We start from the raw sequence: 121896 nt of genomic DNA on the forward strand, positions 1-121896 counted from the left end.
CCAGCCAAGTGGGGGAGGGCATCACCAGGAGAGAGAGGAGCAACCAGACAGAAGGGGCCTGCATGCCTCTACAGCCGGTGGAGCAGAGCTGCCTACTGCTCTGGACAACCTGTAATCCGGGCGTACAGAAAAGTGAAGTGAACCTATCTTGTCTAAGCCTCCACTCTTTGGTCTCTGTTAAAGCAGCCAAATCGATATTCTAACTGATACAATGCATGCCCACATTCCTGAAATACAAGGTTCACAAAACAGTATCTTTTCTTACACCATGAGATGCCCTCTGATATTTTCTACTCTAGTCTGTTTCATTTTTTTTTTAAATGCTGATTCCAGTCTATTAAATTTCATAACCTTTTAATGGGTGGCAATTTGCAGTATAAAAACCACAAAATTGAACTCCATGAAATTGCTGGTTTTATACATCAGAAATGCTCAAATATTGGCAATTTCATATAATTGAATCAAATAGATGTCTATGAATCAAGTAGTTATTGCCTGTTCAAGTTTACAGTCTCAAATGAACAATACCAACAAATTAGTGGGTGTGTACACACAAGTGACTGTGATTCCCAGGCACGGGCTTGTATATGTTGTGCATGTGCACACGCACACATGCACACAGGGAGTGAGGTTCTCAGGATGGGAGTTATCCTGACACCTCTATTTACAAGGTGGCTTTATGAAGCAAAAGTGATCAAAACACAAAAATATTCACTTTATTAGTCTCTACAGCAAACACCCTACCTTTTACATTGGTAATGTCTAACTACATACTCTTTTCTGGTCAGTTTCTCATGTATTGTTAGATGTATATATATACATACTTGACAGTACATTCCAAATATAATTAAAACTAACTGCAAAATAATGTGGCAGGTCTTACCAAAGATGCAGAACTTCATCAAATGAAAGAAAGTGAAAAAGAACTACTTGGACCACATGCAAAGCCACTGTCAGAGTTAGAGAAAGTAACAGTTGACAAAATCGACAAAGATGATAACAGAGAATATGTAAGAGAAGTCCTTGCAACACCACTAAGGAGTAAAAAGACATGAGCTACAGATATACACAACATGGGTGGATCTCAAAATGCATTATGTTCAGTGACGAAAGCCTGGCACACGCACAAAACTGTACACTATATGAATCCATTCATTTGCGATTCTAGAATAGGAAAAACTAATGGAAGGTGATCGAAATCAGATCAGTGATTGCTTGGGAAGGGATTGCTGACTGGGGAGGTGCATGAAGGAGCTTTCTGGGATGATGAAAATATTGTCTTGATATGAACTCCTAAAACTAACTGAATGGTTCACTTAAAATTTGAGCATTTCATTATATATTAATTATATCTCAATTAAAAATGTATTTATTTTTTTGCATATTAAGAGAGAGAGATGACAGAGAAAGAGAAAGAGAAGTAGTTGGGGGAAATGGGTAAAGCCTCAAATGTTTTTGTAAAAGGTAACCCTTTTTATGGTCATACTGCAAAAGTCAAGTAGGATTCAGTCTAAGTTATATCATGCTATCAAACAACTTTGTCAGAAAAACTATACATTCTCTCAAATAAAAAGCTCTTGATTTATTGTTTAAGAGTTGTAATTATAAACTACATTTTGTGAAATATAAATTAAAATACTCTCATAATTTTTATTTCTCTCTTTAAAGATAAATTCTCAATCAAATTTTGGTTCTCATTTTAAGTGGACTCATTGCAAATATAAATAAATTAAAATTAATTCATTCAACAAATAGTTGACCATGTATGTGTGGCATGGCAGAACTGGGACTTGCGCCAACCCCCAAGTCCTGATTCCTACATGCTATATCCCTCCCCACACAGATGTAGCTTTATATTTACATATACATTTATGCATATTTAAAGTTCAAAAGACCCCTTAGACTATATAGACTACATAAATATGTATAAATATATATTTATGTATCCTAGAGTGATTTTGTAGCTTATATATGTACATACCCACATATATAAAATGAAGGTTTCATTTTTAGAAAGTTGCTTCTGCATGACAAGATTTCTACCAAAAGGTATTTATAGATCTGGATATCATTTTATACATACATAACTATATCTATTGCTACATGTATCTACTATAAATAATTTTAGAATCTTAGTAGCTACTACTAATCAGGGACTAATCTACCTACATACAAAAGTAGAAACTGATAATCTAAAAATTGCCAGTCATGCTATCTCTAATCACCCATTCCCCAAAGAAAAGTCACTTCTCAGACAAATGGTGTTTGTTTGTCTCCCCAATGACACAGAGGGTGTCATTGTCTCAGCAGACTTATGTCTCTGCTCAGCTCCTCTATTTGAATTAGTGACAGCCATGCACCAGTGGGGAGACCCCTTGCTTGTTTTCCCTGGGGTCTAGGAGATGAGAGGCTGTGCTGAGTACTGGGCCAGTTCCCTTCAGGCTTTAGGGTCCAGGAGGGGAAGGGGGAGGGGGCCGCAGCCTGAGGCGCCTCCTCACACCTCCATTTCTGCTGTAGTCAGAGAGCTTCTTGGCTTCCTTTTGTGATCGCAGGTCCTGGAAAGGCTGCAGCAGATGGCTAATTACCATAATGCGCAGAGCTTTTGAGGGTCCTGGGTGCAAACCCAGGCGTGACCAAGCCAAGAGCAGCTGCACCTAACGCAGCATGTGGAGCCAACATTAGGCCTCACCCACAAACCCGCTCTGACCTTTCCAATGCGAAGCTGATGGCGCGGTTCAGAACAGATGGCCAGAGAAACATGAGGGAAGAGCCCTCCTGACCAGCTGCAGTGTCCCTTTCCAGCCTCCTGGCCTAACAGCTCAGAGCTGACATGAAGCTCATTGTTCCCATTGTGCCTTTCTCTCATGGTGTTCATTCTCCAGGCAAGTACAAACCCTGATAGTTCCATTCTCAGCAGTGCTAGCTACTGCAAAATTTGGTTTCTAAACCAAATGATGCTTGCAGAAGTTTGGATTTGTCAGACAGACCCTGCCTGCTTTTTACCTTTGGCAAGCATCTCCTCACAGGTAAACACAAGGACCCCTCACTAGTTGATTTAGCCCCCCTGGTAACCAGAACCCATCTTGAACTGGTAGAGATGTAAGAAACTCTTGCCCAAACTCAAGATTTAACATCAAATCATACTAGCTACTTATCTGGTATTGACTTTAGCTGTTCAGAGCTGAAAAAGAAATATGTTATTGTAGCAGAGTGGAACAAAAATTTTAAAATCAGGATTCTTCTTCAAGGTGGAATTAAATTTTTGCTTAGGAAAACCCCTTAAGTTAGTGTGGGATGAGGGCTGGGTAAAATGACAAAGGAGGCCCATAAAGATTTAAAGTTATAAATTAACAAACTGTTAAATGAAATGTATTCCACTCTCCTAATTTGACAAATATTCCTCCTTAATAACCTGGAAGGCCAGACTTGAATTGGGACATTATGGACTCCTCAGAGTTCTGAACCAGAACTTAGTATCCTAGGGAGAGCTGGGCCCCAACCCCAGCTCCTGCTCCATGAACCAGCCCCCATCCCTGCCCCTTTTTCCTACCCAAATTCCATCCCACATAGAGGGCGACTCTGGCACACATGTGAGGACACCTCAGAGCATACTGCCCACAGCTGACATAGAAACCAAATGGCCATAAAGCCTAAAATATTCACTCTCTCATCTAGAAGGTAGGAAGGGGCACAAACTCTGGGCAGGTATGTCTCCTTGGCCAACTGAACACCTCAGACTATAGGTCGAGGACAAACTTCTTTAAAGCACAGTACCCAGAACTGGGGCTCCTCTTATCTGGGCATGAGAGCAGTGCTGCTACTGGGAAGGCTGTCATGGTGGGAAAAAATCTCATGTCCTGAGGGCATGAGAAATTAATAGAAATTTGGGCATCAGAGATGACAGAAGAGAGGGGACTGAGCAATATGCCAGAGCAGTGAAGAACTTAAAAACAGTGATGACACTTTTTTACCATAGGTTTTGCGCACTGCTGCAATATAGCCTCCTCACCACCCAGAACCTTCACTAAAGCCTGCTATACACCCAATGGCCTTGCAGGACTCAGCGGGGTTGAGTGGTAGAGGCGGCGAGGAGGTGGTGAAAGAATCAAGGAGAGGGCTGATTCCAAGACTGGGTCTACTGAGTCACAGGCAGCATGTATGCAGCGATCGAATGATCCCAAGCAATTAATTCTGCAGAAGCCGGAGATGGAAACTAAAATTGATGAGGAACTTGCCCTTGGGACTTTTCCAGAAAATTTGAGGGAGATACTGAACTTTAAACAAATTGAGGAATGAGCCAATCTTGTGAGCTCTAAATGGCACGGTGACCTTAGTTATATTATAGCATACATTTTTATAGCTAGATATTAAAGAGTATGTCTTTCCAAAATATATAATATGTATTTGACATATTCAAAAGTACAAATCCTTTTTAAAATATGTCACCTTTGGTGACCCATCTAATAATCTGATCCTCTCTATCCAGGGACCTCCCTTGCTCTTTCCAGACCAGGATTCTGCTACCAAATGACCTTTATATCTGCATTAGAGTCATGATTTTACCTTTTTCTGAAAATTATTGCCACTCATTTCTGAATTGGAGTGAAGGTTTTTCTTATAGGGAACCTATGTTACCTGCCCCCTGCCCCACTGCACATGGAGTCTACAGTTCAACTCCAAGCAGCCTGCGTTCTGCTCTCACCCCTTGTCCCCGGCCTCGTCATCCTAGAGGATCTGTCACGTCGCTGTGAGCTCCTCCCTTATTTCTGGCCTATAGAGATCTCCCTCTCCTGCTTTCAGGCTTGGCTACAAAACTGACTAGTATTTTTCATGTTTGGATTGGAGAAAAGGGACTTCTGCCATCAGCTCAATCCATCTTTGATTAGAAGTCTATTCAATTATATTTTTTAAGTGCTCAGAAATTCCATCTTAAAGAAAAAATATGGAAAAAGCAATATGCATAAAGCAATAGCACTATTTATAGCAGTACAAAATTGGAAACTAGTCAAAAGTCTAATAATGGGGTAATAGATGACATATGACATTTACTCAATGGTGTATTTTGCAGTCATTTTAAGTGGTAATTATAAAGGCCATTTAGCAACATAGGTAGTGAAAAACACACACACTCAAGTTGATTGTGTATAATGATTACCATTATATAAAAGAAAGATATACAAAAAGAATTAGATGGAAATACCCCAAAACTATATAGTTTTAGGGTTATGGAATTTTGAGTGTTTTTTTTACTTGATATTCCACTTTATAAATCACTATAATAATTTAATTAATCTAGTTAAAGTTTAATTAATTCATTTTAATTAAATTAAAAAACCTAAAACCCTAATTTGAAAGAGTATATTCACCTCTATGTTAATTGTAGGACCATATGATTTCATGTAGATGTGGAATTTAAAGAAAAAAATAAATGAACAAACTAAATTGAAACAGACTCATAGAAATGGAGAACAGACTGATGGGTGCCAAGGGGAGGGGAGCTGGGGGACAGGGTGAAAAAGGTGAAGGGATTTAGAAGTAAAAATTGATAGTTACAAAAGAGTCTCAGTGATGTAAAGTACAGCATAGGCAATATAGTGAATAATGTAATAACTTATATGATGCCAGGTGGGTACTAGAAATATCTGAGGGAACACTTTTTTAAGCATATGATTCTAACCACTATACTGCACACTTGAAACTAATACAAAATAATATTAAATGTAAACTGTAATTGAAAAGTAAAATCTAAAAATGTAATAATAAAATGGCAATAAATAAATATTTATCAATTTTTAAAAAGCAAAAAATTCCACTATAATAATGTAATTAAGTTGATTAATTAAAATTTAATTAATTTAGCTTTTACAACTATTTAAAGGTTTATAAGGAGAATCAAATTTAGGTCTGGAGTTTTAAACAAATTTAGAAAAATAGATTTTATTTATTAATAGCTTCGCTAATTAAAAATGAGTACCCCTGCCTGGACAGTATGGCTCAGTGGTTGAGCATTGACCTATGAACCAGGGGATCACATGGTTTGATTCCTGGTCAGGGCACATGCCCAGGTTGCAGGCTCATCCCTGGTGCAGGAGGCAGCCCATCAGTGACTCTCTCTCATCATTGATATTTCTATCTCTGTCTCCCTCTCCCTTCCTCTCTGAAATCAATAAAAACATATTTTTAAAATGTGCACCCCTATATACATGTTTTTATATAATTTTAATTTTTAATGGTTTTAATAAAACCATTAAATTTGCTTCCATTAAAGCAAAAAAGTAAAGGTATAATAAATTCCAGTTTTAGTATAAATAAAATATTTAAAATTAAAATAATGAAGTTTTAATACATCTAATTTTTAATTTTCTGATATTTTCTTCAACTTCTTTAGTGGTCTAGGAAAAAATTACCCATTAAAATAAATACATAGGAGCCCTGCCAGAGTGGCTCAGTTGGTTGAATGTCTTCCTGTGTATTGACCGAAAGGTTGCTGGTTCGATTTCATCAGGGCACATACCAGGGTTGCAGGTTTGGTCCCCAGTAGGGGCACCTATGTGTGTGTATGTGTGTGTGTGGGGGGGGGGGCTGACGGATGTTTCTTTCTCACATCAATGTTTCTCTCTCTCTCTCTCTCTCTCCTTTCTTCTCTCTAAGCATGTCCTTGGGTAAGGATTAAATAAATAAATAAATAAATAATAGGGAATGTTTAAAATAAATACATAAGAACTAATATAGAGAGAGGCACATGTTTTTCCTTTTGCCTCAGGCTCAGGACTATTGGATCCTATCTTTAAAAATATATATATATGTTTTGCTCATCAAGGATTTTTTGCATTAATTTTTATTTTTAAAATGTTGCATTAAAAATCAAATCTCATATAGTTTGATTATTGAGTTTTAGGAGCTTCCTTAAATTTTGCACAGAAGTAAGTACCTTATTTTCCTCACTCTAGTTCTGGCCCTGAATCACAAAAGTCCAGGACCTGCTTTTATAAAAATGAACGCTTCAGATCTGAGTTGGTAAATGTAAGTAGAAAAATATATTCTTTCAATCAGACTGGGAATGGGGAAGCAAGTCTGGAAACATTTGCACATTAGTAAAATCTTAGTCTGTCATATGTTTACTGGGGTTCCAAGAAACTTCATTAGCAAAAAAGATTTCAAAAAGTTTTTTTTAAAGTTTGAAAACCCCTGATTCTAGCTCAACTCCCTCACTTGTAGTTTAATAAGTCAGACACACAGTTTGCATAGGAAATTAATGGAAGAACTGGGTCTAGAACTCAGGTATCCTGATTGAGATAAGCAAAAACTGTGAAAAACAATATGCCTTCACAGGAATAACTATAACTAACAGCATCTTAATTGCTTGCTCTCATACCATTCCCCACCCCCAACCCTTGAAGTAAAAGACAACTCCGCACGGACTTTTAATATCAAAGCTGTAGCTCAGAAGCCCATGCCCAATTCAGAAAACTCCTGGGAATCTTTTGACCCTAAGAAAAAGTCTGAAAGAGCATTGCTTTCTGTTTTACCCTAGTAGGGGAAAGCAGAGTAAAAAAAGCAGAGATTTCAGTGGATGCTGCTAGTAAGGTATGGACCCATATTAGAAGGCCTGGGATCCTGGGTGAGCCCAGGATCAGAGGTAGGAGACTGGTTGCTCCAAAGAGGCTAATAGCCCAACATTAGATAGGTCACTGAGCACAGCAAGATAGGCAGGTGGGGAGGCTTGAGTGTCACCTGAGGGTCAAACCAGAGTTTCTTTAATTTCTTCAAACTGAGGCCACAGTTGGTCCTGGAGAGCCAGAAGGAAGAAGCTGCTTGGTCCAACTATGGGAAGAAAGGAGAGTCTGAGCAGAGGAACCAGTCAGGCTCTGATACCACCCTGGGAGCTTCATCCCCTCAAGTCCCACAATTCCTAATCCAAGCTCCTCTTTTGAACTGCAGCTGTTGTTGGAAAGGGTAATCCATTAAATCACCCTGTGTGGATGAGTTTATCAAATGTCTTCCTGCCTTTCGGGAAGAACCTATTAAGTGAACATAAAGGGGTGTGGACAAGGAAAGACACGGAAAGGGAAAATTGCAGGCCCCAGAGATAAATGTATTGACTTCCATTTTGCTGAGGGCAGCTCTGCCTACGGTATCTCGGCTCCATTCAGGAGTTCAAAGACAGCTCTGCCCAGCGGAGAGCTGTCGGGCATGGCTGTACTGTATATATAATGCCATGTAATGACTGGTTGGGGTTAATCAAATATAATGCCCAACCCAGATCTATTACATTTCACCACAAAAGAGGCTTTAATCAGTCCTTTATCAGCTTGACGCTCTGGCCTAAGAAGACGGCTTTTGTTTGCCCATATAAGAGACAATGGGAGAGCCTGGATCAGCCTGCTCTCTAGAGTACAACAAGCAAATTGTCCGCAAACAACAGATCATTCAATGCCATGGGAGAGGGAAGGCAGGAGAGGCCGCATGAATCTACAAAAGTACTCGCTGTTAATGGTCATGGTCCGAGTGTTTAAATTCAGGCCACATTCCCGCTGGAGCTTCCAAAATATAGGGAAGGCAGGAACAAAAAGACTCCAGTGTGCTCCATGCAAGTCTATCGGCTTTGGCCCTCGCAGGACATTCTTGTTCGATGCTGGCTGAAAAGAGAAAGGGAAACTGACATTTGGTTCTTTGGCCAAGCAAAGCCCAGATCTCCTGGGGGTGGGATGTGCTTCATCGGCTGGATTAAAGTGATGAGTATAGGTTCTATCAAACTGCACCTGCCGCACTGCCCGAGCACCTTTTGGATGATGGAAGGAACAGGAGGGAAACGGAGATAATAGGTGGTAAAGAAGATAAAAGGGGAGGGGGACCTTCCCTGACCCAAAAGAGAATGACATTTAATCCACCCAATTCAATTGTGTTCTGCAAATATTTGAATACTTTCTAGGAGGCAAGCTGAAACACACCCAGGCACAGAAACAAGCACACAAATTAAAAATCCACCTTTTCTGCTTGGAATTAGAGAATGTTAAAGTTGGAAGGGTATCAAATCATCTTTCTTTATATTGTTATGGTCTTCATTTTTTTTGGTTTGTTTGTTTAAACTATTACAGATGTCCCTTTTTCTCCCCAATGGCACATTCCACCCCGTCCCATCCCTCTCCCCAGTCCCTCTCCCCACCATTGTCCGTGTCCTTGAGTTGTGCATATATGTTATGGTCTTCAAAAGATGGCATAAATTTTTTTTTTTAATTCTGAGGAAAACACAGCCCCACCCCATAGGAGTCACCTCAGATTTTGGAATATGATCATTGGGCTATTGTGGGAATGTGTCATGTGTCACTGGGGGAAAAAAGGTTGAGAAATATTGACCTAGTCTGATCCAGGCATTTTGGTGGTGAAGAAATAGAAGTTCTAAGAAACAGTGGCAGTCTAAGGCCACTTAGCTACACAGTAACAGAGGGGGGATTAGAACCCACATCTTCCAATGCCTAATGCAGGTCTTAGTCCATTGTACTACAAAGTCTCACCACCCAGGCTTCCTGGAAGATGCAAGTCCTGAAGACCTAAATCAAATTATTGACTGTCTTGAATCTAGCTATCCTCACTGATAGGTGTCAAATCTTTGTGCCCACCACTTCTGGTCTTCACAGTTTAGATTTTGTTTGTAAACCAAGATTTTTTTCTTCTGCTCTAGATGGAACTTTGCTTGGGACTGGAAGTCTCTAAAGGAATAATGGGAAGAAGAAAGGATAGTGTTAGACTGATAGCAAAGGAAGAAGGTTAACCTTTCCTCATAGGACTAAACCTGTGGTCCCTCAGCTCCAGATTAATGTGAAGGCAGCTGCTCACCGTGGTCTTGCTCAGAGCTGAATTCACTTGTGTTTGGGAGCTGATAATGACAGGAGACATTCCTGTGATGAGGTGGGAGGGAGACCTGGGAGTGATTCTACTTATGGGAGGTTTACTGGATGTATGCACCTGAAGATGACATGAACAGTGCCCTGCCTGGATGGCCATTAGGGGTGGGATGAAGAGATGAGAAAGGGGTCAAGGAAAAATAAAAGCCATTCTGTGACTTGTAAGGGGTACCAGCAGTCAGAAGTCTTTCGTCATTCTCATCTGTCATCCGGTGTGGCTGACCCGTACTTTGGAATGGTTCAGCTTCCTTAAAGATGTTCTAAGCTGTAATTGCAAATTTCCATTTTCGGTTCTTGTTCTCTCCCATTCTGCTCTAGACAATCAATTCAAAATCCTTCCTCAGACCATGTTCAAAATGCTTTTGTAGAGTTGATGAAGGATCTGTGGTATGGCCCATGTGAATATATCTTTTTTTTTTTCCTGCCTGTGATGGGAGTGGTTATGGCAAAGCAGTTATTAGCTAAATTAGTTCAACAACTGGGAATGGTGGGGCTTGGTGACATACCCCCTTTGATAATAACTTCTTTATAAATTATATTAATTAAGACTTTGCCTTGCACTACAGTAACAGGACTGGAATCTTTCCATTTTCTTTCAGGCTTCAATAGTGATGCTGCCTCAGGTTCTTTATTTTATGTTCCTGGCAATTAAATGCTATCCTAAAACATAAACACAATTTCCTCTTTCAAAAATCATTATGCAAGGAGTGCCATGTGAAAGCTGCTGTTACCTAAAATATAATCTTGTACAAAAAATAAAGGGGAGCTCTCCTATTCATAAAACTAGCAAGGAGCTGTTATTAAAAATCTTAATAGAGAAAGCTATGCTGTTCATTCTGTTTTCTTTATTTAAAAAAAAAAAAGAAAGAAAAGAAAAAAGAATCCTTCCCTTTGGAATATTTTTAACTGAAGAGGAAGAAAAGAAACAAATAAACAAACCGATATTTTGATTGTTTTGACTATGGTTGTTAAAATATGGCCTATAGAAAAAATTAGAAATAAAAAGAATTATCACAGGCACTTCTCCCCACATGATGATCAGCGAGCTTGTCAGGGTTCACCCTGTGACTGCAGCACTCAGATCCCTTCTCTTTACCTCAGCTTGTCAGGGTGGGCCTTCCTCTCTACAGGAAACAACATTGACTTGGGAGCCAGGCTGACCTGGTTGAAGTCTGTTACATTGAACCACAGGAAATTACTGTCTGGGTACATCAATGATGACCAAATATTGGCAATTTGATGTGGGTCAACCTAATATTATCTTTTCATTGGTCAGCCTCCAGGTTATTGTGAGGATCACAGATAATCTATTTGTAAATGCCTTACTTACTCAATGACACTTAGTATATCCACAATAAAGGGTGACTAATATGAATTGTAAGAGGAAGCAGTGACATTTCATTTCAGGTGAGTTCAATGAGCCTTCTTTGAGGCCCTCCTCTCCATCCCAGGTGCTGCTTTTGTGCTGCAGATACCTGGGTGAGGGCAGGTCTCAGTTCAGTGGGGCAGAGAGCTGCTAGGTGGCAGGATGCCTGAAGGAATCTGGCGGTATATCCATGGGACAGGGGAGCATGGAGGAGTTGCTTATAAACTTTCAGGGGTGTGGGAGGATGAGGGCAGCCCCTCCTCAGGAGAGATGCCTCATGAGGGTGATAAAGAACAGACAGCTTAGTGGGGGATGTTCCAGGCTGAGCGTTCAGAGAACCTCAGGCTCTTGGGGGGGGGGGGGGGAGTGAGATGAAGCTGGAGAGATGGGCAGGGCCCATGGGGTAGAAGTAGGTTTTATGGGACCTGGAGCTTTTACAACTTGAGGAACCCTCTTTACAAAACTGAATTCAAAGTGACCATGTAAACACACCTCTAGCAGCCTCCCAGGAACAGAAGATGGGGAGCCTTGACATTTCAGCTTCAGAATCTTCCCCAAACATCTGCCCCAGGCAGGGCTACACTCTAAGGGGCTTTGTTAAAGAGTGGGGGTGGGGGGGCAGACAATGGGCAACTACTAAAGGATCTTAAGCAGGGAAGTGACATCATCAGATTCGCCTTTTAGAAAAAGCACCCTGAGGGTTGTCTGGAAGATGGATCAGAGAAACTTGTGTTAGCTAAAAAAATTAGGAAGCTATTTTAATAATCTAGAGAGCCAAATGTCTGAACATGGCAGAATTCATAAAAAAGGAACTGACCCAGCCTCACTCAGTAAAAGTCAGAGGCCTGGTCCTTCTATCCCTGAGCTCATCCTGAGCAGGTAGCCGATGCTTTACAAATCAGGTTCTCCACCCGGGAAGGTCTTCAGTAAGTCACACGACCAGAAGTCTGTCACCCCACCCTCCAGTAGTCAGCCATGATCCTATCATGCCCACTGAGGCCTGGCTACTCTTCGCCCCTCCCCTGCCCTGTCACACATGCCTAGATTCTACCTCAGTTTTCTCTTTAATAGATCAGTTCTCTGCTGAGCTCAGTCTGACCCTGAATCTCGAACTGCCTGGCCAGGACTCTGTCACCTGCTTAATTCCTGCCATGTCCTTCCTGCTCCTCCAAACCTGACAAATGCAGTAGTTCACCCTTTTCCACAGGGCATATGTTCCAAGGCCCCGAGGGCATGCCTGAAAACACAGATAGTACCAAACCCTACATATACTATGTTTTTTCCTGTACACACATATCTTTTCACTTAGAGGCAACACTTTGCAGCTTCTCTTTGGCGTGTTTGAATTGCCAGCATCACTACTCTTGCCCTTTGGAGCTATTATGAAGTGAAATAAGGGTTACTTGAACACAAGCACTGAGATACTGCAACAGTTGCTCTGATATCACAGAGGGCAACTAAGTGACTAATGGACAGGGAGTGTACACAGCAGGATATGCTCGTCAAAGGGATGGTTAGAACCCAGGTGGGACGGAGAGTTCACACTCTATTCAGAATAGTGAGCAATTTCATATTTGTGAATTATTTCTGGAATTTTCCATTTAATATGTTTGGACTGCAGTAGACCATGGGTAACTGAAACCTGAGAAAGCGAAACCACAGATAAGCTGGAACTACTGTAATCCATAAAATAATCTACTAAAGTAAATATTAGAATATCTGCTTTAAAGAATAGAAAACTCAGGAGCACCACGATTAAATGTCTGTGGTCATACAGCTAATAAGTGATGGAGCCAGGATTCAAATTCAGGCACGTTTGCCTCCAAAAGTCTGGGAGCGTTTTCCTTCAACACTAGGATATAATAGAATCCAAACAAGCCAGGCCTTGAATTCCTACTCAGATGTGCTTTTAGACACTTTCCACTAACTTCCTTTTACCGTTTATTAGCCATTAATACAACTGTGCAAGTGAGATTATCAAATGTTTTTTGAAAGTGGGTTTTCACAGCCTGGAGGAGAAGACAGAAGGGGGACATTGAGCCCCTCAGTAGTGATGAGGGAAGAAACCAGCTGTGTGCAGCTGAAGGCAAATGAAAACTTCACTTGTTAGCTGAGGGCTAGCTTTTGATGTAGCAACTAAATATTTTTTCCATCTACTGCCGCCAGGTAGAGCTTCTGTTACAGCTCTTCATATCACCAGTAGGAACATATGGGCTCCTTCTAGAGCTCTTGTTTCTGAATCTGTCACTACACTTTTAAAAATAATGTTAATAGATATAATAAAATTGAATCCTAACCACAGTCACTTTGCCATCCGTATGAAAATACTGTCTCTAGAAAAGAGTCAGCCTGGTAGGAAACCAAAGACACAGAAATATGTTTTGAGAATTATGTTCCTGGCCTGAAATGGATCTCACATTAAGGAAGGTTGGCCGTGGCATTCCCAAGGGCAGGAATGGGGAGACTCTGAGGAGCTTGTTTTTCTGCAGTCTCAGTGAAACAGGGCAGTCAGGGAAGGTGTATTTTGGTTACTACTACCTCTTCCAAGAGAAAAAGCAGCCCAGATTATTGTCTCCTCCACAGAAGTAGGGGTAGTTTGCCTTGAACAGGGCAGACTGCACACCCTCCATGAAACTGTGGAGACATTTCTTATTGGCCCCATTTTAGTTCCCCTTCCAAAAGGCCTCTGTCTCCCCTGGGTGTCCCAAATCCTACTACTACTGACAGCCCAAGCCACCAGCTTGGTTAATGTATCTTCTGTGTATAATATAATATTATGGCTCTACCATCTCTTACTCCCGCTGTCTTCATTCCCATTTGATGAAATTAAATAGTTAATTAGGCAACTCATAAAGTTATGTTTTAAAACTAACTTGATTAGTTAAGTAGGTTCTGATTAATGAAGATATTATTTCTGCCCTATATTTTGGTAAGTGTTGTTCTTAGTCCTAACTCCTGATAACTGTGAATGTGACCTTATTTGGAAATAGGGTCTTTGCAGATATAATCAAGTTAAGATGAGATCATACTAGATTAGAGTGATCCCTGTATCCAATGACTTGTGTCCATAGAGAAAGCAATGAAGAGACACAGACACTTACAGAGGGATGGTCACGTGAAGATGGGGGACAGAAACTGGAGCAGATGCAGCCACAAGACAAGGAATGCCAAGGATTTCAGACCACTACTAGAAAGCGAGGAAGAGGCAAGGAAGGATTTTCCCCTGGAGACTTAAGAGGGAGCATAGCCCTGCCAACATCTTGATTTTAGGTTTCTAGCCTCCAGAACTGTGAGAGAATAAATTTCTGTTTTTTTAAAGCCACGCAGTTTGTGGCACATTATTACAGCAGTCTTTTATATATAGAAAACTAATAAAAGTTTTTTCACATGCATTCATCTTTTTTTTTCTTTTTCTTTTCTGGTTTTGCTACCTACGATATCCCTAGCACTTATCAGAGTTCTTGGCAGCATAATGGGAACTCAATTAACATGTGTTGAACAAAGGAGTAAATTGATTATGTATGTGTACAATCTGTTTATTTATGTATATTGATATACTTTCTGATCTTAGTTGTTTACTATTGTGAGGGATCCATGAATCTATATAAATCCATGCATGTGGACTGAATAAATAATATGTATCACATAAAAGTACTTATTATACCAACTTAAGAGCCGTACAAATAAATAAAACTAATAAAAATTCCTACCAAAAAAGTAAAAATTAAGTTACGCTTGTTGATAGAAAAGTATAAAAATTTTTCAAAAGGAGTGGTCTGTCTTTTCTTCTTCATATTCTCTCTGAAATTGTCAAAATCGATCAGTTATGCCAGTAATGTATTATAGCCACTGTCACAGCCAAATCCTCAACTGTAGATCCTGGTCTGTATAATAGTCAATATTACTGACTTGAAAAGTAGAGCAAAGAAGGATATGACCCATTATCTGTTTATATATCTTGCTGCTATCAAGATATAGGAGTTGCCTCAAGTTTGTGAAACAGGTGGATTCAGCTTAAGTATGAAATCTTTGTTTTTTCCAAATCTATTCTTTGCAGCCTTCCTCTCCCATTGTGGAAATCAACTCATAATCCTACTCTGCACAGGGCTGGTACTGCACTAGCCCTAAGTGTTTCTCAAAGTGCATTCCATTACAATCAGGATCACCTGCATTAGGACTACCTTATAAAGCTAGCATAATTAAAACAGTGTGGTAGAGACAGATATAATAGTGTCACAAAAGAGAAAGGTCAGAGCTAAACCCAAATCCATATGGAAATCTAGAATATGATAAAAGGGGCAATTTAAATCATGGGCAGTGAAGTAATAGATTATTCAATAAATAGTATTGGGAAATGACCTAGCTATCTGGAAAAAAATAAGCTGCAACCAAATTCCACATCTTATTCTAGAATAAATTCTATGTGGATTGAAGATTTAAATTTTTAAAAAATTATCTATAGCCCTGGTCAGTTTTGTTCAGTGGTTAGAACATTGGCCCTTGGACCGAAGGGTGAAGGGTCCCAGGTTCGATTCCCAGGCAGGGGCACATACTTCAGTTTCAGGGCCTGCCCCAAACTACTCTGTGCCCAGGCAGGTTTGGTATGGAAATACGCTCAGAACTCTCAGATAAGCAATCATAGGTGGCCAAGGAGGAGTCATGAGAGTGGAATAAGGTCCTAGACCTTATAATAGGTATATATGCAGCTTGGTATGTGTGTTGGAGAGAGCACTGGACTAGGTTTCAGTAAACCTGAGTGCTGCTCCTCAGTCCTTTCTATCCCCCTGTCCCAGTGACCTCCACCCTGATCCCAAATCTTCCCCACTGGGGCCTTCTTGCAGTGATTCAGCATCCCTGGATCCAGGAACTTGTTCTACACCCATCCCCCGCTTGATTCTGATGGTCTAGAGCTAGCTGATACTTGACTCCTTTAGGTGTTAATGGAGCATTCCCAGCATTATTGACAAGCCATCACTGTTAGCAATCTTGGCAATGCTGATCCCTGAGGGTGACAGCCTGTTGTCCTTATCAGCTGAGGCCCTTGCCTATGAAGCATTTAATTTCCAAAGGAAATCTTGGCGCATGTTGAGCCTTCAGAAACTTTACCTAAGAAGAGGGAAATAATTCTCTCTTTATAAAATGGCCTGGTTGTATTAGTATAAGAAGAGATTTTTAACCAAAGTTGCTTTTTGTTGATATATTTTTGCTTTTTAATGAATCAGAAATATATTTTAAAAGCAGAAGAAACATCCCACTGGCCTTTGAGGGCTTTATTTGTCTCCAATTTTGAAGGTCCTCTGTCTTCCCGCATACAATCTGTGGACTGAGAACTGCTCTACTTTTTTCAGGGAAGTGGCCCCTGCCACAGTTGTCCCCAAAATATCAGCAGTGCAAGTAAATGCTAGCAAAATAACTGTCTTCTGCTTTAGATAATATTCTGCTTATTTTTTTCTCTCCCTTCTCCTTGACACAGTCAGCAGTTAGCATAAGAAAAAAAGAATTCAGAATTTCCTAAGCATTCATACATTTAAAAGTCTCCTCAAGACACATTTACAGTTGAAATGTTGCTGTTTTTCTACCACAATGCCTTAACTCATCTCCCTACTAACCAGTCATCTTGAAAAGTAACCTGCATTATTTCACTGCCTATCTCAAGGACCTTAAAAAGTATCCATGTTCTACAGGGTGAAATCAAGCTCCTCACCCTGGCATTTGAAGTCCTCCCCAGCAGGCCTTATCTCCTATTGGTCCCATAAAGGAACTCTTACCTCAAGGCAGAAAGATCTGCTCACTGCCCCTATTAAATAGTTTACATATTCCTAATCTTATTTCCACTCCTGCCATTTCTCCTTCCTTTTCACTTATCCAACATTTGTAACTATTTAAATATCTAGCTCAAGTCCTTTTTCCTCCATAATGAAAGATCACCTAGCCCAGTGAGTTCTCTTTCCTTCTTACACCTACAGAGCCTCTTTACTATCTGTTCCCCTCATTTGGCATGTTGTGACAGGCCTTGTATTTTTAACTTGTTTTTCTATTCCACTCAGGTACATATTTACCTTTTCATGTTTGATGTTTCACTTTGAGGGCAAGGATCATATCTAGCACGCAGCAGACTCAAAAAATATTTACTAATTTTAACTGATTGACAGTTAAAATACGGCAACCCTTTCCTTTCATCTGTTCCCATAAGCTTCCCTATTGTGGGTTTTTTTTTAAATCATGAACGATTTCAGTTCCAAAAAGCCAACATTTTTTATTTCTGGTTAGAACTTGTCTAGAATTTCAGGTTTTAGCGCTGGAAGGGAACTTTCCAGGAGAGACCTGGGCGCTGTTCTTGTAGTAAAATAGCTATCTCCATGACTTTAACCTTTCTTTTGTCATGGAGTTCTCTTCCCCTGCGAGCTTGCTGCCTCTCAGGCACTGACTCAGGTGAATAAACAAAAAGATCCTCTCTTAGGTCACTTAGAGCGAAATGGATAGGCTTTATTCATTACTAAGGAAAACAAACACAAATAAGGAAGTTCGAAAGACTCAGACATTATAAATGTTGGAGCATCCTAACGTAAGCTCAGTCTCAAGGTGCTCAAGACCTGTTGTATTCCACAAGGCATCCACAGTATCCACACTCTATCCCCAAACAAAAACAGTAAAATGTTTAGGCATCAATATTGATTTCTTGTTTCCTATTTCTCAAATTGTTTAAAGCTGAAGAGTAAAATTTTATAACCCACTACTCACTTGGTGGGTATATTCTCTCTTTGCCCAATGTGCTCATCTGTAAAATGAGGATAATAATAGTACCTACCTTATAAAATTGATGTGAGGACTGAATGAGATAATCTAGGTAAAGAACTTAGCAAATGAAAAGCACTCAGTAAATACTATCGATTATTATTTCACAAGCAAGATTAACAGATGGGGACAGAGATGGGGTGGGTGATGAGGAGAGGGAAAGAGAGGACAGAGATTACAGTTTCAACCCTACTACCCAAACCACATGCCTAGGGTCTCTCCATATCCACTTTCTGGTTTCCTCTTTGAAAGACATGCTTCTCAGGCACAATGATTATCTTCAAGAGCATAGCTCACCTCTTTCAGTCCCAAAAACCAATATCTTAATATTGTACAAACTGGACATAGTAACAGAAGAGTATATTCTTTATGGTTCTTTTCTTCCAGCCCAATATCTCAATATTTTTCTTGATGTTATATATTCATGCTCATTCTCCCTGCCTACAATTATTCGACTCCACTATTCTTAACTCAGGATGGGAGATTGAGCCTGGGCTGGTGTGGCTCAGTTGGCTGAGCGTCGTCCTGTGCACCAGAAGGTCACAGGTTCCATTCCTGGTCAGGACATATACCTGGGCTGAACCCCAGAAGGCAGGGAGGTAACTGATCGATGTTTCTCTCTCTCTCTCTCTCTCTCTCTCTCTCTCTCTCTCTCTCCCCCTTCCTCTAAGTATGCCCTCAAGTGAGGATTTAAAAAAAAAAAAAAAAAAAAAGATGGAAGCTTGCAAGCCTCTTTGCCTTCTTCCTGAAGTAACTACAATAGCCATAAAGTTGTTTAAACAGATCACATATGTAAAATTCTTTTTCCTCTTTGGACTTCTGTTTCCTCGTTTGCACGTAAGTGAGTCTAACCACATGATCTCTAATTCTCTTCCAATTCTAATATGCTCTGCTACCAAAACAGAGAAACATTAAGGCTGAAGAGCTGGAGTGGAACCTTACTGTGAAGAGCTTTAAATGCTGGATTATAGGTCCACTTAATCTCATAGATAACAGGAAGACACAAAAGGATGTTTAACAGGGAAATGTTGTGATTTGAATTTATTAACAATTTTTAGGAGTAGGGAGTACAGGGGAGAATTAATGAGGCTTGAACAGGAGAGGAAGGTTATAACATGGGAAGGCAAGAACTTTCCAGGCTTGGCATCAACTGAATACAGGGAACAGGGAGGACTGGGAGGCAAAGGAGCTGGTGGTTAGGACGTTACTAACAGAAATAGGGAGGTAGAGAGGAAGCTGGTTTTGAGGGTATCATAATGAATGCTGATTTGGATATATTTTACAGCTCAGCAACTCCACTCCTAGGCATAAACCCCAAAGAAACACTTGGGCCTGCATCACAAGGTGTGAAAGAATGTTCACTGAAACACTGTTCATACAACAATAGCTTGGAAATAATTCAAATGCTTATGAAAATAAAGTAGATAAGTAAATTGTGGCATAGTCGTACTGTAGAATATTATATGATAGCCAAAACAGATTAACTGCGATGACACACTATAATATGGGTGAATAACAGTAATATAATGTAAATTAAAAAGTCCCTTACATACTGCATGGTATCCTATTTATAAAGTTAAAAACAACCAACATAAATATATGTATGATTTATATTATTTTATATATATTACATATATAATCCTTTTAAGTAATACATATTGATACAATAAGACAATATAAAAAGAAATCAAAGAAACGGTGACATAAGATTCAGAATGATGCTCACTTTGGATGTGAGGAGGCATTGAGATGCAACGAGGGAGCCAAACAGATATAGATTATTGTCAAGAAACTAGTTTGCATGTTAGATTGTCAGGTATTTATTACATTACTTAAAATAATTAATCAAACAAACAAATACATAATCAGAAGAACAAAATGTATTAAACAGAAATGATTATTCTAAAAATTGATTTCAACTAATATTACAGGAGTTTAAAAAACACAACAGAAGAAGGTAAAAGCAGACTGGTAAAGAAGAAATAATGGAAATCTGAATAGACTGATTACAACTAATAAAACTGAAGCAGTAATAAAAAAAAACTCCCACTTTTTTTCTGGAAATATTCTGTAACTACACACAAATGAAAATGAACACCTGCCCCTATGCCCAGGCATTAATCAAACTTATAATTGAAGATTTTAATTTTATTATAATTATAAAATAGTAACTGTGCAGTAGCAACTTTGGAAGAAAAGTCAATATCCACACCTCTTGTTATACAGCTTCCTGAAGGCAATACTTTACAATTATACTCCAATTTTATGTCTGCCGAAGGGAAGTTTTAGCCTCATGAGTAAGTGTATTTGAAAATAAGAAGGTAGGAAATGTTTTATTCTCATTTCATAGATAGGCCAACAGTGTCCCAGGTAACAGACCTAAATAGTGGTAGAGCTGGGATTAGAACTACAATTTTCTAATTTTCAGAACAGATGTTCCCAGAGAAAGACAGTAATTGTTATTTGCCCCTTGTTGACTACAACAGGTTTTCATGGCAATAAGATAACTAACACATACCCAGCAGAGCCACTGATTCCTAGAAATTTCAACATGCAAGGGGCTTCAGAGATGGTCTGTGCGGGGCTTCTGCAGAGGCTCTGGGCGGCCTCCTCTCGAGTCCCAAGCTGGAGCCCAGCTGATGTGCTTCCGGGCTCCCATTTCAGCCCTCACTTGTTTTTTTCTTGTCTGATTTACATATTAATGTTCCACATAAGATTCCATTTGCAAAAGAGGCATGACTTCTACCCAAACCACCGTTAGCTTAATCCTACCGAAATAGAAAGGTGATTTAACATAATCGCTGCGAAGTGAGGAAGTTGCCAATAGTACCAGCCATGCACAGGAGAATGAGCCAGCTCAGACCGAGCTTATTTTGAGACTGTCTGACGTCATTCCATTGAGGAGCAGCTGCTTTTCTGAATTCACCCTTCTCCTTTTTTCCCTAAACCACTAGATAACTAACTCAAGGGTACAGACCATACAAATCTTATGTGGTCAAGAAACTGTAGATCTGATGCATGAACAAGAACCAGAGAAAAAAATGTAAATACCTTGCCTTACAATGGTTCATGCTCTAATTTGTTTAACCAGAAGCAGCTGTCTGCAGTTAAAAATATGGATCTGTTTTAAAGGTAGCAGGAATATTCTTTATTAGATACAAATATCACTATGCTTCTGAAGTTAATGAAGGCAGTTAAAGGGAAGATGTAGGTAATTTAACAATTTACATTTATCAAGTGCTTTATAGATTAAATTAGAAAAATTGTATCTGGCTCACTAGAAAGAGTTTATGGAATGAGACACACCCAGCCTCAGGTTCTTTTCACCATTAGCAGCTGGGAAACCCCAGGCAAGCCTACTTAGCCCAACTGATGCTTGGCTTCATCGTCTGGAGATAGAACTACTGTAAAGATTAGGTGTAATTACATATATTAAGCGCCTAATTCTCAAGTAATTTTAATGTTCTCTCTTCCTTTTTCCTAGAAAGTTGGATGTGACATTTTTATTAATTGGACTCTTTTTAAATATACAGGAATACAAGCGCTAATATATGGTAAATTATCTTTTTCAGTATTATTATGTATTGGTTTCAGGTGTACGGTATAGTGACTAGATAATCATGTACTTACAAAGTGTTCCCCGATATTTCTAGGACCGCCTTGCACCATACACAGTTATCGCAATATTACTGACTATATTCCCTATGCTGTACTTTACATCCCATGACAGTTCTGTAACTAACAATTTGTACTTCTCAGTCCCTTCACCTCTTTCACCCGCTCCCCCATCCCTCCTTCCCTCTGGCAATCACCAGTCTGGTCTCTGAGTCTGTTTCAGTTTTGTCATGGTAAAAAATTTTCCTTTTATTGAATTTCTTGGGGTGACGCTGGTTAACAAAATTATACAGGTTTCAGGTGCACAATTCCACAGCACATCATCTGTACACTGTACTGTATGTTCACCACCCCAAGTCACATCTTCCATCACCATTTATCCCCCTATACCCTCCCCTGCCTCTCCCCCCCTCCCCTCAGCAATCACCACACTGTTGTTTGTGTCCATGAGGGTTTTTTCCCTTTTTTTCTTTTTTGCTCAATCCCTCCACCACCATCCCAAACCCCCAATCCCCCACCCCACCGGGACAGCTGTCAGCCTGCTCTCTATCTGTGCATTAAGTAAAGTGTTGTAGGTAAATGCCAGCTGATTCCTTCAGACAGAAGTACCCCGATGTTCAGAGAAGCTCTGGAACAGAAAGTGAGAGGTGCAGGTACACAGATCCAGTGCACGGTGCCATCAAGGTCACACCTGCGTAAAGCGTGGAAACCACAGAACTGGCCTCCATGGCAGTGGCTGAAGGGAGATATGGAGGTAAAGTGGCCCTGGTGAGGCCATCAGTTCACTATCTAATTCTTCTGAACCAGCCTTTCTTGGGTTGAAGGCTGGGAATATGCTCTGTTAGCAGGTCCCAAGGTAATTCTTATGGACACTGAAATTTCAAGAAGCATTGCTCTAGAGTGGTGTTTCTCAAATGTTGGTCCACAGACCTGCTACATCACAATCCCTTTGGAAGTTTCAAAAATAAATAATAAATAGCAGAACATTCACAATAGTGTTTTCTAGGAGAAGGTATTTGGCATGGACACTTAGGAATAGGTCCAAATACTTTAAGAGTGAGACAGGTGGACCTAGTGACTTGCTTCTAACAAACAGAATACAGTAACAATGATGGAATGTCACATTCCTGATTAGGTTACAGTGAGACTGTGGCTTCTGTCTTGCTTGTCCTCTCTTGCTCTCTTGTTGGCTTGCTCTGAGGCAAGCCTGCTGCCGTGTTGCAAGCTGACTGTGGAGAGGCTCACAGGGCAAAGAACTGAGGGAGGCCTCTGGCCAACATCCAGTGAGGAACTGAAGCCCTCAAGCCAACAACCCACAAGGAACTGAATCCTGCCAACAACCCATCAGTGAGCATCTGAAGCGAATGAGTCCACAGCCCCGCTGACACACTGAATGGGGTCTTATAAGGTACCTTGAGACCGAGGCACCAGTTAAGCTTCCTGATTCCTGATCTACAGAAACTGTAAGACAATAAATGTTTGTTCTTTAAAGCCTCTAATTTGGGAGGTAATTTGTTACCAAGAAAAGGATAACTAATACAGACAGGAATGCTTTATGCAAAAATCTTCACCAGTTTTTAACATTTTGGCATATAAAAGAGTGTGTCTTAGCCATACGGGATTTTCTCTCATATATAAGGAACACCTTATTCCTTGATTTTGTCAATAAAGAAAAAACTCACTGTGCAATATAAAGTTTGACAAATTAGGGTTTAAGGCAGCCAGAGAGTAACTAATAAATTCCCAGCACAGAATAGGTGCTTACTAAATACCAACAGAATTGAATTGATAGGCTGGAGTAGATGACCGAGAACCGTCAAGAATAGAGAAGATTATACTCAATCTGATAGGCCAGTAGTTTTCAACCCTTATCATGAGTCAGAATCACCTTGGGGCTCTTCTTCAGTTTCTTGTTCAATGTGTCTGAAGTGAGGATGAATAATCTGCATTTCTAAAAAGTTTTCAGGCGATATTGCTGCTGGTGGTGCAGGGACCACACTTTGAAAACCACCGCAACAGGCAATAGTTTTGGTAGCTTCCTTTGGGGACTCAGGGTGGATACTTACATGAGAAAAGTGCTCCTAGATGACTCATAATGGATCATAGGAACAGCGAGGCTGATGGCACCAAACTTGGAGCAATTATAAGGATCTTCCTGAGATAATTAGGTGGTGGTACTGGGGAGCAAGGAGTTTCACAGCAAAGAGAAATTAAAGGGCTTGCTGACTTCATCAGTTTTCCTCCAAATATTGCAGTCTAAACAATCACTCTAGCTATAGAGGGAGAAAACCAAATTACTGTCATTCCTAATGAAAAAGCCACACAGCCAGGTTCATCCAGCTTCAGTAGAGACATAAAGTACCATTCAGCATGGCTCCTTCCAGTCAGGTGGTCTGAACTCTAGTTACTGCTATAATTAACTCTGCTCAGTCTATTTACCTGACAGAATTTTCTTTGGGCTTCCAGATGGCCCTGGCTTCCTCCAGAATCATCAGTTGGAGGTCCTGAAAGCCATTCAAACCCTTCACATTTGTGCCTGATCTGATTATTGCAGTTTCAGAACACTGGGTATAATTTCCCCTATTGGCATCTGCTGTCTCTGTTTCCAAGTTGAAAATGACTCAACAGTCAGAAGAGCACCTGATTGTATTTATTCATCTGGTGTTTTTGAAATGCATTTATTTCCTCTATGTTCTAGAGAGAAGTGTTAATAGAGTGCTTTCCAAAACACAGCACATGAAGGTGCCCATTTCCAGGTTTGTGGCATCTGTTAGCAGATGTCATAAACCATGGTGGTGAGGCAGTAAACAAAGAAGGCCTCTATTCATCTGCACCTTGGCATGCTCCCCTGAAGATGTGATTACTTTACACTTTTCTTATAATTCCCTGCAAATGGTTCAAGGGTTCTATAATGTCTAAGTGATACTTTCAGATGCTGGCTTAGTTTTGCTATTTAGGATACTGGCTACCTTCCAGCAATTTCTAATACCAGAACAATGCCTCCAGGACTGGCAGCATCAAAGTGTTATTGGTGGGGTGTCCTCTGTGTCCCCACTGAACTTGTCAGGTTTAGTATGTAGCCCCTTTTTCATCAAAGTATCTTAAGGGTTGAGAGGATGGAAGTTTACCTGCAAGGAGTTTCCAGTCTAGCAGGCAAGATACATTTGTGAACAACCAAACAAGCGGCTGGTATAAGCACAATTTCAGGGCCAAAAAAAAAGCATCCCAAATGGGAAATCACATGTTAAATATTTGTTAAAATGCAATGAACACAATTAAATTAATTTCCAGTATTATCAATACTAGTTGTTTCGGTAACAGAATTGAGTAGAGACTCCTGGATCTGCAAATTGAAGAAAAACAGAAGAAATTCTTTTCTTCCTCTCCTTCCCATGATCTATTTATTAAACTTATTTCTTGAGTAAATATTTAAATAAGCAAGTGACCTGGTTTCTCTCCTTCTATTCTTTGCCCTGCCTCCTTGGCACAGGGCTTGGTGCTGAACACCTACATGCGCATATACTATGAGCAAAGCATCCACCAAGATAGATTCAGCAATTACAGTGGTTTTTGTTTACACTTCACCTCTTGTAACCAAACCTCTAGTTAGAGGTGTTAACATGTATAGTTTTAAGTTGAACTAAAGCAATACCTTTAAAATAAATTGCAGTATAAAACTCCTTTAGACCAAGATAACAAAGGGTATTTATTGGTGTAATCTCTATCCAGTAAAACAGGATTCACGTTCCATTATGCAGCTAGACTGATGTTTGTGTGTCTCCATTCCAAAGGCAAGCTTCGGAGTAAACCTCCTCTAGGTGTCTGTACAGGGCACCTTGTTTTATTGCACTTCACAGATGTTGCATTTTTTATTTTTTTTCACAAAGCAAAGGCAGGATCCTTCACCATCAAAAAGATTATAACTCGCTTTATTTTGGTGGTCTGGAACCAAACCTGAAATATCTCTGAGGTATGCTTATATTCAGTTTCTCTGGGGCCAACCTGATTTAAAGGTTTAAAGATTACAAAATGACCAGAAGCTTTCAAAAGCGTGGATTTCACTGGCCTTTTAAATTCTTAAACTGTTCATTTTCTCACATTCATCAAACATTCAGCTCATGGCAATCCAAACCCACAAATACACTCATTCCTATCAGATTGTTTCCATCTACTTTGAAGGTCTTTTCAGTTAACCTTTTTCCTGACCCACCCCACAATTTCCTCTGGTTTGTTATTTGACGGACTATCCAAATACTTTACCTAAGTCATTTGCTTCCTTCCTACCGAAAGTTTTTCACTTCTGCCACCAGCCCCTTTCTTCCTGAGCAATGATGATTTTCTTCAGATTGGGCTCTGTGGCATATGGTCTGAAATCAGAGCTCTTAGTAAAATCTGGCTTTTTGAACTGCTTGTTGGGGGACAGGAGTAGGTATGAATTATAAACTCAGCCATAGAGATGTAACATAATTAATTGTGAATATGTAGACTAACTACATTTAAAGCTAATAAAACATTTCAAGGGGAAAGGCCTTCTAGGCCTGTTATAATGAACCAGTAAACTGTTTTCATTTCAATTAGCATATCAATTATTTCTGTGAGAAGAGTTCGTTCTCTAAAATAGTTTCATTATTTCCCTCTAAAAACTTCCCTTTTTAGTCAATTTAATAAATCTTATTCTCAGAAATGGCACTAAGGCAAAGTCAAAAAATCACAAAGCTCAAATTAGTGGATTCTGAACCTAAGGGCCAGAGGCATCCTTTGACTTGCCCAAGGCAGAGGTCAGTGTATATTTTAGTTGTCCCAAGGAGTACCAAAGATTTCCATCTCCTTCCCCTAAAGCAAACCTAAAGTAATCCTTTTATAGGACTTTATCACTTCTTTCCTTGGGCCCTGGAGAGTCCAGGGCATTACTCAATATTTGCCTGTTCCTGCCCTGGAAAATCCCCAATGTTAATGTCGGCCACATCATAACTAAAATGCACTGGTTTCTCAATTCAACCTTGTTGAAGAATTTCCCAATGTGAAAACAGCACCAAGATGTGTTTTTAAATTGCCAGATAAAATAGACCTGGGAACATTACCATTGGGCCCGAAGCCAATTCTCCTAGTGACCAGTTACTGAATTTGAAAGACGGTTGGATAGTATGAGATATAACCTGTGTTGATAGACTATAGCTGCATGTCCTAAACATCCAAGCTAAACACTACTTACATACTTTGGGCTTGATAATAATAGAACTATCAATGATTAAAGTTGCCTTTGAGCTCAGTGACAGTAAGGTCTGAATGTGGGCAATATGCCATGAGATGTGGATATAACCCTGTCCCTATCACTAATTATAATCTATATTACAAATCAACTTAGTGGAATGGTTTTACAGGCTAGTTGAGCCTTCTGCTCAAAATAAGGTGGGGTTGGGGCAGATGAATCCCATCATCTGTTATTCTATAGGTAAAGTTCTACTCTTTTTAATTTCAAAACCTTTTGAATTTTGATGAATACTCTACTGAAATGTAAATATCTCTTTAATTCTGCTTGCAAGTATCCCTGATGACCATCTCTGGAGTGAAGCTGGTGGTTTTCCTGAACACAACATGAAGCTTCACAATTTGGATGGAGAACAAGGCTAACCACACTACTTGCTAGCCTTTAATCCAAGGCACGATCATCTTTCTTCTGTTGGTAAATTAATCCATTCTTGCTTAACTTTCTAAAAGTAGTCAGTGGACAAGCTGTAATTTTCACCTGAGATTCTCATCTACACAGTAAAGTACAACACATGACTCCTGTTTGCTTTTTTCTCTTTTCATAGGAATCAATATCAAAACATTCCTTGCAATGCCAGAAGGCTGGAAATTTGCATGTTGAAAATAACAAAAATTAAGGGAGGGCCCATTTAAAATTTATTTCTTGGCAATCCAAAATGTCTAACCCTGCCACTAATTGAATTAACAGACAAAATGAATCCCAAATAGCTGAATAGCTGGTACAAAGGAAGGAAATTGTAAATACCAACTGTGGCCTTGTGACCAGTTGTAGAAGCAAGGACTACAGCAGCCACCCATATTTTCTTCCTAACAAACACATAATTACAGATAACTAGTATCCCCTCTTCCTTACTATTCAATATAAGGCATGTTGGTGGTGGTTAATTTTATAATTTAGTTCTTAAATTACAGGATATCCAGGAGAGGCTGTTCCTGAACTAGAAGAATGAACATTACCCAGAGAGTGATCCAAATGTTGGCGGCAGCAGGAACACCAGGTGTTAGACCAGTGAGGTCGGAAAGGACCTGGGTTCAGCAACCTTGGTACTTGCGTTCTGGTTAGGAAAGAGTTCAGAGCCAAGACTCCAACTATAAGAGACTATTTATTTAGAAAATCACAGAGGTAGAAGAAGTAATTCCTAGATGAAATGGGCTAGGAAACAAGTTATAGAGGCAAAGGAAAGGCCCTTGTTGCTGAGAAGCAAGGAAGGTCAAGGTGATGCAACTGGGGGGAGGGAGAGGGGAAAGGCATGGGCTTATCCCCCAGGATGGAGAGCCCACTGGGCCCTCTGCCCTAACAGTTTTAAGGGTGGAGATTTTAGGGGAGGTCCCAGGGGAAGATCTCAATAGAATATTCCTCTCAGGGTCAGGGTCTCCACTGATTAATTGGTCGGGGCCAGGGCAGGAGGTCATTATGCAATGCAGCTGGTCTTAGGTCAGTTTTGGTGCCACTTGTCTGGTTTTGCTGCTTTTCTGGGCCTGGAGCTGAAATACAACTGAGGCCTAGATGTTATCTCTAGGGAGGAAAGGTCAGGGGCTCTAAACTGAATGACCAGAGATATGAAAGGTCAGAGGGTCCAAACAGCATCACCAGCGATATGCTTGGGGTAGAAAGGTCACCCTGGGGATGAGGTCCCACCCTACAGTTGTCCTTTGCAAGGCACCAGGGCTTTCCACTCTGGTGACTTTCTGTACCTTTCCTATCATCCTTGTTCTGCTCATGTCTGTCTAACTACCTATCACAAAAGGAAGAACTTTTAATTTCCCCTTCAGAGATACTGAAAATGTTTTCATTTGCACAAAGGATCATTGCATTTTGTTAGCTGAAAGCATGTTCAGATTACTATTGTTTGGAAATTAAAGTATAGTTAGAAGGTTATGTATAGATGTTGAATAGTCAAAGGGATGGACTATGATAGCTTTGGTAAGTAACTTTTAGCATGTATTCCAAACTCTTTAGAGAGGGCCTTTCTATGCTACAGAAACTGGAGATTTTATTATTATTATTATTATTATTGTTATTATTTTGTATTATTATTATTATTTAAATATATCTTTATTGATTTCAGAGAGAGGAAAGGAGAGGGAGAGACAGAGATAGAAACATCAATGATGAGAGAGTCATTGATCGAGCCCGCAACCCGGGCATGTGCCCTGACCGGGAATCAAACCCCTATCGCCTGGATCCTAGGTCGATGCGCAACCGCTGAGCCACGCCCGGCCGGGCAGAAACTGGAGATTTAAACAGCATATTTCTGATTTCCTGACTCCTGAGTTAAGATAGTTGTTTGAACACACACATCTAACTTTGCTTCCTCTTGAAACCCTAGAGAAGTACAATAAGGAGGTGTGTTTTTTTTAAGACATAAACCCTCTGGGGCTGGGAAAACAAGAGGCAAGAAGAATAATACTTTGGAAGCTGCATAGTGGCAGTGAGGAAGCAGAGAAACAAACCAATTTACATTGCAGAATTCTCAAAAGGTTAAAGAACATGTTGTACTAGATAATACTGGCTCTGTAGTGCAGGGGTATCATGCCGAAAGAAGGTCAAGCGAAAGATGTTTGAGAAGCAATTAGATCCTTAGAACTTTTCCCCCATTCTACACTGATGGGTAACTGCCCTCCTTTATCCTAGCAGAGCTTGGAGGATTATTCCCTCTGGAGGTAAAAGAAAATGTCAGGACTGGGGAATGCCAGGCCCCACTGAAGGCTGGGTCCTATACCAACAAATGGTCTACCAGATATCCCAAAGGTGAACTTCTAGCATGGTAAGTCCCATTTACTTGCTTAGAGCTACCAGTGTTTTTATTCCTCACTTATTTTCAGTTTCTTAAAATATTTTTTTGAAGTATAATTTATATATAGTATTGAAATGCAAAGATCTTAAATGTACTTGAGCAGTTTTGGTAAATGAACACATTTGTGTAACTCACACCCCTAACACAATATGGAATATTTCCAACATACCAGAAAATTACTCCCTTACTTTAAATCACAGACAACTAACGATTGTAGGACATCTGAGGAAAGACCCTAACATGTAAGATAAAGAACAAAGCAAACATACAGAAAAAAAAGCAACTTAGAAGGATAGAGCCCTTTTAGGAAAAATGAAACATACTTTAAAAATTTATATTAATATCCTTAGGAAGATGAGAAGAGTCTGCATGCTAAATGCATGAAAAAATTCAAAGAACAATAAAGAGCTCTTAGCAATGGAAAACATGAAAACAGCAATGAAAAAAACTTAATAGAAATTTTGGAAGATAAAGTTGGAAAAATTTCCCAGAAAACAGAGCACAAAGACTAAAGAAGGAAAACAGAGAAATGATAAGAAAAGTAGAGCCCAGTCAGGAGATCCAGCATCTAAATAACAGAGGGTAAGAAAGCAGCAATGAATAATTTAAGAGAATACCCAGGGTTTCTAGACTGCAAGGGCCTACTGGATGCCCAAGAGAATGGATGAAAATTAGACTCACACAGAGGCATAGCATTATAAAATTTCACTGGGAACAAAGAAGAAATTCTACTAAAAATTTGATCACATAGCAGGAATCAGAAGAGCTTCAGATTTCTCAACAAAAGCACTTAAAACTAGAAGTCAATGGTGCAAAACTGAAGGAAAAATATTCCTAATCTAGAATTCTATATCATCACTTTAACAATTAAGTGGGAAGGTAGAATTAAAACACTTTTAGATACCTAAGATCTCAAAAAATTTATTCTTTACATACCCTTTTTCAAAAAATTGGCAGAAAAATATGCTCCATCAAATGAAGGGAGTAAAGCAAAAAGGAATATATATGGACCACATGAAACAGCAGATTCAGTGCAGGGGAAAGGCAAAGGGAATCTGTCAGATATGGAGAAGATGGACTCCGAAATGACTGCTCTACACAAAGCATAGAAGATCTTTTTAGAAAATCTGAGGCCAAGGACTGTGGGCAGCCCGTATCCATAGCTGCCCTTGCCTCCAGAGTAACTACTTAGACACAGTGAAAGCCCATGCATGAATAATAAAGACGACTTGATAAGACAATAATGGTTGTTTCTGCTCGGCCGGGCGTGGCTCAGCAGTTGAGAGTCTACCTAGGATCCAGGCGATCAGGGTTCAATTCCCGGTCAGGGCACATGCCCGGTTGCGGGCTTGATCAATGACTCTCATCATTGATGTTTCTATCTCTCTCCCTCTCCTTTCCTCTCTCTGAAATCAATAAAGACATATTTAAAAATAATAATAATAATGGTTGTTTCTAACACAATGGTACACTGAAGGCTGCGGTCTCTCTATGTCTTGGCAAAACTTTCCTGGCCTTCGTTGACTATAATGCAAATAAAATAAAGTAAAAATTTGCCCAAAGAAGAGAAATTCTACATATTAATTTATATGCTCATATGTTGTGTGTAGTTGTATACGTATATGTGTGCCTCTAGGTCCTTGTATATACATAGAATGTCTCTGGATGAAGAAAACCTACTTTCTACTATTTACTTTTTGTTCCTTTTTATCTTGTTACTCTGTACATTAGCTATTCAAAAAATGAAGTAATGAATAAAATATTTTCTTTTAAAATTATAAACAACATCCATTGAATGAGCGATTTTACTTTTTGGAATTTATCCTGTGGATATACTTGTACACACATAAAGTTGTGTAAATACAAGGACATTCACTGCAGCATTATTTGTGACGGCAAAGGACTGAATACTGCCTAACTGTCCACTGAGAGGGAAAAGGTAAGATAAATTATGTACATCTACATGGAGAATGCTGTGCAGTCATTAAAAAAAGATGAATGTAAAAGCCTGTTATGTGTTGATATAGAATAATATCCAAGATATTCTATTAAATTTTAAAAGGCAAGATGTAGAAGAGTGTATAATTTGTTATAAAAATATAGGGAGAAAAATGTCTCTGACCCTGCAGCAGACCACCCCGTTGTATATTGTCATTGTATTCTGTGCTTTGCCTTTGTGATACGTACGACAATAATGATGATTATTTTTGTCAAAAAATATCTCATACTTCTTATACTTCCTTGCATCTGGTTCTGGGTGTGAAACAGATTGTGCCAACTCAGTGCATGATGCGAGATTTGGAAATCAGAAGGGGCAGGTACCACCGTCTAATGTTCTCAGCTGTTCAGTCATGGGCATGGAATTATCAGGGTTTTCTTCAGGGTGTCCTACTGTCCACAGATTAGCTTCACAGATATTAAAAAGGTAGTTAAAATGACAGCTTCCTGATCCCTGGATCAGAGTCTTCGTGGTGTGTTCTTGAACTCAACACTTCCCAGAGCAGGGTCCTGACACCCCCTTTCCTGACTGCAGCCCTGCTCTGGCACGACAGTTCAGTGGTGACGTTCTGGAGGTCATTAGAAAGGACCCGGTTTATCCCACTCCTATAAGCCTCCCCAACAATTCTGTAAGCACCCAGTTCCCCATATTAAATGTGCTTATGCGTGAAATAGGTAGTGATTTGTTTCCTGCAACTTAACTTTAACTGATAGGATTGATAATATGGACTTTTAACATAAAGAAACTGCAAACCTTGTTTTAGAATGATTAAAGTAACTTACTTTATCCTGTACACTGTATGCTACCAAAGTGGGTGTTAAAGGGTTTAAAACCTGAGAATTACCTATAATATTCTCTCCTGCATGTGCTAACAGCTACTAGCATGCCAAAATCAGGGGGGACATGTTTGACTTCATTTTTAAAGTTTATACAGAAGATAGAATGAGTGAATAAATAAGAATTAAGGATTATTCTCAATAAGTGACTATTACTTAAATTGATGAAAATGAACACGACTAGCACGTGGGCCGAGGCTTACTCTATCCTAAGAAATGCCTGGTGACATCAATTAAAAGGTATGTCAGAAACAACTGGGTGGTTCAGATTTTACTCTCCTTGGTTCAGTGTCCTGGAATGATTCTCAGCAGGCTGGGAAACCCATTAAAACATCTCATGGTCCATAACAATAATAGGCTCATTACCTTTTAATCATGCTGATACTGTGGGAAATGATGACAATTCTGAATTTTTGTCTCTTTTTACATTGTTTGGAATGTGAATCTGATAATGAGTGAGTACAAGGGAGTCATACAGAGCAATTATAGACTTTGAGTACCACTGAGCACACACCTGATATAATATGTTTGTTTCTGATGCGCTGTTTTATGTTTACATTTAATACAGTGACATTTTTGTGTGTACTTTTAGAAAAGCATTTGGAGGTGGTGGTGGATAAGAGGGGAAATGACTGCGAAGTTACAGCTCTCTGCAAATGGAGGCACACAAATATACAATTTTCTGACAGAGGACAAACAGCAATTAACATTTGATTCTGAGTTTTCAGAGATATACTCAATGTTAATGAGGTCACCATTGAAGGCAGAATGAGAAGTGCCTTGACTCTCAGCCTGTTAAAGACTGGTTAGAGCCTTCCAATTCTTGATCATACGTGAATTGTCTACTTGGTAGATTGGTGTTTCCTTGAAATTCAACCAGCATAACCCCGGGTGATCTGTAGTGCCTGAGGTATATTTAGGAAATACTAATTTATTTAAATATAAACTACACAAAACATTATGGGGTGATTATATCCAAGATTTATATACACACACACACGTGTATAAATATCTGCTAAAACTAAAAGGAAATGTTTTTTGGATCATCCAAAATTAGTCTTGGAATTAAAATTATTTTGAGCTGGCAGGGCCCTTGAAGACTCCTTGTTCAATTGTTTCATTTCATAGTTGAGAACACAATTATAGAGAGGTTTACTGACATTTTCCAGAGTAACAGTTACTTGTGAAATGAAAATATTTAAATCATAGATTCTCTTCCATTAACCTGCACATACGTTTTTGGAAATACTTTTAGAATTATCTGCAATATGGGGGAAATGATCCACACCCAAACTCCCTAAGAACAGAACTGGACTCAGAGGTGATGAGCTGATGGGGTGATGGGGTATGTGGCTGGGGCAAGGGGCCTGCCAAGTGTTCCTTCACTCAGCTTTGTTGCTAGCACTACAAGGAGTCTGCAAAATCTGCCTTCACTCTCTTATTTTATAACTCACTCAGATTGCTTATTACCTTTATACTATCTCTTTCCTGCGAGTATACTTTGTATAGTTCCCCTTCAGTCGCCTTTTGTGAACTATGGAATCTTAGGGAAGAGCTGGACCTATATGGATTCTGGAAAGACTACCCTCAGGCTGGCAGAGAGAATGCACTGCAGCTCCAGGAGAAGAGAGGAAAGTAAGGTTTGCAGTGTATGTTTAATGGTGCCAAGCAGCTGGGGATCAGAAGTCATGAGAATTTACACCACTGAAGCTGCTCAATAGTAGTTGGTGGGGCTCTGCTAGGAGCAACAAGATGCAGTGAGATGAAGTGTCTACGCGGCTGGAAAACAAATTCCAGAAGCTCGCTTCAGTACCACTGGCTGCCTTTCAGGATAAAGACCCACAATGGAGGCTTAAATACATTTGAAGATGTACTCAGATTTTAAAAGGAAGTCTGCAGCACCTCACACCCATTAGGATGGCTACTATCAAAATAAGCAAACCAAAAAAAAACAAGTGTTAGGATGTGCAGAAATTTATAACCCTTGTACACTGTTATGGGGAATGTAAAATGGTACAGCTGCTATTCACAGTATGGCAGTTCCCCCAAAAGTTAAAAATAGAATTACCGTATGATCCAGCAATTTCATTTCTGGGTATATACCCAAAAGAAGTGAAAGCAAAAACTCGAACAGATAGTCATACACCCATGTTCATAGGAACATTGTTCACAACAGCTGCTAAAAGGTGAAAACAATTCAAGTCTATCGACAAATGACTAGATAAACAAATGTGGTATATACATACAAAGAAATTCAGTCTTAAAAAGGAATTAAAAGGCATCACTCACCTCCTACCAGGACCAAACTAGAATTACAACTAAATTATAGAACAACCGACCTGAATAACCGACTGAAGACTAGCTGAACAGAAGTCTTATAAGCAAGGATTCACAGGAGAAGCCACATCGAGACCAGTAGGAAGGGTAGAGATGCAAAAATGGCTGTCCCCGCACCCAAGTGCAGTGGTTGAGAATCTGTGGGACTATCTCAGCTGTAAAGGTGCCCCTGAGGAGTAAGAGGTCTCAACCCCATGGGAAGCTCCCCAGCCCAGAGCACCAGAGCCAAGAAGAGGAGCCCATATAACATCTCACTATGAAAGGCAGTGGGGATTCCATCCACCAGGGAGAGGAAGAGCATGGGCTGTGGAATCAGACAGGCCTGGTTCAATCTCAGATTATAATTTTGTTCTTAGATTATTCAACATAACAGCAGATTTGGGGGTCTTCATTTTTTTAAAAAAAGAGTGAAAATATTAAGTGTTTATCCTTGGCTTTCAGGATCACCAAATTCTATCTGCATTGGTATAACCAATTCTTTTTTTAAATGTTCTTTAGTAACTCAAGCATCTGCTTTTTTCAGTTAAACAATTACCTGCCCTGGTAATTACCATTTTCTAATACTGGTTCTAAACTATTAACCTTCATATGTCAACTTCAGAGATCCTACAGTCTTGATAATTTTCTCTACCGAAGGAAAACAATTCTTTCAATGAGACTCACTACCACTGTTCAAGGTACCATCAGAGAGAATCTGCCTCATTTTCCTTTGAAATAAGGCTCAGATCTAGGAAGATGAGAGAGTTTATTCAAAATGTGAAATGAGCTCTTAGAGGCCTTTGAAAACACTAATTGCAATGGATTAATATTTTATCTTTAACAGTTTTCAACAAATATTTATTGAGAGAAATCTTATAAAAATACTATAAACTCTTGCTTTTGGTTAATCCTGTCTATAGTGTATTCTATAAATGGGTTCAGCTTTAATAACTTCAGGAAAAGAAAGCTTATTTATTCAAGCACTATCTCTTGACTGTAGGATACAAAGATGTAGGGATCTTGCCCTCAAGGTCTAGCATGGGATACAAGCAAGAAAACAAAAAGATATGCAGTAGAGAGTGATAAAGAGCCTAATAGGTGCTTAAGATATAATAGGGTCAAGGCACAGAAGTGGGACAAGCTTTTATGGGGATGAGGTTTCTGTCAGGGATCAAGGAAGGCTTCAGAAAAAGGCACACCTATGTTGTAAAGGAAAGACCTTGAGAAACCTAACTTGACACAACTTGCATTTTCAAACTATTTTATTTAATAGAAATATCTCTGTATAACTTCTATTCATTTAGTCAACAGCTACTGGTGACTTGCTCTGTGCCATGCACTCTCCTAGGTCCTGAGAATGCAGAGCAAACTGGGAGACCTTGGCTCACAGGCTGGTAGTGAGACTGACATTAAGTTTAAGTGTGAAGACCGTTGTGACAGAGAAAGAGTGGGCCTACAGCAGAGGGGACCTGCCCTAGTTCAGGGGAGAAATGTCAGCACACAGCTGAGCACTTGGGCATTTGTCTCGCTGGTATGTGTTCTATGCTCTCTTTGAAAGTAGAATTACTCTCACAGTTGTTTGAATCACCCCTCCTCCCCCATAGTGCGTAGCCTAGGGCCAGGGGATGTATGTAGTTAGTAGCTCAGAACCCACTGCCTAACTGATTGGGTCTCTTCTTTTATGCTGGGGAAGGCACTTCTGGATCTTCACTATTCTGAAAATCACCTGCAGTTTTATAGAAATGCCAGAGAGAATTCTGATTAAATTCTACCAAATAGTTTTTACTGAGTATTTATTAAAGTCTTGTATGGTTAAGAAGGACATGAGATTATAGTCCTGAGACACTTAATTGAGAAAAGTCCTGTGCTGACGAGTCAAGAGGTGTATAGTGGTTGTGTTTTCCTTCTTGTAAGTCTTTTGGCTTCTCTTGAAGTGAATAACTGCCTCTGGCTTTTCATTTGCTTAGATTTCATTGAACTAAATGTGTTTCTACACTCACCAACAGTTCTATAAAATGCTTCTCATTAAAAATCTTCACATGCCCAAACTTGTTAGATAACCTAGTAGTTCTGTTTTGTTCCCCCAGACAGCATCCTTCCTGAAGCCCTTTATATGAGCCACTTCTAGGCCTACCACATCACCTAGTCTATCTGAGGTCTATTGGGACTTCCTTTGCCGTCATCCTAGAGTTGTCCTTTACCTCACTCCTGTGTTGCATCCCTTCTTCCCTGGATACTGGGAATAAAAAAATAAATAAGACCCAGTTGCTGACCTCAAGGAGCTCACAGTCTAATTGTTAAGAAAGCCATGCAAACAAATAATTATAGGTGAGTATTGTGAGTGTAGTAATCCAGATGCTTAAAAGACATGGAGAGAAAGGAGCTGTAATTTCCTTCGAAGGAGCAGTATTCGGGAGTGACGATACAAGCTGGATTTTGAAAAGCATAAATATGAGATCACCAGTCAAACAGGAAGAGGGAAGAAATTCCAAGCAGAGAAAAAAAACAACTGCTAAGACTCATTTATTCGTTTCTTCAAAAATATTTATTGATTACTACTAGATACCATATACTAAGTAGGCACTGGGGATACAATTCTGAATAGAACAGACATAGTCCCCGTTCCTGAAGTTTGCAGTATGATGATGTCAGACAATCAAATTATCAAACAAGTAAAATATCTAATTACAAACTATGTTAATTGCCACAGAAGGAAAGTATATGGTGCTATAAGAACCCAGCAGGGTTGATAAGAGTGGATGGGGATGTGGGGGAGGAATCACAACATGGAGTATCCTGGGGACCATAACCACTTCCACATGGCTGAGTAAGAACAGATGGCCCAGCTGGACATCTGTTGGACAGGGCAGCAATCTATTGCTCCCGTTTTACCCTTAGGGTTATTCCATAGTTGTATATAGTTCTTCAAAACCCATGGACAGAGAATTATGAATTCTAGAGTTTTTTCTTTCTTTCAGAAAAATTTAGCTTTTCTGAGAATTTCAAACTTCCATTTGAAAATTATGGATACTCAAGTTAGACCTCATCTGTCATATTGCTGCCCACTGACTCCATCAACATGTTTGAGTCCATCTGGAGTTTCTCAAAATCCTTCAGTGAGTTTTTCTTTTATTTGTGTTTTTTTAAAAAAAACTTCTCCAAACACCTGTATCATCAGCTGCCTTTTCCAGTGTAGAGGGTGTTTTCCCCCAAATTTAAGATTAATTTTTATTTAAGTATACATATCATATAAAAGTTTTATCTCATCAAAAGTTTATAATTTTAAAAATACATAATTACTTATATATATAATGCTTTCAATTTAGGTTATCTATTATTATAAATCCTTTTGGTCCCTCAAAGTATTCATGATAGTGAACATATAACTCTCTTCATGGGGAGGGGTTGAAATCCAGGGTATTAGGGAGACCAGTTTCAGCAATCACTGATGATGCCAAGAGGCACTCAGCACTATGACTGCTATACAAATGTAAGTGAGAACATAAGCTTATGAACATCTTTCAAGATGTTTTTCACATAAATATATCTCCTAACACCAAAGATTTAACTACTAACAAGCTACACCTAAGTTACTTTACTTAGGAGTCCTTTGAAGTAACATCAATATTTCAGCTTCCAATTTCCATTCTTTGTTGAACTTCTTGTTGAATGCATGAAGTACACAAGAGTTGGAAACATTTTAAAAAGTTGACTTTAGATGCACTCTCTCTTCTACTGTAAAAAATGACTGGTATTTTTGATTCCCATTTAGCAAACCAAAGCTTCCAAGTTTTGTCCTTGCATGTGATGGTATCAAGTTGAGGTGAGTCACTGGCTGTCCTGCCAACCACTGGCTTCCTGGTTATGCCAGGTTGTATTCCTCTGACTTACACCTTCAACATCTGCAATCTCAGATTCATATTTACAGAGAACACCCACCCAGAGCAGCCTATTAAATGTTTCACCTAGAGATGACGTCCAGGAGCACCCTGACCAGATTCTGGCACCAACAGTCCTCAGTAAAATGGCAAAGTAGGCCTGGTATGCTCTTGGTGCCTTCCCGAAGTCCACGTCTTTGCCTCTCCCCATGTCCCTCCTCCTCAGCTGCAGTTTTATGTGTTCAGTTCTAATGGAGAGCTTCTGAGATGGCATGAGGGAAGTGTTGAGAGAGAGGAGAACTGTCTTGGAGTGACTCTGACAGTAAGTGATCCCTTGGGTCTGGGACTACTTGAATGCCTGTGTGTCCAGACCCAAACTGTGTTTACCCATCTTGAAACAGAGGCCCTTAGGGAAGAAGGAAGGGGTCTGTGGGAACAAGATAAGGGGAGGAAGAGGCGCAGAAAGGAGGAGCCCTAATGAGAGCTACACCCTCAGGAGCAAAAAAGGAGCCATCTACATTTCTGGGTAGCAGATAAGAATAAAGTTGCACACATGTAAGGTTTTTGGAGACTTCATAACTTTCTCATGTTGTTATTATTTTTAATTCCCTTCTGTTTCTCCATAGTGCCCCCCAACAAAGCCCTTAAAACTGAAAGGGCCTGTGAATTTATTTTCATGCACAGGAAAACAGGGATATACCCCACTCCACATTCACTCTTGGAGGAAAATGAGAACCAAGAAATAGAGTAGGTGCTAACAGCTCAGAAAGAAAAGAAAACAAGCTGAATTTCTTAGACCTATGGAAAAGAGAAAAAAAGGCTCAAAGGGGCAGGTCACTGAGAGTCTGACTGGGAAGAGAGCCTTAGAATTCCCCCCAAAATTCCTAGGGCAGTACAATCCTCCATCTCCAGAGGCTGTCCTCCCCTAGTGCTCCATGTTTTTAAATGACCTTTCCTTCATATCCTTAATCCAAATTCCCATTTGGGCAAAATAGGAAAAGGGAGTGCCTGGACTACCATGGCAAGATCAAGGAAGGCTTTGCAGAAGAGAAAGACACAGATGAGCTTCTTAATTTGGCATCATCTCTAACAGAATTCTTTTATGATTGCATCCTTCTAGGTCAGCATCCATGGAATTCCCAGGGCTAACATCACTTTTCAAAAGGAATAGCTACTTTCTATTTAACTTTTGGAGTGAGAAGGCAGGGCAAATCGAATTTCTGAGAGGCTCCTAACTGCACATCAGAGCCCATGATTTCCTTGAATGTGATTATATTAGCTAGACACAAATGGCAAACATTTCATGTTAATAACTATAGTTTGTGTTTCTTTTACTTTGCCAACACAGGTGTCTGTATCTTTTCCTTTCATTCTTTTAATTACTCAGCATTAATAAAAAGCATCTTTGCAATACTTTTTAACAATACTGAATTTCTTATGTCACTTTCACACATATTAGGAAACAAAGACCCTCAATCAGCCCTTCAGAAGCAGGAAATCCCTGTCTTCAATCCTCTCAGTCTATCTCCAGCCCTCAGTTTTCTTTCTTTCTTTTTTTTTTTTTCATCCCCACTCAAGGATATTTTTTCCATTGCTTTTCAGAGAGAGTGGAAGGAGGGGAGGGAGAGAGGGAGAGGGAGAAGGAGAGGGAGAGGGAGAGGGAGAGAGAGAGGGAAAGAGAGATACATCGATTGGTTGCCTCCTGCTCACACACAGACCAGGGCCAGGGATTAAGCCTGCAACCAAGGTACGTGCCCTTGGCCAGAATCAAACCTGGGACCTTCCAGTCCACGGGGCAATGCTCTAACCACTGACCCAGACTGGCTAGCACCTGAGTTTTCCTTTGATCTAACTGCACATATACCTTCCATTCTTCTGGGATTCCCTGCCAAGGGAATCCTGAGTAACTCTCTGGCTACGCCCCATTTCTTGCCCTAGCTCCCCTTCCTCCTTTTCATTGGGTTTGGGCTGGTGACCAGAAGGAACTAGGAGAGTATGGCCTGCCCTTTGAGAGTGAGCCCCTAGAGAGTTCTGGTTATGAGGATGGCCTCCGCGGTTTGACAGCCTGCATTAGAATCCTCGCCTCCTCCAGTAATAATGTAGTATTATCTTGAGCAAATGTCTACATTTCCAAAGTCTATAAAATGGGAATCACAAACCCTTGACATGGCCAGGCTGATAGTGGTACAGACCTGACTTCTACTAAAATAACAACTGATATAATAATCCCCAAATGAATAACTCACTCACACAGCAAAGACGACTGACAGCCCTAATCTTGAGTGGGCACTTCACCTGAGTGGGCAGAGACCACTTCCAGCCAGCACAGCACTTATCTAGCACTTAATTGGTAAAGTCAAATATTGCCAGCCAACCAGAGACACTCCAAGACTTTATTTTCTTAATATGAAGAAGAGCTGGTTTTGGTTTTCAGCTTTAAAAGATGTGGTACCAACCCCCGGATCCACACCTCCAGGTGTTCATACCCGTGCGTTGTTTTCTCCTATCAGAGCTGGTCTATGTGACACATAGAACGTGGCAGAAGTAATGGAATGTCACTTCTGAGGCTAGGTTATAAAAGACATTTTGGCTTCTGCCTTGCCCCCTCTTGGATCAATCTTTCTGGAGGATGCCAGCTGCCATGGCTTGAGGCAGCCTTGTGAAAAGACTGATGAGGCAAGGACCTGAGGCTTCTTGCTGAGCAATGAATGTCAGCCACCTTGGAAGCAAATTCTCCAGCCCCGGTCAAGCATTCAGGTGACTGCAGCCCTGGCCGACATCTAGACTGCAAGCTCCTGAGAGACCCTGGAGCAGAACCATCTAGCTAAATTGCTCCCACATTCCTGACCCTCAGAAACTATGAGTTAATAAATGTGTGTTATTTTAAGCTGCTACATTTGAGGTAGCTTTGGTAGGTATACGGGAAGACATAACTAACATAAAACACTTTCTCTCTCTTGAACCTCAGCCCCACTGAGCCAAAATCTGTATTATATTCCTGACCAGCAGTAAATGAAATCTGTCCAATCAGAGCTTACTCTGTGGTAATAACAGTGTCTATTTCATCAGGTTGGGAGGATAGAGCAGGATAATATATGTAAAGTCATTAGTGTGAGCCTAGCACATAGTAAGTGCTCAGCCAATGCTAGTGACACTATTACACAGAAACATAGGCTTGTGGGTTGCTATTCTGGATCTTGGTGTCTGGGAGACACTTAGGATATAACATAATGAATGAAGGCTTAGAGTTAAGGGGACAGGGAAGGAAATTCACTTTCTCCCACTCCTAGTAGCTCTTAGGAATCAGGCCTCTAGCTGCTGCAGCTAGGGCTCCCTTCCATGGGATAGAATTATGATCTACTCTTAGATAAACTGTTTTGATTAGATCAACTGTTTAACTCAGCTGAAGGCTCTACAGGGTCACTGCATTATTGTTGTTCCATTTGTGTGTGTGTTTTAAACATATCCTTATTGATTTCAGAGAGAGGAAAGGAGGGGGAGAGAGAGAGATAGAAACATCAATGATGAGAAAGTCATTGATTGGCTGCCTGGCCCGCAACCCGGGCATGTGCCCTGACTGGGAATCGAACCCCGATCTCCTGGATCCTAGGTCGGTGCTCAACCGCTGAGCCACGCCCGGCAGGGCTCCATTTGTATTAATAAAGAGGATGCCTAAGCAATTTCAATATTTTCTGTCATTTCTGGTAAGGAAAAGAGACATGAATTATACTTGTTTTACTAAAATCTCTTAGTCCTTTAGGACTTTGAATCATTTTAAAAGTCCCCTGTGAGGTAAACAAACCTCTCTACCCAAGGAGATACCACAGCATGAAGTTTAGGGCAGAGTACACGTAGGAGAGACCCACCCACAAGTTTCACTGATTGTCCACAGCCCACTTGGTTTAAGCTTCCTCTTCAGAGCTGAACTTGGGAACAGTACAGTCATCTGGAGTCATTCTGTACTGAATGAGAGCCATCTGCTTCCCACGTGCCCTTTCCGCTTGGACAAATAAAAACAATCACCCTACATGAAAGCCCATTAATTCATATTCCTTCAAAGGCACTCACCCCCACCTAGAAGCAGTAAGCACCTCTAACAGCAATTCTTTGGGTTTCAAGAATGGATCACCTAGAGAAAACCTTGGAAGTGTCTAGAATGTTTGTGCATTTCACAAGAAAAATACTCCTGATTCCTTTTTTTGTTGTTGACGCTTTTCTCTTCCCATCTGTCTGTAATCAGATTACTCAGATGCTGTGCAGTTATTTACATGAGCCCTGGCTTTAAAGTTTTGACCTTAGTGATACTGGTTTAAAACGATGCATGATGTATTACAATCATTATTATTTATACTCATAACAGTTTCCTTATCTTCATAGATAATTCACTCTTAAAGTATTAGGGATCTGGGAGTGGTGGGTAAAAGAAGTGAATTGAATTAATTCGTTCAACAAGTATTATGTACTTACTATACGTTGGCTTAGTAGCAGTGCTGGGATGCAGGGGTGATTTTATATTTATTGGGAGCAGACCCTCTGACTTTCTCACGTTTTTTCTCCTTCAGAAGGTACTGTATATATGCATCTATCTATTAATTGATTTTTAACATTATCTGCAACATTGCACTAATTTGCACTATATTTATTAAGGGCAGAGTTTTATTATTTTTATGCTATATCTATTATAAAGCTTAGGCAGTTCACCCGGGGCAACTGTATTTAGTTCTTTCTGTCAAAGATTATTTTGTCAAAACAAATAAAACCAGGAAAACACCTACTTTGAGAACCAGTGTTATTGTCACAGTGCTATAAAATTAGCCGCTTTAACACTATTGATGAAATAAACAAGAATGGTGAAGAAGTAGCCGAATCCCAGGCTTGTGAAAGCCTGGGAATTGCTTAGGCAAAAACAGCAGGTGGTGAGAAAGCTCCAACATCAAAAAGAGAATCACAAAGGAGAAGGTTTATAGCTTTGGCACAGCCCTGACTTTGAGAAATCTTTGTAAAGGGCAAAGGGCACTAGGGTTACTACTGCTTTAAAAAGTCTCCCTAGAAACACTATGAAGGAGGGAAGAGAGACCAACCTTATTATATACACACAGATGTACATACATACAAGCACATATATACATACGCATGCATGTGTGTGTACACACGTATACATTATGTTAAATAGAATATGTCTGAGGGAAAGTAATAGGGAGAAAGAAGGGAGTCAAAGGGAAACTGAATCCCTGCCCACCTCAGATTTTGAAAGGCTCTGCTTGGCTTGTTGAAGTAAGCAGGTCGCTGAAGGGGAGAGCAATCTGAAAGGATTCATACCTGCTAAACCTGTTTTGTTTTTTCTTTTCTTTTAGTTTGCCTACCACTAAGCAGCAGAATGAACAGAAAGGGCAGTTTAGCCACTGCTACTCCTGGAAAGTCAGTCACTTTTGAGTCCATAATTTGGGGGAAAAATAAAAGGTACCCTGGTTTTTTTCCTGTTCCAATCATTAAAAGGAAGTTTCACGAGAACACGAACTTGCTCGTAGCTATAACCCCAGCATAGAGAACAGCACATAGTTCATCCTCAATAAATACTGTTGATTTAATAAATGGATGAGGCCCGGCAGGTGTGGCTCAGCGGCTGAGCATCGACCTAGGATCCAGGAGATTTCGGTCCGATTCCCGGTCAGGGCACATGCCCGGGTTGCAGCATCAATCCCCAGTGGGGGGCGTGCAAGAAGCAGCCGATCAATGACCCTCTCTCATCATTGATGTTCTCTCTCTCTCTCTCCCTCTCCTTTCCTCTCTCCGAAATCAATAAAATATATTTAAGAAAACACACACACACACACACACACAAAAGTTTAAAAAGAAAATAAATGGATGACTTAAAGGATCAAAGCAATGAGATCAATGAATATTGAGTGTTTTCTATATGCAACAGAGAATAAAGAAAAATATGACATAATTGCTGCCTTCAGGAAGCTTTGTAACCAGATAAGGTCACAAAGTTAATAATTAAAAAGAAGTTGGAGGGGAGTTGGGGGACTGGTGAAAAAGGTGAAGGGATTAAGCAAAGGAAAGAAAGACCTCATAGACACAGACCACAGTATGGTGGTTACCAGAGGGAAAGGGAGTGGGGGAGGTGGGAGAGGGTAAGCGGGGATAAGCAGCGATGGCAGGAGACCTGACTTGGGTGGTAAACACACAGTGCAGTGTATAGATGATGTATTATAGAATTGTACAGCTGAAACCTACATTAGTTTATTAACCAGTGTCACTCCAATAAATTCAATTTAAAAAGGAAATAAATAAATAAGTGCTTCTGTAAGGGGAAAAAAGTAGTTGAACAATATGTAATAGTAGCAATAATGATAAATCGCTAGGTTAGGAGTGGTAATCTAATTATGCTCTTAAACAGAAAGATGATGCTGAGGCAGGCCTTAAGGAATTGATAGGACTTAAATAGCTGCCTGCTTACTAACCCCACTTTTCCAGGTGGCACCTTGAGGATTCTAGGGAACATCCTCAGAACTTCTTGGGCTGGTTCTAATAATTAAAAATTTTAAGAATGTGTTAAATCCATCTTGTCAGATCTACCTGTATTTTTTTTCATGCCTTAATATCTTTTAGATTTTCTTAATACCTTTTAGATTATTTTGAAGTTGAAGGTTATAATCTTGATGTATTCTATGGACACGTTTCTGATGTGTTTTCATTGTCAGAAGTGATGTCATTCTGCTCCTGTGTGTGTGTGTGTGTGTGTGTGTGTGTGTGTGTGTGTGTATTGTAACTGATGTGTTGCTCAATTTTATGTAAAAAGAATTTTTTTTCTGAATTTTTAGAAGAAATTTTTAGAAGGCGGAAGGGTAGCTTTGCTAACTTCACAGAGTTCCCTCTTTTGTTTCCATGACGTGTTAAAAAATTAACTGCTTGCTTTCTGAGATTTCCTGGCTGGAGATATTTTCTTTCCTTTGTATCTATTGTCTTTATCCTGTTCAATTTTGAATCCACTATCAGAAGTCTGGGTCAGGCTCTATTCTGGAAGGAAGGCCTGGCTAGTTTCATGAATTCACGGGGACCAAACTGTCCTAGTCCTTTCTTTCCTCAGTGTAGGCCTCTTGACTTCATCTGTTATTGTAGTGGGACAAACACCTCCCAATTTCCTCTGCTATTCCCAAATCAGTCTTTAGCATACGTTTCCAATACCGTAAACATCTGCTGGCTATTTTTTCTACTCTGTTCTCGGGTTTATCAGAAGCTCTAATGCTTTCTTCTGCTTTCTCCCACACAAATGACAGGTCTCGTGGATTTTGGTGGCTTATTCTCATTCATTTGTATTTTGGGTTTTCTGGGGACACATTGTCACTTAATTTATTGTAAATGTTTTTGAGTTTACTATCTAGTGGGTTTATTTGTTGTTGTATGGGGATTTGGAGAGAGTAAAAAACTATGTTGCTGCTGCCATCATCGGAGAATCTTCTCAATCCTAAAATATTTTTAAATATATATTTAAAAGCACAACATTATTGTCCAAACACAGACCATAAGAAGATGGTTTCTTGACAGTAAGTTGCATCATAGATATTAGAGTTAGACAGAGTCTCAAGAAATCGTCTGGTCTATCTCCTTATGGTCAGGCAAGGAATGTATCATCCTAAATTCAAAATAGGTGGCAGGAGCACTCCAAAATTATGTAGGAAGTGGAACCTATTGTTTAGTAGTTTTAAATTTTGATGTTTTCTTATAGTGTTCATACAATTAAAAAATCTAAATGTATAAATATATACCACAAAATATTACTCATTCATATTAAAAATAAACTTAAACAAACAGTTTAAAAATATAAGCAGCAGGTTTATGTTACATTTTGGTATGGATGAGTGTTAAAATTTCTGTTAGTTATAGTCATGAGTTGAAAATATTAATTTAAAATAACTACTTTTAAAAATAAATCTGAAAATCAGCTAAGAGTAACATCCCATTCAATCAGTTTGTGAACAGCTTTTTGAGTGAACCAGAATATTTTAATGCAAATTATTGTGAATTAACTAGGGGAAAAAAATCTCTGGTGATGATAAAATATTGAATAACAAATGATAGAAGGGTTTAAAAAGAAAAAAAAAGAAAGACAGCTCTCCACAACAACAAAAAGAAATAACTACAAGATGAAAATAACCTAAAAGCAAACAGAACATATCATTAATAGAGTCCTTCATTATCTAGTGCAGCCTGTAATGGAGAAAACAGCAAGTGTAATTCTGTTATCTTACCACAGGCAGTACACATACCCTGTAAAATCCATCTCTTCATTTTCTGGTTGAAAAGATCATTGTAGAAAAGGACTGCCAGGGAGTAGAGGTCATGCTGATTTATTGGCAATTAAACCTGCAGGATTTCTGCACTCCCTTCAAGACAAAGTATCTGAGGCTATTCAGTCAGGATGATTACATAGTGGGCTATCTACTAAAACCCAGGAGTCTTTCTGTTAGTGCACAGCAGACACAATTGACTTGGCTGTATTTAGATTACTACTATTTTTTGTGCAGATTCTTGTATCTTCCTCAAATCACCTAGGCCCAAAGAATTACCTTGTTAGTCGGTTTAATAAAGCAGAATCTTAACAAATGGTATACAATTCTGCTTGGAAGTATAACTTTGGTACAAATATAGACTCATTGAAAGCAAGCAAACGTGTTACCGGATCTAAATAATCTGTCTATGATGCCTCAGCCCTAGCTTTCTGAAATGTTTTAAGATGATGCTTTAGGAGTTTGATACTTGTCATGGACTGAATGTTTGTGTCCCCCAAACTTATTCATTGAAATCCTAAACCTTAATATGACAGCATTATAAGGTGAAGCCTTTGGAAGGTAATTAGGTCATGCAGGTGGAGCCCTAATGAGTGGAATTAATGCCCTTACAAATGGGACCCCAGAGAGCTCTCTCTGACATGTGAGGACACAAGAAGTCAGCAGTATGCAACCCAGAAGTGGGCTCTCACCAGAACCCCACAGTGCTGGCACTCTGATCGCAGATTTCCAGCCTCCAGAACTGTGAGAAATACATTTCTGTTGTTTAAAAACAATCCACTCTATGGTATTTTGTTATAACAGCACAAACTAAGATAATACCAGTGCAAATTAGCTACCTTTTTAGCCATTCCATGTCTAGATACAACCTAGGTTACTTAGGCCAGTTGTTTAGACCGTGAATGATTTCTAGATAGATATTTCCACTTGTCCTATAGATGGTGACAGGCAGACTCAGGTGCTAGGAATGATGGACTCTCAGCAACACAGGTTGGTGGGAACGAGAAGGAAGGTAGAAATAGATTGAATGAGGGTGGAGGAAAGTGATCAGATTAACATTTCTGCCTCTGCCTAACCCTACCAGGCGGAATGAATCTGATTATATTTGAACTGGTTCTTATTTCTTCTTTTTTCTTTCTTTTTTTTTTTTTTTTAAATATATCTTTATTGAATTCAGAGAGAGGAAAGGAGAGGCAGAGAGAGAGATAGAAACATTAGTGATGAGTCATTGATCAGCTGCCTCCTGCATGCCCCCAATTGGGGGCTGAGCCTGCAACCCGGGCCTGTGCCGTGACTGGGAATCGAACCCCGATCGCCTGGATCCTAGGTCGATGCTCAACCGCTGAGCCACACCCGGCTGGGCGGAACTGGTTCTCATTCCTTAGAAACAGGAATATGGCCACCATACACGGTACATACTGGATTATCTGGCCCGGGCACTAGTCTACCTCCAGCATTCCTAGCTTTCTCCCCCTCCCTGCTGGCATATATTGTTAAGGTCTCATTTAATCATTCACCCGTTGAATTCATTCATTTAGTAAATACTTATTGAGACTCTAATATGTGTCAGTTACTGTTCTAGCTCCTTGTAATATAGCATGTCTCTGTAATGTATGTACTCTGGGTTTAAAATTTTTTTATTTATAAAATTTTAAGTTAAAATGACATTTATTTGGAAAATTATAGAATAATATAAAGAAGAAATTTTAATCTACATGTTATCCCAACAAATACTATTAAATTTTTAACTGTTTATCTTTTCAGTCTTCTGTTTACCACTTCTAATGTTTTTAAGTTGAAATACTACAGGAATATGAAATATTTGAGATTGACAAAATAAGCACCAATATACCCATTATACAGTTTAAAAAATAAAATATTACACAAACTGTTGAAGGCCCCTTCCCAGTTGTATTCAACTTTGTCATGGTCAGGGTTACTACTGTTATAAATTTTATTTTTTACCACATAATAAATGATATGTAGTATAGTTGACCCTTGAACAACATGGGTTTGAAGTGCATAGGTCCACTTATACACACATTTTCTTCAATATACAGTTGGCCCTCCATATCCCTGCATTTTGCATCCAAAGATTCAACTAACCATGGATCAAAAACTATTTTTGATCTGCTGTTGGGCACCCATGGATGCTGAGGGTCAACTGTATACACTGTTCTACACCATTTCACATAAGGGTCTTGAGCATCTACAGATTTTGGTATTTTCAGGAGGTCCCAGAACCAGTCCTCCACAGAAACAGAGGGGTAACTGTATTGTGGTATACTTTCACTACATATGTGTGATATAAGACTGTTATGCATGTTTTCAAAACTTTATATAAACATCATTCTGAATACATTCCTCTGCAATTTGCTTTTATCCCTCATCATTGTTTTTTAAATATATATATATCTTTTATTGATTTCAGGGAGAGGGAGAGGGAGAGGGAGAGGGAGAGATAGGAACATCAGTGATGTGCAAGTCATTAATGGGCTGCCTCCTGCATGCCCCCCACTGGGGATTGAGTCCACAACCCGGGCATGTGCCCTGACCAGGAATCTAACCGTGATCACCTGGATCATAGGTCAGTGCTCAACCACTGAGCCACATCAGCTGGGCCCTCATCATTGTTTTTGAAATTTATTCATGCTGATGTATATAGCTCCACTTCATTGATTTTATCATTGTATCATTGATATTCCAGTGGATGAATATGCCACAATTTATTCATTTTCCTATGGGTTGATATGTAAATTAATTCTAATATCTTGTTGTTAAAAACATGCAATAACCATTCTATTCATGTTCCCTTGAAGGCATGAGGAGGAATTTCCCAAGGATATATACCTAGGAATAAAATCACTGAAACAAAGGGTGCAAGTTACCTGGATATTACCAAATGGCTCTTCAAAGTGGCTGTATTAATTTACACTCCTACCAGTAATATGTGTAATGTACTCTTCTTTTTTTCAGCATCAAAAATTTTCCTAATAACAAGGTAGGATCTGGGGTTAATTTTTGTAGCCACAGCTGGCCCGTCTGCCTCTTGTGTGCTGGTACTTCCTGCCCTTGGAGTGTATGTAAGGTTTGGTGTGGCTGTGAGGAGTTCCTGGAGCCTTGCTGAAATACCTGGACACCCCTTGGCCCTTGCAAGGACCAGAAAGCAGAATGATGCCGCAGCCCTTAGGGAAGTCCAGGGCCAGTTGATCAAAGGTGAGGATCTCGCCCCCAGACTTAAGGCTATAGCTCTGGTTGGGACTTCTCACAAGAAGAGCACACACCTTCAGTTTGGGCCTCTCCTGCACACACACGCCATTGGTTATAGTCCCTACAACCACAGCAGTTTTGCCCTCCCTGCTAGGAAGCTTCATCTTCCAGATCATCCAGGAAAGGGACAGAGTTGGATGGTTGGTGTGAATCATTCACAACCTCTTCAGCGCCACTTGGTTGAAGGTGGAGTTGGTTCATCTGGCCAGAAACCGGTAAAGCTTGACCAACAGCCTTAGGTAGTCATACTGGCTCTTGGGCTCCTTGCGCTGAACCTTTCATTCTTTGTTGTGGAGGAGCCTTCTGCTCCACCAGGTCCAGAAACTGCAATGTACTCTTTAACTGTAAAGAAACATATACATGCCAACATTCATACATGTATCAGATGCATATAGTAAGTATGTCACCTGTATGTATCAGAGCTCAGAAGACCCATGCCTGGATATTCCCACCAGGCTCTCTTTCCCTCTCATATCTGCCCCAGCCTAATTTCTCTCACCTTCCTGTCCTTCTAGGCCTTGCCAGATCCCTCAAAAGAACCTTATCAAAGGTTCTTGACGTTTTCCTGTCCCTGAGCTCCCAAGGCAGTTCTTCACATATTCTCATCACCAGAAGGTATATATAGTGTTTCAGGAGTCCATGCTCTGGTTCCACATTATATGATCTGCTCCTCAAAGGCAGGAACCACTCTGAGGATATTAGCATCTTTCAGAATCCAGTGCCACATTCATTATGGGGTCTTGATGAGGTTGGTGAATTGTTAATGGAGTGAAGGCAGTTTCATTTTCCTTCCATAGAGAGATCAGGTCATATTCCTGGAATGATTTCCTAGAAACAGCTATCCTCTCTCACTTTGGTAATATCCAGCTAACATGCAGATCCACACACCCATTGCTCTAATAATTTCATTCCCCTGTATATACTCTAGAGAAATGCCCTCATGCTCACTCCCACTTTTCTTTTTCTTTTTTTTTTTTAAAACAACAACACACATATCTTTATTGATTTCAGAGAGAGGAAAGGAGAGGGAGAGAGAGAGACAGAAACATCAATGATGAGAGAGTCACTGATCGAGCCCGCAACTGGGCATGTGCCCTGACCGGGAATTGAACCCCGATAGCCTGGATCCTAGGTCGACGCTCAACCGCTGAGCCACGCCCAGCCGGGCCCCACTTTTCTCTTACATTCCTCCTCTTTGTAAATTTTCAATGATATCCACACTTAGGCTAATCTTCTTAAAGGCACTGTAAGTAATGATTTTTAAAAAACGATAGCTACATATAGGTCAGTATATACAGGTTCACAGCTTATCTTTGTTCAACTTAGAAGAAATGTATCCTGAGAGTTTTCAGTCTGCTCAGTTACCAAAGCACATTCTATTCTTAGTCCTGGGTCTGTGAGAAGTCTGGATTCTCCTGTTCTATATTTCTAGCTACCCTTTTGTCTTCTCCTCCCATGTCCTGAGCAATATATTCTTTTTGCCATATTAACCCCCAAACCTTATTGTGTTTCCCTCAACAGAATATCAAATATTCAGCTTTATTTTCTTATCAGGTTTTATTGAACCTTCTTACATTTTGACAGCAGCATGGTGTAGTAAAAAGAAAGCAGGCTTTGGAGCCCATAAAATTGCTCTATCACTTTACTGTGTTACATTAGGCAACTTAATATAACTCCAAGGTTTGTCAGGTAGAGAAATCAGCCCTCTCTCTTATGGTTGCTAAGTTCCTAGAGCTTATTTCTGGACACAAAACCACCACCAAACTTCTAAATAAAGAGAATTAAACAGGATAATGTAGATTAAATGTGTTTATCATGGTGTCCTGCATAGATTAGGTGCTTGGTAACTATTAGTGTCAACCCTCTTTTATTCTCCTCCCACCCCCTGAATTACGGTCAGGTACTTTTTCCTAAGTAGAGATGCAGTACAAAGTCACCTGTGTGACTAAAAGACCTCCACCACAGCCCACACAAAAGATAATATCCACCTTGTCAGCGTTCCATAAATTTTACCTCTACCAATTAATTATTTTGGACTTCTAATTGACAGGTATTGTAGGTCCCTTCTCCACTGCAAGAGAGATTTTGGCACTTTGTCCCAGGACAGAGAAAAGACAATCTTACCAGTTGAGCTGAGGGACCAAATGAGTATTTGATGTCTCCTAAGTAGAAAAAAATGTTTCTCTTTGACAAATATATATTATACTGAGGGCAGAAGAAACTTTCCTCTACCCTCAAGTTTCTTTTGACTGGTCTAATAATCAAATAGACATGAGACAGATTAGTAAAAGAAAATAACCAAATTTAATACATACATATGTCTAGGAACCCCAGATACATGAGAGAGTCAGAGATCCCACATACAGGAGAAGGTTAGAGACGGCAGGGGAACGTGGGTATATATAACATTCCGAGCTAGGGATAAAGTAAATTGCCTTGGGAGTTGCAAAGGGTCCTGATGGTAGGATGATAAGAAGAGCAGATACTTAGTAAATAGAAGTTTTCTCTGGCTCTATAGATAGGTCAAAAGAGGTTATCTCTGATGATCTCTTATTATTGGCAAGGCCCCTAATTCAAGTTCTAGGCAGTTCAGGGAAGAGCAGAAGTTTCTCTTGAGCCCAGGGCTAAAGTTGGTCTTAGCTCAAAACAATGTGCATATCACAGAGGCACATCTTGGGGTGACTCATTCTAAACCCCCACTACATGTGCGCACGAGCACACGCACACACACACAAAATTCTCACTTAATGTTGTCAATGGGTTCTTGGAAACTACGACTTTAAGGGAAATGATGTACAACAAAACCAATTTTACCACAGGCTAATTGATATAAACAAGAGTTAAGTTCCTACAGCATATTTCTGGCCACAAAAACACCATCAAACATCTAAATAAAGACCCAAAACACTTCTAATATTAAACACTGAAATAAATGTAAGCTATACATACATGTAAGAAAGATGAATAAAAACAAGTAAGATAACTATTTTCAGCCCACTTGTTCCAGTTCAGGATACACTGCGGGAACCAGCCCTACACAGGACGCCCTTCCGTTGCAGGGTGCTCTCACACTGCCCCCAGGCTCACTCATGCTGGGACGATTTAGATTGCCAGTTACCTAATGTGCACATCTTTGGGATGTAAGAGGAAACCCGAGCACTGGGAGAAAACCCATGCAAACACGGGGCGAATGTGCAAACTCCACAGAGACTGGTCCCTCTGGGAACCGACCTTTACTCATCAACGTTGTAACAAAACAATGCTGAATGAAAAGATGTTATTCGAGGACCTGCTATACATATTATATTTATATTACTGTCCAATGAAATATCTATCTACCTATCTACCTATCCTCTCCTTATACTGGTGCACCTGGTATACAGTCTGTCCTAGTCTATTTGGGCTGCTATAACAGAACACCATAACCTGTGTAGCTTAAACAACAGAAATTTATTTCGCACAGTCTGGAGGCTGGAAATTCCAAGATCAAGGAAGTGGCAGATTTGGTGCCTGGTGAGGACCCAGTTTCTGTTTTATAAACCACAATCTTTTTGCTGTTTAGGTTTCAGCATGTGAACTTATGGGAAGCAAATATTCAGTCTATAGCTCATACAAAAGTCAATGGCGTCATTATACCAGAGATATCCTGCCTCTCTATACAGTGAGTATGCTTTTTACTGTGGGCCTTGTTATTACTTAAAATACTTAATTACATTTTTAATAATAAAAGTCTCGATACCAGGGAGACTGCCATCAACACTGTCCAGTTAATTTCCTTCCTATGTGTATCCACATCAAAGTAAATGCTTTGCACTATAAGTGGCTAGAAAAGGGCTGATTCATTCTGAACTAGTTACCTGAAAAAACTATTGGAAAGCCTCAACCACTTTCAGTTATCCAAGTAGAGCCATCCTAAATCATGGCAGGACCTAAGTAACCTGAGACTAAGGAAAAAGGAATCATTCATTAGGAAGTGTGAGAAATGTTTTAGGGTTGATTTTGCTTAAATGCCAATGTGAATTAAACATTTGCGAGAGCTGTGTAAATAACACTGCCTAAGGGCTAAACCAACATGGATTGTTTCAGGGCAATTAATTCACTTCCAAGCTTCTTGTATCAATAGCACCTGTTTTCCCTAGTGTAGATAGACAATTTGTTTTAAAAATCAACCAAAAACTGTGATATTCCGCCAATAAGATTACTAGGGGTGAAAGAACAAACCCTTAGTCAAATGCAAATTGTAGTCATATTAGTATGCTAATGAGCCAAGTGATAAACTGTGGGTCAAATTTCCTCTGCTTTGGCTTAAATGGCACTTAAAAAGGTTTATTTCTAAATGTTTGGGAAAGCTAGGAGAAAAATTGGGAAAACAATTAAGATTTATTACCTGAACATTATCTATTCAGCAATATGAAAAATTAATAGACAAACAAAGCTAAAATGAGACATAATTCTTCCTAATGATTTATAAGTTATTAAGAAACTTGGCTTAAAGAAAGCATTTAATTATTCTAAATTTGGAGTGAAACCTTTTCAAGATTTATTGTTTTATAATTTTAAAACTTTAGGTCTGTTTTGTCTGGTTGAGAAAAATTTAAGAAGGAGCAAGGAGGAAAATAGTTGGGAAAAGCAGTTGAAAGGAGATATGTTTTCACAAGAAGGAATGTTTAGTGATGTCAACCTCTCTTTGTGGTAGGTGGTCAGACAGGAGCAGAGCAAAGACGAAGGGCAAGGTACTGAAGGTCATCAGGGTGGAAAGCCCCAGGTGCCTAGCAACAGACAATTGCAGGGTGGAACCTCGATCCCAGGGTGGCCTTTCCTCTCCTAGCATATTGCTGGTCCTGTGGTTTGGACCCCCTGACCTTTTCTCTCTAGAGATAACATCTAGGCCTCAGTTGTAGTTCAGCTCTAGACCCAGAAAAGCAACAAAACCAGACCAGTGACCTCATGGCTGACCTCAGGACCAGCTCCATTGGATAATGACCCCCTGCCCTGGTGCCGACCAGTCAATTAGTGGAGACCTAGACCCTGAAATGACAAACATGGAAAGCTGCTCAATATTCTATTGAGATCTTCCCTTGGGACCTCCCCTACGATTTCCACCCTTAAAACCCTTAGGGCAGAGGACCTAGCGGGATCTCCTTCCCTTCTCCCTCCCTCCACCTCCCTGTCCCCAAAGGGTGTTACCATTAGCTCCCTCACTCTCAAGTTCCCAGGGCCCTTTCTTTACCACTATAACTTTCTTCCTAAGCCCATTTCTTTTAAGAATTACTTTTTCTACCTCTGTGACTTACCAAATAAATGTTCTCTTATCGTTGGGGTCTTGGCTCTGAATTCTTTCCTAGCCAGAACTCAAGTACCCAGGTTGCTGAACCCAGGTCTAGTCTAACACCCAGCGCCTTTCCAGCCACCTGCAACATCTTAATCATTTAAGAAAAAAGCCTTTCTTGATTGAATTTACTTCCATAAGATGATTTCACCCTTTCACAAAGCACCTATGCACTTTTATAAAATTTTAAATATTTACTCGCTTTCATACGCTCATGTCAGTTTATAAGTACCTTAACATCCAAAGCAGGTCAGATTGTATTTTGCAGCATCCAGCTCAGCTAGTTGCCTGCAGGCCAGGTTCAGGAAAAGCCAGTTGAAGACCCAAGAGGCCAAGAAGTGTGGTGAACAGAGCTCCAAAATGGGGTCACACGGTCATCCCACCTTTTCTGTGTGACCATGTCCACCTTTACCCTTTCTGCCACTTCCACAAGCTACATAACCATGAACAAGTTGCTGAATCTCCTTGGACCTCAACTTTGACCATTGTAAAAGGGCAATATAGTAAAGTTTTAGGTGCAAGGCAGTGGTCTCAACCTTGGCTGCACAATGAATCACCGAGATAACTTTAAACATAATGATGACTAGGTTCCACTGCCCAGGGCTTCTAAATTCATCAGTGTGGTTGTTGCCAGGGTATAGGGAGTTTTAAAAACTCCCTAGGTGATTGTAATGTGTAGATGAGGTCAAGAACCAGCACTCTAAGAGTCTTACAAGAATTAAATAAAACAAAGAAAAACAGTACCTGACAAGAAATAAGTAAAAAATCATTTTTTTTTGGTTTTTTCTCCAGTTGGTTTTTCTATTTGTGTTGGTAGTTGTGTTTGATCCTGGCTGGAAGCTAAGGAACAGAGGGAGAATTTTGTTCAAAGATTTATTTTTTGAAAACTTTTTATTTCGAAATAATTTTAAACTTACCAAAGAGTTGTGAGGACAATACAAAGAGTTTCCATACACCCTTCACCCAGATTCATCAAACATTAACAATTAACTACATTCACTCTCCTCCATATTCTTTATACACATTATTTTCTCTGAATTAGTTGAGAGGTAGTTGCAGAAAATGTGCAACGTTACCCCTAAATAGCACATATTTATTAAGTTTAAGGGCATTTTCCATAAGACAATTATTTGGAAAATTTAATATTGATACAATACTATTATCTAACCTACAATTCATAATTTCTCCAATATTCCCAATAATGTCCTTATGGCAGCTTTCCCAGGTCCTCCGCCCCATATTCAGGATCCAACCCAGGATCTTGTGTTGCAGCTGGTTGCCAAGCTACTTTAGCTTCTTTTAATGACACAATTCCTCTGCCTTTCATGATACTGACATTTTTTTAAAAAGTACAAGCCAGTTGTTTTGTATCCCATGCCATCTTTTTTATTAGTGTCCAACTTAATAATTTTTAGTAAACATTATTTACTAAAAATTTAGAATTGTGCAACTATTACTACAATTTTGTTTTAGAACATGTTCATCACCCCCTACCCCAAATTCCCCGTTCCCCCACTCCTATCCCAAGCCCTAAGTAGCCATTGATCTGCTTTCTGTTCTATAGTTTTGCCTTTTCAAAATGTCCAATAATAGACTCATATGGCATGTGGTATTTTATGTCTGACTTCTTTCACTTAGCCTCATGTTTCTGAGATTCGTCCATTTGTAGTATCTCTCTAGCTAGTTCCTTTTCATTGCTGAAAAGTACCATTGTATGAATATACCACATTGGTTGGCAGCTTCTAAGATGGTCCTCAATGATCCCTGCACTAGTATTCATGACCTTGTATAATTCCTTCCTACTGAGTGTGGGCTGAACCCAGTGACTTGCTCCTAATGAGTAGAATGTGGTGGGGTGTCACTCCTAAGATTAGATTATAAAAAGACTATGGCTTCTATCCTGGGGGCTCTCATTCTTTCTCTCTTTCTTGAATCCCTCTCTCTGAGCTGCCATATGAAGAGCATCCCTGTAGAGAGACCCACATGGCAAGGAACTGATGTTTCTAGACAACAGCCCCTGAGAACCTGAGGCCTGTTAACCCCACATGAATGAGCATGAAAGCGAATAACCCCTCCTCTGCAGTCCAATCTTCAGATGAGACTACAGCCTTGGCCAGCACCTTGACAGCAACCTTAGGAGAGACTAAGCCAGAATTACCTAAATAAGCACAGTCCGATTACTCACCCACAGGAACAGTGCAAAACAAATGTATGTTGTTTTTAGTCTACATTTTGGGGTGATTTGGTCATAGCAACAGATAACTAATACACTGCACTTTGTTTATCCATTCACCAGTTGATAGACATTTGGATTGTTTGGGCTCTTATGAATATTATTGCTATAAACATTCACATACATGTCTCAAAGGACTATTTTTATGGCACCAAGCTCACGTGGCCTATCTTATTCTTTCAGCTCCAAATACAACTTTGGTTGTTTTGTGTTTTTTAACCATTTTCTTGATTAAAGCACTTTCTTATCTTAAATAAAAGTGTTCAATCTATCACCTATGCCATTCAGTAATATTTTAAATCAGACTATAGTATGTTGGAGAAATAAACTTAATTGAAGATACTATTCCTTCCCACCGAGTGTGGACTAGACCTAGTGACTTTCTCCTAATAAACAGAATGTGGTGGAATGTCACTCCTAAGATTAGGTTATAAAAAGACTATGGCACCCTGGCCAGTGTGTTTAGTGGTTAGAGTGTCAGCCTGTGCACCAAAGGGTTGTGGGTTCAATCCCCAGCCCCAGTTGGTGTGCGTGTAGGCAACCAATCAATGTGTCTCTCTCACATCGATGTTTCTCTCTCTCCCCCCCTTCCACTCTCTCTAAAAAGCAATGGAAAAAATATCCTCAGGTGAGTATTTAAAAAAACAAAACAAAAAAATACAAAATAAAAAGATTATGGCTTCTATCCTTTCTCTCTTTCTTGCATCCCTCCCTCTACTGCAAAATTTATGTTTACAACCATATGGTAAACAGAAAAGAATGCATTTCAAAATTCCATGACATATTCGTTATTGAGCTCGTGGCAAATTAGCTTCTTAATTGGTTTGGGAAAGGAAGATATGGGCCTGGTCAGAGAGCAGAAGCTCAATGCAGAGCAGCAATGGGTGAAGTTCAATACATTTCTCAATTAAGTGGCAACACAGACAGCAAATTAGGGCCCAGTATATAAAAAGGGGAAGTTATTTGTCAAATTAACTGAATTAAGGTTGACATTTTTTTCTCTTAGAGATCTGGTGTTTGTTTGTTTGTTTGTTTTAAAGAATATGAAATGCAGTCTTTGCTGATGAGAAAATAAAGCCAATGATAGTTCAGGCTTGTTCAGACATCATTACTGGCTGAATTATACATTGTATCTCGCTATTACCTGAACAGTATGTAACCTTTGAATAAATCCTGACTGGGACTGCTGTGGCTGCCTTGTTTCTACCACACTGCATTCTCCCTAGCCACAGTTGATTAGATCAAAGGTGGACATCTGACTAAGGAGAAACTAGCCATCTCAGCCAATCAAATTTTCTATCTTAATACTTTGGTAGCAGAGACATATTAATGCTGGAGCACAAGAGGGAAGAGCTCTAAAATCTTGATACTGAGAGTATAGATTCCTGTCCTCCCTGCAGTTCTGTTGTTTTCTGTTTCTTTGTGGACTATGAAATAATATTTTTATAATGCAACTCCTTTTAAAATAACATTATTTAATGACACTTATATAGATGGTAAAATAATAAGATAATGATTGTCTCAAAAAAGTAGTTACTTCTGGGGGGGAAAGAGGGAGATGTTTTCGGAGAGGCAAACAAGGGCCTAATAAGACAGTGTTCTATTTCTCAGTCTGGGTGGGATTTGTTTTGTAGTTATTATTATTTTTTTAAAATATATCTTTATTGATTTCAGACAGAGGAAAGGAGAGGGTGAGAGAGAGAGAGAAACATCAATGATGAGAGAGTCATTGATCGGCTGCCTAATCCGCAACCCGGGCCTGTGCCCTGACTGGGAATCAAACCCCGATCGCCTGGATCCTAGGTAGACGCTCAACCGCTGAGCCACGCCTTGCTGGGCTGTAGTTATTTTTAATGTTCATTTATATGTATTTTATACATTCTTGTTCTACATGATACAACTTCTCAAAAGGAAATTTTACTTGATCAAATTTAGTAGGTTTCTATTCCCATAATTATTAAAGATAGTTTAATAGTAGTAGTAGTAGTCATTCAAATAAAGTGTGTCCACGCCCATGCATAAGTGTGTGTGTATGTGTGTGTGTGTATGTGTTTAAAGCATGCTACTTAAATTTCATTGAACTCCAGGGTTGGAAGGCACCTGAGAAATTTTCTAGTTAGTGGAAGGTCTTCATTTAAAAACGATAGAATTAAGAGCCAGAAAAATTAAATAACTTGACCATTTTCTTCTTGTAACTCAGAATCCTGGGTTCTTTCTAGCAAGCTATACCACTTCTCCAACACAAGAAGAGACAGCAATCATATCAGGAAAAAAACACCCATATTTCAAAGATTTGATATTTTTAATGCTTATTTTATTCTTAGAAGACTTGACTGTCTCAGAATCAAAAATAAATTCTCCTATGTAATATAATGTCTAGACATAAGCAATGCTTTTTATCATGATTGCTGGATATCAAAACATCCAGAAATTACTAGAATTTAAAATGGAGTTTTACTGACAAATACTAAATTTTCTTCCCTGCTTATTAATTTTAAATCATATAATAAACTGAATTTAATGGTACAGCAATTCTTACGGGTATGGGAAAAATTGCTTCACCTTTGCTAAACCCATCAAAGGTAATTGAAGATTAATAATGCTATGTGTTGTAAAAGTTGGCTTATTTTCACTAATGGAAGACTTATCACCACTTGGGATGTTATAGTCTGTTACTTAAAAAGAAAAAGAAGTAGAATGCCTATAGCTAGGACCAGCCATATTATCTACAGGAAAAGTGAAAACGTGGTGCCTTGTTCAAAAGCAGAAAAAGTGCCAACATACTGCTATGTTAAAGATAACAAGATATAAAACATTTTTTATTCTTCTCACTCTCAGCTCATCATGGTGTTTTTTATTGCTCCCTTGCACGAGGATACTTTCAGGGCAAGTGCGGCCGCCCACAGGTGCCCCGGCGCCCCATTCCAAGACTGTGCACTCACTGCTGTCAGCTGCAGGACCTGCAGACTATGCTCTGAGCAGGGGCAGGAAGTTATTCTCCCTTCCCATGCCTGCTGCCCTAACTTATGGCAGGCAGGCAACCCCCAGAAGATTGGAACCTCCACACTGGGAGGGACCTAGTACCTAGATTGGGTGGGTGAGAGCTCTTCTCTGCCAAGACATCCACCAAATGCACTGTGGAACAGCCAGCCCAGCACAGGGGTGGCCATCACCATGCCCTGACCCAAGGTGTTGCTGGGTTTACTTGCCTGACCCCAACCCTGGCCCTTGCCCTTGTCCTTGACGGAGGCAGAGGGTGCTGTCAGGGCGCAACCTCCCCTTACTTCTCGGTGACTTGGTTGTCACTATGGACAGGGGCAAAGGGGAAGGCCAGGCAGGGCTTGGGGTGCCAGGGCATGTGGGAACCAGCAGCTGAGAACCCGTCCGGGAGGCAGGCAGATGGCAGGAGGTGGAACTACATGTGAACTAAGGCTCTAAGCCCCCATGATATGCTCCACTTTTCCATCAAACTTCACTTAACAACACACAAAATCAAAAATAAAATTATTAAACATTTTAAGAGGAGACTGGACATTATACCTCAAAAGCAGGTTCTTCGGAGCAACAGGCCCTATGGGACTGTACTGGTCACATGCCTATAAAGCCAGTCCTGCCTATAGAACTATTGTTACTTTCAGAGCTTGCCAAAAATGAAATCACAAATACCTGTATATACTTATGGGTAAATGTTTATGTCTGTGTTGAAATACCTTTTTAGATGAAAAAACTATTGCTGGCAGGATTCAAATCAAATTACAGTGTCAAGCAGTGAAATTAATAAAGGTAATTCTTCCAAAAACATTATACAACTTTGATTAAAATAAAGATGAAAAACACTGTGTACAAAATACTCAAAATTTTAAAAGGATTTTTAGTCAACATGAAATACAGACAATTATATGTCTAATATTTAGAGGCTTTTAGGTCTCCAGTTACAGGAAACTATACATTTCTTCTACTACCTGGAATGGAATGTCATTTCTTCTTCCTCTCCCACACTCCATTTAGTAATCCTCACCAATCTTCAATGTCCAGTCAAATCCCATTTTTTCCTAAGGCCTTAAAGCTTTCCCCAATCATCCCAAAGTCATTTGAGGTTTGCTTGTCTCTTAATTACCACTGTTTATTGTTCATTAGTATGTTGTTTCCAAACTAGGACTTTATTTAAAGAGAAAACTAGGATCTTCTAGTATTTTCTGTGCTTCTTATTCCTTTATCTCCCTACTCATGGCTTAATAATCTGCCTTATATTATATATACCTCATCAATGAAAAAGAACAGGACTCTAAACTGTTTTAGTTGTTAAGAACTTGCTTAAATGAGACCAAAATCTTCACTGGAAATTAAAGGACAAAGGGAGATAACGAATCCATGATAATAAAACCTTAGGCTAAGAATAATAATTAAGCAAAAAATGTGATGCAATTGAGTTGAACATGATCCCACCTCTCACACAAACGAGCAACACCTTTAACTGTGCCCTCACCCCATTGCCAGGGCACACACTGTGGTACCAATGGCTATTTAACCCTGTTGGGAGTATACTTTGCCTCCAACATTTCTGAAACTCCTGTTCCATTCTAACTATGAATACTTTCCTTTTGCCTTTTCTCTCAACGCTTTGTCACTATTTATTAAAGAAGCTAACTAACCTCAGTGAGTGTGTTAATGAAAGATGGGATGGGCCCTACCAATTTCTCCCTTTGTAGGCAACATTTATATATTTAAAACAGCTATTTTGGAAGGCAGATTCCTAACCCAAAAGGAGGACTCCAAGAATGAAAATTTTGGTCACATTTATGGTCCCTCTTCCAAAACTTCTCTTGGTTACATTTTTGCCCCATGACAGCCTTGAAATAGGAGTCAGAATATATTCTAGCATATAAAAGAAAATCCATCCCTAAAATATTTATAAGCAATGTATATTCTACTTAAGATTTTGTAAAGGAGACAAGGGAGAGTTTTATAAGCTACACCCTATATCACACAACTTTATCAATACCCCCTGTTCATCTTCCTCTTGTCCCATGGGGGGAGGGGTAACAGAGTTCAACATTTTCCCATTGAGGGGCCAACTCCCACATTTTCATCTATGCACCGCTACTCCTATTCTCTGCATTCTTTACTGTAATAGTCCCAACCTAGATTACTGCTCTGAGGATGAATGCCTCTTGGCCAACATGTAAGACCAGACAGTCCTAAAAATAATGGATATTTGAACACAAAAGTTCTGTTCTTTGTATAGACTGAGTATGACTAAGAACTAGAAAGGGAGTGGAAATGGAACAAGTATATATTAAACAATATAGGCAGCATGGATTCTTGGGTGAGAAAATGTGCCCATCAGCTTAAAACACAGTTGTATTTAGGACATTTGGGAGTTTTGTCATAGCATGAAGAAGAAATTGAAAACAAAGAGCAGTAGCCCTTGTCAGTGTGGCTCAGTTGGTTTGAGTGTTATCCCATGCACTGAAAGGTTGTGGGTTTGATTCCCATCAGGGCATATACCTAGGTTGCGGGTCCGATCCCTGGTAGGGGCACATGTGGAAAGGCTGCCAATCAATGTTTCTCCCTCAAATCGATGTGTGGGGTTTTTTCCACTCTCTCTCTCCCTTCCTTTCTCTCTAAAAATCAATAAAAGCATATATTTGAGTGAGGATTAAAAAAAGAAAGAAAGATTGAAGCCACAGCTATTAAAAATGTCTGACTCTAAATGCAATACTACCATGGAAAACAAAGTTGAATTTGCTATAATATAATTTGGAATCTCCTTTATACTCACTGTCTTCCCTAAACATTTACCTCATTTATAAAAAAACATTTTCACAACTGCAGTATTTAATTCTGAATAAACTGTATTTACTAGATAGCCTATTGCTGCAAATATAATTTAGTCTTCTAGCAGTAGCAGTGGAGAAGAAAACAATCTTCTCTAGCTTCACATGGGTAATTCTTTTAGGCAATTTCTAAATTGAAGCAGGTTGACTGTCTAGTCATTGTTCACTTGAAAATAATATTAATAGTAGCTAACATTTATTGAGCACTTATTCACCAGGCCATGTGCTAAATTGTTTCACATACATTTGCATCACAGCACCCCTCTGAGGCTGAAATTATTATCTTCATTTTAGACATGAAGAGGTTAAGAAAATAGTGAGATATTTTGCCTGGCCTAGTAAGCAGGGGAGCCAGGACTCAAACCTGAGTCTCTCTAAGTCTAGTGCTTTTAAAAACTGCACAGGAGGAAACAAGATGGCGGCATAGGTAACCGCGGTACCCACCGCCTCCCGCAACCACATCAAAATTACAACTGAAATACAGAACCACCATCACTCAGAGCCTCCTGAAATCTGGCTGAACAGAAGCCCTACAACCAGGGAGCTGAAGCAGCACCGAGAGCGGCAGGAGGGGCGGAGATGCTGGCAGATCGGGGCTGAATCCTGGAGACTCAGCCGCGGGCCCACACCCGGTGCCGCGGGTTAAAGCCGGGGGGAATCTCAGCGGTGGGGGTTTTCTGGAGGAGTGAGGGTCCCAGCCCCACAGAAGGCACCAGCCCTGGGCTCCAGGGCCGGGAAGAGATGTCCCCACAACTCTGGGCTGTGAAAACCAGCGGAGACTGTCCCTGAGGGACGCAGAGGCTACGGGAGCCCCAGCAGCTCCTCATGAAGGGCCCGGCGCGGACTCACTCGGACGCTCCCTCTGAGCCCAGCGCCGGGCAGCAGCTGGGAAGGACCTGGGACACTCGGGGAGGAACTAACCTGCCTGAAGTTGGGGCAAGAGTTGGAGGGGCGGCTTCCTCCCAGGCAGAAGGGCTGGCGGAGGCCATGGCTCCTGTGGCGAGTCCTCCCCACACACAGCCGGCAGGCAGGCACCATATTTGAATCGCCAGCACCTGACTGGCACCGTTGGCCCCGCCCGGTGGTTCCCGGAAGCCCCGCCCCTCCCCACCTGCAGCTCATCCAGGCCATTTCCAGGGGCTTTTCTATGCAAGTGGCCTCTCAGGCCTCATGCTTAGGACTTTACTAAAATCTCTCAAACAAGCAGCAGCGTGCCCCATACAGCTTGATAAGTGGCCCCAGGCCTGGCACTAGCGGCAGCCTGCACTGGCTCATAGTTTGGCCTCTCCTGGACAATGCCAAGCCCAGCACAAGTAGCTGCCAACTACGGTTTGCTATGTAGCTCATGCTGGGTGGCCCTGGGCAAGGCACTGGCACAGGCTGACTTTGCACCTCCTGGGAGGCCCCAGAGACAGTGCACCTGGTGGTCACACTCAACTATGATGGATTACAGCCCTACCACATCCAGGAGTGACACACTCAAGGGGTGCACTTGGTGAACACCAAAGCCCCACTGAAGTAAATCCTGCTCCATCGGGGTGTCTCCAGCACAGCAGCTCTTTGGCTGTAGTTGCAGCTGGTCCTCACAGCTGATTGGCCGGGGGATGAATTCCTCCCAGTGGCGCCAAAATCAACCAAGGCTCAACTATAACAGGACAGTGCACACAGCCCACACAGGGGAGCACCTAGAAGGCCCAGCTCAGGTGACTGGGGAGGCTGAGCCACTGGACCCTACAGGACACCTACTACACAAAGCCACTCTACAAATTCCAGGAGACATAGCACCTCTACCTAATACATAGAAACAAACCCCAGAAAGCAGCCAAAATGTGGAGGCAAAGAAACACGTCACAAAGGGAAGAACAGAAGAAATCTCTAGAAGAGAAACTAAATGAAATAAATCCAAGCAAGCTAACAGATACAGAGTTCAGAATTTTGTTTATAAGGATACTCAAGCATATTATTACAAAAACAACTGAGAAAATCAATGACGTAATAAAGTACCAATTTTAAATGAAGGCTACACAAACTGAAATGAATAATAATTTACAGGGAATCAACAGTAGAATAGAGGACACTGAGAATCAAATCAACAATTTGGAACATGAGCAAACAAAAAACACCCAACCAGAAGAGCAAAAAGAAAAAGAATCCAGGAATGTGAAGATAGTGTAAGGAACCTCTGGGACAACTTCAAGAGGCCCAACATTCGTATTATTGGGGTGCCAGAAGGACAATAAAGAGAACAAGAAATTGAAAACCTATTTGAAAAAATGACAGAAAACTTCCCCTACCTGGGGAAAGAAATAGGCTTACAAGTCCAGGAAGCACAGAGGGTCCCAAACAAGAGGAACCCAAAGAGGCCCACAGCAAGACACATCATAATTAAAATGCCAAAGGTTAAAGACAAAGAGAGAATCTTAAAAGCAGCAAGAGAAAAGCAGTTAGTTACCTACAAGGGAGCACCCATATGACTGTCAGCTGATTTCTCAACAGAAACTTTGCAGGCCTGAAGGGAGTGGCAAGAAATATTCAAAGTGATGAAAAACATGGAGCTACAACCAAGATTGCTCTACCCAGCAAAGCTATCATTTAGAACTGAAGGTCAGATAAAGAGCTTCACAGATAAGAAAAAGCTAAGGAGTTCACCACCACCAGACCAGCACTACAGGAAATGTTGAAGGGCCTTCTTTAAGAAGAAGCTAATGAACAAAAGAATCTGATGAACTAAATAGATCCAGAGACATTGATGCATGCAACAGATGATTAAATTTCAGAGGAAAGAGGGAAGGGGGGTGGAAGGTGGGAAGAGATTAACCAAAGAAGTTATATGCATAACCCATGGACACAATCAATAACAGGGTGAAGGCCTGGGGAGAAGTGGGAGTTAAGTGGAGGGGGTCAATTGGGGAGAAAAAATGGGACACTTGTAATACTTTCAACAATAAAGATAAATTTAAAAATAAATTTTAAAAACCCAAACGAACTGCACAGTCTCCACTTGATTGCTAAGTAGGGAAAGACCAGTGAAGGGATATGGAATTTTAGCACTTTCTTGTCCTGTGAGGAAAGATGATAATTTCCTCTACCCTTCTAGGTTCTTCCAGCTAGTCTAATAACCAAATGAGACAAATTTATGAGAACAACCATACAATTACATACCTATGTATGGGAACCCCATATACATGAGAGAGTCAGAGATCCCATATACATGAGAGGTTCAGAGACTGAAAGTTAAAATGAGGTATATATGGCATTCTGAGTACTTTGGGGCTTCTGAGTGGAGAAAAGTCATTAGCAAGATCATAAGAGCAGATGTTCAGTAATTACAAGTTTGCCCTACCATATAGATATGTCATAAAAAGTTATTTCTGGTGATAACCCTTATTATGGGTAAGTCCCCAAACTTCAAGGCAAGGTAAAAGTTTCTTGTGAGCCCACAGGGTCACAACTGCCTTCAGCTCAAAATAACTCATATGCAAAAGCAGTACATCTTGGGAATTCCTGCTATGAACCCCTTTAGTCCCGAAGAATTATTGAAGCTTTAGGTTGGCCTCTGTCTTAGTCCATTCAGGCTGCTATAACAAAATACCATAGACTAAGTGGCTTATAAACAACACATATGTATTTCTCACAGTTCTAGAGACTGGAAAGTCCAACAATTTGGTATCTGATGAGAACCCAATTCCTAGTTCATAGACTGCCATCTCTTTGCTATTAGCTCACATGGTAGAAGGGGTGGGGGAGCTCTATGGCATCTCTTTTATAAAGCCACTAATCCCACCCTTAAGGCTCCACTCTCATGACCTAATAACTCCTCTAAGGTTCTACATCCCAATACCATCACATTGGGCATTAAATTTCAACATTTGAATTTTGAGGAGACACAAACATTTAGTATACAGCAGCTTCTTTTGTTAGCAATATGTATAGTTTTAAATGTGCCTGCATTTTAATGGAGTTTCATTGGTCACATTCTGAGCCCGTTTCCCCATCTTTAAGCTGAGAGAAGGGATCTAGAACAGTGATTTCCAAGTCTTTAACAATTCCAACTCTCTAAAGGCAGAACATATCTTATCACTAACAGGGATTCATTGTAGTAGAAGTTCTCAGTGAGGTGGAAGTAGAAGAGGACCTGGGAGTTTGACAAATGCTGGTCCTGAAGATTCTGGTATTACTTCTGCTCATTCTGTTAGATCAATGGTTTTCAAACTATATTCCTTGAGGAACACTGGATGCAAATGCGTAGGTTTTTCCAGCCCTTCTCTGCCTTTCAGCATCTGCCTATCTTCAATCAGAGCAGGTCCACTTTGATCTGTTTAATAGAGTTGGGGTCCAGGTAAGATTTCATTCAAACAAGATAACCCCACAACTGTTCTACTTTGAAGGCTCTAAAAACTACTATTCTAATTCAGTGCTTTAATTTCTCATACTTTAATGTGTATATGAATCACCTGTGGGATCTTTAAAAATGCAGATTCTTATTCAGTGGGCCTGGGGTAGGGCCTGGGGTTTTGCATTTCTAATAAACTCCCTGGTGATGCTAATGTGCTGAGTGGCAAGGACTAGAAGGATCTCTAGGGGTTTTAAAACTCAAATCATTTTTCTATTCAACCAAAGACTGCTTATGAAAGATTTTCTCCACAATGATCTTAAGTTTACCAAATGTAAATTCTAGATTTCATCTCCCCTTACCCCCCAAATCTCAATCTATCTGCCTCTGTCTTTCCATCTATCTTTCTCATTCTCTCAGATCCTCTTTTCTCTCTCTGTTTTGAAAGATAAATAACATTTAACCTTCTGGACACGTATTTAAAAATCTTTTTTGTAAAGTGAACATTGTACCTCAGCCAGTTCATCTCAGCAAGAGCAAACTGTGCAGGGTCTGGGAAATTTGCCACAAGTGAGTTATTTAAAGGTAGTAAGGGTGACACACTCTCCTAAATTAGCATCTTAATGAACTTCTCCAGATTAAGAAGTAACTGTCTTGCACTCTTTCACCCGTTGTATACAAAATTTAGTGCATGCTTGAGACTGATTATTATTTTTCAAACGGTTCCTTTCTCAAAATACTTCCTCAGCTGCCTTTTTCCCACGTTACCCCTTTTCTGCAAAATACTCTCAGAGCTTCAATTACCAAAACTGACCACCACTAAGCCTTTCTGCAACCCTACGTCTCCACATCCAACTGTGTAATACAGGGGTCAACTAACTTTTCTGTAAAGATCTAGATAGCAAATATTTTCAGCTTTGTAGTCCATAGGTTCTCTGTCACAATTACTCAGCTCTGTCCTTGTAATGCCAAAGCAGCCATAGATAATATGTAAATGAATGCTGTCCATTAAAACTTGACTTAGAAAAGTGGAAAGCAGGCTAGATTGCCCATCCCCCTACCCCCAGACCATAGTTCGCTGACCCCTGATCTACATGCATGTTGAAACTGTACCAGTCAGATTACAGCTCCTGGGAATATGGAATTGGGATCCTGAGACTCAGTTAAGTAATAACTGTAGGTTGCTAAGCCGGAAAGTTGGGTAAATGGTGATGGCCAGATGTGGAGAGCTGGGGCCACCATTTGGGACAGCAGTAACAGCCCACATGCAAGCAGATAAGTGAGTGGAGAAACTAGTCTGCAGAGGAAATGAAGCAGACATACAAAGAAAAGCTAAAACTAGAGATCAGACATTGAGAAAGAGAAAGGGGGAACAAGACTTCTTGTAATGCTAGCTGTGCTTCCCACAGTTGTGTCTCACATAATCCCTGCCTATTTTTATATTCGTTCCTCCTTTATTTTAGCCAACTGGCATGAGTTTCTGTTTCTTGCAACCAGATAACTCTTAACTCCAGCAACCTTTTATACTTCAGACATTCCAAACGACTGGCAATTCTCTTGTGAACAGTCATGCTCTCAGATAGCTAGGCTTTGCCAGGTGTGGTTCCACGCTCCACCCCCACATTGCCACTTCTCTTCCACAGTCTTTTCTTTCATCACACTTTGCTCAGGCATCATCTCCTGTGGCTGAGTTAGTACTTGGTTCCCATTGCTCCTCATGTAAAGCTCTATCACTGCACTTATAATAATACCACATTATATTTTATGATTTGTTTGTCTGCAGTTTTAACTACAGTTTCTATCTCTGCTAAGTACAGAGCCTGGCACATTGTAGGAATTTGATGTTTATTTAATGAATAAGGTAAAGGCACGTATGGTAAATATTATATCTGTAAAATAGGGATAGGTTTTCACCAGCCTGAAGGCTCAGGATCCTCAGATGTCCCTTCCAATTTCATGAGCCAAAACAGCAATAATATAAACTGATAAATTTGTTCACATGTAAAGGACTATAGTCATGTACTTAATATGCCTTTACACTTAACTTTGCTATCAGTGTTGTTCAAACCTATATTCTTGCTGAATTTTCTGTCTGCCTATTTTTTAGTAACTGGATATATTAACATCTCCTGCTAAAATTGTCAATTTTGTATTCCTCCTTGTAGTGCTGTAATTTTTGCTTTATGTAGTGTGTTATTAGGTAATAAAAGTTGGAATTTTTTATCTCCCTGGCAAATTAAATCTTTATCATTATGAAGAGTCTCTCTTCATGTCTAGTAGTGATTTTTGTCTTAGAGTCTACTTAGTCGGATATTAATATGGCTATTCTAGCTTTCTTTTGATAATATTACATGGTTTGGGATTTTTCCAACCCCTTTCTGCATTTTTATGTTCCGGATATATCTCTTATAAACAGCATGTAGATGAATTTTGATTTTTTTTTTTTTTTTGGTCTATTGTCACAATTTGTGCTAGCTGGTTAAATGGATTGGTAGCTCCAAGTTTATCATACCTCCTAATATTTACACCCTTACATAGTTCCCTCCCCTTGACTCTGGGAAGGACATGTATTTTGCTTTATCAAACAGATGTGGCAAAAGTAACAATATGCTAGTTCCAAGTCTTCTTAGAAACCTGAGCTTGCATGTAAAATGTCTGCCTATCTCCCTGGAGAGACTATGTGGAGAAGAGAAAGTCATGGAACTACTTGAACAAAAACCAAAGAGCCCAATCAACAGTGAGAATGAAGGAGCCACACATATGACCCAGTCAAGTTGGTCCAACTAATCCCCACCATTGAAGCCATCCTAGCTGAGGTGCCAAACCTGAGAGTAAATAAGTTATCTAGGATCCTGGCCAGTGCTGCCAAGTGGTTGGAGCATCAGCCTGCCCACCAAAAGGTGGTGGTTTCGCTCCCCGTCCGCCCCACGTGTGGGAGGCAACTAGTTGAGTCTATCTCACATCGATGTTCCTCTCTCTCTCTCTCCCCACCTCCTTCCCTCCCTTTCACTCTCTGAAAAACAATGGAAAAAATATCCTCAAGTGAGGATTAACAAACAAAAAAATTGCTATCTAGGACATTTCACACTCCAAAGTCATCACCCAGAGATGAGATGAGCCATCCCTTTGGTTTCCTATCCAAATTCCTGACCCACAAAATTCATGAAATATAGTAAAATAATGGTAGTTTAAAGTTACCAAATTTTGGAGTAGTTTGTTACGTAGCAATTGGTAACCAAAATCATCTTTTTCATTAAATTAGGATGTTTTCATTTAATGTAACTAGGGATATATTTGGGTTTAAATCTACCACCTTATTAAGTACTTTCTATTTGTCTTGCTTGTTATATATCCTATTTCTCCTATCTTGCATTTAGATTGATTACTTTTTATTATTATATCTCTTTTATCCGCCTTTTAGATTGAAAGTTGCATAGTGTGATGATTAATTTTGTGTCAACTTGGCTGTTTGTTCAAACATTATTCTAGATGTTTCTATGAATGTATATTTGCATAAGATTGATATTTAAATCAATGGACTTTGTGTAAAGCAGATTACCCTCCATAATATGAGTGGGTCTCATCCAATTAGTTGAAGACTTTAATAGAACAAACACTGCCCTACTCTGAGCAAGAAGGAATTCTGCCAGAAAACTGCCTTTGGACTCAAACTGCAACTCTTCCCTGGGTCTCCAGCCTGCAATTTATTGGTTCTAAAATTTCATCTGATTATTTCTTTAGGTGTCTATCTGCCTAAATTTTTAATCTTATGTTTTATTTATGTATCCATAGGAAGCATTTGTTATTTTTAAATCTGTGTTTGATCATTTCACTATCCAAATCCCTTTGGGGGTCTGTTTTTGTTCTCTGTTGTTTCTGCTATGTTTTTCTTGTTTCCCTGGGTGACTATTTTTTATTACACACTAGACATTGTATTTGTGAAACTGTTTATAGAAATGATATTACTTTCCTCCACAAAGAATTTTAGTTTGCTTCCGTCAAGTGCTTGGGGGCATAAACTCAAAGGAATTACCTGAATCCAATCTTGGAATTGAAATGATTTAAAATAGATGTAGCCCCCTTCACTTCTAGGATGTATCCATTTGGATTCCCAATCCAAAGCAATGGGGCGTCAACAGAGTCCTCCCCTGCCCCAAACCCCTTAGCACACCCTGAACTCTAATCACCATCCCCCATCTCTGCTCATCTTCTCAGCAACCCTCTAGGGAATGGATAAACGGACCCCCTGGGCTTCCATCGTTCCTCAGATCACGGTACTTCCTATTTTGTAAGCTGCCTGATGCCTTTGAGATATTTTTTATATTTTGTCGAGTTTTTCTATTGTACTCAGTAGGAGGATTGATCCATATTACTGCCAATACCAGGAATTTTAGAAATGTAGATATTATTAAATATAGGTAGTAGCATTTAAAAAGTGCAATGAAGCCCGGCCGGGCGTGGCTCAGCAGTTGAGCGTCGACCTGGGATCCAGGCGATCGGGGTTCGATTCCCGGTCAGCGCACATGCCCGGGTTTCGGGCTTGATCAATGACTCTCTTATCATTGATGTTTCTGTCTCTCCCTCTCCCTCTCCCTCTCCTTTCCGCTCTCTGAAATCAATAAAGATATATTTAAAAAAAAAAAAAAAGATAAAAAGTGCAATGAAAAAAATCCTTAAAGAAAACAAAATTAAACTTTCATTCACAATTCTACTTTTTTAGCGCAGGTAGCTGATCAATACTTAGGAATGTTTTATGGTAGTCCTGGTATCATGTAATTTGAGGAAAATTACTTCTTTCACTAACAAGAATAGTTTTACTGATAAGAATACAAGAATTGAACATCACCTCTATTCCAAAAGCTGTTCTAAGAATTTAATTACAAAGATGAGAAAGGCATGGTCATTGATCTCAACGGACTTAACGTCTAGATTCATTGGTAAACTGGTTATTTTTAGAATCATCAATTCATGATCAAAAAAGCCTTTTGTTAAATATGTCTTTTGTTAAGTACATTTAACTTCTACACAGGTATATTTGAGTTCCTATCACTTTTCAGCCTAAACATGAGAGCATTTTAAACAATATATTTTCTAATGCATTTGTTTTCTAATAAAGTTTATTACTGAATGTGTTCTTCTAAAGTATTTTGGAAAAATAATATAGCTTTGCAAGAGATCTTAAGTGCCAGGATCCTCTTTTTCCTAAAGAGTTATGTTCTTGTTTCCTAGCCTTTTTACTATTATAAACTCCTGGGAAAAGCTATTCACTCTGAATCATCATTATTTTTAATCAGAGCTTTTCCTTGGTAGGTGTTCAAAGTCCTCTAAAAAAGCCTCTAAGTATACAGTGTCCCTGGACTCTAAACTAAGTGGTGGATTTCCTAAGAGGCCTGAACCTCACCCACGGAGACCATTTAAACGGCTCAGCCTCTCTGAGGTGAACCAGGGAGTAGAAAGGACGCGTACAGAGAACTTCGTGGATGGGGAGGCAGTCGACTCATTATGGACTTGTTTTCTCACCCACGACAGATTTGGCTCCTGGATGATATACCTCTAAAGAATGTATAACTTCCAGCTCTCAGATCCGTTGTTCTTCTAGAGTTGCGAGGGACTGTTTGGCCACTGGAGTTAAAAATAGATTACAAGGAAAAATAGGAACTAAAGTTCAATATACAAGTAAGATATTAGTACAATAATCCATAAGAAGATGAGGACCTAGATTACTTTAGTGGCCACTGTTATTACAGCGGCCAGCAGACATAAAAACAAGGCTGAGGCCTGAGGAGGCTGTGGTTCTCCAGAAGCCACCTTCTCAGTCTTTCCTTCCTTGTTTCCCCTGCTCCCTTCCTACCACACTCTTCCTCCAGGAACTTCCTTCCGTTTGTCCACAGGAGAGGGCGACAGTGATTGATCTGAAGGGGAAAAATGAAGTAACTCTTGCTTCAGCTGAAGTGTACTGTGTCTGTCTCGTGGTCTCTCACCCTGCGTGCAGCTGTGAGGCTCTTCAGGACCGTGTAATGAAACACAAGTGGATATATTTAAAAAAAGAAAAAGCAAAAAAAAAAAGCAAGCCGGGCCGGGCGTGGCTCAGCAGTTGAGCATCGACCTAGGATCCAGATCGGGGTTCGATTCCCGGTCAGGGCACATGCCCGGGTTGCGGGCTAGGCAGCCCATCAATGACTCTCTCATCATTGATGTTTCTATCTCTCCCCCCCTCCTTTCCTCTCTCTGAAATCAATATACATTAAGAAAAAAAAAAAAGTGGAACTAGTGGAGAGTCTGGACAAATCATGAATGCAGTGCTGTCATTCGTGGAATGAGGGGCGAGACCTCCGCCTTTGTTTTTATACATCCTGATGCCTATCAGTCCCCCGGTATCTGTCAGCCCCACGCCCTGCCTGCTCTGCGGTCAGGGGCAGCCTGTTCCCCTCAAGCTCGCTTACACCCCAGCCTGGCACAGCCAGGCCCAGTTAGCACGCCTGGTTGGGAGAAATAAACTTCCCTTAGCCCCTGCTGTGCGTTAGTCACTGCCCAGGCCTTTTCCACACACCTTTTCTTTTAATCCTTCCAACAGAGGTGTGAGGTAGGTATCACTACTCCAGTTTTTAAAGATATGGACATCGATATTCAGAGATTTAATGATCCGTTTCATAAGGATAGTAAAATGGAGCCTTAGTCCTGCCATTTACTTTTTATCTGGCAGGTTATTTTTCTAAGCCTCAGTTTCCTTATCTGTAAAGTGGGAATTTGTAAGTTAGGACAGGACTGGCAGATTTAGCAAATAATAGAAATCAGAAAGAACATCCCAAGTGGAGCAATTTATATTAAGTTATTCTACCTTTGCCCGAGGCTCCGACGTCCCCGAGCACGCCCGTATTTTACCTGGCGGCGCCGCCGGCATTACGGTTTGACGCGCGGGAGGGGCTCGGCCCCCCCTGGCGCTTCCTGTGCGCGCCGCGAGCGACACGCTCATTGAGTTTTGGTTCTGATTCCAAGTCTCCCCCCCAAACACGCCGAACTCAGTCTCCACATGAAACTTCAGTCAGCGAGGGTAACGCTGCTCTGAGTTTCCGGGAAGGCTCCACGGCCTCTGAGGCGCCTTCAGAAAGCCCGGCCAATGGCGGAAGGCGCCGGGGAGCCCACGGGAGCCGGGCGGCGGGACTGTCGCAACAGCCTCGCCCCGGCCGCGAGGGCCGGCGCGCCCGGACCGCCCCCTCGCCCCGCCCCCGCGCCTCCTCGGCCAGTCAGCGGCCGCGCCGCGCCCTGCCGCACTCCGATAGGTCCTTCCCGGGACGGGCGAGGCCTTTCCATTTTCCCGCCTTCCCCGGCCTCGGCTCGGCCCGAAACCCACACTGGCCCACCCCGTCTCCGCCCGATCTTCCGTGCGAGCCCCGCCCTTCCGGACACCGCATCCCCTTTCTTTCCCACCCACCGTTGCGGGCAGCCTCCGGCTCCGGGGCTCGGCCCTTCGGCAGGAGGTGGGAGGGGACGGGAAGGGGCGGGCGGAGCACCCTTCCCGAGAAGCTGCGGGAGGCAGGAACGGGAGGGAGGGGCGGGGCTAATCTCCTTGGCGCCGCGTTGCCATGGCAGCGGGGGAAAGGGCGGAGGGAGAGGGAGGAAGCCCGCGGGAGGGGGATGTGGTGCTGCCGCGGCCGCCACCGCAGCTGCCGCTGCCTGCTCGTTGCCGCGTCTTCCCGGAGGCGGCTGCTGGAAGCTGCCGAGAGCAGCTGCGGTGCTCTGCCATATTGTGTCTCCCCCTTCCCGCCCCTTGCCTCCCCGCTGCGGCGGCCGAGCTGACGGTGAGTCCCGGGTGGAACGGCGCCCTCTCCGGCCGGCGCCGCCCGGCGTCCGTGCTCCCGGCTCCGGGTCGCGGCGCGGCTCCTGGGCGCAGAGGCAGCGCGTGCGGCCGGCGCCGGGCGTGCGGCCCGGAGGCGGCCGTCCCGTGACGCGCCCGGACATTTTTGTCCTAAGGATTTGGCGCTGGCTCCGGGATCTCCCCAGCGCGCGGCTTGGGTTGCGTGTGGGCTCCCGGAGCGGCGGCGGCGGGGGTCGAACTGACAGGAGTGCGGCCCCGTGAGGAGTTCGGAGTTTTTCCTGAGAGGTATTGACCGCCCGGGAGCGGGTGTCGCGCGGAGGAAACCGCGGCGAGGGGTGCCGTCTCTCCGGAGAGGCTCAGAGTGGCCCCGGGGACGCTTCGGGTTCGACCGGGGAGAATGTGCAGTTCGAGGAAGTGCCCGCCCCAAGCCCCCGGGAGTCTTTGCAGCGCCCCCTCCCTGGGCGTGTGGTGGAGCGAGACGTGCGGGGCGTGGAGTCCTCGTCCGGCCCCAGGCGCACTCGGGCTGGGCCCCGACAAGTTGTGTCCGGGAAGGCGCCGGGCGCCTCCCGGAGTGAACTTGGGGCGTTCGGGTGGCGGGGCATTGGGGTGGACGGGTCCGGGTCCCGGATGTGGGGCGGCCGACCCCGGCACCCTCGCCCCTCCTCCAGCGGATGCCCTGGGGGCCCCCGCGGGCGGCTGTCTAGGTGGGAGGGGAGTTAGCGACTCGGCGCTGCAACATGGACACTTCCTGTTCGCCGCTCTCCCGGGGCCGCGGGTGCCTCTGCCCTCAGTCCTTCTAGGTGTGAGGTTCGAGGGTGTGGGGGAGGCACTGACGCCTTCTGGGTTCGCTCGCGGCAGCGGCAGCGAGTCCGGAACCCGGGAGGGTGGTGGGAGTCGGGGGAAAGCGGCCCATGTGCCCAGTGCTCCATCTTACTCAACTCCACCCCTTTTACCTTTTTTCGCAATGCCCGTTCCCACTGCAGCTCGCGGGAGTGGGGGTGCCCAGTTCACTGGGGGCCCACTATCGGAATCCTCTTTGACCCGATTTCTACTTAAAGTCTCTTTGAAGCGGCCTCTGTACTTAGTTTTCTCCTTACAGGGGAAAAGTCTTAGATGCAAAGAAATGACACATACTTTCTTCTACCCGAACTCCGAGTAGGGGGAAGGAGGACGGCGCTTATTTCTGGTTAGTTTACGCCGTTCCTCCCGGCCTGCTCCTGATTGTGACAGCCACGTGGCCGGCTGGCGGGCGGAGTGAGAGGTCGTCCTAGCGCCGGCGGGCGAGGCTTCGCTGGGAGCCGGGGCTTTGCAGCCGCGCCGGAGCTTTGCCTCCACGTTTATTTTGGTGTTTTCCGAGATGGGGAAGTGGAAAGAGCTGAGCTGTACATGTCTGAATCGTAACACTTATCTGTTTCCTTGCAGTCCTTGTAAGGTATATATTGACGTTTTTGCCCTCTTTTGCCGTTTTGATGATTCATCTTTAAAATCTCAGCAGCTTTAGGTACCCACTAAAGGGTGGGGGGGAATAGAATGGTACATTATGGAGTGCCCCACCTCGGGGGTTGGGGGGGGTCGTTTGAATTTTGAAAACGTTAATGAGAGGTTCTGGTGTAATCAGAAATAATCACATTCTGGAGTACTTCTTTTTGATAGTTTTATAAAAATCTAGTTTTTTTTCTTTTTACGTAAAACTCAAGACCTGAAAAGATATAAATGTATTACCGTTGAACTTGTTTAGGGATGAAATAAATACTCGTTTGGTTTGTACTTTCTTAAGCTTTTTTTTTTAAAGGTATTAATATGAGTGCTAACATATGTAAAATGTAACGTTTTAGAGTATATAAAAAATTAAATGTCAAAAGATTGAAAATTTTAATATCCAAACTTTTGGAGCATTTGGAAAATTTTAGAATATAACTACAATCTCCTGGTTACTAATGCATCATGTTTCATTTTGTGAATACTTTGGTGTATTTGAATTATTTCTGTAACATATGTTTTTATTTGATTCGGTTTTATTTGAAGAGTGCTGATGCACAGGAAACATTTAGGATGTGTAGAGAAATTTAGAAACATTTAGAATTGAGTAGAGAAATTATAGCAGCAACATTTATTAGAATTTTAATTACACCATAATAATGGTTCTTAATCAGTGAAGTTAACAGATAAAAACATCAGGAAGGCTCCAGTGCAGGAAACATAATGTGACTGAGAGTATGTGTGCTGACCACTGAGAGCAGTGCTTAGGTGAGAAAGAAAAGTAAATGAAGTCATGAAATACTTACATGAAGCAGAAAGCATTGAAAACATACACTGGAAGATAGCTACATTATTAGTTATGGGATCTATCAAATGAAACTAACACACTGCCGTCCAAACAGGGCTTGGTCTTAATGCCAGTTGATGGCTTAGCTACGTGTGTGTAAGCTCTTCAGTTTTCATTTTTGCATAAATGCAAAAAGGTCCTCCAAAAGCAAACTTTTGAAGGCCCAGTGCTCTCCTGATTTCTTAGGGAAGAAAAAGAGGGCTAAGATTTTATCCCTGTTCTCAGGTTGAAGAGATAGATTAACACACATGAAAATAAAAGTTTACAGTGTGAGGTGATATAGTGAGGAGTTAAATTGTACCATGCAGGCAGGTGCTGTGAGAGTCAAGAGCGGGGGGGAAAAGAGAGGTTTGAGTAGATGGGGGAGGCTTCTTGAAGAAAGAGGGCCCTCTTCCTTTCTGAAGTGTTACTCCCGTTAGATTAATCTTCCTGAAGATATCACTCTAATAACCAAAACCCTTTCTATCAAGCATGAATACCAAATTTTTTCTCAATTCTTTCCAAGCTTTGGAACTTGTTTTCTCCCATCTTATCTTCCACTAAACCTATAGGAACTGTTTATTCACTACTTTAACATGGTATACCAATTTTACTTCTTTTTTCACCTTTGTTGATATAACATTTTTCTGTTGACATGCACCTGCACACATCCTCTTAACTACTAAAGATCTGTTCAAGCTTGAGGTTTGGCTGAAATTTCGATTGCCCTGAGAGCCTTAGAATAGTACAATTAGATCTGCCTTTATCTCTCCAACTGAAAATTCTTCCTCTTCTCTAATAACATGTAATTATTCTTTTGAGCTGTAACATTCTGTACTCTCTTATTTTCATTTAATAAATGTTTTTTCAGTACCTGCCATGTGCCAGGCACTGTTATAGGAACTGAGGATGCAGCCTTGAATAGGCAAAATTCCCATGTTCTTTGTTAGTTATCTTTTTAGGTTTTATCACCCCAAGAAGATTATAAAGTCTTTGATCACCCAGAAGAGCCTTATCTTCTCAGATATATGTTATATGCTTAGTGAACATCTGATTATTTTGTGAATAAAGGTCTTATGGTATGAGGTTAGAGAGATGATGGAAAGGTCTTTTCTTTACCTGTGAAGGGTACAAAGGAATAACCAGTTATGGATGGCTTGAAAACATCACTTCTGAATTTAAACATGGGTTAGTATCCCAAAAGAAATGGCATTCGATCCTAGAATGATATGATAAAATCCTTTTTTGAAGAAGGTTCATTTGACAGCAGTGTGCAGTACTAGTTATTAACTGTGAGAATGAAGAGGAATGGGAAGGAGAGGGATCTATTGAAGAGAAAAATAACTTGAGAAGGAGATTTAGAAGGGGAAAACCACAAAGAAGATGGTGAGTTTAGTTAGTTTAATGTAAGGTAAGTGGGAGGTACCAAGGTGAGGTTGACCTTTAGTGACTAGAAGTTAGAGGTGTGGGATAATTCAGTCAATAAAGAGCTGACATCTAGTGTTACAAATCTTTGTAATAGAGTTAACTGAAGTGTTGAGGACTAAGTGATATTTTGAGAAACTAGAATTCAAGAGGCATTTGCTTTGGTCATATGTGACTTTATAATTAATACTGTAGACTTGTACAGTAACTTTATTTCCACTGTATGAGAATGCTGTCTCTGTTTTACCACCAAATATAAAGGAACCAAAAGAATGTTTATTATCATTTGCTTCCAAGAGATTTTGATTCATGTATTCCTTACTTCCCTTACCCTAACTTTTTTTATTTAAATAAATCTTTTCTTTTAGAATAGTTTACATTTACAGAAAGTTGCAAGATAGTACACAGAGTATACCTCATCTAGTTTTTCCTATTGTTAACTTCTTACATTACTGTGGTACATTTGTTACAACTAAGGAAACAAAATTGCTAGTTACTATTAACTAAACTACATACTTTATTTAAATTTCACTAGTTTTCCCCTAGTATCCTTTTTCAGTTTCAGAATTCCAGTTTCTCATACTTTTCTTGGTTTTGATGACTATGACAGTTTTGAGGAGTACTACTAGTCAGAAATTTTATAGAATGTCCCTCAATTGAGATTTGTTTTTTGTTTTTTAATTTTTTTATTGAATTTATTTGGGTGAAACTGGTAAACAAAATTATACCAGTTTCAGGTGCACAATCCTGCAATACATCATCTGTATATTGTGTTGCGTGTTTACCACCCCAGGTTAAGTCTTCCATCACCATCCCCCCTCTGCCCCTTTACCCTCTCCCATCTCCCCCATACTCCCTTCCCTCTGGCAGTCACCGCACAATATTGACTGTGTCCTTGAGTCTTTTTTTTTTCTTTGCTTTATCCCCTAACCCTTTTCACCTAGCCCCCCAACCCCTTCCCCTCTGATAGCTGCTAGTCTGTTCTCTGTATCCATGAGTCTGTCTCCACTTTGTTAATTTTGTTCATTAGATTCCACATATAAGTGAAATCATATGGTACTTGTCTTTCTGTGACTAACTTAGCATAATATTCTCCAGGTCCATCCATGCTTTCACAAAAGGTAAGATTTCTTTTTTACGGCTGAGTAGAATTTCATTGTGTAAATGTACCACAGCTTTTTAAATCCATTCTTCTACTGATAGGCACTTGGACTGCTTCCAAATCTTGGCTATTGTAAATAATGCTGCAGTGAACATAGGGGTGCGTGTATTCTTTCATATTAGTGTTTCAGGTTTCTTTGGATATATTCCCAGAAGTGGAGTTACTGGGTCATAAGGCAGTTCCATTTTTAATTTTTGAGGTAACTTAATATTGCTTTCCACAGTGGCTGCATCAATCTGCATTCCCACCAACAGTGCAGGAGGGTTCCCTTTTCTTCACATTCTTGCCAACACTTGTTAGTTGTTGATCTATTGATGATAGCCATTCTGACAGGTTTGAGGTGATATCTCTGATGTTTTCTTCTTGAGTAGACTGGCCTCATGGGTTTTAGGGAGCAAGACAACAGAGGTGAAGTGCCCTTCTCATCACGTTGTAGCAAGGATACATACTAACAATATGATAAAATTGATTATGTTAACCTTGATCACCTGTTTGAGGTCTTTGTTTGCCAGGTTTCACCCCGACACCCATCCATTCCATAAACTACTCTGGAAGGAAGTCACTAAGCACAGCCCATGCTCTAGGCCTTAACCTAATTTTGATTCATGTATTTTTTTTTTAATTGACTTCAGAGAGAGGGGAAAGGAGAGAGAAACATTGATCAGTTGCCTCCCTTATGTTTCCTAAAGGGGATCGAACCCACAACCTAGGTATGTGCCCTAATTAGGAATGGAACCTCCAACCTGGTCATTTGCCCTGACCAGGAATTAAGCCCACAATCTTAGGGTGTATGGGATGACACTCTAACCAGCTGACCTACACCGGCCAGGACAGATTTGTATATTTTTTATTTCCCTCAACCTAATTTTCTTTTCCATAAATAAACATTTAAACTTGGACAGCTGTTTATTGAGCAGCTACTGTATTTAAGTACTAGGAATATAGTGGTGAGCAAGAGACTTTATTTCTAGTTTTCTGGAGTCTGCCTGATGTAAACAAAATATTACTTTTTTTTTTTTAATAGTCGCCCAAGGATATGTTTTTTCTTACCCTAGCGAGAGAGAAACATTGATGTGACAGAGAAACGCGGATCTATTACCTCCCCTATGTACCCCAAATGGGGATTGAACTGGCATCCTGGATATGTGTCCTAACCAGGAATAGAACCTGCAGCCCTTCAGTGCACAGGATCACGCTCCAACTAACTGAGCCATACCAGCCAGGGCAACATAAAATAGAATCTATCCTCTCACCAATGTGGACCTTGATTTCACTGACAGTTGTAAACATAGTATTACTGTAAGGCCTAAACGTCTAAATAAAGTAGTCAGAAGATAAGCTATTATCATAAAGATTAAATATATGTACCATAAAAATAACTGCCTTATTGCTACCAACACAGAGAATGGAAAACTACTTTGATTCTCTCTAAGCTGATGTATTACTGTGAACTTACCAGGACAGTTTAATTATTATTAATTATCTTCATATCTAATAAAACTTGCAGGTTATATAAGAAAATTCTTGGCTGCTTGATAGTATTTTCATAGGTGTTTGGTAATTTTGCCACTTAGAAGCTTCCCTCCCCCAGAAGTGGTTTGAAAGGTGTGTTGGGGAAAACACATTAGGAAGAGAACGAGACCCTGAGCTCTCTTCCTTATGAGAGGCTGTGATTATTTATTTATGGAAAAGAAAATGAGGTGGAGGGAAATAAAGAACATTCATCAGAATTTTGAAACTGATGCTAAACTTTTTTGGAGGGAAGTCACTTATACTTAATAGGAGAGTAAAAGAGGGATGCCAGCCCAGCAGGGGGAATGTTACTGGGAAGAGTTGTTTGATTAACTACAAAACACTCGTACTTTGAACTCACTGAAGTTCTTCCTAAAATGTATTAATACATTTATACCTTTCACACTGTTGTACAGCCCACTGAGCATAATTTTAATATTTAAATTAGAATTTTGACAGTTAATATAAAATTTTAAATTATATTAATAACTTTGGAGGTAGAGAACGGAGGAAACTGATAAACTTATGTCCTTGTAGTTTGTTTCTTACCTTAAAAGAGGACATACAGCTGAAGGGAAGACATTTCCTCTAAGTTAAGATTTTGTTCATTTCGCCTGCCCCGTGCCTTTGTCTGACTCCTCCGTTCTTGAAAGTTCAGGTTAAATGCTGCCTCCTCTGTGCTGATTCAGCAGCGTTTATTAGTAATCACAGCAGTTACTGCCTTGTATGAGTACCTACTGCGTTCTGCCACCGTACTATACTAGTCACGTGAGGATATAATGTAATTCCCGTAACAACCCCGAGGAAGTGTTTTATTCTTGTAGATGAAGAAACATAATGAGACAATATGTAAATGCAGTGCTGGGTATTTGAACCCAGGTTTGTCAGACTTTGAAAATTCATGTTCTTTGTACTGTCTCTTGAAGTCTTTGAAAAACGGGTATTTGCCAGGATGAGATGCTTGCCTCTCCTTCTGTCCCCAGCAAGGAGAGAATACAATAAAGGGTCGTGGGATTGTCTCTCTCTTGCAAATACAGAAATGTTAATTGCTTTGACATTCAATGCTTTTGTTATTTCCGGTATTTAAAAGCTAACCTGCATTATGTACACCTAGGACCATTCTTAAGTTATGGAGAAAGAGTTGAGTTTTAACAGCTTTTAATATTAATTGCCTAGAGTTTTGAGAATTGTATTCATTGGTTTTCCCTTATAGAAAGATAATTCAGAAATACAGAATAATTAGAAAGCTTAATAGGAAATTCTCTTTACGTTTAGAAGAACAAAAAGATTTAAATAATTTGTACAAGGTGAAGATACTCATTTAACAAATATTAGATGCTTACTACGTGTTAAGAATCAGAGGCATGTGAGTGGGTGATAGTGTGAGACATACCCTTCTAGACAGATTCAAGGGGACTGTGGGAACAGAGTAGGCACTGACTTTTTCTGAGCAGTGGGATTGGGTGGGGCGGGTTCTACAGTCATGATAGTGGTTTATTAATGGTGTATCAGTAATGCTTCTTAAGTGGAGAACTGAAATTTAGGAAATGAAAAGATTACAAAGCGGAGTGGAAAGCATAGTATTTTGTACTTGACTATTAATTGCTCAGTAAACATTTTTAAAAGAAATGTATATCACTCGTGTTGTTTTTTTAAATGTAAAGTTTGATTTTAAAAAATGTCCTTTGTTTAGTTGAAGAAAATGTAATGATATGGTATAATTGGGTATAATTTCCCCTTGGCCTTTTTAATCTGGTTGGCAGTGAGCTGGAGCCAGGTTACACGTGCTTGAAGCGGTCTGCTTAAGGGTGTCGTGTCCGTTGTTTTTCAGTCCCCTTCTCTTTTTTTGTTTGTTTAGTCTGGGTTAAGTATTTTATAAGGTATAGAACTTTAGTGTTTATAAAGTAATTTATGTCTATTGTTTCTTTTGAGCTACTGAGACATAAAAAACTACAGTAAAAAAAGAGAAGAGGGTATATAGAGGATATATAAATGCAATTGGAACATAGTAGGAGAGAGAAAAAACTTCTAAAAGATGCTTGGGTGGAAATTAAATGGAGGAGTTGCCATTGAGTTTGGCCCTAAAAAGTAGGGCTTTGGTTGAATGGTGATAGGCAAGGTAGACAATTTGGATGTTAGAATAGCAGGAGCAAGCGTATAAGTAGGGAAAGGTACAGGAAGTATTTGAACAGCATTAGTCTATTTTGGACTAACTTCAGGTAGAGGAGTATTAGCTTGAGGATGTAGGTATTGAGTCAGATTTATTGATGGTAGTATGTACTTTTTTTCCCCCCAGTCTTTCTTTTACTTATGAAGCAATCTAGGCAGGATGGTAGCTAATGCAGAGTGTGAGCTCTGGAGCTATACTCCCTGAGCTTGTATCCCAGTTGTGCCACTTCAAAGTTCGTGATATTGGGCATATCATTTAATCTCTCTGTATCTGTTTCCATATAGAAAATGAACACTAATAACAACTACCTGATAAGGTTGTTGTGAAGATTAAAGAAGTTAATACTAGTGAAACACTTAAAACAATACATATAAGAAAGTACTAGTTCTTGCCTTTATATTAATTACGTGTACATAATTTAGATACACACACTCAGGCATGTTGGAAATGTACATAAAGGTAGGAAATGTAGTCTTATGTATCTGCAGGAAAACTAGTAGTATTTGAATTTCAGTTTTTTAGTATCATCTAGATTATTGTAGAATGAAAGTCCAGCCACCTAATTTAATACACGTCAAAGTTATATAGTAGCAGAGCTAGAACCAGGATCTGTCAGACAACAAATACTTGAGCAGTAAACAAAACAGAAAACCAAATCTGCCTTCTGGAGCTTTCAGTAAGTCAGAAAAAGATGTGTAGTCAACCATCCTAGGTGTGATAAGTGTTATCAAAAAGTACAGGATCTTATGGAAGAATATAATTTGGGGACCCCTCTAGTGTCAGATGTTAGAGAAGGTTTCTCTTAAGATCTTAAAGCTGACGCCCGACCGGGCATGGCGCAGAGGTTGAGCGTCGACCTAGGATCCAGGCGATCAGGGTTCGATTCCCGGTCAGGGCACATGCCTGGGTTGCGGGCTCGATCAGTGACTCTCTCATCATTGATGTTTCTGTCTCTCTCTCTTCCTCTCTCTGAAATCAATAAAGATATAAAAAAAAATTAAAAAAAAAAAAAAAGATCTTAAAGCTGAGCTGTGAATGACAGCCAGGGCTGGGTGAAATGAGTGTTTTAGGCAAAGGGAGCAGTATTTGTAAAGGCCCTGAGGGAGGAGAAAGCAAGGCCTATTCAGAAATCCTAAGTGGGGAGAACAAGGAAAGAGTGGCAGAGTGTCTCCAGAGAGGTTACAAGGACTGAGTTATGCGGAATCTCTTCTATACCATGCCAAGAACTTCTTGGATTTTGATCTAAGGATCCCCCTGATGGATTGAGGAAGAAAGGGACATTGTCAAAGTTGCATTTTACAAGATTATTCTAGTTACATTTTAGAGAACAAATTAAGAGGATCAGGCATAGATGCACGGAGACTATTTTAGGAAAATATTGTTAGAGCCACTGTGTGTGTTTGTGCAGAACACAACCATGGGGTACCATTCATGTGGACTACCATTGTGGTGGTTTAGGTGAGAGATGATGTTGACCTGGTCTGTAGTTGTGACCATGAAAATGGAGAGAGATGGGCAGATTTCAGATACAATTACTCCAAAATCTATCTCCATACCAGACTTATCTCCTAAACTTTAGATCACATATATTCCAAATGCCCATTCCACTTGAATGTCTCATAAGCATGTCAAACTCAACAGGTCAAAACCACAACAACCACTATCCCACACAAAAACCCACGACAAATACTGATCTACCTCCAAGAACAGCCATATTCCCTTTCAGTATTCTTTATATGATCAAGTAGAACTAACATCCACCCTATTGCTGATACTGTCTTCTAGTAGTGACAACTAGACAACTTAGCTATATATCGCTGCAGTTAATATGGCTACTTAGAATTTAGGTTATATTCTATGTAAGTTTATTTAGGGACTTGAGTATTTATTAGAGTAAGTGTTACCTTCTAAAATGCTCTGGAGATAATAATATAAGTATCTTTAGTAATTTTAACAAATATCTTTTACTTCAGTAAGTGTACATATAGGGTCAGTTTAGTCCTTATTGGACTTAATTTTGTTAAATTAATCATAGTTTTGTGTTGTTTTAGAACTACATATAAAACCAGTATATTAAATCAACCAGTATAGTTTTCCTAAGTTTTACTCTTGCTTTCCAAATTTGACACCAGGGACTTACTGGTAAGATATCATTTTATGCCTTTATTAAATGTATTTCTGATCACGAGTGTGCTTTTAAAAAATACTTATTTTCAGTGGTACAATTTAATTGGCTGTGAGAGATTTACTACATGGCTTAACTAATTATGGCTTATGTTCAAGGCATTGAAAATCATCTTATACATAAATAAATCCTGACAACAAAGAATACCAGCTGTTTATATCCGAATGCCATCTATATTTACCATTGTACACTGGGACATCATCTGTTGACTTTCAGGGTTTTGCAACTTTGTTCCTTTCCACATTACTTTTCAAGTGCAGAGTACAAGGCTCTCAAAGAACCAGAGTGCTGGTTGGCTGGCTAACTGGTCTGTAGTTTGTAGCACAGGTGATAGATAGTACTTCCAATTTCATTAGTGATTATTTTTGTTTTTTTTATTTCTGTGTGATCAGTTTTTTTAGCTTCCAACATGTTTTTGTTTGGACAGCACATTGATTGCTATCCCAAAGTTTGAGAAGATGAGTTTTGAAACTAGATTTACTCTGAGAGCTAGTAGTGCTTCTTTTCTAACATTATATTTAATAACGTGTAAGGTAATTAGTGGTATGTTTTAGATACTGATGGAAGTTTACAAGTTATTGTGTCATCAACTTTTTTTAACATTTATTAGAAATAACTTTTTTATTAGAGAAAACAATTTTCACTCAGTTTAGATCTTTTGTGGTACTGCTTTTTAAAATCAGTATTTCTGTGTGAAAGGCAGTTATGTGCTAGGGATTCATTGTAAAGAGAACTATTTGGTCTTTATGCAGAAAATAACAGGTTTGTTACTGCTTAGAAGCAAATGCGTTCATTTTTTTTACTTACAAAGCTATTGCTTCATTTTAACTTCCCCAAGAAACTGATGAATAATTGAGTTTTTTTTTTTTTTTTTTTTGGATGCAGATGCTGCAACAATGTATAGGGGAGTTCTATATACTGTGTACAAATAGTACAAAATTATTTAGATAGAAGTGGCATTTAAGCCATGGTTTACACAGTGTAACTGGGCAAGTTAGGGTAGGAGGAAAGTGGATTCAGTAGAAGGTTACCACAACAGATTTTTCTCCCCCAGATTTTAGTGTTTTCTGCTTTTAGCATGAGTTGAAGAAAGGTTTCTCCCCCACACTCAATCCCCCCCCCCCCCCCCCCGCTTTTTGAAAAACAGTTTCCCTATGAGACAAATCTTTGACCCTTTTGTATTCTGCTCCCTACCCCCTTTCTTGACTGGAAAATGCAGCTGCACACATTTTTTGTTTAGAGACAATGGATCACATGCTGTGTCACCTAAATCTATGACCAAGAGGCAGTTTTATTCCTAAGAGACCATAATGCTTCAGTTGTCCTGGATACATGACATCATGTAGCATTATAATCAAACATACATCTTTTTGCAGTACATTTGGGATTTGAATCTACCCTCTAATCTCAGAACTGGATTTTATAGGATAGACAGTATTTGTAATTGATAATCATAATTCAAACAAAGAATGTATTGTTAATTCAATAGGAAAGGTTGTGAGTTCTTTTATATGTCGTGGGTTTTATTTCTACTGAGGGTTACCAAAGTTAACAGATATTTTTAGTTAATAGAATACCTTTGAAGTTCTAGCATTTGTTAGGTTTATTACACAGAGCCTTGCAAATAGTATGTGCTCAATAAATGTTACACTTTATTTTTGCTAACAATGTCATAAACAAGAAGAAAATTGTTTTCCTTTTAAATGAATAACTTACAAGATTTAGAAAATTATTAGTATTTGTAAACTGCTAAAATATTTTATGTTGAGCTTATTATAAGCTTATTGTACTGTTGAAAAACTCTAGGAAATACAATGTAGTCAGTGGCTTCCAGTCTTGAGAAATGGTACCTCATTATAATTAATAAATAAAAATGGTTAATTCCTAAGGAGATTGGAGGTGAGGGAAGGAAAGGGAAATTGAATGGAAATCTCTTTTTATTGTATAGTATGTCTTAATCACAGATAATGCTTAAATTACAATAAAGAACTGAGGTAATTACCGGGCAGTTTTAATAAAATGCACAAACATTTTGTATTTCTGTGGTATACCAAGCACTGTCATAGATATTTTTTCTATGAAAAACATTGTTTAGTGATCTGAATTAAGTGAACGACTGCCTATTTCCCTTTGCTAGGGTGTCTTAGCCCAAATCAAACCGTTTTTAATATTGGTTAATCTAAAGTGATTGGATGGGAAAGCCACAAACCTGAGATGGGGGTGTACTCTCTCGTCCCTCTTTTGACATTTGCAAGATTGTTTGATTTACCAATGACATTAAGTTCTTGGTGGGAAGTAAAATGGCTAGTCAATAAAAATAAAATTTCCAAATGTCTTGAGACCATGTAAAATGACAGTTAGAAACTGGAAATGCATTTAATTAAGTATAACCAAAAAAAGTCATGATCATTTGTCACATGCTTCAGGAATCAGATATTTAAAGTGAGTGTAAGGAGACTGGTTTTAAGTAGGATGCCGGACTAGTAGGGTGAAGTGGATGGAAAAGACTTCACCTGCAAGGGAAGGCTAACCGCCCTGCTTTAAGGTGAGACTGACTGCAGGTCTTCAGGGCCTCAGTACAGTTGTTCAGGTGCTGGTCTCAGCTTCTTCCTAGTTCTTGTAGAACATTACGGGTGACATGCCTCCTCTAGAAACAGCAAAATTGATTTCCCTTATTACCCTTTCCAGGTAATGAGGAAAGAAATATTCAGTGATTGGCTTAGGGGTGCAAGGAAAAATATAAATTGGGATAAATTTGCTTTGGGATATAAAAAATCAATTATTTTATTTTTATCTGAGTCCTTTGTCAGTTATTTTTTATTTTCTAATAAGACCTCTTAGATAATATAATGGATTAAATATGAATTTTTAACAATTAAAGTATCTTGCAAATAATAACAGATTTAGGGCTCTACGATTATAATATGGATAAGGTAAAAAATTAAAATTGAAAAATGGAACATGAAGAGATTCGGTAATATAATTTGAAAAGCACTTTTTAGGAGTACTGAACATTAACAACGAGTTTATTGCAGTTTATATCTTATATGCTGTGGCATTATATTACTAAAGTATTACACTAAAACACTTATATTCATGAGAATTGTTGGAATAAGAGCCTGTTTTCTTGTCATTAAATTTCATATTCATGAACTTTTAAAAGTATTTTTAAATTTATGCTGAAATTCACAATGTAAGTAATATCTTAAAAGTAGAGAAAAATGATTAGTTTGACTATTTTAACTTGATAAGAATTTTGTAACAGGATAGTAGATTCTGAATTAGTTGGATACAAATGGATGTAACTATATGTGTAGGTATTTATATTTTTGTCCTGTTTTGATTATGGCATTATATTTGCCATGTCTTTTTCTTATTGAGAATCTTACTACTAGTGAAAACTCAACATTTTTTATATCAGAGGTAGTGTGGTTATTTTATATATATATATATATATATATAAAATGGTGTATATGTTTGTGTGTCTGTGTGTATGAGAATGTTATCAGCCAGAACTGTGAGTAAAGGAATTTAAACTTTGCAGGGGTAGGGGCACTAGATAATAAAATAATAAAAAGTTATGAAAGTTTATGTGATTTAAGTTTATTTATATTATTAATATATTTTTTTAATCCTCACCCGCGGACATGTTTTCATTGATTTTAGGGAGAGAGAGACATCGATGTGAGAGAAACATCTATCAGTTAGTACCCCGACTGGGAATTGAACCCACAACCTTTTGGTGTACTGGACAATGCTCCAACCAACTGAGCCACACTGGCCAGGGCAAGTTCTTTTATATTATTTTGACTAGAAAGATTTGAAGGGTTCTGTCATGTTGCATAATTGAGTAAAATATTGATATAACCTAAGAAATAAAGTGCATGGACACAAATAGAATAAGGAAGTGAAAGTCGCATCATAAAGAAAATGATGAAACTGTTATTGCAGCACTCTTCTGAGAAGGCCTGATTTCAGTTGGTTGCTTTGCCAGTGGGTATCATTGGTCATGCGGGAGACCTGTCCTTAACACCAGAAGTTTTTTTATAATTTTCAAACTTTGAAACAAAGTATTGTTACTAATTTTGTACCATAATTTTTTTACTTGAAAGATGTAACATTTATCAATCTATTACTTTAGAAAGAAATCTAATAATAATTTTAAAAATTAATAACTACAATAATTACCATCTCTATAGCATACAGTAAGTACTGTATGCTTACTCTCTACCTCTGTTCTAAGTACTTTATGCTTATTCTCATTTAATTTCTACTAACAATCTTCTGAAAGTAAGTACTATTAGTGTTACTGGAGAAAAGTATGAATGGTTTTTCTTCGTTGCTAGTGGGAATGGGGTTTTTGGGTACTGCTGGAATAAGCATTCCTGGAAGACCCCACGGGAGGATGAGATGTGGTAGAAAGTTTTATTTTCATGGAATTACATCCCTCAATTTCCAAAGTCCCATTCCCCTTAACCCAGTCCTGGAAGTCGTGCAGCTGGGGATTAAGCAGAGTTAAAAAGCAAAGCCAGTTTCCAAAGTTTTCATTTGATGGTGGAGCTGGGTCCAGTTTGCATTAGGCTAATTGCAGTCCATTAGTCCATTGTGGAGGTCACTTGGCTGTGAGCCATGTGGGCGAATGCAGAAGCACAGGAACATGAGAGCCCCCGAGAAACCAGGAGTGTAAGAAAACAAGAGTGCAAGACCAAACAAGTGGGCCAAGAGAGCAAACTTCTCTGTTTCCACACCTTCTCTGGCCAATGACTTGTTCCCAGGTGTGACTCACAGACAAGTACCTTCCCTATGTCACCTAAACTTTACTGGGCATGCCTATAATATTTATCCTTTCCTATTATTAATAACTGGGTTAAATTACAAGAGTATCATTAGAATTCTAAATTGATAGGTCTTATCTGCTATTGAGTGGCAGAGCTGGGATTTGAACCTAGGCAATATTTTTTCACAGGTCATGCTCTTAACTGTCTGCTTCACTGCCTCCAGATGTGATTATAATACCAAGAATAATGAGTTAGATTTTACTTTCATGGTTTTTTATAATATGAAATTGCTTATTCTTTACAGCTTCAAATATACTGCCCCCTCAAGTTTCTGTTTAATATTTCCTAGTGTTAAATATGTTAATTTCTTTCTCAAGGAAGAAGCCTCTCATTTTGCAATTGTACACTGTTTCACCATAGAATCTAACAACTATGACAACTGAGCCAGAGTTTACCATCATCCAATAATTTCCATTGGTAAAGTTCCAGTGAAAATGATTAGCTTAAAATAAAAATTTATAAACCATCTAGGGAAAACAGGGCACAATATAAGAGAATCAGAAAAAATCAGACCTGCAGATAGTTCACATCTTGGAATTATCAGGTATAATATATGTACATGTATTTAATATGTTCATTGAAAACTTAAATATGAGGAAAAGAGCAAACACTTTGTAAAAGAATCCGAAGTTCTAGAAATGAAAATGTAGAGTAATTGAAATTAAAATTTAAGAGATAGATAAAAGCAAATAGACCCCATTGAAGAAAAATTGATATAATGAAAGATAAATCTGAAGAAATCCAGAATGCAACACAGGGAGACAACATAAAAAGAGGTTAATAAAAGGGAAATTTTTGGAGAAAACACAGAACGCCTTCAAAAGAGTATTAGGTTTCAAAAACAGTAATGGAAGTAGAAGACCACAAAATGATATACTCAGTGAAAATAAATGGAACAACTATGACTCATTGTAGTTCAAGTTAGAGTTCTATAGCTAGCAAAAATATCTTTTATGAACAAAGGCTAGCCCGGCCGGGCGTGGCTCAGAGGTTGAGCGTCAACCTGGGATCCACGAGATCAGGGTTCGATTCCCGGTCAGGGCACATGCCCAGGTTGTGGGCTTGATCGATGACTCCCTCATCATTGACGTTTCTATCTCTCTCTCTCTCTCCTCCTTTCCTCTCTCTCAGATCAATAAAGATATATTTAAAAAAAAAAAAGAAGGGCTAAATAAACACATGCTCAAGTAAAATCTGGAAGTTCTCTAGCAGATCACTTTAAATATAAGGAAAATGGTCATAGAAACTGTGAAATTCATGAATGAATGATAAAGACAGTGGTAAGTGGTTATAACTACCATTTTGTATTTAAGAGGTTCCTTAGTTATTTGGGGCAACACCTCTAATACTGTATAATACAGCATTTATTTTTTTGATAATTCTGTGCCTTAGTTTTCCTTCTCTTGTTTAGTCTCTGCCATGCATTTCCTCTCACACCAGTGTTAATACCAACCTAAGCAAACGTGCTCTCCTCTAAACCTTTTGGTAAATGATCTAAGAATTCCAATATGGAATTTCATTTTTCTTGTCCTAGAGTAGAATATCAGTGTAACATTCAGCATAATATGCAGACACCTTTGAGAGATGCATGAACTGCACAGCTATGAAAAAAATGGTACATTTGAATCCTGAGCCCTCTTCTGAAGATAATGCCATGACCCTTCTACAGTGAAGCTCTAGACAAGGGTTCCAGGGAGATTTTACTGGGTTTATTTGAACTCTCCACTTTTAAAATTTCTCCTGTGAAAAGAAACTGTTCTTTCTGAAATGTAGATTTGGAGTCTGAACACAAATGTATATTTTGCCAAAATTGTACGTTTACCTAATGTTTTTGGGTAGCAATGTCTTAGTTTTAGAAATTGGTTTATTAGTAGGTGTATTCATTACTTGGGTTATGATAGTTATAGACCAAGAAATTAGAATACAGTGTCTTGGTGTGTGAAATTATATATATAGGTGTATGAGAGAGAGAGACAGGAACTGGATGTAGAGAGAACAATGATAAAATTTAAAATGGGTAGGATTGGGCCCTGGCCGGTATAGTTCAGTGTTTGGGCACCTGCCCACAGACTAAGGGTTCTGAGGTTGGATTCCGGCCAGGGGCACGTGCCTCAGTTACAGGCTCGTCCCTGGCCCTGGTCAGGGTGCATGTGGGAGGCAACCAGTCCATGTGTCTCTCTTACATTGATTCCCTCCCTCCCTCCCTCCCTGCCTCCCTCTCTCCCTCCCTCCCTCTCTCTGAAAAGTGGTGGAAAAGGTATCCTCGAATGAGGATTTAAAAAAAAGAATAGGATTGGGTAATTGGTACCCATGGGTGATGTGTATATACTGTTACCAGGATAGTGTAGTGGTTAGAGTTTTCGTTCTGAAGTCAGTCGGCCTGGATTTAAATTCTGGCATTTCCAGTTGCTAGCCAGGCAGTCTCAAATAGGATGTTTAACCTCTGACTCACTTTCCTCATCTGTAAAATTGGGTTAATAATAGTGCCCATATTATAGGGCTTAATTGATGGTTACTTGAGATATAGTATGTAGTGTTTAGCACAATGGCTAGCTCCCAAATTATTCACTACTCCTATTGATAATTGAATGCTCTATGACTACATCTACTAGTAGGTACCAGGATCCAAATGACTGCTCTACATCTAAAACTGACCAGTTTTCATAATTCTTGGAATAACCTGCCAGCTATATTCTAAGTAAAACTTTGGAGGTACTTCTCTTATTTCAATTATATAAGTATAAGTAGATTGACTAAACTAATGGAAAACATAGACTTTTTTTCACTGAATTCAGAAATGAGGCACCTTTATGAGTCATTAAACAAATTAAATAGCACATTAGTTCTATCACTTTCCTCTTTGGTCAGTTGTTCTCCCATGGTATTTTGAATTGAAGTGTGTTTAAAAAACAAAAAAGAAGTCATTTGAGAAAATAGAAATAAAAACAGTTTAAAAATGGTCTTTTTATCTCTTTGAAAGTACAGTAACACTTCAGACTTTATTAAGGGAATGTCAGCCTTTCGGGGTCAGTACATACTTGATGAGATTATATGGAATGTAGATGTAGAAGCACTGGAATTTACAAAAGAAATAACTTATAGTAAATATAATTTTATCAATAATGAATTTAGTGAATAAGAAATGTTATCTACAAAGATAACAAATTTGTTATCTACAAATATAATACTACAAAGTATTATATAAGCTAAAAATATGAGAAATGGTTTCTGTTTTTATAATAACTATTTTAGACTTGAGGAAAGGGCTTATTTGGAATTATTATTTAAGCAGTATTTTAAATTTATTTTCTTCATTGAGCAATATGTATGACTATTATTACAGTAAAAACATAGATTCTTAAAATGCATAGATTATAAAGTCCTATAATTCAAAGAAATAGTCTCTTCCTTTTTAATAACCATTACTAATTTGGCAGTTACAGTGGGCCAGGGACTTTAATAAGGACTCAAAATACATTATTTAATTTTGTTTATATCACTCATACATATGGTACTGTATTGCTGCATTTTATTTACAGCCATATCAAATAATATGAAATAAGTTCTTTTCATATTGTAAATTTTAGTGTCTTCATTTTACAAATACTGTGCTTAAATATTATGTGGAATAATTGCAAATTTTCTCTGATTTGGGGATATTTACATATGTATTTTATTTTTCCATGAGCCTAAGAATCTTAAGTATTACATTGATTGATAATTGTTTCCTTTGTTGCAGAACTATAAGAGTAAATGGGTCCAATTATTGGAATGACGCCAGAAAAGAGAGCTGAAACTCCAGGAGCTGAAAAGTTTGCAGGATTAAGCCAGATTTACAAAATGGGAAGCTTGCCTGAAGCTATTGATGCTGCCAGGCCAAAGGCCACTCTAATGGACAGTGAATCAGCAGATGATGAACTCACAAACCTGAACTGGCTTCATGAAAGTACTAATCTTCTAACAAACTTCAGCTTTGGAAGTGAGGGTCTTCCAATTGTTAGTCCCTTATATGACATAGAGGGAGATGATGTGCCATTGTTAGGACCATCTTGCTACCAGAACCCAGAAAAAAAATCAGCAACTTCAAAGCCCCCATACTCTTTTAGTCTTCTCATTTATATGGCTATAGAACACTCTCCAAATAAATGTCTGCCTGTCAAAGAAATTTATAGCTGGATTCTGGACCGCTTCCCATATTTTGCTACTGCACCAACAGGCTGGAAGAATTCTGTTCGACATAATCTGTCCCTGAATAAATGTTTTCAGAAAGTGGAAAGAAGCCATGGCAAGGTCAGTGTTATGAACATTGCTATATTTGGGGAGGTTGGGGAGAGTTAACACAGAGATCTTAAAATAATGGGGAAATCAAAGGAAGACAAAAATAGCCAAGTCAGATTACTTCAGCTTGATCTTAATTATATTCATCATTTGCTTTCAGTCTACCATAGGTACATAAATTAGTGTTTTTAATGTTCCAATTTTCTATTATTAGTTTCTATAGTGTTTTTATCACTGTGTCAGTATATTATTCTTATTTATTTAGTCTGGCAACCTTGACCTTATAATTAGAATGTAGACGTTTACATTAATGCAATTGATATGGTTGGATTTAAATCTATTACGATGTTATTTGTTTTCTTTTTGCTGTTTTTACTCCCTTTTTACCACTTTCCTGCCTTCTTTTGGATTGAGTATTTTTTATGATTCAATTTCAGTATATATATCTTTATCACAGTCTACCTTCAAATAATATTATACCATTTCATTTATTATCTGGACTCTTACAGATAAAGTTGACAAATCCTGATGTCCTATCTGGATCAATTTTTTTTTCCCTGGAGAAGTTTATTTAACATTTCTTGTAGTTCAAGTTTGCTAGCAATGAAATATTTTTTCAACTGTTTTGTGTAGGAAGGGTATAGAATTTTAGGTTCACAGGGGTTTTTTTTTAAGTACAGTAGTTCCCTCCCCCCCCCCCCCATCTGCTAGGGTATGTCCCAAGACTTCCAGTGGATGCAGATAGTATGGAACCCTACATATATACTGTTTTTTCCTATACATGCATACTTATGATTAAGTTTAATTTGTAAATTAGGCACAGTAATAGATTAACAATAACTGATAATAAAATACAACAATTGTAACAATATATTGTAAAAAAGTTATGTGAGTAATGGCCTGTCTTTTTCTCTTTCAAAATATCTTATTGTACTGTAATCACCCTTATTGTTGTGATGCTGTGAGATGATGAAATGTCTGATGTCTGTGGGATTAGTTGAAATTAGATGAATGATCTAGGCATTGTGACTTAGCACTAGAGTACTGTTGACCTTCTGACCATATATCAGAGGAGGATCATCTGCTTAAAGTAACCCTGTATCATTGAACCATGACAATCTTTGTGGTTGGATGTCAAGAGCAGATGTGTTGATGGTTGAGGAAATTGAATATTTTTGCACTGCAGTTTATTGCAAGTAACTGAAACCACAGAAAGCAAAACCACAGATAAGGGAGAACTACTGTATTTTAAAGATGTCACTCTCTTGTCTTTTGGCTTGCATAGTTTCTAATGAGAAGTCTGCTGATATTCTTATGTTTGTTTCTCTATTGTGTTTCTTTTTTAACTGTCTTTAAGATTTTTTTTCTTTATCACTACTTTTCAGTAGTTTGACTATGATGTCCTTAGTGGTGTTTTTCTTTATTTTTATCCTGCTTTGGTTTTTCAGAGGTTCTTGGTTCTGTGGTTTGTTGTCTTACATTAAATTTAGAAAAATTTTGCTCATTATCTCTTAAATATTTCTTTTGGCTCACTTTCTACTTTTGGGACTCCAAGTAAAAATATGTTAGACCATTTGCTCTTGTCTCACCTAAGGCGCTCTGCCTCTTTTCCTATTTTTACTCCCTTTATTTTAGTTTGGATAATTTCTGTGGGTCTTTATACAGGTTTACTCTTTCCTCTGTTGTGTTCATTCTGCTGATAAGCCTGATAAAGGATTAATCATATTTTTTATTTCTAGCATTTGTATTTGCCTTTAAAAAATACTCCCCATCTCTCTGCTAAAATTTCCCACTAGATCCATAAACATATTAATCATAGTTGTGGTATCTGTCTGAGAATTTCAGTATCTGGTCCCTTTCTGGATCTGGTTTTGTTGACTGTTTTATCTCCTGTTTGTTGTGTGTGTTTTATAATTCTGGATTGAATGTCAGTGTAAGAGAATGGTGAGACTAAGGTAAATGATATTTCTACCCAGAAATAGACATGCCTCTACTTCTGTCAGGTTGTTAGTGTGAACAGGTATTGGTCAATCTAGTTAATAATTGAAGTGGGATTGGGTTTTGTGATTGTCTAGTTTCCTTCAGCATACCACAGGCTTCAAATCCCTACAGAGATGGACTGCCAATACTTTGTGCTTAGTGTGAGGGCTGGAGTATCAGATGATTTTTCTCAGTGTTTCTACTTCACATTCATCTTTCAGTTTGTGCCGCATTTGGGGGCAGGAAGGGAGTTTGGATATTTCTCTTCACACTCTTGCCCCTCCCATAGCAATAGACTGTTATTACTTATTACTTCGTGCAAGGCTTTTGTGTAAGGTGGGTTTTTCTTCTGTTCCAGTTTTAGTCTTAAACAGGCTCTATATGCCTGTGGCTCACAAGTAGGGGTTTGCATGCCTACATCAGGAGCATACAGTCTCTCCCATCTACTCAGAGTGGAGTCTAGAGCTGCATTCATCAGTAGCCAATCATCTGCATATGGCTAGTGGCTGGCATATTGGACAGCATAGGTATAGGATATTTCTATCATTGTACATAGTCCTACTGGACAGCACTGTTCCAGTGTTCAGGCCAGTGTCCTGCTTATTCCCATTATGGTAGATAAACTGGCTAATATCTGTGGGATGTCTTAGGTATAAGTGAGTGACCATTTCCTTTCTTAGTGTAGCAGATTTGTACAATGTGTTATTGGAGGATCTGGGCACAAGCAGATTTTCTGCCATTCGCCTAATGACACATGCCACATTGCTTAGTGTCAGTGAAGTATGAGGATAGCTTGATTTTGTACATCTTTTCTAGTAGCAGCCATCCTTTGCCTGGGATTGAGATGGGTAGGGTATTTTGTCTCTCTCTCAATAGCAGACAGCTTTTGCTTCATATTGGAACTTTGTCCAGAGTGTAGGAAGGTTGTGTGTCTGTCCCTCAGGGAGAGCTGATCTCACCTTATGCTCATTCAGGGCCTGTAGCATGGTTCTCTACCAAATAAGTACAAAGCCTTCGAGTTCCAAAATGCATAATAGTAAATGAAAGAATACATATTCCCTGTTTCCATTGCACAAAAGATTTATCTTGTTCTATGCAAATTTAGTTTAAAACAATTATTAACTTCTAAAAGCTGTTTGTTATTTGTGTTCTGTCATCTAAGCACAGTAATGAAGAGGCAAAGTTTTTAAGTGAATTAATTAAAAATAAGTTCCTTTTTTCTGTAGACTCTGAAACAGATTAGCAAATGCATAGTTTTATCTCTTGTTACTCATAGTTGTGAACAGACCCAGTGAAAGGAAGTACTGCTGTAGTAACATAAACCAGACTTATTTGGAGACCTTATTCAAGATACTTAACTCCCCAGTACTGCAAGTTTTCAGTGTCACTTCTTCTAATTTGCTATTTCAAGGAAATAGCAATTCTACCATTATCAAAACAATTTGCAATTCTCTCACAATAGAATTTGAAAGGTAGACTTGAAATAAATTGTTTCTAGGAGTGTAATCTCAGGAATACCAAGATAGAACATGGCTAGAATTATTAAAATAATTGCCTTAGTAAATATATGAAAAATAATATGTGCATACCTTTTCTCTATGAAACTGAAGTGGTTTGGGGGCAAAGGATGCTAACATTTTATAATTTTGTTTCCCTATCAAAACGTTTATCATTTGGGCCAAGTGACTGAATATATATCTAACTTAAGAAGTTCCATCATTCAATCTAAAAGTACATTTGTAAAACTTAACTTCCTTTGGAAAAAAACCCCAACATTTCAAATACTTGTTTAGCATAGTTCATGTGGCATATTGCCACTGAAGGCTAGAAAAGAGTTTTACCTAATATGTGGTATATTTCTTTCTATATTACAGTGCGATATGACATCCATGGTTTTTCTTTTCTTATGTATTTAAGTTGCTAGGGTGTTAAAAACTGCGTTACATTCAATTATCATACTTTTCCTCAGACAAGAGCTTTTTTCCCTTCTAAATGTAGTTTATCCCTTGTTCTTTACTACCTAACTTTTGTCTCTTATTCAGGATTAATTGACTTTTCTTCTTCATGTTAATTTTTAAAACTTCCTAAAATTCTTCAGGTTTTTGTGGGTTTTTTTAAATTTTTATTTATTGATTTGAGAGAGAGAGGGGAAGGGAGAGAGAAACATCAATTTGTTGCTTCACCTATTCCTGCATTTATTGGTTGACTCCTGCATGTGCTCTGATCCAGGATCAAATCGACAACCTTGCTCCAACCGAGCTACCCAGCCAGGGCCCTTCAGTTATTTCATTTGACTAGCTCAACTAGTGTGTGTAGGATATTGATGGTTTTTTAAATACTCTCTTGAATTTATTTATTAATTTTATTCTTTTCCTAATTTTTAGTTTATATATTTATCAATTTTCTTTTTACATGATTTTATATATTTACGTTATAAAATATATAACTTTCTTTTTCCCTCATAGATGTGACAAAGGCTTGTTTAAATAGTTCATTTCTTTAGGAATGAATGTGTTTGCCCAGCCCACATGGCTCAGTGGTTGAGTGTCGACCTATGAACCAGACAGTCACAGTTCGATTCCGGGTTAGGCACATTCTCAGGTTGTGGGCTTGGTCCCCAGTGGGGGGGCAGTGCAGGAAACAGCTGATCAATAACTCTCATTATTGATGTTTCTATCTATCTCCCTCTCCCTTTCTCTCTGAAATCAATAAAAACATATTTTTTAAAAAAAGAATGAAATGTGTCTGAGAATATAAATTTGCTTTTAAGTAGAGCTTTGGCCACATCTGCTTAGTTTTGATATAACAGTGTTTCTGTATCTGATAATCTTTAATTGTAGTTTAGATAGCTGTTTAATCCGAGAGTGTTTATAAATTTCCAAGTGGTCAGAGAACTTTGTTAATTTTTATTTTCTTTTTGTATTAGAGTCTAAAATTGTGATCTATAAAAGGAACTAATTTTTCTTCATGGCCTAATCAATGTTTGTAGTTTTTCCCCCCCATTAATATTTGGAAAGTATATTCTACAAGAGTTCACTAAATACATCAGTTTTTCTCAAAGGTATTCCATAGAACACTAACCCCTTAAATGTTACCTAGGAGAAAGAGGTTCTGTGTCACATAACTTTGGGAAACCACATAAAGCAGGTTTAATTATAGCAGGACTGTTTAGATTTCTTAATCTTCTAATATGTAGTGTGACTTAAGAAGGACAGAGGTAAAATATGCCATGTTTTCAAACCTATTCAAAGGAATTATCTCATAGCCTGGCCTTTCCCCTCTATTTTAGATAATATTAGTGAGGTTCTTGAGGTATCTTGTTTACTTACCTTCTTGGTAAGTTGTTCCTTCATATTATGGGAACTGTGGATCAGATAGGCCTTTCTTTTAGGCACCTCCCATTTGTAATTCAGTAGGCACTTTTATTTATAGTTTCTCTAGTTTCCAGTAATCTTACAAATTCCATTATTTTTAGATTCTGTTAATTATTTTAGTGGCATCTGGACTTGTGTGCTCATTGCCACATTATCCAGAAGTCCCTCAAATGGTGAAACCTAACCATCTTGAGGGAGTGAATGATGCTGCTGCTTCTTCATACACACATACACACACACATAAGCATGTGTATATATATATTTTTAAGCCTCACTCAGGGATATATTTAGAGAGAGAAAGAGTGAGAGAAACATCCATCATTTGCCTCCCATGCATGCCCCAACCTGGGTCACACCTGCAGTGTAGGTATGCGCCCTGACTGAGAATTGAACCTGTCACCTTTTGGTGCACGGGACGATGCAACAACAAACTGAGGCACCCAGCCAGGGCTTTTATATTTTTTTACAAGTCTTTTCCAAGCCTCAGTCACTGACTCTGAGACTTTTGTCATGCTTTTCATTAAATTGTTTGCTGTTAATGCCATTAAAAAATAAAAATTATTCTTTGATGCCTCACTTAATACCATATTCCCTAACAGTTTTGGGGAAATGATGCTGCATAGAAAGTTTCCTTTTCTTTTTGATTTTTCTATAACAATAATAATAATGGCTAACATTTATTGACATTTTAACATGGGGAGAGCCACTTTGTACAGCCCTCCATGCTGTTCACTGCATTACTTGGGGTTATATCATTTTCAGAGTAAAGTTCTGGGTTATTAATTCTTCTGTGTTTTATTCTAGGTTAATGGGAAAGGTTCCTTATGGTGTGTTGATCCAGAATATAAACCCAGCCTTATGCAAGCACTGAAGAAGCAACCTCTCCCCTCGGCATTAACCTCTCCAGAAAGGTACAGGATCTTCCATATAAGTGTCAGTGGTGATTTATATGATTTTCTTGTCTGAGATGGAGAAGCTCAACAAAGTTGTAGGGGTTGGGAGTTTTTTTTATTGTATAGAGAATTATTTATGGATATGGCATTAGCCTAAGGCAGTTTTACTTACAGTCTAACTTGTGTTATTCGGAAACAGGATATTGAATAGGTAAAAACATAAATTCTGGAAAATGTAGTCAATACTGAATATATTATAACTAAACTCTAAAGAAAGTTATATGATTTCAGGTACAAAAGGTTAAATCATTTTAATTGTTTGCAATACTAATGCTGACCTAACAATGTGGAAATTAAAAGTATATTTAAAATTTTTTAAATACAATGATTAGCAGTTTTTCATTGTAACATTTTGCTTTATTTTTGCTTGTAAATACAGTTGTTATGTATTTCCTTGCCTTTTGTTTTCAAACTCAGTGACTCCTATTGGTCTTATGCTTTCCCATTTTAAGTCACATCTGAAAATGATACGACCTCTTTAAATCTGATTTTGTTTCCTTTTCCTAGAGAAGCCTTCAGAATCTTTTTTTTTATATATATCTTTATTGATTTTAGAGAGAGGAAAGGAGAGAGAGAGACAGCAACATCAATGATGAGAGAGTCATTGATCGAGCCCGCAACCAGGCATGTGCGCTGACCGGGAATCAAACCTCGATCGCCTGGATCCTAGGCCGACGCTCAACCACTGAGCCACGCCCGGCCGGGCCAGAATATTTTTTGAATTCTATCATGTACATTCATTTAAGTTAAAAATGCCCGATTTTGTCAAGATGCTTTTAAGAGTTGTCTATAATAGTTAACTTGATTTCTGAAAAAATGTAAACCTTTTTAATAAAATAATAAATGGAAATTTTCAAATATAAACAAAAGTAGGTAGAAAGTTATAAGGAACTCCCAGCTATAGCAATTATCACCATTTCATATACTGGTTAGTATCTTGAAATATTAGATAACTTTTAGAAGTAGCTGAAATAAAAAGTTAGTACAGCTAAAGCTGAAATTTATATATAAATAAATTTATTTGAAAATATATATATATATACACACACACACTCTCTCTTAGAGATTTTAAGGTTGTTTACCATATTAGTAGATAAAAGGATCATTGTAACAAGAACTACTGAGTGGTTTATTCTTATGAATGAAATCTGAAAAAGAAATTATCAGATTATATCCTCATTGTTTAGATGTTGATATCTTTATTAATTAATGTTGGTGCTTATGTTCCAGTTAAAAAAAGATAATAATTTAGAAACTAATGGTAAGTTCTGTGATGGTCACTTACGTGTTTTATTTAGCTGTGCTATTTTTTTATTAAAGATTAAATGGGAGAATTGGCACAATTTTTTGTATACCATCAAAAACACACTTCATTATATGTTTAAAGGTAAATAAAGATGATTTTATGGCTTAAAAACTGGTAGATAAAACAAAATGACAGCATAAAGGTTATAATCTTTGACATTAAAACATTACCCTAATGTTTTTAGAAACATTTTTCTCCTTTTCATTATTTGACAAAATGGTAGTTCCATCTGACATGCCTTTGTGTGGCCCTTTCATATCATAATTGGTAATTCGGAGGAAGAGAACTGTGAATAGGAAACAGACTTTTAATTTAGTAAGAAAAACAGATTTCTTATACTATCTTAAACTCCAAAAAACAGAAGTAGTTTTTCCCAAAAAAATATTTTAATCTTTGGAATTAAAAAAAAATTGCTGGTCTCTCTTCATGAATATAGTAGTTTAATGTGATAATATTTACTAATAAAATTAGGAACTTATCTGTTTTTGCTTCATTACCATACAGTGCTCCTTAAATATTTGTTTTTATAAACACTTTCATTTTTGTCGTAATACCTGTAGTGATTTAATATCAAACTTAAGCATCCAGTACAACACCAAACAGTAACTATTATGTATTGCCTATTGTTCCAAGCATTTCAAATACATTGTTCTTATTGAATTAGTAGAGCAAACCCTGTGTGGGAGGTTTAATTATTCCTGTTTTACAGATGAAGAAACTAAGAGATTAATTATTTTGCCTAAGAATGTCCAATAGTTGTGATTTAATCTTGGATCTTATGCTCTTTCTGCTTTGGCAGACTCTTCCTAAACTGAGTAGTATTAAACAAAGAAAGCAAGGTAAAAATAGTTTGTTTTTTTGTTTCTGTTTTTGTTTTTTTTAGAAATTATTTGTGTTTGTGACTAAGTTCTGAAAAAAGTGAAAGAAAAATTTTTATAAGCACATTTGTCTTATCTCTATTTTTCAGTGGCTCTTTATCACCTCACTACTTAGGCTCTGTACTCAAGCAGAATCAGGTGCAAACCCTCAAAGGTATGTGTAAGATCAGTTTTTCAAATCATTAAAAACTCAGGTAAAATACTAGGATTAAAAATTTTTTCTAATTATAAAATAATTATGTTTGTTGTAGAAAACTTGGAAAATAAAATCACTTCTAAAGGAGGAATTAAAACTTTTTATTCTACTGTTAACATTTTGATATCATTCCTTTGGTCCTTTTTATGCTTTATACATGAGTAGATTTGTTTCGTGCATGCACAGACACACACACAGAGACATATCTTTTCTTCAGATACTGGGATCATACTATATACACTATTTTGTATCCCATTTTCACTTCCTTTTATGTGTATTTTCCCTTGAAAATAGAAAAACATTTCTCAGTAATATAATCAGTAGAGAGTTACCTTTTCAAGTATGTCTTAGACTAGAGTTGAAGGTTGGCAATATATTGCCCATGGAACATATCTGGCCTGTCACCTGTTTTTGTATGGCCTGTAAATTAGGGATGGTTTTACACTTGTAAGTGGTTCTGGCTTAACGTAAGTTAAGTATCTATTTTTCTATTACCTGATGGTTAAATGTACTTTTTCTTTACATTTATGTATTGTTGAAACTTCCATTTTTCTTTTTATTACCTCATTAATTTCTGACCCTTATTCTTTCAAGCTCAGATCATATACACATTTTGAGAACATTTTCTTTGTGAATTCTGGTGGTTATTTAGAATCTTGTATTGCTCTTGTTCCATTCCATCTAAATTCTGCTTCTTCCTTTGGGGAACAGACACTTTCATAAGTTTCTCCTGCTAGTTTCAATCACCCTTCTTTTATAATAGTGTGTAGGTACTTCTCTTTCATTTAATGATTTATACATATTATGCATCATCTCCCCAGTGCTACTAACATCTTACTTCCCCTTCATCTCTGTACTCATAAGTCTTAGGCCTATTCTCCGGGTAATAAGTAACTTGGTGGGGAGGGTGGTTGGTATTCTGGGGTAAAACAAAGGCAGGTCTGTCCTAGAATAGAATATAAAGTTCTTGTGGGTTTTAAGAGAAAAACATAAGACCACAGAAACTTAAGAAAACGTATATTTAAATCAGGTTGCTTAGGGCATTTTCATAGAATTCTGAGGAGATTTGCTTTTTTTCCTGTCCTGATACTATTTTTAGGGAAAAGTTTTAAAAATACAACTAAATGATTAAACAATTATTTATTCTACAAGTAATTGCTGAGTTCTTACATAGTGCCAGGCACTGTAGTGGGTGCTTAGGGATACGCAGAGGTAAGAGACCCAGGTTCTGATCTCAGAATACAGTTTAATTGAAGGAGGTTGACTAGAATTATGCATAGTACACTAAGGGAAAAGGGAGTGAATGGCAAATTAAGCTTAGAGGTAAGTCAGGAAAGGCTTCTTAGAGAAGAGTGATGGTTGAGCTGGGCTAAAAAGTTTGGGTACTTAACCTTGGGTAGAGGTTTGGTAGAGTGCAGTTGCTTGGAACTGCAGACCGATGAGAAGGGCTGAAGCCTACGAGTATAGAAGAGGACCAGGTAGCCTTGGTCTGATGGCTGTAGATGTGATCATTTAGCATGAACAAGACAAATGAAGAAGGAGTTTAAGCAGGCATTAGCCAAATCAAGAACTTAGTTAACGTGAATTTGAACTTCTTCCTGTAACTATAACATTAGTTAGCATTAAGTTCCTTCCTACGGTGCTTTGCATGCATTTTCATTTAATCCTTATAACTCTTTGAGGTATTGTTGCTTTCTTTTACAAATAAGGAAACAAGTTTGGAGAAATTTACTAACTTTCCTAAGGTCACATAACTAGTAAATGGTATAGAAGGAACTCTGATTTCAGAGCCTACACTCCTACCAGATATGAAACATTGGGGGAGCTGCTGAAGGGGTTTAAAGAGTGAAGTTGACATTATCAGTTTTGTAAAGATTACTTAGGTGTCACTGTTGGGCTCCAGTGTTAGAATCTAATATTAGGTTTATCTATCACTTCATGAAAACATCTTTCTAATCATTATATTAAAACTACATTTAGACACATAAGAGTAAAAGAAGTTAGGCTTAGGAACTTCAGAAACCAGTATCAGCCAAAGTGGGTGCAGCAGTTTATTGATAGCAGGGGTGGGGAACATGCAGCCTGTTTCGGCCCTTGAAATCATTTGGTCTGGCCCTGCCAAGGCAACTGCAGGTGGGACTCAAAATTCAATAAATCTAGGAGCTTTTTTCATAGCTAATTTTTAAGTTGATAATTTTGTATGGCCTATGAATGATGTTATAAATATCCAAATGGCCCCTTGGCAGAAAAAAGGTTCCCCACCCCTGGTTTAAGGTATAGTTGTTTTGCTGTAGCTGGCATGGCTCAGTTGGTTGAACTTCATCCCATGCACCTCAGCGTCACCAGTTCAATTCCCGGTCAGCACACATGCCCTGGTTTTGAGCTCAATCCCTAGTAGGGGGCGTGCAGGAGGCAGCCGATCCATGGTTCTCTCTAATTGATGGTTCTCCTTACTCTCTCCCTCTCCCCTCTTCCCTTTCTCTAAAATCAATAAAAACAAAATAAAATTTTTTAAAATAATAAAAAGTATAGTTGTCTCTTTTGTTCACCTTAAAATGACTAATTTTATGTGCTAGCATCTATGTTATAGTATTGTATAACAGGTAGCAGGAGGCACAGGAATCTCATACTAAGGTAGTAAAACAAAACCTTTTTTGTCAATGTTGGTGTGCTGTGCATTTGTAGTAAATTCACCAGTGAACAAAAAAGCAAACAAAAATGGAACTCACATTCTAGTTAGTAGATTTTAGTTAAACATAAGCACTAGTATACTATAGCAGATATAAAATTTAGTTAATGATAATGTTAGAGGCTAAGTGCAAATCTAAATTCAATTTAAGGTTGCAAATTAGTATAATTTGTATTTTCATTGAAATGAAAGTAAAGCCATGGTCCGGGCAGCTTGAAGTATTGGTGATTTATTGAAATTGCTTTCCTAAAGAATCTTTAAAGAATCAGAAGAGACAGCTTCTCCATTTGGATGCTCTGTAAATGTGTATGTTAGTTTTGATGGTAACATAAGTAAGTAAAAGATAAGTAAGTATAAGATAAGTAAATCTTCTTATACTTATTGCTAAGCTTATACCCATTTAAATTCTGCCTCTATGCTTCTCATATCATTCCTCAAGCAAATGAACTGAGAATCAGATAACAGAAACTTGTTGGTTTATCTTATAACCCTCACCTTCATATGGCTAAAATTGATGTCTTTTTGATTTTTTCTCAACTTTTAATTTCCCTGCAACAAGGCTAAGGAAATATGCAAGTTAACACTATTGACAGTAATTTATTTGAACCAGTCATTTAATTGGTAGTATGTTTTGAACTCTAATCAGAACTGTAAATGCTAAAAAGGGAAATAATATGACTGAACTAAGCTGTTTTTTTAAATCACTATTTGGATCACTTTCGTGGTTGTGATGACAAATGACTTTTAGCTAGAAGTGAATTATTTGCTTAATCCGAGTAGTGTCAGAAAATACATACAAAAGACTAATAAAAACAAAATTTTTGTTCTTCATGAACTGGATATGTTAGATAATATAGCTAATAGTATGTGTTATAAAAACAGAGCTAACTTTAAAATAGTGTTAAGTACTTATCAATGAAAAAACATTATAAGGTGTTTTTCATTGTAACAATAAACATGTCTTCAGTTTAATTTTAATACCAAGACAGATTGGGTACTATAAATAAAAATTGTAGCCTTGGCCAGGTGGCTCAGTTGACGGTTGGAGCCTCATCTTATACACCAAAAAGGTGGCAGGTTCAATTCCTAGTCAGGGCACATACCTAGGCTGTGGGTTCAATCCCAAGGTGGGGCACGTACGAGAGGCAACCCATGGATGCATCGCTCTCACGTAACCATTTTTCTCTCTCTCCCTCCCCCTTCCCCTCTCTCTAAAAAGCAATAAAAACATCCTTGGGTAAGGATTAAAAAAAAATTGTTGTAAAGCTTGCACTGGGAGTTTTTGATCCAAGAAGTTCAAGATTGTATCTTAGACAAATCATTGATAATCAGGTCTCAATTACCAAATGTTATGGGTTATTTCTCTAATGTATATTTTTTAACGGTGAAGTTAAACTTTTAATCAGAGTTAGTGTTAATTGGCAAGGCATTGTGGGAAGCATACTTAAAAATGTTCTAAACCAAACAAATCAGATGTAGATAAAATTCTTTTACAAATAAATTTTTTGTTTCTATAAAAGTTAATTTTATGGGGAGAGTCCAAATTAATTAGGCTATAATAAATTTTATACAAGACATAAATATATTTAAGGAATACATCTGTCATTCTCCTGTTACAGAAACAGTACCTCATTTTGTTATCACTTTAAATATTTGAAAACTAAGAAAAGAAAGGGTGTTCATGCAGCTTACTTATACTGCCAGGATAAGCCTGTTATCAGTTTTCTCTAGTTTTAGGTATAGTATTGAGAAATATGACCCCTTGAAGTGTAATGGAAGCTTACTAAAAGAAGTCAAGTTGGAGATATACTAAATTTTAATAAGGTTTTATATGTTACATTTATAAGATTATAAATTGTTTGAAATTATTTCCTTATTATAATGAATTTCAGTATTAGATTTGCTTCCTCCCACCACCTCCTTTATATATATATATATATATAAAATTTCATGGAACAGGAAAATCTCTGTTACTGCTTTTGCATAATGCCATGCATGGTTGTGCCCTGCATAAGGACACCTGGCTAAGGAAAGAGTGGGATCTAAACTCCAGCCCACATTCCAGTCTTCAAGCTGTGCGCCTTGATACAGGGAAGCATTCATTTGGAGGCAGAATTGCCTTTTTTCCAGTTCACACTGAGATGCAATATGGGCTAGTGGCTGCACCCTTTTCACTTCAAAGACACGTTAGACTACTGACCTCTATCAAAGTTGTAGTCGGGTCTCATTCTAAAAGACAGGACTAAGAGAGTTCTTCGTTTTGCTAGCCTCTTGGCTATGACCTGTGGGCATCATTGATGGGCATTTTTTTTACTTGCTGTTCTTTCTGCCTAAATGTTTTACCTTTAGATATCCACATGGCTTCAGTCTCTGATCTTCCCGAGGTCTTTGCTCAACTATTACTCTCTCCTCTTCCCTAACCTCTGTATTAAAAATTGTCACCACTTTTCCCAGCATCTCCCTTTCCTCTTAATTTTTCTCTCTAGTGCTTATGACTCTCTGGTATACTGCATTTTAATTATTTCTTTGTGTTTTGAGAGGTTAGGGATTTTCCTGTTTTGTTTTCTGCTGTATTCTCAAAGCCTGGAATGACGCCAGGCTCATAACAGGACACTCGATTTATTGAATGAATAACAGAATAAAGAATTTCCAGTATATTCTGTAATTTTGTGCAGAATTTCTTACTAAGCATCAAGGGATGACGATGGAGTAAAAATTGAAGGCCTGGGTTCTGAAGGTAGACTACTGAGGTTTAAATCCTACCTCTCATTCCTAGAGACTCTTCTGTGTCTCTTTTCTCATCTTTAAGGTGGAAATACTAAAAAAAACCCATATCATAAAGTTGTGAGGGTTAGATGAGTTAATAATACTTAAAATATGCAAACACCAAAGAAAGTACTCAATGTTAGTTAGTAAATTGGTGATACTCAGCTTACTCTAAGGAAAAGAGGGCACAGATGTAATATACTTACTATTTATTTATTTTTTATATAGCTTTATTGACTTCAGAGAGAGGAAAGGAGAGGGAGAGAGAGAGAGAGAGAAACATCAATGATGAGAGAGTCATTGATCGAGCCCGCAACCCGGGCATGTGCCCTGACCGGGACTCGAACCCCAATTGCCTGGATCCTAGGTTGACGCTCAACCGCTGAGCCACGCCCGGCCGGGCTATACTTACTCTTTACACATTTATTAAGGACCTACTATTGTTCCCAGGCATTATGGAAGACAGAAGATAAGATAATGGTTCCTCCCCTAAAGAAGCTGACAGTCTAATTGGAAAGACATTCATGTAGAGACTCTGTTTCATGAGGTCACCTTTTATTTCAGGGAAAAGAGCTCTAATAATAATGTGTTCCCTCATAACAACCATCTTCTGATTTACTTAAGCTTGTTTATTAAAATCAATAACAAAAATTTCCTGCCTTTACAGAATTTACAGTCAAGTTGGGGGGAAAAACAAGTCAGTATCTTCATGACTTTATTATTTAAAATAACTTTATAATTAGATAATGCAAGTAAAATGGAAAACTTTGGGATAATAAAAATTTTTTAGCTTTGAGATAGAAATGGGAGGTTTCATGTCTGAGTCTTACTTTAAACTTATAATCTAAAAATTTTAAATATTTTCTAACTTTTCACGTTTTAGTTATACCATTTCACTTTTATTCAATTACAATTGTTCAGACTAATAAATCACTAAGATGGAGAGAACCTTTCAGTATAAAAATAGAGCGAAATAACCTTATCTGGAGTAGAACCTTTTGATTTTACCAGTCGTTTAAATCCCATTTTTCTTATGGAATATTCATAATTATGTTTGACCTCTTGAGTATTATATAAATCTATAGTACTTATAGGCTTATATATAATTATGACTAAAGACATTAGTACTGATATTTTTGTGCCTACAATAATTATTTATTTAGCTCTTGTAGATTCACATGATCTAGACTGGCCAATTACATTTATTTTTATTTCCTATAACTAGCATGTAATTAATGCAGTACTTTATAACTGCAGATATGCATAGACAAGGATATTTAAATGCTAAAAAGGTAAAAATGTTATAAAAAGTAATAATGCCTTACTGTACATTCTTAGATAATTTAGTCTTTTTAAGGAGGACAAACCTTATGAAGTGAAGCTCAGGTTTTTATTTTCATTGTGAATAAGTAGAGACCTTTTATTATTTCTAGTACCTCTCAGTCCTCCTTTATACAATTCTGTTCACAAACTGTTCATAATTTTAAGTGAACGAAAGCAGATTGCAAAATATGTGCCGTGTTTTAATTTTTTTTCTTTTTAAAAAAATGTTATTGAATTTATTGGGGTGATTGGTTAATAAAACTATGTAGGTTTCAGGTCACAGTTCTATAAATACTTCATCTGAATGTTGTATTGTGTGTTCACCACCCCAAGTCAAGTTTCCTTCTATCACCATTCTTTTTTTTAATTAGAAGAGTATGCACCAAAATCTTAATGTTTGTTTCCTTTGGGTGCATGCAAATACTTATGATAAAAAACATTAACATTGTCACTCTTTTCCTTTTTCAGAATCTGATATTGATGCTGCCACTGCAATGATGCTTTTAAATACTTCTATAGAACAAGGAATTTTAGAATGTAAGTAATCATGCTTTTCTTTTTAAAATAAATTTTTGTGAGTGCCTTTTTAAATATAATTTAGAATGCAAGATATTGAAATGTTATAGCAAATTATTCTCTCCAGTTAAGTTGTGTTTTCATCTGAATAATTTAGTTTCTCTTTACTATATTTCCATTTCTTTAGTGAGCAATTGAGAGATTGAGGTTAATGCTATGATAGATCATGTTACAGTGATCAAGAACTGAAGAAATAAATAGCATATTTAGAAATTAAGCTTGAAGATTTAAAAGTAAAAATGAAAGCTATAAATAAAGTATAGGAAAGTATAATTACAACCTTGGGAATAGGAAAAACTTTCTTTAAATATGGCTACCATCAATAAATCAACAAACAACAAGTGCTGGCAAGGATGTGGAGAAGAGGGAACCCTGGTACGTTGCTGGTGGGAATGCAGACTGTTGCAGCCACTGTGGAAAACCGTATGTAGTTTCCTCACAAAATTTAAAATGGAACTGCTGTTTGACCCAACAATCCCACTTTAAGGAATATATCCTAAGAAACTCAAAACACCAATCAGAAAGAATATATGCACCCCGATGTTCATAGTAACGTTATTTACAATAGCTAAGATCTGGAAACAGCCCAAGTGCCTATCAGATTAGTGGATAAAAAAAGCTGTGGGACATTTACACCATGGAATACTATGCAGCTGTAAAAAAGAAGGATCTTTTACCCTTTGCAACAGCATGGATAGACCTGGAGAGCATTATGCTAAGTGAAATGCGCCAGTCCGAGAAAGACAATTATCACATGATCTCACTTATTTGTGGAATCTAGTGAACAAAATAAACTGATGAACAAAATAGGTCCAGAGGATTGGATGCATGGAAAAGGCTGACCCATCTCAGAGGAGATGGGTGTGGGGGGGATGGGAAGAGATTAACCAAAGATTTATATGCGTATATGCATAGCCTATGGACATAGACAATAGTGTAGTGAAGGCCTGGGGTGAGGCAGGGGCTGGATGGAACGGGGAAGGGGCGGAAAATAGGGGACACCTGTAATACTGTCAACAACAAAAAATAATAAAAGATACAAAGTACAAAATCCATGAAAGAAAAGATGGGTAAGTTTAATTAAACATCAAAAATTTAGAGTTCTGACAACAAAAAAATATCTTTAAGAAAAGTAACACACAAGTAAAACACTGGGAGAACATTTTTTTACTATATAAAAGAAAGGATTAATACCGAGTGTATGTGTTGAAAAGGATTCTACAGGTAAGAAATAAGAAACCAGTTCAACAGAAAAGCCAGCAAAATATATGAATAAGTGGGTCCCGAAGAAAAAAACATGGACAGCACACATTTGATAAGATATTCAACGTCTCTAGAAATCAAGGAAGTGCAATATGAAACAATACTGAGATGCTTTTTTTGCCCATGAAACTAGGAAAAATTGAAATGATTTATAATATTAAGTGTTTAGTATGGGAACTATATATTGTCATACACTGCAGGATAAAAATTGGTACAACAATTTTGGAGGGCAATTTGGAAATGCCAATTGTAACTTTATATGTGTATATCCTTTTACTTAATAATTCCATATTTTGGTATTTCTCCTAGAAAATACTTGCATATATGTGAGAAAAGGCATCTAGAAGGATTTTCATTGCAGTGTTGTTTGTAGCAGTGAAAAATTGTAATGGTACATTCAGTGTAGTGATGATACACATATTGAGGCATTCTGTGCAAGCAGTTCAAAATAATTATATTTTCCCTGGAAAGGTCAAGACATATCATTAAGTGGCTTTAAAATATTTCAGATGAAAACCCACAGAAGATATGATCTGTATTTTAAAACAAGAAGAAGAACCTACAAAACATTTTTAATCCACAGCACTTACTATTCAGGAATGATATAGTTGTTTTAAATGGCCTGTTCTCGCAATCAAATGCATTTGACCTATTGGAAGTTTTATTTTCCACAGGTGAGAAGCCTCTTTCTCTTAAAACAGCAATGCAGAAAAAAAGGAGTTATGGCAATGCATTTAATCATCCCAGTGCTATGCGATTACAAGAGAGTGATTCTTTAGCCACCAGCATTGATCCAAAAGAAGACCACAATTACAGTGCAAATAGCTTGGCAACACAGCGTTGTGCATCCAGGTCTAGCGTGTCTTCCCTGTCTTCTGTGGATGAGGTATATGAATTTATCCCAAAGAGTAGTCATGTGGGAAGTGATGGCAGTGAAGGATTTCACAGTGAAGAAGATACAGATGTTGATTATGAAGATGATCCTCTTGGAGACAGTGGCTACGTATCACAGGTCTGTGCAGATAATCCTGCAAAGGGGCAGCCAGGCAAAAAGATGCGAAAACAGTCATGTCAAGAAATTGATGAGGAGCTCAAAGAGGCAGCTGGATCTCTGCTCCACCTTGCTGGAATTCGTACATGTCTGGGGTCCCTAATAAGTACTGCAAAGACACAAAGTCAAAAGCAGCGGAAAAAGTAGAACTACCTATTAGTGTGTGAAATTATTTTAAAGTGTGGCAATACTCTTCTACTTAATTCTTTACAAGGGATATCAAAGCCATATGGACTTATTTTTGTTTTAGGGTTGGGGAGGGATGCTAATTACTTGTTTATTTCAAAACATTTTTTTTGTTTGGTTGGTTTTAATTTTTATTAAATAATTGCAGTTAGGATCATGCCCAACCATAAATATGATGTGAAGTCCTAAAAGCATAATTTTTGTGATGTGTCTCCAATGTTTTGAAATTTTTATATAAGAAAATCCGTAGCTTCTGTCTTAAACTTATAGGATAAATTTTGATTCTCTTAATATGTCAAAAATGTAATAATTGGCAACTCTATCTTCTTTTTCAATCTGTAATTAACTGCTGATCTAGCTAAAAATTATGCTGATGTCTTTCTCACATACTCCCCTCCTGACACATGCAGTCCAGTAGGATATTTGGATTTTTATTTTGTCTTAATTTTTGTTTTCAGTTTTTGTTGTTGAAGCATGACAAAGTTGAATATAAATTGGAAAAGACCCTAGGTGTCTAGAAAATTCCTTTTGATTACATAGGCAGAGAGTACAGCAAAGATTTGTAAGATTTAGAAAAGGCCATTTTGTGGTATAATTTTATCTAAGAGCACTCCAGTTCCTATTATAATATTATCTTCGAAATATTTTACTTCCCAGCTACTGCATAGCATTTACTGATTTATTCTTTCCCAGAGTGCTTTGCAACCATTGTTTAAATATTAGCCACTAGCTGTCTTTGTTGAATAGAAACTATCCATTTAGAGGAGATAGCCATAGAGTGTGTTATGGAGTTAACATCCATTTTGACACACTTTTTGCAATAAGAGAATCTTTTCATTTGCTTGTACTGCATTCTGAGAATCTTGTAGTAGGAATGGAGTGTAATCTAGGACAGATATTTTGAATATTATTACTTATGTCATCATAAATAAAGGTAGATCATTTAGGAAAAAAACTTCTGTCCAAGCTTTGTATGAATTAAATTTGTATGTGTACCCAATTAAATTAAAAAGGATATAACAAAACTATAGAGACAGAACTATACCTTTATGGATCTCAAAGTTTATATAAAATTAAATCTTATACAACATACCCTTTTGAGGGAGCAGTATAATACCTATTATGTGCCATTAATCCATGCTGAAAGATTTTATATTACGGTTCCAAATGTGTGTTGACTGAGGCATTTTAAGTATTTGAACAAATCTGCTTGTATTAGATATTTTTTCATATCATTTGTATAGTTTGACAATATTATTCAGAAGGTATAAGGGATACTAATAAAACTAAACTTATTCATTATATATATTTTTTTACAATTGCAGAAGCAACTTTCCAACATCCTGTTTCTTAGACAATGATCTTGTTTTCATTTTCTGATAACTTCATATATACACACATACATATATATGAATATATGTATATACATGCACACACATACAGGTTTATGATTTTGATTTGTTACTTTCAGCTGTTTCTGTGACTATAAAGCATTTTTTTAATTTTTGTTTTTAAGAGACAAATATTTTAACTTGTAAATTTTATTAGGGCAAAACTTACCTGTTCTGTTTCTATGTTAATTGTAATTGAACCTGGATAGCAACATTAACAGAATCGGTGCTGCTGAAATTTGGTAATTTTTAATTTGCTAATGAAAAATAATCCTTCAGTATGTAGGATAAGGTATTTGGATTTTTCTTCATATATGTCACATTTACTACAGAAAGTGGCTAACCCAAGTTGACACCTTTCATTGTAGACAGTGAATATAACACCAAAACTTCCTTTACCACAGTATAAAATAGTACACAGATTCCAAGTCATCATTTTAGTAACAGTATTTTTTAAATATTTACCATGGCCCTCTGGGTAGACCTTAGTAACAATGTTTCAGTGACCTGGTTCCAGCTTATTTTGTTCTACTGAAATTCTGTACCAAAAATGTTCTCTCTGGTTCTTATCCATTAATTAGATAATTATTCTTTGTAAGTAAAGGAAAGTGGTATAAGATAACAAGGGGGAGAATTGTTCCCAGTTCTAATAGGGGTCTTCAAAATTGTTTTGTCTTAATATAAATAACAATAATTCTTTAAACTTGATTTTCTCTCCCTCTTTATGTACTTACTCTTCACACAGATTTGAAAGTTGAAGTTACATTTATCACTAGTAAGGGCAATAAACATGTTTGCACTAAAAACTAACAAAAGTTACACAATATTTTACACTTAATTCTTGTACAGAATTCAGTGCCTAACTTTCCATTTGCTGATTTACCAACAGTTATTTTAAAGGGGGAAGAACCTTTATAATTATGGTCCCCCCATTATTACTTCCTTAGAATTATGATCCCATTTCTCAGGTGTATTGAAATAAAAACATGGCTTAATAACCACTCAGTTAAGGAAAGTCGAAGTCCTGTGGACTGGAAATTGTATTTCCAATAATATATCACCAACAAAATTTACTGTAATAAAAACAACAACCCTGGAGAAGTAAATATTTTCCAATGTATTTTAAAGCTGATTTAAGCTAACTTATAATTTGCCTTATATCAATATAAATTGTTACAACTAATTCCAGTTTGTAAATAGATCCCTGGTAAAAGTTTTGCCTCAACACAATCTTCATCTTTCACATCCCAAATAGAATCAGTGTTTCTTGAATTCTGTTTTTCAAATTTGTTTGTGCAATATATTACTAAATTAGTTAATATTTTTTTTATTTTCAAAGTCAGAAAAAGAAAACATTACTCGTATTCATGGAATAGTTAATTATTGGTGGATCACCTCCTTTTTTCCACCTTTGAGCCTTTCCTGTTGTCCTTATAGCCAGCATGACTTCTTAGGTTCTTTGTATATAGTAAAGTTTAGAATATATATATTTTTTCTCTTGCTACTTTCTGAGACATTAGGTAAAGGGTTCATACTAGATGGTCAGTTAAACAATGTTAGCATGAATTCAAAGCTAGAGAAAGTGTTAAAGAGGGAATATGTGTGTCATGGTAGACCAGGAGGCCTTTCCCAGCAATTTAAGCAACAGATGTGAATACTTCACAAATCTGTAAAGACTATCGTCTTAAATACTATAGTAACTTAACCTTTTGTGAAGAACATAGCATTTAAATAACAACTTTGAGGCTTTCTGGTTTACATATATTTTGTAGTTTTTGTTTGAAACGTGTAAGCTTTGATTTAAAGTTTACTTCAATATGTTAAATGATGTGGTCAAAATATTTATTGAAAAAGTAGAGTATTTTAATGTTATACCTGCCATTTTTTTCTTAAAGCAAATTTTTTTTTTTGCATCTAACTGCCAGTGCCATTGTCAAAACTTATTTTTAAAGTGTTGTACATTTCTTATTAAACTAAGTGCTTAATTTTAAAGTATTATGTTGCCATCCTATAGTGTATAAAAATGTATAATTGCCAATTCATTGTAACTTATTTATTTTTAAAGTGTAAGAATGCTCTTTGATTCAAGAAATTTGAATAATACTATTTCCTTATCATCTCTTCTAATGTAGCATAAAAATTGCCCTGAGTTTGAGTTTTAACTGCCAGTAGATGACCAGTCCAAGTGAACCCCTTCTCAGTTGCCAGTCTTTGCTGATACTAAAAACAACTTAACAAATGTTTAGTTTTTGTATCTAATCTCTGATTATTAAAATGTTTATAAAGTTTATTTTTACCAAAGAGATGCAATTCATTATGATAAAGTATTGCAGAATAAACCTTGTTTTATAACATTTTTGTGCTTTCTTTGTTCTTTTGGGGTGGGTAGTGTAGATGTAGGTGACTCATACTCCTATATGCACACACTTTCCACTTTAGTGTTACAAAGTTGGAATTATATACATATAAAAAATAAAATTTCAATTTCAAAATTTTTAAGTATTGTTTTTCCTGGTTTTTACATGTCATCTTAATCATCAAAAGCTAAAGTAGTGTTAAGTTATTCTCTTCCTAAAGTTGAACTTCTTTTCTAATTCACATATACATATATGAGATATTTTGAAATACAACTAGAAAAATGGAATAGAATATGAAATTATTAAGATTATTTTAAAATACCAGTAGTAACATATGTTTAAAAATTGAGGCATCCATTGTAAAATGGAATCATCTACAACAAACATCTTGAGTTTTATTTCCCCCCTCATTTCCCATTGAAGTTCTGCACTGATCATTTAAATGGTGTTATTTACAATAGAGCTGTTTAAGCCCAGTGAGACAGCTATCTTGATTTTAAACTATCACCACCCTCTCTGAGCCCTCCTTTCCAGGCTTCAGTCATTTGATGCCTCCTTTCAATGATACAGTCACTTAAAAATCAGAGCCATCTGGTGGGTGGTGAGCACACAATACAAATACAGATGATTATTCTAGAACTGCACAGCTGAGACTTGTATAATATTAACCAGTGTCACCCCAATAAATTAAAATTTTTTTTAATCCTCACCCAAGGATATGTGGGGTTTTTTTGTTTGGTTGGTTTTTTCTTGAGAGGGAGGGGTAGGGAGAGAGAAACATTGATTGGTTGCCTCCCATTGCAACCCAACTGGGACCGAAGCCGAAGCCTAGATATGCGCCCTGATCTGGAATAAAACCTGAGACCCAGAATGGAAACAAGATGGCGCGTAGGTCACAGCTGCACCGCTGCCTCCCGCAACCACATCAGAATTACAGCTAAAGTACAGAACCACCGTCGCTCAGAGCCTCCTGAGATCCGGCTGAACAGAAGCCCCACAACCAGGGAGCTGAAGCAGCACGGAGAGCGGTAGGAGGGGCGGAGACGCGGGCAGATTGGGGCTGAATCCCGGAGACGGCCGCGGGCCCACACCCGGTGCCGCGGGTTAAACCCGGGAGGGAATCTCGGCGGTGGGGGTTTCCTGGAGAAGTGAGGGTCCCAGCCCCACAGCAGGGCTCCAGGGCCAGGAAGAGACGTCCCCACACCTTCGGGCTGAGAAAACCAGCCGGGACTGTGGCCCAGAGTCACGGAGGGTGCGGGAGCCCCAGGCTATCTTCTCAAAGGGCCCGCGCACGGACTCACTCGGACGCGCTCCCTCTGAGCCCAGCGCCGGGCAGCAGCTGGAAAGGGCCTGGGACAATTGGGGGGGAACTAACCTGCCTGACGTCGGGGCGAGAGGTGGAGGGGCGGCTTCCTCCCAGGCAGAAGGGCTGGCGGAGGCCATGGCTCCTTTGGTGGGTCCTCCCCGCACAGCCGGCAGGCAGGCGCCATGTTTGAATTGCCAGCACCTGACTGGCACCGTTGGCCCCGCCCCGTGATTCCCCGAGGCCCCGCCCCTCCCCACCTGCGGCTCATCCAGGCCATTTCCAGGGGCTTTTCTGTGCAAGTGGCCTCTCGAGCCTCATGCTTAGAACTTTCCTAAAATCTCTCAAACAAGCAGCAGCGGCCCCATACAGCTTGATAAGCGGCCCCAGGCCTGGCACTAGCGGCAGCTGCACTGGCTCATAGCTTGGCCTCTCCTGGACACCGCCAAGCCCAGCACAAGCAGCAGCCAACTACGGTTTGCTGTGTAGCTCATGCTGGGTGGCCCTGGGCAAGGCACTGGCACAGGCTGACTTTGCACCTCCCGGGAGGCCCCAGAGACAGTGCACCTGGTGGTCAGACTTGACCACGCTGGATTACAGCCCTACCACATCCACGAGTGACACACTCAAAGGGCGCACTTGGTGAACCAAAGCTCCACTGAAGTAAATCCTGCTCCATAGGGGCGTCTCCAGCACAGCAGCTCTCTGGCTGTAGTTGCAGCTGGTCCTCACAGCTGATTGGCCAGGGGGTCAATTCCTCCCAGTGGCTCGAACATCAACCAAGGCTCAACTATAACAGAACAGTGCACACAGGACACACAGGGGAGCACCTGGAAGGCCCAGCTCAGGTGACTGGGGAGGCTGAGCCACTGGACCCTACAGGACACCTACTACACAAAGCCACTCTACTAATTCCAGGAGACATAGCAGCTCTACCTAATACATAGAAACAAACACCAGGAAGCAGCCAAAATGCGGGGCAAAGAAACATGCCACAAAGAAAAGAACAGAAGAAATCTCTAGATAAGGAACTAAATGAAATAGAACCAAGCAAGCTAACAGATTCAGAGTTCAGAATTTTGTTTATAAGGATACTCAAGCATATTATTACAAAACCAACTGAGAAAATCAACATAATAAAGTACCAATTTGAAAGAACTAATAAAGTACCAATTTGAAAAGTCTACATGAACTGAAATGAAGAAAAATTTACAGGGAATCAACAGTAGAGTAGACGATGTTGAGAATCAAATCAGCAATTTGGAACATGAGCAAACAACACCCAACCAGAAGAGCAAAATGAAAAAAGAATCCAGAAATATGAAGATAGTATAAGGAGCCTTTGGGACAACTTCAAGAGGCTCAACATTCATATTATTGGGGTGCCAGAAGGAGAGGAAAGAGCAAGAAGTTGAAAACCTGTTTGAAGAAATAATGACAGAAAATTTCCGTTACCTGGAGAAAGAAATAGACTTACAAGTCCAGGAAGCACAGAGGGTCCCAAACAAGAGGAACCTAAAGAGGCCCACAGCAAGACACATCATAATTAAAATGCCCAAGGTTAAAGACAAAGAGAGAATCTTAAAAGCAGCAAGAGAAAAACAGTTACCTACAAGGGAGCACCCATACAACTGTCAGCTGATTTCTCAACAGAAACTTTGCAGGCCAGAAAGGAGTGGCAAGAAATATTCAAAGTGATGAAAAACATGGAACTACAACCAAGATTGCTCTACCCAGCAAAGCTATCATTTAGAACTGAAGGTCAGATAAAGAGCTTCTCAGACAAGGAAAAGCTAAAGGAGTTCATCACCACCAGAACAGCACTACAGGAAATGTTGAAGGGCCTTCTTTAAGAAGAAGCTAATGAACAAAAGAATCTGATGAACTAAATAGATCCAGAGACAGGCAACAGACGATCATAATTCAGAGGAAAGAGGGAAAGGGGGTGGATGGTGGGAAGAGATTAACCAAAGAAGTTATACGCATAACCCATGGACACAGTCAATAACGGGGTGAAGGCCTGGGGAGGGGGTGGGAGCAAAGTGGAGGGGGTAAATTGGGGGGTAAAATGGTACACCTGTAATACTTTCAACAGTAAAGATAAATTTAAAAAAACAAAACAAAAAAACCCCTGAGACCCTTCAGTACACGAGCTGATACTCCAACCAACTGAGCCGCACTGGCCAGGGTTGTAACCCTACCGTTGCCCCACCCTGTATTTTCAAGGATGGCTGTACAGTGAAGAGCCCCAGAAGGGAGACGGTGTCTCCCTCCAGAAGGGAAGGCAGGTTTGTTTGATATCCAGAATAATAAAGATAATGGCTCCCCCTAGGTCAAAGGTCAGACACTTGCTTCCACGCTGTTCATTGTTGTTTACAGCACTAAATCTCTAATGGATAAAATAAAAGTAAGTGTAAAACTGAATATCAAATTATAACACTGTAAGTTCTAAGACGCCATAATTTACTGCTACCTAGCAAACCCCGTAAGATCCCAGATGCTTCGTATCTTTCTAGTCCAGTGAGCAAGAACCATGTCAGC

At 38.9% G+C, this 121896-nt stretch overlaps 1 protein-coding gene and 1 pseudogene across 2 annotated transcripts; one reads left to right on the plus strand and one right to left on the minus strand.

The window, feature by feature from the left end:
* Positions 1-49943: 49943 nt before the first annotated feature.
* On the minus strand, positions 49944-76031 carry LOC107544282 (large ribosomal subunit protein eL18 pseudogene; annotated as a pseudogene).
* FOXN2 (forkhead box N2) lies at positions 75730-118049 on the plus strand. 2 transcript variants are annotated; one of them, XM_087823538.1, is made up of 6 exons: positions 75730-75871; positions 95225-95775; positions 101922-102028; positions 104344-104408; positions 111697-111765; positions 113742-118049. In XM_087823538.1, the coding sequence occupies exons 2-6, from the start codon at positions 95239-95241 to the stop codon at positions 114263-114265; spliced, it is 1302 nt and encodes a 433-aa protein (XP_087679664.1). In that variant the 5' UTR covers positions 75730-75871; positions 95225-95238; the 3' UTR covers positions 114266-118049. The 2 variants fall into 2 exon arrangements, with proteins under 2 accessions (XP_087679664.1, XP_016077657.2); XM_016222171.2 differs by lacking the exon at positions 75730-75871 and having other exon boundaries at positions 94958-95775.
* Positions 118050-121896: the final 3847 nt, after the last annotated feature.

This window comes from Miniopterus natalensis, chromosome 13 (genome assembly GCF_054644295.1).
Source record: "Miniopterus natalensis isolate mMinNat1 chromosome 13, mMinNat1.hap1, whole genome shotgun sequence".
Lineage (NCBI taxonomy): Eukaryota > Metazoa > Chordata > Mammalia > Chiroptera > Miniopteridae > Miniopterus > Miniopterus natalensis.

What these genes read in the sequence shown, in the direction of transcription:
- FOXN2 (XM_087823538.1), top strand. Translation starts at nt 95,239, where the DNA reads ATGGGTCCAATTATTGGAATGACGCCAGAAAAGAGAGCTGAAACTCCA. An exon ending in GCATTAACCTCTCCAGAAAG is followed by an intron (nt 102,029 to 104,343) that starts GTACAGGATCTT and finishes TCTATTTTTCAG; the next exon opens with TGGCTCTTTATCACCTCACT. An exon ending in TCAGGTGCAAACCCTCAAAG is followed by an intron (nt 104,409 to 111,696) that starts GTATGTGTAAGA and finishes TTCCTTTTTCAG; the next exon opens with AATCTGATATTGATGCTGCC.